Genomic DNA, 144,179 nt, shown 5'->3' with positions numbered 1-144,179 from the left:
ACTAACAGCCCTTTAACCGATTGATGCGGCGCCAATGACAAAGTAAAAGCAAGTGATTACGACCCTGTAATAGCGTCTGTCGGGAAAATCGAACAGACAACAGATTTCCTCACTACAAGTGCCACACCTCCCCCTCTCCCTTCCAATCTATCCTACCTATAAAAGTTATAATCTGGGGGAATCGCTATGGCGATATCGGGATTAGAAGAGACTCCTAACCAGGTCTCTGTCAGCATCAGACAGAGCGGCTTTTCAGTGGACAGGAGATCAAAGAGCTCCTGAGCATGACTTCGCACTGATCTGGTGTTTAACAACAGGCAAAGATGCTTCACACTGCCCGTCTCCTGAATAATAAACGAAGACGGGCTGTTGGCAGGAAGCCAGCCGCAACCAGGACAACTCCTCTTACCCCTGTACCGACCAGGAAAGACTTTATGACAGGCGCAAGAGACCTTTTGAAGAGACCGCAGTTCCGCAGATGTATAACATACCATGATGACACTGGATATAAAGAGTACGAACGAGCCCGCCCGCCACTCCGCTTGCCTCCGGGACGCTGACGGGCGCAGACGGGCAGAACTCTGGCGTAACTCCGGCAGAAATACGGCGGTCGCGCTGCGCGTGTCCGCTGCGCGTATGCGTGACCCCCTTAAGTAGAGGTCTAGCGTCCTTGTGACGTCTAGACCGCGGAGCAAAGCGGCGCCGTCAGGCGTCCCACTCACCCAAGATGGCCGCCGACACTGCAGCCAGGACAAGGGCCCGCAAAACGCGGTGATAAACGATTAATATGCAGGTGAGAGGGCGTAGGACTAAAAGCAGGGGTAAGTAACACAATTGTAAATAAAATAGCAAAAAGGATTTTTAAAAACGCGATTATTGCGTAAAAGACGGCGTCTAAGCAGTAATTCAAAGCGCGGCGCGCTCTAAGCAATTTCCGTGATGGTAGTCGATTTGGGAGGTCAGTTAATGACCGAGCGCCTAGTTTTTCCCCCTTAAGTAGAGGTCTAGCGTCCTTGTGACGTCTAGACCGCGGAGCAAAGCGGCGCCATCAGGCGTCCCACTCACCCAAGATGGCCGCCGACACTGCAGCCAGGACAAGGGCCCACAAAACGCGGTGATAAACGATTAATATGCAGGTGAGAGGGCGTAGGACTAAAAGCAGGGGTAAGTAACACAATTGTAAATAAAATAGCAAACAGGGTTTTTAAAAACGTGATTATTGCGTAAAAGACGGCGTCTAAGCAGTAATTCAAAGCGCGGCGCGCTCTAAGCAATTTCCGTGATGGTAGTCGATTTGGGAGGTCAGTTAATGCGGTTAGTGTGGATCCGGAAGTGCAGGTGTTCGGCGGTGTTGAGCGTGTCGTCTGCGTGGGTGGCAACCTTGAGGGTGTACTTGTGGACGATGGCTATTCCTCCTCCGATTCCATTGGTGCGATCCCTGCGGGTGATGTTGTTGCCGTCCGGGATGGCTATGGCGATGTCGGGCGCCGAGGAGTCATTCCACCAGGTCTCGGTCAGGAAGGCCACGTCTGGGGCGGTGGTGTCGAGCAGATCCCAGAGCTCGACGGCGTGTTTGCGTGCGGAGCGGGTGTTGAGGAGTATGCAGTGGAGGTGGTTGGGTCCAGTCTTTGGAGGTTTGGCGGTTCTGTCGCAGGTGAAGCTGCAGGTGCGGCAGAAGGGTCCGTGGGTCCGTTTCGGGATGGCCTAGAAGCAGTTGTGGTTTCGGCCGGCGTTGAGTGCGTGGAGGGTGCTGGCGTCGTAGTGGAGTCTGGTGTTGTGGTGTTCGCGGGGTCCAGGGGTTCTGGCGCTGGGCGCGGTCCAGGCGCGGACGGGCGCAGACGGGCTTGCCTTAGGCGCGTCTTCGTCGCGCCAGTGGCGCGGCCGCGCAGCGTCCGTCATATATGGGGAGGTTGGAGGGAGGGGCAGCTGGGAGGCAGGAGCAGCAAGGGGGCAGGGTCGCAGGGGGCACAGCGGTGGGGAACCAGTGGTACAGAAAGCAAAATGGGGCACAAGGGAGAGAAACGAGTGGCACAGAGGAGAAAACGAGGCACAAAGAGGGGGAAACAGTGGTACAGAAGGCAAACTGGGCGACAAGGGGGGAGAAATGAGTGGCACAGAGGAAAAAACGAGGCACAAAGAGATGGAAACAGTGGTACAGAAGGCAAAATGGGGCACAAGGGGGGGAAATGAGTGGCACAGAGGAGAAAACGGGGCACAAAGAGAGGGAGACAGTGGCACAGAAAGCAAAAAGGATGGAGGACAATTACCAGCGGCAGCAGAGACACACAGTCGGAGCTGCGTGGAGGGGGAGCGACCTACCAGGAGGGTCAGAGGTCGCTGACTAAGGGGATTGGTACCACAGGCCTACCAGGGGCTGAAGTATGTATTATGCCACCCCTGGCAAGCCTTCCAAAATGGCACCACAGGTCAGCTACTGCAGCCTGGGTAAGGTGGTGCATGCACCCCTTACTAAGATATAGGTTACCTATATCTACCTTTAATCGCTGACACATATAAACCTGTAAGTCACTCCTATGGCAGGCATTATCAATCCTGAAGGCAGAGTGCTTGGTTTTGTGTGAGAGGGTGCCCATGCATGAGGAGGACCCCTCTGCAGCTTTCAGAATCTATTCTCTGTAGCTGTTCTGTGATGCAGCCAGACCATATACTCGTAAGTGCATTATAACCTCGCGGTAAATGCTAACTTTGGAAATGTTGTGTTTGGTGTCAAACACTTTGGAATCCTACCCCCTCCCCGCCAGTCCTGGCGGCGGGGGTAGAATTCCACCCTTCTAGAGGGAGAAGACATGTACACACTTACCTCACCGGTAATAGTTTAAAAGAGCCCCAGCATCACAAAATGGATGCTGCAGCCACAGACACAAGTCTGACCTCCTGCTGCTGGATGAAACTCCAGCAAGGGAGGCCTGGACAATAGGTTTCCTGTCACAGGGAGGTGTAACCACCTCCCAGACAGGCTTTAGTGTATTGGGGCTGGGTGGGTGCATTCAGAGAATGCTTTTCAGACAGCGCTGGGGGAACACTTTTGTGTCCCTGTGCATATCCCAGTTCAAACCGGTTGCAGGGGCACTCAGCCCCTGCTCCTGCGCGAAACTGGACAAAGGCAAAGGGGTGTTGCCACCCCATCCCTGGATCCTCCCATATTTGGCGTTCCCAGTATATGTCCAACCCCCTAACTTAGTATAAGTATAGGAACCCAGTCCTTAGGACAACAGATTACACCTGGACTAAACTCTGCAACATATATTCTGGAACTTCGACATTCTACATCGACTAGAAGACGGAATAATCTCCCTTGGGGTCAAGGAGTGACTCCCCTGTTCAAACAGGCACCAAAGAAGCATCTTGCTGGTCTGCATTTCCAAGACTCCCGCCAGATCCCGATGGATTTGTGACTCAGGACACAGACTTCCAGACCTCTCAGAGGCCGACACGAGATTCCAGCAAAGCTGAGACCCGCAGCCCTCACGAGTGACGTGGGACCGGAACTCCTGGACACTGTGCACATTTGCTAGTGCATCAACTTCCTGAGCTTTCCCGAAGTTGTGCATTGGGCTACTTGTAGTCCAAGCCCCGAGCAACATCTGCACCAAAGATTGTGGGCCTACACCCCACGAGTGCTCCGTGAGCCCGCTTCTAGCATTTCTGCTCAAGGCCCCTTCGCGATCGCTGGTCTGTCGACTGGTGGGTCCCCACGAAGGTAACTCTTCTGTTTCTTGGGCTTTCCTGGTTGCTCCAGATGTGCCCTGTCTCCCCTCCAAAGGGTGAGTCCCTCAGACCTTGCTGGTCTGCACCAAAGCCAATCTTTGTGTTCTGCATTGGTTGCTGTTGCCAAGGCTTGTTGGGTCCAACCGACACCGCAGCACTTGACATCCTTTGTGGGACAACTCGAATCCAGCTCCTAGTCATCCTCAACGCCTCCTGGTCCTCTTGGCTGAAGAGTCAAGCTTCACCTTCTTCGCCTGAAATCACCCGACATCGGTTGGCATCTTCTCATCGCCTTCCTGGTCACTGGATAGTGACCCAGACTCTGTTCCCTCTGCTTTCAGGTTCTTCAGATCTCCGATCCACCTTTGGATCCACCCAAACACTTTCCACTTGGTCGCCTGCAGCACTTTTCAGCAGCTCGCCATTGAAATCGACGACGAAACCCGATACGAAAAGACACCTATGCACCCAGCTTCCCTGGGTGAGGTCACTCGAGTACTCCGGTGCTCCCGTGGGTGTTGACTCTAGAACCTCCTAGTTCTAAAGGCGTTTGCTCCAAGCCCTCTTCTAAGTGTCCTTTATTTGTAATTTTCCAACGCGACTTTCCCCATAGAAGTTAATGGTGATTCACGGCTGTCTTTAGATACTGCACGCGTCATTCGTGGGTTCCCTGTGTCACTACCTTGGGTGGTTCCTGGTGGCCCCAGCAGTTCTAAAGGCTATAGGCCTTGTATCTATGTCAGTAATGGTTCTTATACCACTTTCTTAGTATATGCTTTGGTACGTCCCTAGGGCTTAACGTACACTGTGCTAATTTACTCTGTGCTAAATAAGTTTACTTAATGTACTTTTGCCTCTAGCCTCATAAAGAGACTAGAGGGATGTTTTTAGAATAAATACATATATTTTATACATATACCTGGTGTGGTTCTCCTTTCCTTTGGTCATTCATGAGATTATAGACTGGTAAAACAAGTTGCTTTACATTCCTTCACGACTTAGCCTGAAGGCTGCTATCCACAGCTACCACTAAGATAGCTTACTATATAGGTTGTCTTTAAACCTACCATCAATAAGGGTCGTTTGGACTGGTGCAAGGTGCCCACTAGAATAGTGGACAGCATATGCCAGGCCAACTTCTCACAATGTCGTCCAAATGTACAAGCATCCGAACATCCATCTCCCTCAGACGGTCGACCACAGGTTTCAACAGTTTTGTAAACACCATGGGGCTGAAGAGAGCCTGAAGAGGAGGGACAGATACTCTAACTACTGACTCTGCCACTGAAATTGAAGAAAATGGCTGTGAGGAGGGAAGATGGGGAACGTGAGGTAGGCGTGTTTGAGATCCAGACGCACCATCAAATCCTTCTCTTGGAGTAGATCTCATAGGAGATGAATACCTTCCATTTTGAGATGGTGGTAAACCACTCACTGATTGAAATCTCTAAGACCTCCACCGCTCTTCTGTACCAGAAAGACATTGCTGCAAAAAATCCTGGGATGGGATAGTGGTGAGGCAATAGTCCACTTCACCATTAGTTCCTAAATTTCTGAGTCTATAAAACTCCTGTTTTGAAGGGGAAAAATGGAGAAGGAGAGGAGTGGAGAGTTGAACAGGTACTTGTGAAAGTTCTATCAGTAACCTTGAATAGTGTCTAAAACCCAAGAATCTGACAAAATTCTGGCCCAGTTGTGAACAAAGTGACACAGTCTGCCCCCCCCCCCAACAGGAATGCCAGACAAGGGAAGAGGGAGAACATTTACCTGTAGAGTGGGTGTTGAAGTTTTGGCCACCTCTGTTGACACCTTTATTGTAGTGGCCTCGGAAACCCCTGGAGGGGAGGAAGCCCGCTTAAAAGGTGTCTTGCTAGTTCCCTCTGTGGCAAAGGCCAAAACCTCATTGAGGACCTTGAGGGTTGTAAAGGCCAACTGGTCAACCTCTCCCGTGGTCTGCCCAGCCCAAAACGGTGTTTAACACATTCTTCAAAGAAGTATGGACTTTATCAAATGAGTCAAAGGTGTTAACAAAATTGCCAATGTCTTTGACAAACTTGTTGTCAAAGAGTGTTTCTTCAGCAAGGGGGCCGCCGATTTCAGATGTGGCCAATTCCACTAATTGAGGGTCAATCCGGCCAGAGCACAATTGGCATTACAAAGCAAACAGATCTATCGCTGGGTCCACCACGCTAAGACCTCAAGATTAATAGGGGTGCCTGGGGAGAACTTTGTTATCGGTTTGCGATTTGTGGTGTAGCAGCAGCAGGAAATGGGGACAGGGGCTGAGTAAATAACCACTCTGCAAGTCATTCCGGCAACTTCTCGCGTTTCCCGCTTCGCGGGAAACGCTCGCCTTCACCAACATCAAGGGCAAAGCCTGCGGGGAAAACTACAGCGCCCGCTAGGCAGTGGGGCTTCCAGACACGCCCAGCACACTTTGGACCAGATGTATTTAATCACCACGGGACCCGCGCACCGCGGGAGAACTTTGTTATCGGTTTGCGGTTTGTGGTGTAGCAGCAGCAGGAAAAGCGGACAGGGGCTGAGTAAATAACCCCTCTGCAAGTCATTCCGGCAACTTTTCGCGTTTCCCCCTTTGCGGGAAACGCTTGCCTTCACCAACATCAAGGGCAAAGCCTGCGGGGAAAACTACAGCGCCCACAAGGCAGTGGGGCTTCCAGACACGCCCAGCACACTGTGGACCAGGTGTATTTAATCACCAAGGGACCCGCGCACCGCGGGAGAACTTTGTTATCGGTTTGTGCTGTAGCAGCAGCAGGAAAAGCGGACAGGGGCTGAGTAAATAACCCCTCTGCAAGTCATTCCGGCAACTTTTCGAGTTTCCGCGGGAAACGCTCGCCTTCACCAACATCAAGGGCAAAGCCTGCGGGGAAAACTACAGCGCCCACAAGGCAGTGGGGCTTCCAGACACGCCCAGCACACTGTGGACCAGGTGTATTTAATCACCACGGGACCCGCGCACCGCGGGAGAACTTTTTTATCGGTTTGCGGTTTGTGGTGTAGCAGCAGCAGGAAAAGCGGACAGGGGCTGAGTAAATAACCCCTCTGCAAGTCATTCCGGCAACTTCTCGCGTTTCCCGCTTCGCGGGAAATGCTCGCCTTCACCAACATCAAGGGCAAAGCCTGCAGGGAAAACTACAGCGCCCACAAGGCAGTGGGGCTTCCAGACACGCCCAGCACACTGTGGACCAGGTGTATTTAATCACCACGGGACCCGCGCACCGCGGGAGAACTTTGTTATCAGTTTGCGGTTTGTGGTGTAGCAGCAGCAGGAAAAGCGGACAGGGGCTGAGTAAATAACCCCTCTGCAAGTCATTCCGGCAACTTCTCGCGTTTCCCGCTTTGCGGGAAACGCTCGCCTTCACCAACATCAAGGGCAAAGCCTGCGGGGAAAACTACAGCGTCCACAAGGCAGTGGGGCTTCCAGACACGCCCAGCACACTGTGGACCAGGTGTATTTAATCACCACGGGACCCGCGCACCGCGGAAGAACTTTGTTATCGGTTTGCGGTTTGTGGTGTAGCAGCAGCAGGAAAAGCGGACAGGGGCTGAGTAAATAACCCCTCTGCAAGTCATTCCGACAACTTCTCGCGTTTCCCGCTTCGCGGGAAACGCTCGCCTTCACCAACATCAAGGGCAAAACCTGCGGGGAAAACTACAGCGCCCACAAGGCAGTGGGGCTTCCAGACACGCCCAGCACACTGTGGACCAGGTGTATTTAATCACCACGGGAACCGCGCACCGCGGGACGCGTGCGAGGGCGGGCGCCGGGCAAAGCTCTCTTTATTCTATCATTTATCTATTCCTTTCTACTCCCGCCCACAGACAATCTGTACGTATGCTTATACACTGAACTGTACTATACAAGTTACCATCTGTTAAGTATATACTTCCATTTTTGTACACTATGTCTACGAGGGGCAGTACAAGCAAAACGGCCGCGGGTGGAGCACAGATTATAGGTCCTTTGGACAACTTTATTACTAGGGCAAATGAAGCTATTGATCAAGGAATTATTCTTCTGGAGCGTAGAGTCTCTCAAGACCTAGCTCTGGCTAGACGCTCATCTTTGGGACCTCTCGCATTAGCTAGAACCCCAGCACAAGCTCAGGATGCAGGTTCTCTGGTAGATGTCCAGGCAGAAGTACATAGCATGCCAAACATAGTTGACCTGTCAGCGTCGCAACTTCTATCGGATTCACAATTAAGTTTGGCCTTAGAAAAGTCCCCAGATTTAGTTATTAATCTTACGCCAGATGATACAAGCAACAGGCAGTCAAGGGGTTGGAGGGGGGGTGCTATACAGAAACAAAAGAAATGGGCAAAGGCGCCAATAGTTAAGGTTAAGGAGAAATGTATGCCAAAGAAAAAGTATGTGAAAGGGCTAGAACACCCCGCAAGGAATGGTAATGGGAAATCGCACCCAGATGTGACAAACGAAGCTCTGGATACAGAAAGTGTAGAGGGTTTGGGTACACGGGGGGGGGGAACATGTAACCACTGCGATGAAAATAGTAAATTGTTAGTAAAAATTGGGGAGCTTTTTAATATCTATTTGTCCCCAATAGAGACTAGACTCCTACACATAGAAAAACAACTGGCCGGACTGAGTGCTCTCTCCAAAAATGTACCCATAGATACATCTAATCATGGGGCAATAATGGCTGGGGGGACAAAACCTAGAAACACCAAACAGGCAGATATATTACCTAAGAAAACCACTGTACAAGTAGCAAACACAAATACTAAACCCTAAACTAAACCCTAAAAAAACTAAAGACCCCGGTAGCTCAAGTTAATGAAACAGCAGTCAAATCAGCACACGCTGCTGTGCCTATTAGGCACAAAGATAGTCCACCTAAGGCCTCTCCAACACTCCCCAAAAGGGATTTGAAGAGGGGAGTAAAAGAGCGTAGACCCATAGTTAATTTGCCTGCAGAAGCAAGTCCACTAGTAGTAGTTATGACAGCGGTCCCAGAGGTGGCGGACCATATAGAAGAATCCAGTTGGTCACTAAGGAACAAAGTCCAACAATGGCTCAACTCCAACCGACCCCTACCCCTTAACTGTTCAGGTAGGATCTTAATGGTGTGCAGCATTCCCTGGGTGGGGGAAGAGCGGAAAACTACCCAGGGTGACTGCGTCATAATTAATTTTGAGGACCCCTGTACGGCAGATTACATATGTTCATGGAGAACGCAAGTGCGTTATGAAAGCATTGAAACCAAACGACTCTCTTTCTTTTATCCCCTTAGGAGTCGTGCGAGGCCAGGTCATGACAGGAATTGGAGTAGAATGGGTCAAGGGGTTTGGGGAGGAGACTGGGGAGACTGGGGAGGGAACCCGGGCAGAGACGGAGCATTTAGGGAAAACTTTATAGGGATTCCGACCGCCAACAGGTACAGCTGTCTGGAGATGGTCGACTGACAGACAGTAACCACCGGGCTCTATAGAGATTGGGAGGGGTCCAGAAAATCCCATAGAAGTGGTAATCAGATGCCTAACAGTCATTCGATACTTGTTCCGGACGATAGAGAAGTAAACGTAGTAGTAGCGCCCATAACGGAGTGCCCATCAGTCACACTGATAGAAAGTAAGGAGACTATAGCGATTGAAAGTACTGGGGTTGGTAAGGTCAGTGCTTTACCTAAACAAAGAGTTTTAAACGAGGGGACCACCAATGAGAATTTTGGAAAGGCTTGCCTAAATATAACAACTAAGACTGACCTTGAGATCCTTAGTTGGAACGTTGCAGGGTTGGAACCAAGATTATCGGATCTGGATTGGTTAAAGATACTATCTGATAAAGACATAATAATGTTCCAGGAGACATGGGCCACTATAGATCTCCACATAGATGGCTTTTATTACCATGGTATAACTGCAACTAAACCTGATTTCGGTCGGCCTATGGGTGAGTTACTAACTGGTATTAGGATAACTGCAGGTGGCAGCATTAAGATACTACCAACTAAAAGTCCTAATATCCAGATTATTGAATACAAAAGAAAGGTCCCTTTTATGTGATTAATTCCTATAATAATGATTTTTACTCAATCCCAAACAAAAATGTTATAGAACTTTTTAAATTTCTGTCTGACGTTATTGAGACACCAGATAAAAGTATGGGTAAAAGGATAATCCTAGCTGGGGATTTCAATGCTAAGATTCCAAATCCCGATTTAAATATGGGAAATACTCAAACTGATCGAGCATCAAAAAGGGGCTTGGAACTGGATTTCTTCATTCGCGAGCATATCCTAACTAATATTATGGATGTAAGCCCTACCGCCACAATTAATTATGTTCCAACATTTAGAGGCAGAGACTATTCGACAACTATTGATTACATTTTCATGTCACCCGAGCTCATTGAATGCCTTACAATGGCTAAGGTATTAGAGACTGCCTTTGGGGATCATAATGCTCTCGTGGCGAATATTAGACTGGGGTCTTCCCCAGCGTTTGCCTGTACACTTGGGGCTAGAGATATAACCCATGTTACAAACAATTTAAGACTGAAATGGAGAGGGGTTGACAGTGGAAGCATAATCGCGCAGGTCACAAATAAGCACCAACATCTGATCGATTCATGCACACTATCAGATGGGAATAATTTAAGAGTAATTACAGACTTTACCTATCTGTGTACAGTTATAAAGACACTCCTAACTGTCCCTAACAGTAGAAAAGATATGGACCCCAAGTGGTTCGACAGTAACTGTTCAATTGCTAATAGGGCTTTACGTAAGGCGCTGAATGCAAAACCTAGATGCCAAATGGAGGTTAGGGAGGCGAGAAAGAAGTATAAATCCACAATAGGGGAACGCAAGGTAATTATTCTGTCAGAGCGTTGGGAGGAGCTATCGGACTCAGCAGCAGGGAAGAATGGAATGGTTTTTTGGTCCGCAGTAAAAAATATGCGTAACATGGGAACTCAAATGTCAGCAATAAGCTGTATTATCCCGAGTAACCAGTGGGAAGATCGTTTTTCCAAAGTGTATGCAACTCCACCAAATGTTAGTAGTAACTATATACCAGGTCAATTGTGCCCCTTAGAGATCAGTTTAGGTGAGGTGATTGCGGCTATCAAACAAAGCCTTGGCAATAAAGCCATTGGGCCAGATGGCCTTCCGATAGACATCATTAAATGGAAACCTGAACTTTGGGCACCTATTTTAAAAAATGTTTTTAATAGTTTACCATTAGTGCCATTGCCAGACACATGGTCTACAAGTATAATAGTGCCGATATACAAGAAAGGGAAGAGAACAGACCCAGCAAACTACAGACCTATTTCACTTTTAGATAATACTTTGAAAATTTTGGGGCGAGTGCTATATAACAGAATAAATGACTGGGTAGATGACACGGGGGGGTTTAGACCCCTGTCAAATGGGTTTCAGAAGTGGGGTTGGGAAGACAGAGCAATGTCTGAACTTAAATTTAGAAATCAGCAAATATACTATTGCTAGGTCGTCACCAATCCACTTAGCATTTATGGACTTATCGTCCGCATTCGACCTAGTAAATAGGTCTAAATTCTGGTCTATTCTTTTAGATTATGGCCTAGAAGAGCCCCTTGTACACTTTTTGGCCTACCTGCATACAGACACAAAAGCACAAGTAAGGATCGGAATGGCGGGGGGAAATATCAGGGCACATAAAAGTAGAGAGAGGAGTTAGGCAGGGGTGCGTTTTGGCACCCCTGTTGTTTATTATATATATCAATGGACAATAAACAAGCAACTACTGATGCCCCAAAAATAAGGGGGGGACTACTACCGACTCTGCTTTACGCAGATGATGCGGTGCTTATGGGCCTTAGACCAATCGCTCTACGTAGCTTGGTCAAAAGTTTTGCACAATATATGGTTAACCTAGATCTTAAAGTAAATTATAAAAAATCTTTTATCATGTCCTGTGGCCCGGGGAAAAAACAACTTAGTGGCATTTCGGTGGGATCAGACAGACTCTATTCCACTAATACTTTCCCCTATTTAGGAATGGTTTTTGATTTAGGAATGGTTTTTGCTGCGAACGGCTCGTGGAGTGGACACTTGGTCCACGCCACAAGCAAGTTCTCAAAATCCATTAATTCTATTCTTAGCCTCCCACGGCCCAAGAAAGTAGGCGCTACAAAAGCAATTTAAAAATGTTTTAAACTAGAATGCGTCCCAGTAGCAACATATGGGGCTGAGATATGGGGTCTGAATAAAACATCTAGTATTCAGACCGAGGAAAATCGTTTCTGTAGGAAAATCCTTGGAGCCCCTATTTCTACCTCAGAGTATATTTGTCATTGCGAATTGAATTTGTACTATATATCGGATTTCATAGCATCGAGACCGGCCATGTTCTGACTGGCTATTTGGAGAAACAAATTGGTCTCCCTAACCCATGAAATTATAAGAGATTGTCTTAATTGTGAGAAAGGGATGACAATCCCCTGGCTCTCTGGAGTTCTTAATAAATTGAGTAGTGTGGGTAAAGGTCATCTTTTCTTTGACCCCTGCAAGATTGAGCCTAAAGACAAAAATGAAACAAAGTCTGCACTGTATGCACTTTACAGTAAAGATAGACTGGCGAGGGAGTTAACTAAATCAACTATCCAGGCTTATGTGAATAAAGATCTGTATATACAACCAACTCCATTGTATCTTATATTGCCAATGACAAACTGGGAAAGATCACTTCTGTTCCGTTTAAGGGCAGGCACTGTTAGATTTTTATTATGTTTCCCATTAGGTTATTCATCAATAAGATCTGAAGATAAATTGTGTCCATGTGATGGTATGAGTTTACAAAATGATTTACATTTTCTCTTCTTTTGTAAATGTTATCTAAAATACATTAAATGGTTTTTGGTTCCATATTTTAAGAAGCATAGACCACTTTCTTTGGAACAGTCTTATTTGATGCTGCTAACTTTGAACAATGATGAATTGATATTCCTCACTAGCACTTTTTTGAGAGTTACTACCAATGTACGTAAAACAATGGAGTACCCTTGGTAAATTTCTGTATTATTGCTGCTAAAATAATTTGTAATTTTAGTAATGCGTGATGTTTTAAATGTATTTGGAATCATGGTTATTTTATTGGGATTGTAAATTTGTACTGCTTTTATGAATTTTAAAAAATTCAAATAAAGATTCTGAACTGAACTGAATAGGGGTGCCTGTATCTTGTGCGTTGAGAGCCAGCTCTAACATCTTTGCCAATGGCCCTGATACATCTAAAATTTGTATTGGCACACCCTGAGGGCCCTATCTACCCACTTTTTGGGATCTGTGGCGTATTGTTTTTAAAAAGTCAGCATATTGGGCTCGATGTGGGGGGTTTGCGCCATCTTATTGGGAAGGCCTGGCATGGGGCACTCCGCCCTAACTCTAGAGCATACCTCCTTCTCAAAACTCTTGTGGAGATGTGTATGCATGTATTCCCCCCACAGCTGGGGCTGGTCCCCAGTCCGAGGATCTAGGGTGAACAATATCAGTGGTTTCAAAGGAAAGGGGTTTTGAGGAAGGGAGCTTGGATGAGAAGAGGAAGAACATTTATGTTTTTGGGGATGAGGTCTGCTGGTATCAGCCAGAGGAGAAGCACAGGAATCAGTACATGGGGGAGTCATGCGTGTGAGAACGCAGGCGTGTCTTGGCGCCATAGGAGTTTTCCTCAATAACACATAGTGATAATTGGGTGGTGTTGTCAGAATGGTGTCCGGCGGGTGTTAATATTTGGGTCAGGAGGGGGATGAGAGGGGTCTGAGGATGGGGAAGGGGAAGGAGAGGGGGAAGAAGAGGGGGCAGAAGAATGACCAGAACATTTGTCAAGGGGCTTAGTTGTAGGCTGAAGGGCTGAAGAAAGAGCCTTATCAAGTGAGCGTTGGAGCGAATGATCGATTACTTGCATAGACCTTAATCATAAATAGTCTTCATCTTTGTCAGGCCTGTAGGCCTCATAGCCCTATTCAAATGGCTCCTAGTCGGATATGCCGAGCGAGTAGGAGCTGAGCCTCAACCTCTTAAGGTCCCCAGAGGGAAGCAAGAATCAAAAACGGTGGAGCTAGGGGGAGGAAAAGGACCCTGAACAGACATTTTGCAACACACATGGGCTCTGACAAACAGGGTGTCAAAGGGAGCAGAAAGGCAGGTAATCAGGAGTCAACAGTTATCAGAAGGTTCTGGTCAACCAGCGTGTTCAGTCTCCGAGTTTGTCGAGTGCGAGAGAGACATGTCGACAAACTTTCAATGAGCTACTCACGTATAGCCCATTTGAGCTATATATGCACCCTCACTGCCGGGAGAGGTCGTCCCCCCACTGGCAGCGCATAAGTGCAAGGAGACTTCTAATAATTAGAAAGGGGAAATCGAAACAAAGGGGAAGAAAGCACGCAACACGCACCTTAAAGGGAGAAAGGGAAATGTATGACTGGGGAGGCGGTCGGATGTAAAACAGGAGCGCGAAGCGCAGGGAAAACACCTAGGAGGAAAACAGGACAAACACAAATGGTAACACAGTGCCCAAGCGCAGGCAAAGTAACACTTATGCAATGGTATATCAATGCAAATATCGGCATTAATCACAGTGATATGAGAACACAGAGAGGCACTTATCTTGACTGCATAGCAGCAAAGAAAGAGGCAGTCAAGATGGTGTCCATATAGTTTATTTATGTGAGTTATACATTTTTTTAATATAATTTATTTATGGATTTTGTATAGCGCTTGAATCACCCCTGCAGGGGTATCTCAGTGCTCACTGACCCACATGAGAAAGCTATCACAAAGGAGCAAGTCTAGAACAGAACAGTTTTCAAAGCCTTTCTGAGGTGCAGATGGACCGGGAACTGCTTCAATGAGATAGGAAGCTGGTTCCAGTAGAGAGGCACCAGATATGAAAAAGCTTTTCCCCCTGTCCTTGCCTTCTTGATCTTAGGTATCATGAGGAGGAATTTCAAACCAGAGCGGAGATCCCTACGGGGAGTATATTGGTTGAGTTTCTCCACCAGGTAAGTTGGTCTTTATCCCCATTCTGCTTTATGGACCATGCAGCAGATTTCAATTTTATACGTTTGCGCACAGGAAGCCAATGCAGCTGTTGGAGAAGGGGAAGTGAGGCTGTTCTGTAAGGGGCATTCAGAGTTAATCGAGCCGCCGTGTTCTGCACTACCTGCAGGCAGTCTAGCGAGGATTGGTGGACTGTGGCGAGGCGTGGTTTAAAGCCTCTTGAGAAATGTAGTTATTGTTTTTGTTTTTCTGTATTCCTAGCTGCTGTTCTGAGTAGTAAAAATGTAGAAAGCATAATCGGAGCCTCTGATCCTCCCATAGACTCTGCAACTTCTCGTGCCTGGCTCTAACCAAGTACTTTTATGTAGCAGGGTATTACTGTAAAACAAATAGCGCAAAGAGAAGATGAACAGGAAGCATATGATTATATGACACCACGGTTAAAAACTTGTATTCCTTGTGATCATTTTCAATTACAAGCACCACCAATCTCTCAGCACCCCCATCTGTCCATGGACCCTTTTCACACTATCTATCCATGGGCCCTCAAAGCTCTTCACAATTTCTAGGCAAGGGCTCCTCAAGTGCTTCACAATGTCCATTCAAAGGCCTCACAAGCTCTTCATTCTACCTAATTATGAGCCCCCTAAGCTCATCACAATTTCTATCCAAGGGCTTCCTAAGTGCTTCACAATGTCCATCCATAGACCCCACAAGCTCTTCACACTATTTAATTATGCGTCCCCTAAGCTCTTCACAATGTCTATCCATGGTCCCATGCTCACCGCTCTGTCCGTCCATATATTCCAACCTCTTCACAGGTCTGTCCACGTGCCCCTACGCTCTTCATGGACCTTACCTTTTCCAGGCTGTTGTCCAAGGGCCCATGCTCATTGTGAAGTCTGTCTATGAGTTCCATGCTCGTCACTTTGTTCATGGACCCTACTATATCCATACTGTTTGTATATAGGCTCCAAGTTCATTATATTGTTCATGGACCCTACTATATGCTTTGTCTATGTGTCCCAAGGTCATCACAATGTCTGTCCTTGGGCCCCAAGCTCATCACGCTGTCTCTTCCTGTGTCTGAAGTTCCTGTATTGTATTGTAATTGCATTTATTCAGCCCTTATGACCCCTGATGAAGCATTGAAGCACCATGCCCCGAGCTCATTATATGATCTGTCCATATATCCCAGCACCTCATAGATTGTTGCATTTACTCTGTGCTGGTTCATTGCAGTCCTGAGTTGGGCAGCTAAGAGTTTACCAGGTTTGTTGTTTAGGAGTAGTGTTTCTGTTGACTGTGTAGTAGGTTATGCCCTGGTCTGTCAGCAGACAGCAAGGACCCTTCGCTGGATCTTATTGGATGATAAAGGCGTGTCTTCCTGCTCTAGGCGTCGAAGCTGGGATTTAAGTGTTTTCTCCCCTGCTCATCTAGCTTTCTTTAGCCGGGAAGCCTCTGATGTGAACATCCCCAGTGTGACTTCCTTTATGGCTTCCCAAAGGATGGTCAAGGAAGTTTCTAGCTTATTGTTTTCATGTAAGTAGTCCCTTATAGCCTTCCACACCTCATCATGGATTGTGGGGTCATGTATTAAGAATTCATTGAGTCTCCAGGGATTGTCTCTGTTGAGTAGTTGAGGGGTCTGTAGAGCGAGAGAGAGTGGCACATGATCAGAGCAAGCTATTGAGCCTATGGTCATGTCTGTGATATTGGAAGCTAGACCAGTCCCTAGAAATAAACTGTAGCGACATGCATATATTTTATGGATGTGCGACTAATAGGTGTAGTCTCCCATTTTCATGAATTCCTCTCCAAGCAACTTCCCTCCTCCTCCAATATATATCCTACGTGACCGTCAAGTTGGCTGGAGACAATACAGACAACTAGTAAACGATTTTTAAAGCAGAGATAAAACTGTACAAATTAGAGTTTAGGTGGTTCCTGGCAAATACTGTTCAGTGAAATATATACCTCTAGTAACATTTAGATACTTATAATAAAATTATATATTTACTATTATTCAACCATTAGTGTGGAGAGAAAAAATAAACGTGTTCCTTTCAATGAAATGTACGCACTTGAAAAGAATGAAACTATTCCTTGCTAAGAGTGATTTCAGAAATGCCCCATCTGGGAACTTTATGAGTGTCCCATGGTTCTCAGGAGTTACTGGGTTCAAATCATAACAAGAAGAGCCTTTTACTTCTTGTGTCCTGGGGCTAACAATGCTTTTGCCACCAAAGAGAGCACTAATCCTGAAGCACATGGCCCTTAGGGTAGCAAGGTAGAGGCGTCCTAGGCTTACACAGGCAGGTGACTTAGGGTGGAGACTCAGAGCTCAATCGAACCACCGACAACAGTTAATCAATCAAAAATTATGTTTATTTGGTTAAAAATAAGTATGAAACAAATTTTAAAACTGCATAAACTACAAACCTTACAAATAGCCACAATTTGAAGATATTAACTTATTTTGCTTAAAAGCTGTTGTAACATATATTGTTGCTTTGCATCATTTCCCTTAGCTACCTGTTCCCTGCTGCTCAGCCAGTATGAATGTGATGTGTGTGAATATTAAAATGCCTGATGAGGTAGTGGAATGCTGGAGTGCCTGGTGTGGTGGAGAGAGACAGTTGGAGTGTGTGGGCTGAGCAGCAAGGATGCTGCTCCTTGTGGGGATGAACTGCTGAACCTGTTATCCTACTTACCATCCTGTAACTAAGCTTAATAAACCTCTTACCTACAACCTACTTCATGGCTACCTCTGGACTTCTTTTGCAATGTAACAAAAGCAACAGCTAAAAAGCAGTTCACTAAATAATAAAGTGATGTTCTAGTTGTCGTCAGGAAAAAATACTGGTCTACACCTTGTAAAACCACAATTTTTATTAAGGATCCAAATATTTTACTCAAATAAATTTGTAAAATTTACAAAAAAATAGGAAATGCATTTTTTGGACCAATATTTTCATTGATATTGTTCATTTTCTTCCAAACTGTAGCAAATGACAGCAAGAATTCCATGGAGCCCACTCTGAACCTGGCTAACAGCCATCGATCATAGGAAGTAAAACATTTTGTCAACGAGGGCTCCAATCCAAGTTTTAGTCCTGATTTAGAGTTTGGCGAATAGGTTACTGACAGAGCCCATCCGCCTTATTACATATGAATTATATCCTATGGAACTTATAATAAGGTGGACAAGATATCCTTCATATTATGATGGAGCAATCCGTCTGCCGAACTCTTGCATCAGGATCTTGTTTTAACAGCAAGTAAGACCACCATGAGGATTTAGTAAACTCCTGATATCCTCTATTCGACAAATAGCACAATTCAAGTTCCTTCTTTACCCATGTCTTAGCCTTACATTGTATAGTCCACGGGTGTGTAAACATATTAGACCTCCCCAAGGTGGAACAAATGTTACTTCAATCAATCAATTTGAGCTTTATTTCGATTTAGATTATAAATCATAAAAGCATACAATAATCAATTACATAGATAAAAGTCAAAATATATACAGGTTAAAATGTCAGACCAACCATTTGCTAAAATATGATAAAAACTGGATACAAATTTATCTATAATTGTATTAATGTAGAATGATGCTAACTTTTATGGAATGTTTAGTCTAAATTCATTCGATGACGGACAATGCATTTGAGAAAGTTAGCTATTAGATAAACTATCTTTTCTCCATCCAATAGCTGCAAGAAGAGTAATGCTGGACGACATTGTCTATAGCCAGTTTTCCGTAACAATGGAACTAACCATTTTTTCCTAGAGTCAAGATAAAATTTACAAACAAAAATGGTGTGCAAGGTGGATTGCAAAGAAGAGTCATCACAAGGACAGAACGGAAGATCTTTAGCCCAGTTGTTTCGAGTGGGGAATGTGACCAAACGATGGAAGAGATTCATCCTGAACCTTACCAAAAGGTAGCTCTCATAGCTTGTGTTGTTGAATGTAAGGTACGGTTGGATAGTAGCTGCCGTCTGTATTAGCAGGCTATGAACAACAGTTGGTTTCGTGGCCACGTTCGTTAGTCTCAATTCCTCAAGATGAGCTAGGCATTTCACTTTTAATGCCTTCCGTGGTACTTCGCAAATTAGGGAGGGATCATAATAGTATCTCTCCCAACCCAGATCTTGGAGAAACTTTTTAATGTAACACAACCACCTGGAATTGTGAGCATTGTCCAAGGCTAGGCAATCGAAAAGAATGGACTGAGTAAGAGTAGCTTTATCCGATGTCCAGATTCTGGGCCATAATAAAAGGGGTTCAACCTTCGCTAGATCCATTACATATGGGAGTCCCAACTCCATGTGGCAGGCAAAGGTACCCGTACTCCTGGGGACCGCAAGGAGGTACCTCAGAAAGGAATTTTCCACTCTCTGTATATCGTCTGTGGGCACAAAACCCAAAGCCCTGCCCCATACAAAGCCACAGATAGGCATTTAGCTTTATAAATCATAATAAGTTCAAGTGGGGCTCTCTTACCCAACTTCCTGGAAAAATTAACAAGGGCTGTAGTAGTTCTTATAAAAAGAAGTTTTCTGGTTTCTACTGCCGATTTCCAGGATAGTTTATGATCTATCATTATGCCTAAATACGGATAATTTTGTGTGATCGCTAGTTTTTGCTCGTCTAAATAGATATCCCTCATTTTTCGTTTGTGGCCAGTACCTGCCCTCATAACAAAAGTTTTGCTAGTGTTAATTTTTAGGTCAAGCCCTGCCATAAATGTGGAGTATCTGTTCAGACTCTTTTGGAGTTCAAGAGGGGTACGAGCTAGTATGACGGTGTCATCTGCGTAGAGCAACGCGGGTATTGGCCGATTATTCTCCATTGGAAGGTCCTGGCATCCCTTGATCATCCCTCTTTCCAGACCATTAGTATATAAAGTAAAGAGCAAGGGGGCCAGGACACAACCTTGCCTAACCCCTTTTTCTACTGCAAATTCCCCCGTCAACTCCACCCCCCCACCCCATAGCAAACCCTAGCTGTGGCATTAGAGTAGAGTTCCCTCAAAAACTTAACCAGATTCGATGGTGCTCCCATGTCCCCCAGTAATCTCCAAAGTTTTGAATGGGAAACACAATCGAATGCGGACGATAGGTCCACATAAACCATATACAGATCACCTCTTTTAATGTACACATACGTATCTATTAAAAGTGACAGATTTAAAGCCTGCTCAATGGTCCCCAACCCTTGACGAAACCCATACTGGAGATCTGAGATAATCCTGCCATCGTCCGCCCAGTCCTGCAGTTGCTCAAGGATAAGTTGACCTTATCCTAGAGAGTCTAAAAGAGAGATTGGGCGATAGCAGGTTACCGGCCCCCGGTCCCCCTTTTTGAAAATCGGAACTAGTATGGATTTGGACCATGAATCCAGTAGGCCTATACTGCATGTTGCGTTCAATACTCTAGTTAAAAGAGGAGTCCAAAGGTCCGTCTGTGCTTTAAAAAGATCAATGGGGACACCGTCTGGGCCCGGTGCCTTCCCACTTTTACTTGCACGCAGGGCCAGATCTACTTGCTTCAATGAGAACTGAAGATCAATGGGGAAGGGACTTTCAGACCTATCACTGGAAGTGGAGTTCTGGGAGTTAGGGTCGTGAGAGGTAGCATCCTCTAAGGTGACCGCGAAGATCTTAGAAAAGTGATGAACCCAATCCATTTCTTTTATTGCTACGTCTAGTTTTGGGTGGTCGGTGTTATCAACTAGAAAAGGAGACTTGACCACTTGCCAGAAAGCGGCAGTTTTTGTGAGCACAGCTTTCATGGAGTTGGGCCCAGAGTTGAGTCTTTAACTCTTTTTTCCTGTTCTTTAGGGCGGTGTTATATGTTTTCCTGAGAGTTCTTATCTCAAGTGGGGTCCTGACCACTTTCCTTAATGCAGATTTTAAATTCGAATAAGCAGTCAAGCATTCATGGTTAAACCATCCCTTCTTCGGCTTTGATTTGTGTTTAATTTCTATCCACAGCGCTTCATTTATGGCTTTAATAATTGTACCAAAGTTAGAAATAAGTTCTACTTCTGACGTGTCTAGGGCAAGACATTTCATGATAGAAGGGAAAGCCCTTGCTATCACTGTCTTTGTTATTTCTATGGGGTCGACTTTCCCCCATTTCAGCGCGTATCCATTTAACCTATTCAGTACCATGTTATTTTGAACTAAAATAGAACCAAGATTACTTTTTGGGTTATAGGACAATGGAAGAGAGATGCTGAGTGGATAGTGGTCACTTAGCGCAATTGTATGCCTAGTGAATACTGAGTCCTTGATCCTCTCCCCGTTTGAAACCAGAATGTAGTCTATTGTTGTTTGATGACCTTGCCCATGAAATGTAGGAGCCAATGATGACTCCTCATTTTCCAGATTGTTTGCTTGGGCCAAATCTAGCTCAAACAGGGTTTCATTTAGATGACTTCCAAAAATAGAATGTCTAAAATGTGAGATGGGATTATCCCTCTCATCGAGGATGCCGCAGATGTTATTATTACCAGCTGGGCAGGGACCCAAATTAAAGTCCTCCCCCCCCCAAATTATTACTTCCTCTTTAGTAGACTTCCTTCTATTTGATAATAGGATACAGCGGATCAAAGATACCAGATTCACTTCCCCTTTATCCGGGAGATTGTTATAATAATTCACTATGAGAAAGTTGTCCCTGTTGTTTAAAGTTAGACCGAGAATCTAAAAATTAGACTCCAGTTTTATAGGGACTACTTCCATTGCTTTCAGAAGGTTAGAGATGTAGATGGTTAAACCTCCTTTCGCTCTACCCGAAGTCAATGGTTGAGCTGATGAAAAGTAGGTTTTAAACCCTTCTATATGTATCGCGTCTAGTAACCATGTCTCCTGGAGCGCTATAATATCAAAATTAGAAATAAAGGCCCTCCACTCATCATTTGTTACCTTGGAACGTTGCCCTGCTATATTCCAAAATAAAGCCGAAATAGAAGGCTTAATTCCCCTCTCTTTACATCCCTCAGTCCCAGTATTACTTGTGATGACCGGGGTAAAATTTAAATCCTGTTCAGGGACAGAAACAGAAAGGAGTTGATTAGGCCCAGTGGATTTAGCCAACGAGTCGGTAGCTGTAACCTGGGTCTGTATGTGTTTTAACTGGGGCTCGAGGGCATTGTAAATAAGATTTGGCTCGATATTTTTAAAGGACACGCCTAACGGTCTGTCGACAGTGTCCTTAACTGTGCTCTTATGATGAAGTCAGTCCACTCCCTCCAGACCCGAGAGGGCCGCGTATCGATGTTTGAGGGGTATGAGACGGTTGGCCTGATGGTGAATTGAGCTCCCGGCATTGGCTGTGGGAACTAATAAAGATCTAGGATAAAAATAGGTATATTCACAGGCTGTGATGGAATTGTTACCATTTTCTGGGAACCAATTTAAGATATAACTAACGGCTCTGTGGTCTCTAAAATTAATAACAATTATGTCCCTCTTTTTATCCTTTGTTCTGTTTCCTAGCCAGACAAGACGCCGGACGTGTAAAATCTCACCATTTATATTTGGGGGAAGTAGTCGGTTCTGTCTGAGCCAATGCATAGCTTTATTTTTTAACTGGGAATAGCCTTCCCTCTTGCCGTCCTCTAGTGTTGGCACTCCCGTTAGGACCACCACCAACGGAACCGCTTCCGGTGGCAATTCTACTTGGCGCCCCTTGGGCTTTATAGCCCTGACTGGACTTTTACCGCCCTTTTTATTTTGTACATTTCCTGGGTCAGATAATTGCTCTCCCATTTGGGCCTCTCTAACAGTGTTTTGTACAGATTGCTGTGTTGGCTTAAAAGGTACTGTCCTTAGGGGTTTTGAATTTGTTAACTTGTCAATTTTTGGTTCATTTTGGGCAGTAAGGTTTAAAGATGATACAGTGGGTGAGGTTGCCAGTACAGGCTTCGCTAGATCCTTAATTAGCCCTGTGTTTGTAGCTATTGCCTGCTCTAGAGTCCCAAGCCGATGCTCTATTCCTTTTAATCTCTCTAATAACGGCAATGTGAAGGATCTAATTAGTTGTTCCATGCTTCCCATTAAGTCGGTACTGGGTATTTCTTTTATCGGACAATGTGGTGGAGTAACTCAATCAATCAGGAGTTTGTTAAAGCGCGACTACTCACCCGTAAGGGTCTCAAGGCGCTAGGGGTGGGGGGGATTGGGGGGGTGCAGGTTCCATTCCATCAAGGAGGGGGTCTGTCGAAGAGCCATGTTTTGAGGTTTCTTGTGAAGATGGGGAGCGATGTTGTCTGTCTGAGGTGGAGCGGAAGGGCGTTCCATGCTTTGGCCGCGAGGAAGGAGAAGGAGCGGCCTCCCGATAAGCCTGGTGTTGTGGCTGTGTTTGGTGAGGGGCCTTTGGAAGGTTTACCAAAGTTAAAATGGCTAGTCTTTTTTCTCTGTAATTCGCTCCCCCTCTTTCTTCTTTTTCTTGGTGGTGAACCTTGTGCTCGAGGTTGCTTTGAGTTTTTAGACTTTTTTTGAATGACCTCTACTACTGGTGGGGGCGTCTCGGGTAAGACTTCTATCTCTGGTATCGAATTACAAAGGGAAGGTGAAACATTGCTATGCAGTTCATTGATCGTATCAGATATAGAAGTTGTATCTCGCAAGAGGATTGGAATGCTATCGCTGCTTGTTATGTCAATGTCCTCCTTATCAGTAAGGCGACTTGTGTGTAGTGAGGTGTCTAGCTGTGACCGGCCCAGAGAAGAGCGTTTGTTTTTGATGGATTCGACTGAGCGACGTCGCTCGGCCCGTCGTTCTGCAAGTATGCTTTCCCTTTCAGTGTCTGAAGTGGTCCTAATGACATAATTGTCCAATGTTCCTCTATTTGCTCCACCTACCGATGGAAATGATCCTTTCATAAGGCTCGAGGTCATGGTACGTGACAAAATTAGTCGGAGACAGTTTAAGCACGCTTGAACATATGAGTAATACCAGGCAAATAGGAGCACGGACAGTGTTTCTAGAAAACCTCTGATCACGCAAAGATATTTGTAAGCTTACTGTAATATGGCAAGGTCTGTCCTGGCCAGGTTGTCAGAGTGTAGGCCCTGCCCGGCCCCCTCTGGCTCCAGCAGGGGAAGCCGGGATATGCAGTCCAATATCCCCCTCCACACAGCGGCCGCGGTAAGATGACAAGTGCGGCGGCGGGAGGGAGACAAAGCTGTCTAGCAAGGTTGCGGAGCCCAGAGAGTCTTCGTGCTGCCAGGTAGGAAATTCAATGCCCGTGTAATAGCGTTACTTAATAAACCATGGGATTTAAAGAAAATCGCAAACACAAAATTTAAAGAAAATCATCACGCTTTATACAGCCCTTGATGATTGATATTACAGTTCAGTGTTGTGGCCGGTTTACACCAAACCAAGAGCCAAATATTAGAGGAGCTATTCTAAGATAATATATATATATATTATATATATATATGTGTGTGTGTGTGACCCAGCTCTTCGTGACAAGCAAAGGTGTAATTCTCTTGCGCTAGGCTAAGTAGTTTCTTAAAATAATTGTTTTCAACCACTTGCAGATAAGTTACGTCAACATAGCTCCACATTCCAGCACCACAACTAACCTTAGAAATGCATGTACAGTTTTAAATCCCAATCACACACTTCACTGGTTTGTTGTCCAGTTTAGATGCAAAATGTATAAAAGCAGTTTGAGTATTGACGTTTTGAAATACACATCAAATGAGCCCCTTTGTCCAAGTCATTAAAAATGACAGTAAGATAACTCAAGGCAGTAACTTTTCGTATTATATAGTTTTGTACAGTAAAATGTTGATCTCATTTTAGTAGGTCTAAGCCATCCATAAACTTAAAGTATCCCTCCAATAATCTTTGTAATCCAATTGCTGTCTTTGACATACGTACAGGATCACCTGCATGAAAAGAGAAGGTGTATATTGATTACATATTTTAGGGTATCCTGCTTTAGGTCTTTCATATTTTTTTACTTTTTTGTTTTTCGGAGTTTTATCTAGCGCAAACTTGACCCGAAGGTATTGGGTATCAGAGCGCTTTACACGAGCACCAGTTGCGTTACATAACGACACATTTTTGTTAGGCATGGGGAGATTCAGTGAGTTGCACAGAATCACAGGATGCTGCGCGTTCTTGCCAAGACTCGACCCCGGTTCCCCAGATTCGAGGTCAACTGCCCTAGCCGTTAGGCCAACTCCTCTCCCCAAATGGTTCAACAACCAAAAGTGTATAATATAAAAAGACGGGGAAGCTATATTGGCTTTCATCTAGCGCCCCCTGTTGCCCCTGGGGAAAACAAACCCATAATAGCAGGTCCCTGTGACATTGCCAGGATGTGGAGCATCAACGGAGTTCCTAGCAAATGTGTGGCAGATGAACTTGGCTACAGCTGGCTACTATCTTTGTGACAGTGTTAGTGGAGTGCGGGTGGTGCAACATTAGGGTTTGTGCCATGCTTGGGCCAATGTTCCTGTCCGTTCACTTGCCTCTTGTCTGAGGGAGGCTGTTGTCATTCAGGGCACTCATTGTGGTTCCTACAGGAACTGGTAGGTGGGGAGACCGGACATTCGTCACCTAACTGGGGGATCTCAGAGGCGCTGAATAGACTGCTCCAGCATAGTCTGATTTGCTTGGTGGGACACATGGATCCACACAGAGGGGATTGCAGTGACGAGGCGGGCCCTCCCTGTGTTTGGCAGAAGTGGGGGGGGGGTTCATGAGAACTTCGGTCATTATATGGTCTTTGGCTGAGGTGAGGAGAGGTGAGGAGACCCAGCAGACTGCGCGGGGGGGGACTACTGCTTTATCAAGGAGCTTGGAGGATGACTCCCCTGGCTGTGAGCTGGTTCCAGTCGTACTACAAGGGAGTTTAGGCTTAAGTCCTGTAAGAAATGGAATCTGTATAATATAACATAACAAAGAGGCAAGGAAGAGGGAGCAGCAGGCCCCAGTGAGATAGCGAGAAAGACGCCCAAAGCAACGGACTGGTGATGGTGCCCTTGGATGTGGGGGACAAGGCATATTAGGGGGCTGAAAGAAAAGGAGGAAATAGGGTTCCCTTTCAATTTAGTCCCAAATGAGTCACCAGCGTTCCACAAAGGTGGAGAGCCCAGTGTCTGTCAGAGCTGGCATCCGGGATCGTGCCGGTCGAGACCACTCAATCAAAGAGGTGCTGTCAGCTAAAGGTAGCATAGCTGACAGAAATTATAGGTCTCAGAAATCTCCTTGGTCCTCCCCGAAAGAGGCACTGAACAAAGGTCATCGACACTGATCTTTCAGGAATTTCTTAAGCATTTTCTTATCGAAATCAAAGATGAGATTGACACAATCGGGGGATAGGCTGAAGGAGTATCTAATCCAACAGGATGGTACAGAGCTGGGAATGAGAGTCACCAATATGAAGAATAGTCTTTATGAAAGTTTGGAAGAAATATGCCTATTCGGAAGTAGGGTGCTGATCCTGAAAGAACAATATAATGTTAATTCTTCTCAAACAAGAAGACCTAGAGAACAGTTCCTGATGGACCAACATTCGTGGCAGGGGCCACCCTAGTCAGGCAGAAGGGTGGGATTTTGGAACTGTGTACAGCAATCAATCAATCAATAAATACATTTATAAAGCGCACTACTCACCCGCGAGGGTCTCAAGGCGCTGAAGGGAGAGGGGGGGGTTACTGCTCGAATAGCCAGGTCTTGAGGTGTTTCCTGAAGGTGAGATGGTCCTGGGTCAGTCATAGGTGAGCGGGGAGGGAGTTCCATGTCTTGGCGGCCAGGTAGGAGAACGACCATCCTCCGGTGGTGGCTCTGCGGATCCGTGGGACGGTTGCGAGGGCGAGGCTGGCGGAGCAGAGCTGGTGGGTAGGAGAGTAGAACGAGAGGCGGTTGTTGAGGTATTCGGGACCCATGTCGTGGAGTGCTTTGTGTGCGTGGGTGAGGAGCCTGAACGTGATCCTCTTGCTGACGGGGAGCCAGTGCAGGTTTTTCAGGTGTGCCGATATGTGGCTGTGGCGAGGGATGTTGAGGATGAGTCGTGCGGAGGCGTTCTGCATGCGCTGCAGTCGATTCTGAAGTTTTTGCAATTGATCCACCAGATCACACCCAGACCAGAAGACCCACCAGCCTGCTTCGATGGGACTTGCACAGTGGCAGTATTGGGTCCTTACCGAGAAGCACCTCCAGACATATTCACTTGAGTCACTCTCAGGATCTAAATTATTTGTAGAATATTGAGGACCCAAATGTAAGCGTTACCATGATTCAGCTCCAACAACACTCAAGAGAAGGAGAGAACGTAGGGAAATCAGTGACTACCTGGCCACGCAAGGTAAGCATGATACACAATATCAATGGAGAGACCTATTCCACCTTATATTCACATGGAACAACATGAAGCGCTGCACTACATATTTTGAAGAGGCTCAACAAAAACTGGGAATCATAGAAGACATGAGTTCGGCGGCAGTAACCCTGCAGCCCAGAAAACTTTTTCGAGAGTAATGGAAGACAGTGCAACACTCCAAATGAGGGCCCAACCCCCTTCAGAAAAATAAAATCGAAAAGGATAAATTTGGTCTCCAAGAAAAAGTCCAGAAATGTGGGGGACTAACATCTGCTCTGAATGAAGAAGGGCATGAAGAAGGTGACAACCGAAGTGACAAAAGAAGCCCTACGAATTAGAAAACGCATCCAGGGGATCGACAGGGAGGCTGCCAAGGAGCAAACATGCTTGTGGATGACGGAGTGTGGGGTCCACCATCTCTACAAACTCAAGATGATCACAACCGAGACCAAGAGGAAGGAGTTGCAAGTCTGTTTGTTTGGACTCCACTGTAAGCGATCAGGGAGGGATTTAAGAAGTGGTGATATTGAGTGAGTAAGATTAAGTGAACTAATATTGATTTTAGGGCATCCAAGAGGGCGAGGAACATGCATGGAGTCTGGCAAAGGACACCTGGCCAATGAGCATCGCAGAAATATACATGTAAGGTGTGCACAAGCGAAGTGGGTTACCATAGACAAGAAGAGAAGGACAAATAGAAAAACACCACCTTTGGTTGTAATGACTAACACACAAGCTGTACTTATACCACGTGTAGGGTGAAAGTAGCTGCCCTTAATGTAAAGGGGGTTACTGTCCCAGTTAAGATAAAGGTTATCATTAGCCAATTGAAGGAGAGTTAGGGACATATTTGCCTTTTCCAGGAGACACGCTTGTCTGATTGGCCCAAAATTATTCCATGTTCTTTCTGACACAATTCTCATCAAACACTGCAAATATCAATGGGGTAGCCATCCTCTGCAGCAGGTACTTTCAAAGGCACAATATGTATTGAGCATCCGATTGGGCTGGGAAGTAGTTGGGCTTGATTGAGAGCACTGGACTTAACAGGCACAGTATTTTCTCCAAAAGTATGTTTTTTCATATTTTTAGACGCAATTAAACTTTTTCCAAACGTGTGTCTTATCTGAGTTTTTATAATAAGCGCGAGCTTAGCATAGTACAATGTTTAAAAACATACAAGGATTGTACTAAAGAGTTTGTACAGAATTCTAAAGAGCAACTGTTGATAGCTTAGCAAAAACCACTTAAGCCGGTAACATCAACCCCTTTGGGAGGATGGGTCTAACGGTTATGACGGAGGCGGGAATTGTTATAAGATTGGGGCACATTCTGTCAGGGTTACGTTAGCATCAAAGGCGTTTCTGCTATTTTTAAGTTGAAAGATGTTATGAGGATTGCAGATTGGTCCTCCGATTCTATTTTCAAAATGTTTTATTATAAGCTGATTGCTAATTTGGCGGTGAAAAAGCTGTATGAATAAGCCTGATCTGAGCCGCTAGTCCTGCTATATAAGAAACATTTTCTAGTGATGGCATCAATAATGTTCAAAGCTATTCAGGAGATAGAAGAAACGATTTCCCACCTGTATGTTTTAACTGTTAAGATCATTCAGTGTTATGTAACTATTACCATTGTATGCCTGTGAACTAAATTTTCTGTAATTGACCCTTGCTGCTGTTAAAGTTTTATATTTGTAGACAGAGGTGACTTCATTCTTTGTTTTTTCAGGCACAATCAAAAATAGGAGTATGGTCGTCCTGAGGGTCTAAGGGTTCGTGTTTGATGCCAGACTAAAGGCAAGATTCGAGTTCCTGAAATTTATGTGTGATGGATGAAGTCTGCGACAGCGATTTCCTGGAGGAAGTTCTTTTCGGAATGTTTTATGAACTGGTGGTGTTCTGGATGTTCAAGAATATCGGTGCACAATTTAAGCGCTGTGACTCTTACATTCTATTTGAGGTTTGAGTTAAATTGACAAGTTAATTGCTGGCGACATTTGTCTGGCTGGGCAAATAAGGAGGAGGGACCATGGCTACAAGATAAAGCTCCAAGCCAGACCCTACAAGCCAGGTGGAGGCCTCTCCATCATCCACAACGATTCGATTCACTACATCTCATTTGCAGACAAAACCAGGCTATTCATTGAACACATACACTTTAAACAAACTGAAAAAAACACCATTAAAGGAACCCTCACATATTAACGTACCCAGATTCGGCACCACTTTTTGGAACCACATCACTAACTTTGTGGCCCCTATCCCCATCAGCTCAAAAGACTACATCCTCCTTGGCGACTTCAACTTCCAGCTTGATGACCCCAACTCTTCATTCCTGCTGAAAAGCCTCAACAACCTCAGACTTGCACAGTTCATTCAGGGCCCAACGCACAATGCTGGACCCACACTGGTCCCCATATTCACCTCCAGCGACAAGATCAAATTCAGCCAAACCATTCTGTTCACCTGGATGGACCACTGAATCAACACACCACTCAGACTATACCCATTTCCATCCAGATGCAGCTGGAATAAAATAACTGAAGCAGACTAGACCAACACATGTGGCATTCTTACTGTGCAGGGACTGAATAAAGTAAAAAGCGACACTGCATGGCTCTCTTAAGTACCTGTGAAGAGACAACTAGCGGTGTGCTTCGTTTCCCCTCCATAGCATTTAAGAGTGAGGGTCCACACCACCTCCAGTCGGGATACCGATCAAAAGGCCCCTTAACCTCGGCCCAGCTGGAGGTAAAAAAAAGCCTGATCGTCACCTGCACGTTGCTGCTGGGAATGGAAAGCGGACTAAACGTGCAGGTGCTGCTGAACGTGTCCCGGTTATTCAAATTTACACTGAGACAAGTTCAGCTTATTTGTGTGAGGCCAGACTTCCAGGAGGAACGGTGTCCACCCTGTAAAAATAGTGGGTGGACGCCGTGTACCCCCGACTCGTGCCCTGCTCTGGCACACCTTTGAGCTCAGCCAATAGGGAAGGGGTCTCCCATTGTCATGAACAAGTGAACCACAACTATGTGGCTCTAATATTGCAGGATTCTAAGGATCTGGACCCATTAGCCCCTATTTCCTGACCACTAGAATTTTTATTTTGCAGTAGAGATAATAAACATAATCATTGTTTCTGAGTCTTTCATAGAATTGAACATTGTTGATGGAATTGTTTTAAATGTAGGCTACATATAAAAGTCACACCCTTATTTACTGAAAAGCGGGGACGAAAGATTACATAAACTACGTAGTTAAGGTTGCAAGTTGGAACAGGACGATATAAGCGCTGATACTGCACATTCTGATTGGCCAAAGAATGAAACGACGCTATTTGTTAGAAATAGTTTGGCTTTTGTGATTGGATGAAACTGGTGACGACCAAAATGTGTGTTGAACACGTTGAACGTCGCACGCTACGCGTCTCCTCGCTACAGGTCCACTTTGGCCAATCAGCTTGCAGCTCTGCCTCGGGCACATCTGATTGAAAAGGCCGCAATTTTGCGGTGGTTCCGGATATAATGCAGGTCAGTACCTGAAGATTTGGGGTTAAGTTTGCGCTAACACTTATGCGGAATGACAATTTCTCACGCGGTTCTCGTACGCCCCCCTCCAGCCCGACCTGTTCAGAGCCTTGTAAGTCTGTGCCTTTGTACGGGAAGTCGTGCTTGATTTCCGCGCTTAGTATCTTGGGAAATGTAGTTCTGCTGTATTTACCTACTAACTGTACTCGCCAATATAGAAAACACAATGAATTTGAGTGTTGATACACAGTATCGTCCTGGTTACACAAATTGCTATCTAATCCCACTAGAGCACACACGAACACTTACCTCCCTTTAAAAAGCCAGGGCATATGCAAAAAAAATGTCCCGATGGACACCGGATAGCAGGCACTATACTGGCAAATCCGGGACTTCTATTCTGCAACTCCCGGAAGATGAGACTCTTTGGGTTTACTTTCTCTTTATAGCCCTTATGTAAATGCTTTGCACGTGAAAGGTATTTGTGCTCCCAAAAATATTGTAGGCTTTGTGATTACTGCTGCTGATCTCAAGTGTCACTTATAAGTTAGAGTCGCAAGTTTAGCGACCTTAATGAAATCCCACACACACAGCAGGCTGGATCTCAACAGGACTATAACCAGATCTGTAGTTACAAATGCCGAGCGGCACCCGACAGCATTAGAGTCCTTATATCGGAGTGAGCCCTTATGCAGCTCCAGAGGCTAAAAGGAGGAACTATTATGCCAAGACTTATAGGATTAAGAAAGTGGGGTGTCTCTAAAAGGGGCATTCCCTATATATTGAAGGGCCTGGCTTAAAATATGTAAACTAGAATCGTGTGCTTTCCATACAGCATCTTGGCGCTTCTCTGTGAACTTTTTGATTGCATCCTATTTTATTTATTTATTTATTTATGCGTTTTTATATAGCGCGGACTTTACCCGAAGGTGTCAGAGCTTTTCACAATAGGAACAGAACTGATACATGAGAACATTACAAGTGAGCAAAATACAAAAGCAAACGTTACATTAAATGAAGCAAAAATGACAATTGTGTGCCAACAAAATACAAGAGGTAGCAAACGGTGCATTACAGGAGGAAAACGTGACGTGTGCCGGTTACAAAAGCGTACAAAATAAACATAGAGGTATAATACTGCAATATAAGGAGGACACTCAAGCACAAGAACAAACGTTACGTAGGCACTGGTGGCACTTGTGCAGGTATCGAAAACAACCAAATGTAAGAGGTAGAAAACAGTGTGTTACAAGAGAAAGTGACGGGTGCATGTTACACACGAGTACAAAACATAGGTAGAAGGATAATACTGCAAAAAATGGCAGACTCTCAGACCACAGGAACACACTGGGAAGACACTTCCATTGTCAAGTTAGTAGATTTTCTAAATGGAAGGGTTTCCTTCAGATAATAGAGAGGGCATGGATTACATTTGGAAGTGTCTTTGAAGGAGGAGAACTTTGAGGTCAGATTTGAAGGCCTGGGAGGAGGTGGTGGTCCGGAGCTGAGGTGGAAGTGAGTTCCAGATTCTCACTGCGCTGCCAGAAAAGGTTTGGGCCATCGATCTTTCCTTCTTGAAAGTGGGAAGTTCAACCAGTAGATTTTCCGCATTTCGTGATGGTCTAGAGCCTCCAGAGAGTTTTAGTTTATTCGCCAGGTAGCACGGGGAGGAGGAGTGCAAGGCTTTGTGGGTGATGCAGGCAGTCTTGTAGATAGCTCTAGCCTCGACGGGAAGCCAGCGGAGGGTGGATAGCATGGGAGTGATGTGGTCGCTTCTTTTGGCCCCAAAAATGAAACGAGCTTCTGAATGGAGAACAGACTTAAGGGGGGACAGGTGGGATTTGGGGAGGCCAGTCAGAAGAGAATTGCAGAATTGCTGGAGAGGACCAGCGATTGGACCAGGGTTTTAAGGTCATGCTCCAGGAAGAAGCGACGAATCCCCCAAAGAAGGCGCAGTTGGTATCGGGCAGACTTTGCAATTGAATTAATATGGGAGAGTAGATCGAGTTTTGTGTCGAGTATGACACCAAGGGATTTTGCGCTGCCAACAATGATGGATTTATTGTTCAGCAGATTCATCTGGTCCATCCATGATTGAACCGGGGGAGGAGAAAGTGAGGAGGAGAGGAGGAGGAATTCAGTTTTGGAGGGATTCAGAATCAGTTGATGTGTTGACATCCAGTTTTGAATGGAGTCGAGGGTAGAGCTTAGGATGGAGAGATCGTGAGTGGAGGCAACCTTGAGGTAGATTTGAGTGTCGTCTGCGTAGAGATGGTAGTTGACCCCAGATTTACTTAGGAGATTTCCCAAAGGTTCCAAATAGAACCTCTATTTATATACCTTATATATACGTTACTGTGTCAGGGAATATACCTGACACAGTAACGTACATGATGCACCTAAGACAAGCCAAACCTACTGGCTTTGACAATTCTTGCTAGCAGTATCAGATGACTAACAACAGTGGAATTTTTAAAAATCATTTGAACTGAAAACGTTTCAATTCTCGAAATTATGTGATTATGAATTGAACATTATCATTATTGAGGACTGAGGAATGGGTAATAGTCATAAGAATGTCTGTCACTCCCGTTCTTCCCTTCACTTTCCCCTGCAGTCTTTCTTTGACATTTATGCCCATTTTCTCTCCACATCTTTTTTGTAAACCTCCCTCTGCATATCGTTCGTCAATCAATCAATCAATTGGAGACTTTGTAAAGTGCACTCCTTACCCGTGAGGGTCTCAAGGGGCGAGGGTTGCTTCGACTGCTCGAAGACCCAGGTCTTGAATAGTCTTCTGAAGGTGAGCAGGTCCTGGGTCTGCCGTAGGAGGATGGGGAGTGTGTTCCAGGTCCTGGCGGCGAGGTGGGAGAACGATCTGCTGCCGGAGGTGGCTCTTCGGATGCGTGGGACGGAGGCTAGGGCGAGGTCGGTGGAGCGGAGCTTCGGGGTGTAGCTGGTGAGTCGTGTGTTGAGGTATGCCGGTCCGGTGTTGTTGAGTGTCTTGTGTGCGTGGGTGAGGAGCTTGAAGGTTATTCTCTTGTTGATGGGAAGCCAGTGTAGGTCTCTCAGGTGGGGTGTGATGTGGCGGAGGCAAGGGATATCGAGGATCAGGTGTGCGGAGACGTTCTGGATGCATTGTAGGCGTTTCAGGAGTTTGGTCTGGGCTCCTGCGTAGAGGACATTTCCGTAGTCCAAGCTGCTGCTGACAAGGGCCTGGGTGACCGTTCTTCTAGTTTCGGTGGGGATCCACCTGTAGATCTTGCGGAGCATGCGGAGGGTGTTGAAGCAGGAGGATGAGACGGCATTGACTTGTTTTGACATGGAGAGGGTGGAGTCGAGGATGAATCCCAGGTTGTGTGCGTGGTCGGTGGGTGTCGTTGCAGTTCCCAGTGCGGTCAGCCACCAGAAGTACTCTCCGGCCGAGGGGGTGGAGCTGAGGATGAGGACTTCTGTCTTGTCTGAGTTGAGTTTCAGGCGGCTGCTCTTCATCCACTCTGCGATTCCTTCGTGGAGGTTGGTTTTGGCAGTGAGGGGGTCCTTGGTGATTAAGATGATCAGCTGGGTGTTGTTGGCATAGGAGATGAAGTTGAGGCTGTGCAGTCAGGCGACGTGGGCGAGTGGAGCCATGTAGATGTTGAACAGAGTCGGGCTGAGGGATGAGCCTATGTGTGCGTAGAGTGCAGTGGCAGACGGTGTCGGAGGCGGCTGATAGGTCAAGGAGGATGAGGGCCGCGGTCTCGCCTTTGTCCAGTAGGGCCCTGATGTCGTCGGTGGCTGCGATGAGGGCAGTTTTGGTGCTGTGGTTGCGGCGGAACCCGGACTGGGATGGGTCCAGGATGCTGTTTTCCTCGAGGTAGCGGGTCAGTTGTTTGTTGACGGTCTTCTCGATAACCTTCGCCGGGAGTAGGGAGTTGGGTCGCAAGTTTTTGAGGTCCTTAGGGTCGGCCTTGGGTTTCTTGGGTAAGGCGTTGATCTCTGAGTGCTTCCAGCTCTCTGGGAAGGTGGCTGTCTCGAAGGAGATGTTGATGGTTTACCAGAGTTGGGGTGCGATGGTGGTGCTGGCTTTGTTGAAGATGTGGTGTGGGCATGGGTCTGATAGAGAGCCGGAGTGAATGGTGTTCATGATTTTGATGATGTGGTTGTCGTTTGTGATGGTCCGGAGAGCAGGGGGTCGGTGCTGAGGGTGGTCGTGGGGGACGGAGGTCTCAGTGGCTGTCGGGGTGGTCGAGACAATGAAGCTGTCGTGGATGTCTGCAATCTTCCGATAGAAGAAGGTGGCAAGGGAGTCACACAGGTCTTGCGAAGGTGGGATGTCTCATATCACTCTCTCCTGCATGCACCTCCTGATATTTCCTTCATTTCACAATCCCTCTACATATACAACACACTTACTCGCCTGTAACCACTGCATTTTCTTTTACTTGCACTCTGTCAGTATGTGTCAATATGAAGTTTGAAGACTTTTATCTTTTCCATTTTCCTTTCCACCTACGTTCTTGCAAATTGTATGTAAATATATTTTTCTTTCATTGACTAACTGATTCCCTAAATGTGCACCCACACTTGTTTGATCATCCATGTATCCACCCACAATGGTGAATCTTGTGATCAGTCTACCTATACCATCGTACATTTTGACCGCAGCGGTACACTTATTCATCCAGTAGTATCCATTTGTGTTTTTATGTGTATATGTTGAGTGCCTACTACGTGTGTTGCTGTCGTGCATGCATGTCTGGGACTCTGCGAGCATTTATGTATGTTCTTTGCTCGGTCAGAACGTCTATCTCTGGTAATTCTTGTATGTGAAAGCACTTCACAAGAAGCATGCCTTTTGACGTTATCAACCCTTGTTATTGTATGTCCATTATGTATATACATGTATGCATCTTTTAAATTACACTCTGTGCATTGGCTGAAATGTGAGCATGTGCTGTCCGTGCACACTGCACTAATAAAAGGCAAGTGCCTTTATGTAATGTTGCTTTTCGTGACTCTTTCAGTTTCCGTGCGGTGTGTCAAGGAAGAGCCCTCACCCACAACCTTTTCTCTGTCAGGGTAGAACTGCAGTTTCACCAGCAGAAGATGCCCTGTTCTATAGCGCGTGGGAACATTACCCTTAGTTATCAAACAGCATAAGGGCACTATGTTTTACACAGTGTTGCTTTAGTTGAAGAAGACAGGAGTTGTAATAACTGTGTTTTTTGTTGCTGTTTTCTTTTTGCATCTGTTGCCTTACTAGTAATAACAATATACCCCAGAAATCTGGACGAAGCAGTCTTGCGCCAAATTGTGTCTGAATGTGATCGAGATGGGTTCTGTAGCAGCATTTCTTTATCCGTGCATAATTTATATTTTACGAAGGGCACGGCAACTGAAATTCTTCATAGCGCTAAATGTAAACTATCACACATCTAAAAATCAGAAGAAAAATAGGAATGAACAAAATAAGTGTTCACTCTTGAACATATAACTGTCATGCTTTCTATGACATTACCTCTCCAAGTGATAAGGAAAATATACAGACACTCTTGAACATATAACTGTCATGCTTTCTATGACATTACCTCTCCAAGTGATAAGGAAAATATACAGACACAAAACAAACACGTAAGACTTAGAGGGTAGCACTCCAGAACCTAACCTAAGCTCTATTAGGATTACTAAAAGGCAGCACATCGTACAGGTACTCCCAGCTGCTGTCCCCGCCACCGTGCACCCTGTGGAACAGGACCAATTAATAAGTGAGTGGTTTGGTCAGAGACAGAGTTCTCTGCCCTAGACTTGCGTTCTCAGATGCAAAATTGTATCACAAATTCGCCTTTTCTCATATATAATTTCTTGTTTCATTTTGTTTTTTACAGGATCATCAGACTCTGCCGATTGATATCCAGACAAGCAAGCTGCTAGGTAATCTACCAATTTGTAGGGCTGCGTATTTGAGGAGAAGCAGTGAAGTGGGGAGATCCCCTCCAGTGACTGATGAGATGGTCATCTGTGCTCTGATAGTGTCACTTTTTAGTTGCTGGGGTGATAAATGCTGGAAGTTCATTGGTTAGATGGTGGTGAGGGCCCGAACGGATTTGCCTGTTAGTACCAGCTTTATCCAAGGGTCCTGGTGTTTGTGTAGGCCTAGTTATGAATATGTTTTTTGAGGGATTCCTCCTGGAGGTGAGTAGTGCTTGTGAAGGCGTGGTGTAGTGGCTGGTGTTAATGCAGGCATAGTTGGATGTGTAACTGGCTTTGTTGTAGAGTTGGCTGTAAATGTCTGGTATTGATTGTGGCTGACTAGTCTTGATGTTGGCATGGTTGGAGGTCGGTTGATGGTGTTGTAGGCTTGTTTGAGAGTATTTAGCGTTATTGCAGGCTTCAAAGGGGTGGTTAGTGTATGCCTGGTCAGAGGTGGCTGTACTGGTGCCTGCCTAACTATGAATGTCTGATGCAGACCTCACTGTATGTGTCAGTTGTTTGTGCAGGTTTGTCTGGAAAACCTATTCTGTGGTATTTTTTGGCCCTCACATTAGTAAAGGATTTGGCTCAGAGATTCCATGTTTGAGGTGCTACAGCTGATGCCTAGCAGCTACCTTTATCTTTTGGGTGCAGGCTTTCTGTTGGGAGCGTTAGGGGCAGCCAGTACCCCTCTCACTGCTGTTCTGGATGCTGTATCATCAATTTTGGATGCAGTAAATCTAATTCCTCTAGGTGCACAATGCACACGTTCAGTCTCTCTAACTTGGGTTCTTTATATTGTGTGTCAGTCTCTGCGCCGCCCTCCTCTGGCCTGTTTTGTTTATGGTCATTTTGGCTCTTTTGGCTGTTTTTGGTTCTCGCTATAACCCCCCCCCACACGCACCTGCACCTTCCTTCCTACAGTCTCTCTCCCGTTCCCACTACCTTGTGTTCTCTATGCTCTTGGTAACCTTCTCTATGCTCTTGGTAACCCCTTTTCTGTGCTGCCTTTTGATGCTTAGGAGTTCTTTATTCCGTTTTATGGCTCTTATGTAGTCCGAAGGAAGTAAGCATGTCAGGCAACCTTGGCTACTCACGCATCTTGTGTCTATCCACAGATTGGTTGGTCGATAGACGTCACTGCGCCCTGAAATGGCAGACCCAGGTGTTGACGATTCGGGAGAACATCAATGGCGCAATTCAAGATATGCCAGAGAACGAGGAGATCGAACAGCTGCTGGCCGGGTCCTGTGAGTGCTGCATGATTGGTGATAGTGAATGCTTAGGCCAACAGAGATGCTGACCATGACCACCTCTTTCAACGCAACTCCAGAGTCTCTGAACTGTGGTCAAGTGGGTCCATCAAGCCAAGAGCTTGGATGAACCCAATATGGGGCTAGGCTTCCACGAGGGCCGAACAAGGAAGAAATTGACTTTTTCCAAGGGTGTACATAGGTCTCTCCAAGTCAGCTCTAGTCGTCTTGGGGATCTTATGCTTTGTTACTTGGAATTTGCTTACCATGCACAGTGCATTGTAAGATGTTATGTCACTCTGTAGAGCGTGCTAATCACCAGGTAACATCTACTTTAAGGTTGATTGGGTCCTCTTGCAGGCATTCCCTGAGTTACTCCATGGCAGGACCAAGCTTTATCTACAGCAGGACTAGTTGTTTACCTTTGACCACTCAATAGGTCTGCCTTTTTTGTGAACTGTTAATAGTGTAGGTAATCTTAGACACAGTGGCAAGTTTGCTCAATTGATACACCTACCGTACTTTACCAGCAAAACAGCAATAAAATAAAGTATATCTGGTTTCAAACACTAGTTAAACACGCACAGTAATCACAACAACATACAGGGTACTAAAGCGTGGATAAAACGGGCCACCCGTTAAGGGTGCTACATTGGGGTTAGTCCAAATCTAGAGCCTTGCTTCCTCAAGTCAGGGCTGGCAGAAATGACGTGAAGGCAAGACGACTGGTTCTCTTTATTTTTGTCTCTTTTGCGGTCTGCAAAGCACTGTGAGTGAGCTTGTGAACGTATACTGACACTACTTTCAGTAACACTTTGAACCTAGTAAAGAAGGGATCTGCCGTCCTCGCTAGACCCCTTCTTTTAGAGCATAGTCATTTATGCTAAGCCGTACACAGTTTTAAAGTGCAGCAGCCAGGATGAACCAGGGGCATCTATAGAAAAAGAGAGGGAAGTTAATGATTCCTCACGAAGCCATAGCTAGGGCATGGCTGGCGTCTGTCAGCAGTACGGACGAAGGACCTCTGCACAGCAGAAAGCATGAGGCAGGTGTCTTCTCAGGAGGCAGGGCTTGGATCGCTCTACATTTCTAGTTTAATAGCACGCTGGGGTCAATGCCCTCTCCAGGGCATATCTGGAGTCCTCCTGCAGTGCAGAAATGAGTAGGCCTGCCCCCCTCTCTTTGGCAGTGCTAGGGTCATGCAATGGATGCCCGGTGTTAGGCAGAGACGGAGGCACTATGGGGAAAAGAGGAGGAAGTCTAAATACTTTGGGCCTGATATTTGCTCCACTGCAAGTGTTCCTCTATGGGGCTGGTTGATCACTGTACAGTTAATGCCGTTCCCTCTCTCTCACGGCGGAGGTCTTTGCCCCAGCAAATGGTCATGAATTAGGGATTTGAGTCATTGCTGTCAACTAGTAAGAGTATCTCATACATTTGAAATCCTGGTTGAGAGTACTGTGGGAATGCTGACCCCTTTCTTGATGTAGGTACAGAGCTGGGTCTGACCCTGCCATTCTCTCTTTCTTTTTAGACATACACTACTTCCATTGCTTACGCATTGTGGAAATCCTGAAAGGGACAGAGGCCTCCTCTAAGAATATGTTTGGCCGCTATTCCTCCCAGCGTATGAAGGTGAGTGTCTGTTCTGCATTAGATAAGGTAGCAATCAAAGTGTATCATGTGACATAGTCCACAAAGTACATTACAATTGTCCTGATTTCAATGGCTTTGTGTTGTCTAATCTTCGCCTCAGTATGCTCTAGTCTATTAGACCATGAAACAAAAATATAAACTTAAACTCCTCCAATCCAACGATTAGGCAGGGCCGGCTTTAGGGCAATGCTGCCACACTGGGTGCTGACCTGGAGGGGGAGATTTGGCCTCAGGGGGAGCACTGCATTTACCAATTTCCTACGATTTAAAAGCACCTGCTGTAGAGTTCTTTGTGCATCTAGCTTTCAGGCTGCAATAAAAATGTCAAGATAACTCTTGTGATTAATGTTCCTGCTGGAGAGAGAAATCGGAGTCTAGTGTTAGTTTTAACTCGCCATAAAGTAGCGCTGAAGGTTAATATACCTGCTGCAAAGAACCGATCTGTATTTTATGTGGATAGCTGAGTGGATTAGTCCAGCCAGCCTTTACCTGCGCTTTAAAACAAAAAAAATGTATGTGAGAGAGGGGCTATGGCAAGATGAGGGGAACTTTTGACAGAGGGTAGTGAATCGGAGGGGGGGCGCACCAAAAAAGATTGTCGCACCGGGTGCCTCCACCGCTAACACCGGCCCCATGGGTAGGACTCGATGGAGAAAAGTTCCATGTATCGTATGTTCTGCTTGGAAGTAGTACTTGTTGCTTCTGTTGCGCAAAGTTGAAAGGTTTGTTTAAATGATACGAAAACAATTGAACAGACCTGGTAAATGGCCAGGAGCAAGAAACAGCTAATGCATGTTTCGTTGGCTGAGGAACTTTTTCAAGGCTGCAAGAGAGTAGAAAGTATGTTGAGAATGGAACCTGAGTTACATATCTAAAGAGAAATATAAGATATTTACCTCATCAAGTGCTGAACTGTGACAGAGGTACCAAGTGAGATGTTGAGAGTCACCAAAGTAAAACAAGCTTGCAGAGTAGTAGATGTAGGGACAAGTTTGTTATTAACCTAAGTGGGAAGGGTATTATGTTTATTAAAGGTTAACTTGCTCAAGTTATTTAAAGTTGGAATGGAATGGGTTAGTTGAATAGGAAACTTGTGGCATTGCGGCAAAGAAAAGTTATGTAAACTGTGTGAAAAGTGTATTTGGTAAGGAACAGATGAGGACAAAATCTAAAGGGTATATGGAAATACCATATTAATTCAGGCAGAATAAGAAGTAATGGAGTAAAGGTGCGACTCCATAGGGTGTAGATAAGCAAGGGTAACAATGTCTGTGGTGTGGATTGGCTAATAATCAGGACTTACCAACGGGCATTGGGCAATCTTAAGTGTTGCACTAGTCTAGTAGTATTTTACCTAGTAGTGTCAAATAGACATCGTCCAAGCAGAGGGTATCGTAAATGGTGCTTTTAAGTGGTTGAGAAGATATTCCAAGCACATGTAGTAATACGCTTGCAGTAATCTGCCAATGAAATAAGATGGTAGAAAGACAATTAATGGCTTAATGGTAATCTCTTATACTAAACATACTTAAATCCAGGACCATTTATAAATAACAGGAAAGCTCAAGATGTCAACAGAACAAGAAAAGGATGAAAAGAGTACATTCGGTGCAAAGCTGTGGGGGTCATCAAAAGGACCTCAATAAAGTATGATGGCAATTATATAAATAAGCTTTATTAATTAATGAAATCACCACTGTATTGGAAAGGACAATGTGTGTGGTGGGGTTAACAAAAACGGGAAATTGTATGATCAGGGCTCAAAAAAACATTAAAATGTTGCTAGACCAGTAGGTCTAGTAACTTGAATAATCTACTCGACCTAACTGTAATGTACTTGACCCGTGACATCTTCTCAAATTGTGGGATCCTAGGCAAATATTTTGTCTTATGAAGCAGCCTTTTTGTTCATTATCACATAAAAAAGCACCTTCAAATATGCAAGTTCTCTATTTCTGCTGTACAAAAAACTATTATTTACTATACATTGTCATCTGGGCAGGAGCAGGGATATTTCCCAGTTCATGATTAAAAACTCACTTTTCATAAATATATTACTAAAGCATGATGTGGTAGTGCACTGTAATTTACAGATAGCACATTTCCCATTGAAATGTCCACAAAACATTCCCACTCACATGTAGTTTACCCCGTAAAACTTTATAGGGCATATCAATGTTTGAAAATTGGGTTTCAGCAATAATATTTAAAATTTGCACATCACCAAGTAAAGTGTTCTGATTTGTTTGCATCGTATAGAAATCTTTTTTTTTCACAACAGAATTACATAAATGTGTCTTCATAACTAGTGAAATATATTTGAAATGTTTAAACAGTTCACTTACTAGCTATTTCAGTGTTGTGTTAGAAAAAAAGCCTGACATCTTACAGCCTTTCATTTCACATGCTTTGCACAGCGCGATTGTCACACAATTTAATTTACAAATTCCTCTAACTTTAGTCATAGTAAGAAAAGTAAATGTAGGAAGACAAGCTCACTTTTGACCTCCGTCTCTGAAAGCCGAGAAAATGTGACAAGTTATCAAGATTTAAAGGTATCTTTATTGCTCATTCACTTTATGAGCAAGCAGAACACCTGTTGTCGGCTCGCAAGAACGGGCGAGTAGGTCCTAAAAATTGCTTGTTCTGATTAAATTTGGCTTGCCATAGCAAGTTGGCAAGTGCATTTTTTTAGCTCTGATTGTATTGTTTTGCAACCTTGATATAATGTTCATTACCCATGTGTGAGGTGCTGAAGCACTTGCCTACATGAGTAGCCTGCTACAGCATGTAGGGGGTGTGGCTGGAAGTGCGTTGTCTTTGTTTTGATGCTATATAGGAAGTGTTTGTATTTCATTCACAGTAACCACCAAGGTGCAGTTATTGTGTTACAGGATGCAGCGCTTATCAGTGTAATGGATGCAGAAGTGTGAAGCAGTTTATGGTTTTCAGTATGCTGGCAGCTTTGAACAGCTTAGCAGGAACCTTTTTAGTATTTCTTATGATCATAGCCCACTTAGTTGGCTACTGCACTGGATTGTCCAGTCTTAGATATTTTGTTTAAAGTTTATGGTCCTAGTTTGGAGGAAGACGTAGTAGAGAGATCTTCTGGGATGGACTTTGGTAATGTCATCCCATCTGATTGTTGTTGTGAGGTGTTAAGAAGCATCGTAGTATGTCGCTTGTTGGGATCTCCATAGTTGGACTAAATTAAAGACATCCATTGGCCAGCGGCATGTAGTAGATCTCTTCAGTTATTCCATGTCTGTTCAGTTGGTAATGGGTGTTTTTTTATGCGAATTTGTACAGTACTGAGTGGTGGACATGATCCTTAGCAGATTTGTTTAATGAGAGCGGTATACTATCAAGCAGTAGAAGGACATTTTTATGCAGTCTGTAGGAACTTCAATCTGCTGCCTGGCCTCTGAGAGTTATTGTATTAGTGTGGGCTAGGAGGATTATATACTATTGTAATTGCATTTATATGGTGCTTTCTACCCCTTATTAGGCCTTGAAGCACTTTTTGACAGGCAGTATACTGATCTGGAACCCAAGGTTATTTTTTTTCCAGTGGTTATTGGAGTTAGCCTTGTGCTCTTAAGGAAACCAGTGCACATTTGCACCAGTTTCTAAATGGTATATTAAATTAATAAAAGTTAGGTGTAATCTTTAGTGGGAGGGGGTATGCCAATTAATGTAAAATTTTGGCGGTATTAAAAGATGCGCTACAGGAGATTAGGTATTGTTAGGTTGCATGGATATGACCTTAACCGCATCGTTGCGGCGCATTTTCCCCTGCTGTGCTGGAATATGCAAAAACCCATTATTCATGACGAGCTGGGCTCGTCATGAGCGTGCGAGGAGGCTACCTCATGACGAGCCCAGCTCGTCATGAGCCTCGAAGGGGTTAAAGGAGAGATTTGAGATGAGATCTGAGCAATTTGCAGAAATACGGTAATCGGGATTACGGTGAAAATGCATGTTACTTGGAGTAGGCTCTGCTCATAGGAGACATGCACATGATAGAAAGTAAAGGGAAGTTAATTTGAAAGACAGTAAGAGGCAACAATAGGAATTTTAAAGTCAGTCGTGAATTAGGAGAGAATGGACATGAGGGCGTAATGGAACAGTCATTGGACCAACAATATCTGGGTAAGATGGTGTTAAATCAAGAATTTTATTTTTTAAAACAGAAAAAATGGTGATGGCCAGTAAAAAATTATCAGTCAGGGTTGGTCTTTGTAAAATTGTGAGCGTAAGTATTCTCTAAAGAAAATAAGACAGTGCCAGAGTCTAGGTGATGCTATGCAGGCTGCTTTAAATTTGCCAGCTGAGCCAATAGAGAGTTAACGGGAACAGCAATCAGACTATAGAAGTACTTCAAAGAATTATAATAGCATATTGATGTGTGAACAAGAGCTGATCAAAATCCATTCCTAATGGATTGTCCGATATCGGAAAATGCTAAAATATCAAGGGGTGAAAATGAACAAAAGGGGGCTACCTGGCTGTTCACACCTACTCTGAGCATCGCTCAGTGACCTTTGACTGTCTCATAGATTGTTTCTTGGGATCAACAGTTTGTTGTTTGTGTGGTTCACAAATCTTCTCACCCATCTTGATCTCTGGTTGCTTCCCCCAGGACTGGCAAGAAATTGTGTCCTTGTATGAGCGCGAGAACACCTACCTTGGTAAGTCAGCATCCTTTGACATGTCTGAGCTCTGATTTCCACTTGCCTGTGCCCTGCAGCGGATTCAGAGATGGAGGGGCGAGGATGTGTATGTACGTGCCACCCATTTATTATTACCCTCTGTGTGTTAGTATCCTCTCTGGACTGCTCCTTCGTGCTGGGTATGTATTTCTGATCCCTTTCATTAATCTGTAGTCTTCTGTTTTTTTTCCTACCCCCTGCTTGGCCTTCCATTTATGCCACCCTTCTCGACCTTACATCACCAGCGGAGGTGGCAAGCCTGCTAGTGCGCAATGTGAGTTATGAGATCCCATCACTGAAGAAGCAGATTGGGAAGTGCCAGCAGCTGCAGCAGGAGTACAGCAGAAGGGAGGAGGAGCACCTGCTGGGGGCTGCTGACATGAGGGAGCGCTTCTACACCTCCTGCAAGCAGTACGGCATCACTGTGAGCATTGTTTGTCCTCCCATTGCACGTGCTGCCAGGCCTCCATCATTCCTGTCAGCATTATAGTCCTTCCCTCACTATCCCCAGACTCCTTCCCCATCACTGTATGCAGTATACCCCTGTGCCAGACCTTGATGGTCCTTGAGGGTGTTTTACCATCACTGTATGCAGTATACCCCTGTGCCAGACCTTGATGGTCCTTGAGGGTGTTTCACCATCACCCATCACTGTATGCAGTATACCCCTGTGCTAGACCTTGATGGTCCTTGAGGGTGTTTCACCATCACTGTATGCAGTATACCCCTGTCCCAGACCTTGATGGTCCTTGAGGGTGTTTCACCATCACTGTATGCAGTATACCCCTGTCCCAGACCTTGATGGTCCTTGAGGGTGTTTCACCATCACTGTATGCAGTATACCCCTGTCCCAGACCTTGATGGTCCTTGAGGGTGTTTCACCATCACTGTATGCAGTATACCCCTGTGCCAGACCTTGACGGTCCTTTATGGTCCTTCACAATTACTGTAGGCAGTACATCCCTCTCTCAACCCCAGTGGCATTTTTCCATCACTGTAAGCAGTATACCATGTCCCAGACCCTGAGACCTTTCACCATCACTGTATGCAGTATACCCATGTACCAAGCCCTGAGAGCCTTCACCTTTAGGGGCCTTTCACCATCGGTGGGAGCATTATACTCTCATGCTTCGACCTCAGGGGTTCTTCCCCCATCACCATGAGCAATATATCCCTAATTTGCACCATCACTCTAGGCAGCATACCCCTCTCCAAATCCTTGGGGCCCTTCACCATCACTGAAGGCAATATACACTTTCCCTAAACCCCTTTGGGTCGTTTGGCGTCACTGTGAGGATTATACTTCTGTTGTTGAACCCCATGTGTTCTTCGCCATCTCTAGTGGCCTTTGACGATCACTGTAGGAAAAATACCTTTCATCATCTCTGTAGGTCATATATCTATCCTCCAGCCCAAGTGCCCTTCACAGTCACTGTAAGTAAACTACAACTCGGTGGCCCCTCACAAACTCTCAGAGCAATTTACCCCTCTTTTATGAGGCATAAAAGAGCTTTATGGGCTCTCCCCCAGCATTGTGAACGTAAGATGCCTCTCCTCTAACCGTATGGGCCCTGCACCTTATAATGCAGAGTATACCTCTCTGCCAATCTAAGAGGCCCTTTATCATTACTGTGAGCTAAATAGCCTCTCTCCCAACGATAGTAATCTGTCACCATCACCAGGACTGTAAGCAATACCCCCCTCCAAGAGCCCATCCGACCATCCTCCTCGAACTCCAGAAGTTCTTTGCTATTACTGTGCTCAACATACCCAGTCATTCTATCCCTAGTTGCCTTTCACCATCACAGTGAGCAATATGCTGCACCAACCCAGCGCCCTTGCCATCAATATGAGCGACAAACCCCTTTCCAAACCAACAGGCCTTTCACCATCTCTGTTAGTACATCTAACAGGTTGCAGGTCCATCCTTTGATGCCCCACCCTTCACCTTTCCGGTATACTGACACCCTATTTAACCCAGTGTCAATTCAAAGATGCTTTATTCGGTTTGTAAAAAAAAATACAACCATATAGCAGCATACATTTAAAAGAAATTTGACACAATACTAAATTAGGCTATCCAAAAGAAATAAAAAAGAATACAATCTTACATAATAGCACTCATAATGGGACATTTTAGCAGTATCAATAGAGCATAGTCATTGGGTCGTACAATTATTGGTTTAAGATTTTAGTAGTCCTACGACCGTTAATTATGTGCAATATGCGATTTAAAGTGCTAAATATTGTCTCTAGATTTAGTAAATGTGCAAATTGGCAATTCTAAAGTGCATATGCGAATAGCAGCACATAGTCTGACCAGTAACTAAGACAATAATAAAATACATGTGATAAGCCAACCCTATGGAAAATATAATAGAAGCAGCAGTGAGTCCAACGGACATATGTGTGCAAAATACAAATATGTGATATAGCAGCATCGATTTTAAAGTGCATGATACATTTAGCAGCTAGAGGAACTCATATAATCATTGATTTTCTTGCAGAGATACATTTTAAAATATAAGTAGCCACATAAAAGCATACATCTGGGGACTCTAGATTAAACACTAGCGTCATTGCTGTTTGTAGATGATGCGTATTATATTTGAAAAAGATGGGTTTCAAGTAATATTTCCTTAAAAAAGTATAAAAAGTACAAGACCCAGTGTGAATCCACTATTACTGTGAGACCTGTACCCGCAGTGTTCCTACCTCAACACTGTTGTAGCTGAAGTCCGCTATACCATCGGTCAAAAGTGTGATTCTTGCCTCCCCTCCAATGGGTGTGGCTATCGCACAGATAACCTCTTTGCCTTTAGAACTGTGCAGCTTCCTTTCATTGTTGAATGTGCAACATTAAACCATCTGCATTTTCTTGCCTCAAAGCTCCTGCCGGGTTTAGTGTTGACAGACTGTTTCTTTCTGTCCAGGGGAATGACATGCGCAGGGAGCTCCAGTCCCTGGTCAGTGACCTCCCGACCCACCTGAAGGAGATTGGAGATTCTGCCAGTGTGCTCTCCGGTGCCATCGATTTGTATCAGGCATGCGTGCAATTCATATGTGACAGGTAAGGCTTCTACTCAGGTGGATGCTGGGATGTGGAAGTGGTGTATCTGTGTGGCACTGCAATTTTAGCTCTAATTCAATGTTTGTACAGTGCCAATCTGTTCCTCACTGTAATGCAGTGCTGGGCTACATCTGTGTTGGGACAGTGTCATCCTGTATTTCTGTGTTACAAAAGTGTTGGTTTGTATCTCAGTGTTAGTGTAGTGCAGTCTCCTTCCTGTACCTTACTAATGATGCAATCATGTCTATTCTACTTGTTAATAAAATCCTATTGTGTATGTCTTGTTTAGTGCAGTGTATTTCTTTGTGGCTATAACAGTGTAGTGCTCAACTGAAACCAGTGCAGTGCTGTCCTGTAACTCAGAGGCAGTGCAGTGTCGGCCTGTAATGATGTTAGTGCATTGCTGATATGTTCCCTCAAGTGGAAAAAGCAGAAGCTGAAAAACTTTGATGACCCAAGAAGACAAGGCAACAGTGAGACACTTTCGACACATGAGGACAATTGGAAGCTTGGGAGGTAAATTATGTCGAGAAGCCTGGAACCAGGTTGTACCAGAATGACTTTTGCAGGGTATGGAGAACACATCCTTTAAAATAATGCATTCTCTGTTATGCTATGTTTCTTTGGTTGGGCCATATTTGGGTTTGTAACTTCAGCTTCCTTGGGGACCATGACAAGGTCACCTGGTATGGAAAGCCTTTCATTGCAAAAAGACTGTTCACCACCAATGGGAAAGATTGTGGGCGCATTATAGGAAGCAGCGCCGGGACTTTCCTGATCCCCTGTCCAGACGGGGCACTAAATATGTAAAAGGAGCTTACGTTGATATTCTAGTAGAATAGAGACCCATGGGGAATGGAGTCCCAAATATTTCCACACACACCAGACACCAAAGATCTTCCCTCTGGGGTTTCAGCTCAAATGGAGCCTCTGCTCCAGGGCAAGGCACGGCCCGAGAGCACCATAATTTGACCCCCAGAATCACATGTGAGAAGGACTAAGCAGTTGGTGCCACCCCCTGTCCAGAAGCCACTCCAAGTCAAAAAAAGAAGACTTTCGGCATCAGAGACTCCACAAGCTCCAGACGTTGCCTCGATGCTGAGTCACCCAGTCTAGACTCAGAGAGCCCAGCTGAGCCTGTCTCGGAACTCATATCAAGACTAAAGTTGACTTTAAAGACTGCCTCTAACTTTACTCTTAGCGACCCCCTCAGTTCTGAAGACAAAGCAGACCCGTCTGATCGGCAGAGCAAGATTTACATTAATCCAGTCTCCAGCCAAATGCTTGAATGGCCTTCATGTCGTGACTATAAGGAAATGCCTCTTTTTTTGCATGACCACTCTAAAAGTTATGACCTGATTCTGCTGGTTTTTCGACTCAGAGTGCACTGAGACCTGCTAACCAGACCTCCGTGCCAATGCTATGATCCTTGCAATATGAGTGGTTAATTGGATTAAACCCAATTGGTAGAAGTTAACTTATAAGTCTCTAATATATGGTTACAGGGGTACCCATTGCCTTTAAATTAAAGTGTCCCCCAGAGACTGAAGCACTTATTGTGCCAGCCTGAGTGTGACAAAGTAAAACGTGTCTCCCAGCCTGCCACTGCAGCCTGGAAGAGTAGCTTAAAGTTGCTAACCCAACTTTTTGCATTTAAACCAATCACAAAGCCCAAACCTCCCCTTTTTAGGTCTCGCGTGCGCTGCTCTTGCGAGAAATTTAGTAGGTGGTCTAAAAGTACTACCCAGGCCCACCAGCTTACTATTTCGCACACAAGCGTGCGTGTCATGCACAGCACTTTCTTCAGTCGCGCGCGTGCGCACAAAACTCTTGTCACCACTCGCGTTTTTTGTTTTTTTATTAATTTCGCGGCCGCGCGGCTTTACTTTTATGGCTGCGCTCCCAGTGCTGGCTCTGAGAGGTTGCAACTCCAGACATTCTTTTTACGTGCCTTGGACGTGGCCCCGTGTCCTGCGTGTCCCTTCCTCACTTGTGGATGTTTACCCAGCATCACTTGGCATGCTTGGGTTTTTAGAGCAGATTATGTTGATGGTTCCTGTCAGAGGAGGGACGTGGTGAGCCCCCGAGTTGTTTCCTGCGGAAGCAGTTGTTGTCCTGGGCAGTGCCCCCCCCTCAGACTCCTCGCTCCATTACGAGACGCCTGGGCAGAGTTTCACGCCCAATGTATTTCCTGAATATTTGCAGCCAAATTAACAGGGCTCTGAAGGGAATTCGACGTTTCTATTCTTAATAACACTGAAGGTCACTGCCTCCATCTCCATAATTCTTTCTCTAGTTCTTGCGGTCCCACGTGTTTTGCCATCAGTACAGTACAACCAGCGTGGGCGGTGACGTAATTTTTAACATTTGCATACCCATAATGCACCTGCGCAGCAATTGATGTAATGCAGGGTGTTTTTCCACGTACAAATGTTTTTTTTTAAATAATCTTAATTTATTTTGATAGGAAGGGTACCCCAAGCGTAGTACTTACCGTTTTTTTTATTGAGATAAGCACTCTTAGTATGAAATTATTTGAAAATGAGACTATGTACCGCTTTGTATACTTGTTGATATGTAGTTTCATAATTCTCATCTTTGCCATATACAGTGTGTGCGTGTCCATGGGGCCCAATGAGGCCCTGCCTCTCGGCTTTACCTTCCAAGTCAGGTGATCACTTTGCAGCCTGAGGTTTTTAGGCCCCTTCTTATAATACAAGTCACAGTAAGCCAAGTGCGATGACAAAAGGCAAGGTATATTTGGCATTTATAAATATAAAATTAATTATACTAAATAAGCTACGTTATACTCATGCACAGCTGAGCTACACTTTGTTTCCACATAAAGCACTTCTCAAATAGGCCACAAAGAAGTCAAAACGAATCCAGGCTAAAGGAAGCTGCAAATTGCTCCCGAAAGTTGGTACGTCCTTCCATTTTTCAGGGTTCATTAGTACTTTGTTAGCCGGACGGCATCATGTAAATAGGTATATTTTCGGTTGCTCTTGTGTGCTTCTCGCCCGCCCCATGTCGCTCTCTCCCTGTCTCGCTCGTTTGTTTCTCCTCCCGGCCTGAGCTCCATTGTTGGTCTCTCCCACATGTGCTGCTTTAAGCCCCTTCTTCTCCCACCCAGCTTTTATTTTTCCTCATGCCCCCTGCTCCATTGCTCCCCCATTCCGCATGGGCATCTCAATTATTTTGGGCACTTTTTTTGGAGGGCCAAGCAACAGCAAATGACCCACCAAAAAATGAGCACTAAAAAGTGCCACCTCAAAAGCATTTCTGCACGCATTATTTTTTAGGTAGTATACATTATCAATAAAAAAAATGAAATAAAGGAAAATAGCACACTCGTCATTTTCTGGGTGCACGCAATTGTTGAGACGCCTACAGAATGACATGACCGGCAACAGCTGCCCATTTAGATTTTTGCTGAAATTGCACAGCATGGGTAAACACCATTGGCAAAGCCAACATGTCGAAAAAGCTTCGCCAATGCTTGTTTTTAAATATCTACTTCACCGGGCATTGAATTTCTTGCATGTGAATAATGGGTCACACTGAATCTGAATTCATATTGTTTTGTTACACATTGCCACCTAAGTACATTTACATACCAACAGGAGAAATGGGATGAAAGGAATGGTGTGAGGGCATTCATACAAATGTTTTTCAACTCCTAGAAATAAGTGAGACTCAAAAACATTTTAAAGCTGTTTCTAAACACTGTGTTTACAAGGTGGTAATGTGGAATGGATAACCCAAATTTTGTTGCGATGTAAGGAAAGGAGATTCACCATGGGGATAATCATTTTCCACATGGTGTCAAAATATGCAAAATAAACTGAACAACTTTTAATTTACTTCAATGCCAAGTGGTCCGTGTGCCAGTCTTAGATTAGACAACGGATAACCTACATGAGTATTTTTAGACGAACTAACTTATATCTGATAAACTATGGCTTTTTTTAGTTACACAGTCGTAATTTGTTTCTAACTTAGTGACTTCTCAAAAAGGAAACAAGCATTGGCATAGCCATTAGGTCTCACCTTTGGGACCTTATAAGTGTTTAGTTATCCAGCACAATATTCTTGGTGCAACAACATTAACTGTTGCTTTGCTAAACCCTTATAAGGTCCCAAAGGCGAGACCTATTGGCTATACCAATGCTTGTTAATATATTTGTCACCCCTACAGCAGGCCTATGGAGTCCTAAGCCAGGGTGCTGTTTATTATTAAGTAGGACATGTTTGTTTATGTGTCCTAACAGGAAAATCCCAAAATAGTTGTTTTTACTGTGGGCAGGCTAGTAACACCGTTGGTGAGTACAGGTTTATAGCTGACACTCTGTTGTGCTAACTTCTGGAAGGTACTACTAAAGTTGGTACTTCAAGGTATCACATTAATCAGTGCATTAAACCTGACTTAATGCCCAAGTTGAATTTAATTTCACTTTGAAGTATATGCAACTTTTAGAAAGTTGCCACTTTGTTGCCCACATTTTCCAGTGGCAATTTGGAGATGCTTGCCACTAAACAGCCTTCTACCCTCCTGGGTAGAATTGTGAACAACTCCCAGAAGCAGAAACAATAGAGGGCTGCCTTCGGAAGAGGTGTGACCTCTCCCTGGCAGGAAGCCACCAGAGTTGTAGCCCAAAAGGAGAGCTTCAAAGGGGAAGCCGCCTTTGCAGGGAAAATGGTGGATGCCCAGGAGAGGGGCTGCTCTTTTGTCAAGGAAGATGGGCTAGTGTTATACAGAGAGGGTCGACCAGTAGCCACACCAGTTTTTCACTTGGGGTTGTAGCCCTCGGGTAGCAATACTGCTAAACTGAGCAGATTAGCAACATTTTGCTGCTCTGAATGTTGTATTTACCCTGCTACTCCAGAGTGTAGTCACTTCCTTCTATCCCTATTCATCGTTATTGCCGATTTCAAACTTGTATGCAAAGTTTTAGCCCTGTAAAGCGCTCTGATACCCTAATGGGTCACGTTTGCTCTCTATAAAACTCTAAATTAATAAGAATGAGCTACCAAGCTCCACACAGCGAGAGAAGGATCCAACCATTTTGGCAGTTGGTAGAATAGTCCACTCTGGGGTAGCTAGTTGCCACAAATTGCAGGGAATCGTCATCAGGCCAAGAGGAATCTGGTAGTCTATTGGCTAGTAACCACTTCATCCCTGAGGGTACTTTCTGGTCATAAATATTGCACACTTGGCACCCAGACCTCAGGTGGCATCTGGACTGGAGAGAGGACCGAAGAAGGACTGCCTGCTGTTTCCTGGACCTGTTAAGAGATGCTACACCAACTACTGAACTGCGCCTGCTGGTACTTAGTCTGGCAAAGAGATTATTGTGCTTATGGTGCCTGGCTCGTGGAAAAGCTGCTCCCGGGGCCAGGCAGAAGAGGTCAGCTCCAGGAGGCAGTTGACTGACTTCCTGTTAAAGCACAAAGGCCACAATAGTGGAAAAAGCCCTTCTGGCAAGTCAGTAGCCACAATTGATTGAGTGCCACTGACTGCCGTCGTGCAGCCTGGGAGACCGGAATCTGATGCTGAAAAGTTGCACCCGAGTCTGCTGGACCTGGGAGAGTAGTCAAAGTGCAGATTGGTCACCCCAGATGGACACCATAGGGAACCACTGGTTTTGCTGTGGCTGGAGCCAGTGGCAACTGGACTTCTGCTGGAGCAAAGAGGATTTTGAGGGACATCAACCCCTTAAGACACATTTTTACAGTGATCTTTGATTTCCTTCAAAATCTATATCTCTGGAACCCTCCTGTCGATTTTATTTGGTTTGGTGTCAAAACTTTCATAAAAATAAGATCTGATTTTATAAATTCATGTTGGATTTCTTTTGTGTTGTGTGACTATTAGACCTCTCTGCCGCCTTTGACACAGTGCCACACTCCCAACTACTGGCCCGTTTCTCGAACATTGGTGTTTCTGGACTAGCGTGGAATTGGCTTAAATCATTCCTTGAAGCTAGATCACAGCAAGTGTGGCTACCTCTGACTTCTTTGGCCCCTAAAAGGTGACTACTCGAGTGCCGCATGGCTCTACCATGAGCCCTCTTCTCTTTAACATATATGTACCCTCTTGATCTATCTCGCGAGGAGGTGGGTGCTAAGATCATTGCTTACGCGGACGATACCCAGCTCCTCTTTACTTGGAGGGAAAATGACATATCTCTGGCCCGGGCCAAAGCCTGTCTTACAGCCGTCTTTTAATGGCTCTCATCTGCTCAGCTTAAGTGTAATGAGGACAAGTCTGTATGGGTCTTTTCCTCTGCAGTTTAGGGAGTCTTTTTGGCCGGCAGACTATCCTCTACCTAATTCTGTGGGTCAACCAGTCAAAAACCTGGGGCTCTGGTTTAACAAAGATCTCCGGTTCTCCACACAGATAAAGAAAGTAGCAGGACAGTGCTTTGATATATTGAAATCTCTTAGGAAGTTTTTACCCTTGTTACCCAGGGCAGCCAAGGAAAAGGTTACCCGCGCCCTGATTCTCACAAGCATTGATTATGCTAACGCACGGTAGATTGGCTTACCAGGGTACAAGTTGAAGAAACTGCAGGTAATACAAAATGCTTTGGCCAGGGCTTTGCTTAACATCCCGGGAAGATCAAGCATGAAACAACATTTGCATGATTTGCACTGGCTCCCCATGGCTCAACGAGTCAAATTCAAAGCCCTTACTCTGGCCCCTGCAGCCCTGCACGGATATGGCCTGCTTTATCTTAGGAAACGTTTTAGCTTTTATGTGCAACGGACTCGGCAGTGTTCAGCCTTGCAGTGTCTGGCAGTAATCCCCTGTTCCCATCTTACAAGAATGGTGGGCAGCTCTTTGACCTACAAGGCAGCAGAAGCTTGGAATTCCCTTCCCTACGAGTTGCGCAACACTCAGGACCCTAGACTGTTCAGGAAACGGCCCACAACGCTGCATTTTATCTAATTTGTAGTTGCTTTCAGCTCCTCCCCGTTTTCATTTGGCTTCTGTGCCAGGACACTCTTGAGTAGCCGTGCGCGATATAAATGCTTATAACATAACATTCTTATTTTGTTGTTTTAGTACTTCTAAATGCTTTACACGTGTTCCTTTGTCAAAGCCTGTCTGCTCGAAGCCACAGCTAACCACAGTTCAGCTAAAGGTTTTGCAAACAAGAGTGACTGGACCCAAGAGGTTACTGTGACTGTAGTACACAGTGAGTTCTCACACCCACACAATATAATACACCACTTTCCGCACACTAACCTACTATCTAACAAGTAGAGCCATCACACATAAAGAGGAGGTAATTTCAGAAGTGCTTAAGGATGACCACATACTACTAAAAGAGGACAACTGACCCACTCCACCACCCAATGTTTTATTCACATGCTCATCATCACCCATAGTGTGATCCACTGCCTACGGATGACTTTGATGACCTTTGGCATGATTGCAATGTGAATTTTAAAGATGACTTCTCTTTGGGTCAAATCCTCCCACCCAAGCACAAATCCATCTATCATGGGGTCATACTATGCACAGTGGCTCTCCACAAAGTCGAACCCCAGATGGAGGAAGGTGACTTCATTATCGTGGCACTTTCTGCTGATGTGTAAAAGCATGCTCAGATCCAACCACCCTGTCAAAACACCCACACTGAGGTGGGAGACAAATTCTAAACTGGCACTGCAAGCTCCCATTCATGAGCACATTCCACTGGAGTTCACATGGCATGTTAAAGGGCAAAAGGCATCTATCTATGCAGGGTACCCCCTCCACCTGATAAAGAGATTAAAAGGATTGATGCCTCGATCAAGACGGTAGCAGTAGGAGCTTCATCAAACTTTACTTTGCCCCAATTCTAATAGTATTAACCCGTTAGCGGTGGTGAATCTAACTACCAACACCTGGCACCGTAACATGGCCTTCGATTTTTTTCTAGTAGGAGAGTTACAAAAAAATAACTTCTCACACAACAGGAGATTGAGGTACACCCCTAAAATAAGGATGAATCACGTGTGTGTGTATGTGTGCGTGTAGAAGCTTTTGGATGTACTCCTACTGTGAACCTTGTTTTCTCTTGCGTCCTCCTTCCTTTGATACGCTTTCACCCATCTCTCACAGCCCCTCAGAAGAAGTGGTTCCATTGCTGAGGTTTGTCAAAGAACATGGTGACACCACGGTGTATGAGTGGCGAACCGGGACACCACCTACCACCATTGAACCAACAACCACAGCGGAGGTTGCAGAGCCGATTGAAGAGGGAGCGGTAAACCTCTAATTGTTGAAGTGTTAGGGAGAGGGGTGTGGGGTGTCAGTGGCATGATGGAGGGTAGGATAGGTAGGGTTAGTCACAACACTTCATCTTTAATCAGACTATACTCCCTCAAAGCTGGTGGACAAGGGCCGAGTCAGTTACTCACCCAGCCATATTGGAAAACTTATAATGATGTAAAAGGGACGGCAAATGCCATTGTCACCCAAACAGCAGAGGATTCTCAAACAAGTGCAGTGATATACATCATCATCATATAAACCTTTTTCGGCATCAATCCAATACCATAAAAGTACCAATAAAAATCCTTCAATAACATAAATAACACAATAAAACCGATCCCGGCTAAAAATACCTGTACCAAACAGTCCATAAAAAGGAATTGGCATCCTTAGATAAAATGTTAACACTCTTGCAAAAGTTCATATTCCTGACATGTAGGCCCAATGAGTTTGCATTTCTTTAAAAGGTGCCCTTGCCCACACAATTCATTTACAGGACTTTTGACCTAATGGTATTGAAGTTAGTATAATTATTCCTCTTCTCTGGTATTTCTAGAAAGCATTGCCAACCATAGGAAGTTAACAGTTGAAAAAAGAGTTAACGCCTCTGAAGACAATTTCAAAAACAATAAAGCCACCTTGGCCTGCTTAAAACCCCCCCCTTTTTTAGAATACTTCTAAAAAACGGTTCCTGGGGTGCTCGTAGTAGGGACTCAATAGCACAAAGTGAAGGGTGTCCTGCGGAGACCGTTGGATATACATATCTAAAGACCAACCGGGCCTCTCTTGTCAACTAGGCAAGTTCAGTGGATTCTGGAGCTAACCCCACAACACGCAACCTACCAAACTGAACTGGTGGTCACATGAACACCAGAAGTCTGAGCTATCTCTAAGCAACCACGCAAATGCTTTGAGTAAAAGGTGTGATCAGAGTACGGTCCTATGTAAATATAAGGTCCTCTGTGTGTGGAAGCAACAGTGTAATCTGTTTTTTACGCATACCGAGCTGAGATAATGACTATGAATGATATGAAAAGAGACTGAACACCAGAGTAAAAAGAATAATCAGATAAAGCATGACAGAGATCGAGAGTAGAAATGCTGAAATGTGAACCTAAAGACTGAGCCATACAACAGGCAAGAGAAGGCTGTTGGCAAAGGAGACCTGTAGAGGAGCAACAGATGGACTCAGGTTCTCTAAAACAGGCATGCCAACTTAGATTGAAGGGAAGGGGTCACTTACATACAAGTTTACATACAAGACCGGTCCACTAATCCAGGAGCAGGTGCCCATTCAGTTCTACTTGAAAGCTTCACACTACCCAGGAAAACCATGAACAAAACCAGAGTAAAGGGAGGAAGTTCTAATATAAGCCCCAGGGAAAGTAGATTGAGGGCAGTAAAGGGAGATGGAAGCAGTCAAAGTCTTGCCGATCAATGGGAAGGCCAAAGATTATGCAAGAGACTGAGAAAGAAGCCAATGGACAACAACAGGGAAAAAGGCAACCAGCAGATAAGCGGGAAACTGTAGAAGCAGCCAGAGCAGCCTGGATTCTATAGGAAGGAAGGGTTTCAATGAGTGGAGACAATGCTGAAGGTTGGAGTATAAATAGGGTTTCCGGTTTTATGGTATTTATTTTTTTGACCTTTCCATCTGTATTTATCAATATTTCTTTTTTGCAAATTTTATCTGTATTCATCCATATTTATTTTGGGTTTTGTGGAGAAATTTAGCTGAAATTAGTATTTTTCCACATTTATTTAACTGTTAAATATGCAGTCATGCTTGAATGCCTGGCAGGTTTCATGCTGTGAAAATTCACAGAAGATAAATCAATGAACTTATATGAAAATATGCCAATTTCAGTATCAACCTCGTGCATATCTACTGCTGTTAAATCTTCTTTACTAAAATTCCTTTCTCATTTAACCCCCTTACCTATCAATCTACACAGCTATTTGCCTGGCAGTCATGTCAGAGAGTATTTAGGATTACTCAAAAAGCAACCCAATTTCCGTTTTTATCCACATTTAAAAATAAATATAGACAAGAACATAAATGTTTTCTGTCTGTATATATCTGTAAAAATCAGTAAAAACTGAAAACAGGTAGCCTTAAGTATAAAAAAGGCACTCCCAGTGTAGGTAAATGAACTACTGCTGTAGGTAGCAAGCAGATTAAGTATGTCTTTCCAGCTCTAATAGTCTCAGAAAGTGTTTGGAGGAACCCTAGGGCAGGTCATAACAGAGACTTTTATAGTGTTTGCTACCCTTGGTGCAAATGAGCTTGTACATCCTGCCTCTCACGTCAGGGCACGTGTGCGCAGAAACGCACACAACCAAAAGCAGATCAGCAGTTAAATAACATAAACATTGCACCCTTAACCAGGGCATTCAGAAAAAATACATTCTGCAAATGTCATGTGACTTAATAGCTCTGAAGTAAGCATATCTCCGCAGATACCCCTTTCTATGCTTGCCTCGCAGTGATGAAACTTAATGAATGAACCGATTGCATAAAGCAACTATGTACTCTTTCATGCTACCACTGATATTTTAAACTAGTGCAATAATCAGCATGATGTCAGGTGAACATAGAAAAAGTAATGTGACTCGTGTTATTTTTGCAGGAAAGCAGCCTTCTTGATTTCTTGTGCGCTATATGAAAGCAAAGATTATAGTAAATATTATTACATATATTGATAAGAAAATAATTCCTTTTTACCTATTGTAAATCACACACATCTCTTTACATGTAAGGGAATGATGAGCTTAAATTCAGTCAAATGAAAACATTTTGAAACAAACAGCACAGTACCTTAGTTGGCACATTTAAAAAGTGCATTTAAGAAGTGGATACCCTGCCAATAAAGAAATCAATTGTGTGAAATATTTCTTTGAATGAGTGGGCTTTGCCGCCTCTCTCCTGCCACCGTAGTCAGTTGTCTGGGTGTGCCACGTTATGGAGTCTGCCCTGATCAAATGAAGGTTCAAACAGCTCTTGTTTTCCTGAAAAAAAACAGACCTCCTAATCAAATGCAATGAGAAACAAGCATTAGAAATGCAATAGGTCTTGCACGCTTTTGAGTTAGAGCTATTAGCATAGCTCAACAGCTACCGGACAGAAATTGCCCCTTTGCAGGTGTCAAACAGAGCATTGCTCCGTGAAACGATGTTGATAGCCTGTAAAATAAAAAAGATCAGGCTGACCAGGAGGAACCGTTGACGCATCGGAATGGCCAACCCAAGCAAACAATGAGTGAAATCGCCCAGGCGTGACCCAAGCATGCAAAGGTGAGAGAATCAGACACAATGCACCAATAAAAACCCTGTATTTCTACATTGCACAACAGCAAACAAATGGCAATTCATGGACATGCCAAAAGCTGATAGAGGAGATAACAACAGGTCTTGCAGATACCGTATGCGCACTGCCTAGGCTCGACCTAAAAAGGAAAACCAGAAACACAGATAGAATGACTGGGTTTCAGGTACTGACAGGCTATCATGTTAATAAAGATTGCGATGTGCTAGAAGTTTCAGACTAGTCTTCATGCTGCAGGCGCAACCTTGGAAAGCGTCCTTGAAATTCAGCCCCAAGGCAAGATAGCAGAATGCTGGCATGCAGATAGTCAGAGGTAACACAACGCACATCCACATCTGCTGCTAGGTTCTATATTTCTGCATTACTTGACCACACCACTTGTGTCTTTGCAGATTGACTGGGGCGATTTCAGCACTGAGTCTGTACCTGCTCCAGAAGTAATCGATTACGGCATCTCTGTCAGCGAGGAGGCCCAGAATGATGACATTGACTGGGGTATCTCCCTGGAGCAGGACCCAGAGGTGAGTGTGAGGGACCGGCTAGTCAAATGGTGGTGTTGCTTTTCAGGGGTCGGAGTAATCCCTCGGGGAGCAGGTGTGGGTGCTTATTCCCGGGGAGCCACCTGTGGGCAATATTGGCAAAGGCTAGCTGTGTTTGTGGTACTCCAGTAGTGCGAATGCTCAGTGCTTATTTCCAGAGTTGGGGGAATGCGGACAGAGTGTGTGTGGCCTATCTCACTATAGATCGGGTTAACGGATACACCTTATTACTGGGTGTGCTCCCCCAGATGGGGTTTGTTAGTGCTGTTTGTGTAGGTGCTGCAGCACCGTTGTCCTACCACAGTTAGATGCTGCTTCCAAATTTGATGGGTATCAAACATTAAATTAGTGCAAGCCGCACAACAGCACAACCAGCAAGAGCACCATTGAAACTTGGTGTCTTACAGTTTGGCAGGAATTCAGACCCTGGTGGCCTGATGCACTGTGATACTCTGTAACTCTTTTCTGTGGTCCTCGGCAGTGTCTGGGCCCGTATGAATTCTGTACACCACTTCTGGCCCACTACGAACTGACTGTTCACTTCCTGCGAGTAATGAGAAAGGACTGAGAGCATTAGAAGGTTTCTCACTCTTTGAAGTGGTCCTGGTTGCCTGATCGTGGTCTAAGGCTGCCAGTTCAATCCACAAAGACCAAGATGTATCTCTGGCGATAAGTTCTGAACACCAGTGTCCAGGCTGAACATAGGAGATACCAAGTCACATGATTACCTGCTGCTCAGTTAGCCATGAAACAATTTCTTGTGAGCCCAGGTCTCCAACTGAGGGGAGCGCAGAGGTCTCCAACTGAGGAGAGCGCAGAGATCTCCAGCTGAGGGGAGCGCAGAGGTCTGCAGGTGAGGGGAATGCAGAGGTCTACAGCTGAGGGGAAGCGCAGAGGTCTGTAGCTGAGGGGAGTGGAGAGGTCTGCAGCTGAGGGGGAGCGCAGAGGTCTGCAGCTGAGGGGGAGCGCAGAGGTCTGCAGCTGAGGGGGAGCGCAGAGGTCTGCAGCTGAGGGGGAGCGCAGAGGTCTGCAGCTGAGGGGGAGCGCAGAGGTCTGCAGCTGAGGGGGAGCGCAGAGGCCTGCAGCTGAGGGGGAGCGCAGAGGCCTGCAGCTGAGGGGCAGCGCAGAGGCCTGCAGCTGAGGGGCAGCGCAGAGGCCTGCAGCTGAGGGGCAGCGCAGAGGCCTGCAGCTGAGGGGCAGCGCAGAGGTCTGCAGCTGAGGGGCAGCGCAGAGGTCTGCAGCTGAGGGGCAGCGCAGAGGTCTGCAGCTAAGGGGCAGCGCAGAGGTCTGCAGCTAAGGGGCAGCGCAGAGGTCTGCAGCTAAGGCGCAGCACAGAGGTCTGCAGCTAAGGGGTAGCGCAGAGGTCTGCAGCTAAGGGGTAGCGCAGAGGTCTGCAGCTAAGGGGTAGCGCAGAGGTCTGCAGCTAAGGGGTAGCGCAGAGGTCTGCAGCTAAGGGGCAGCGCAGAGGTCTAGCTGAGGGGCAGCGCAGAGGTCTGCAGGTGAGGGCAGCGCATAGGTCTGCAGGTGAGGGGCAGCGCAGAGGTCTGCAGCTGAGGGGAGCACAGAGGTCTGCAGCTGAGGGGAGCGCAGAGGCCTGCAGCTGAGGGGGGAGCACAGAGGTCTGCAGCTGAGGGGGAAGCGCAGAGGTCTGCAGCTGAGGGGGAAGCGCAGAGGTCTGCAGCTGAGGGGGAAGCGCAGCGGTCTGCAGCTGAGGGGGAAGCGCAGCGGTCTGCAGCTGAGGGGGAAGCGCAGCGGTCTGCAGCTGAGGGGGAAGCGCAGAGGTCTGCAGCTGAGGGGGAAGCGCAGAGGTCTGCAGCTGAGGGGGAAGCGCAGAGGTCTGCAGCTTAGGGGGAAGCGCAGAGGTCTGCAGCTGAGGGGGAAGGGCAGAGGTCTGCAGCTGAGGGGGAGCGCAGCGGTCTACAGCTGAGTGGGAGCGCAGCGGTCTGCAGCTGAGTGGGAGCGCAGCGGTCTGCAGCTGAGTGGGAGCGCAGCGGTCTGCAGCTGAGTGGGAGCGCAGCGGTCTGCAGCTGAGTGGGAGCGCAGCGGTCTGCAGCTGAGTGGGAGCGCAGCGGTCTGCAGCTGAGTGGGAGCGCAGCGGTCTGCAGCTGAGTGGGAGCGCAGCGGTCTGCAGCTGAGTGGGAGCGCAGCGGTCTGCAGCTGAGTGGGAGCGCAGCGGTCTGCAGCTGAGTGGGAGCGCAGCGGTCTGCAGCTGAGTGGGAGCGCAGCGGTCTGCAGCTGAGTGGGAGCGCAGCGGTCTGCACCTGAGGGGGAAGCGCAGAGATCTGCAGCTGAAGGGGAGGCACAGAGGTCTGCAGCTGAGGGGGATGCGCAGAGGTCTGCAGCTGAGGGGGATGCGCAGAGGTCTGCAGCTGAGGGGGAAGCGCAGAGGTCTGCAGCTGAGGGGGAAACGCAGAGGTCTGCAGCTGAGGGGGAAGCGCAGAGGTCTGCAGCTGAGGGGGAAGCGCAGAGGTCTGCAGCTGAGGGGGAAGCGCAGCGGTCTGCAGCTGAAGGGGAGCGCAGCGGTCTGCAGCTGAGTGGGAGCGCAGCGGTCTGCAGCTGAGTGGGAGCGCAGAGGTCTGCAGCTGAGTGGGAGCGCAGAGGTGATTAGTGAGTCTAGGTCTCCAGCTCAGGCGCAGCCACCTAGAGATGGTAGTAGGATCCTGTCTCCAGCTGGAGGTGCAGCGGTCAAGAGTAGCAGCTGAGGGCACGACCGCATAGAAATGATTAGTGGAAAAAGGTCTCCGGCTAAGGGTGATGTGGCTTAGTAGGCCCAGATCTCCATACGAGCACACGAATGCCTAGAGGTGATTAGTGGGACCAAGTACCCCACTGATGGACAGCTGCTTAGAGGTGAGTAGTGTGTCCAGGTCTTCAGCTGAGGCCCCAACCTCCTAGTGGGGATTAGTGGACCCAGGTTCCCAGCTAAGTGTGCTGCCACCTAGAAAGGACTAGTGAGCTGAGGTTGCAGGTCCTAGGGTGTGATTAGTAGGCTCAGGACTCCAGCTGAGGATTTGGAGGTGGTGAAGGATCCTAGGTCTCCAACTTAGGTCGCCGCTGCCTAGTGGGGAATACTGGACCTTTGTGTCTCCAGCGGCGGGTGCGACCACTTAGGGGTTATTAGTGGACCCAGGTCTCAAGCCGAGGATGCAGCTTTCTATACGTGATTAGTGTGTCCATGTCTTCAGCTGAGAACACAGCTACCTAAGGCCCAGGTCTCCAGCTCTGGACACAAGCCCCTAACAGTGACTAGTGGACCCAGTTCTCCACCCTAGGACGCAGCCACCTAAAGATGATAAGGGAGCCCAGGTCTATAACTGAGGGCGCGACTGCCTAAAGGTGGTTTGTGCGCCTTAGCCTCCAGATGAAGGCTCGGTTACTCGGAGGTTATTGTTTGGACCAGGCTGTCCATTGGTGTGTACTGACCCTCATGACTCTTACTTGTCTCTTTCCAGGACACTGGAGCCATAGATTGGAACATCACAGAGGACGGCGCCCCCGAGCTGATAACAGTACTGGAATCTGGGACTCCTGGTGAGTGGCGCCTGGCGAAGAGCAACACACATTTGTCTAGAGCAGGGTTCTTCAATGTCGGTCCTGGAGGGCCTGAGCCATGCCAGATATTTATGATAACTGCATTCATCTAAATGTGGATATGCTAAAAATCTGGCATGGATCCGGACCTCCAGGACCGACATTGGAACACACTGGTCTAGAGGCTAAATAAAGTAGAGGCTGTGACGTTGTGAACATCTGCCATATGACACAGTGAGATACTAGTGTGCTGTACAGTGGCAAGCCTTGGACATATGTACGTTCACAGCGGCCACCCCTGGCTTGCTGCCCATTGCCCCTGGTGCTGCTTTTGTGACCTCAGATGTGGCTAAAGCAGTACCAAGAACAGAAGGTAAACCATGTTCTGGTGAGAACTGTTTATTTGCTGCAACTTCCACTGGGTGATTACACATTCCATTTTTTTAATCAGTACATTCTGTAGTGCAGTCTTTAAAATACAAGATAATATTAAACAATATAGAAAACACACATTGTTAAACTTGTTGCCAAGTTCCATCATTGTTAATACGTGAAAAATTGTGTTTGAACATAATCATCACCTCTGTGCTCCACAAATGTAATCGTTCCTTACAAGCGATCGTAAGCAATACAATTTTCAACAATGAGTAATCAAGCCAATAACATAGTTCATAAGCAATATGTAGTTCATATGAATTAATACCGGTGGGCATGACTTCTATTGTTTTTATAATCTCATTTTGGTGTATCTCCATGAGATTTAGCAGTATATTTTCAATTTGAGATGTACACCAGGCTTCAGTGACCAAGGTCTTGTGGCATAACTCACTGGGATTCAGTGCCAAAGGTTATGGTGAGTGAAGTCATTTGATTTAGTATGTGGTCAAATGTACGGTGTGTGGGGGTATTAAATTAGTTTGACTGGCCTACCCTGATTAATGTATCTAATATCCAGTAATAACATGAAGATGAACAAGCAAATAACCAATCCATGTATTTGAGTGTGTCGCATGAACCGTGTTGCTTATGTGTGTGGGAAGAATGCTAAGCTAGACTTTTGTTTTTACTGTAATATGTGAATAAAGAGTTGGGGGCGGAACAGGTGAGTTAAAAAAAGTAAAAAGGGTATAAGAAGTATGAAAATGGTGACTGGCAGAAGGTGATGCCACATATTAACAAGAAAACAAAGACAGCAAGCAAGCGGGAAGGCCTTCAATCACTTGGACAATAACAAGTGCAAAACAATTCAGTTCTAGCCACCTTCCTCGCTGACACTTATCTTGGTTCCTTCTCATCGCCTATGGTTTCTGATATGATAAATATGTAATTTGTAGGGCCCTTTACAGGGTTATATGGCATTAGACTGATTGATCAATAGTTACTGCACTGAGGGAGTCAAGCGAAAGCTGTTCAATTGCTGTATACTGTTGTAGACAGATAGTAGTGACAAGTACGTCGAATGCACAGTTTGGGCTCCGTTTAGAAAAGCATTGCATCGATGGCACATAGAACTTTACATCCAGGGAATAATGTACAGAGATGGCATCAAAAAAGCGGTGAATTGAGTTCCCTAGTGCTCACTTGAATTTCACTCCTCTCTAGTATAGTCTGAGCAGTAATGCGGTGCACAACAAAGGAGGGATGCACACCCAACATACACAATCAGGACCAGCAGGTTCTATATAGACATCTATACAGCCTTATGGGACACGCAATTTATAATAATTCATCTTCAGTCGTTGTGTTCAATCTTGCTCTTAAGAGTGCTTTAGTCCACTTTGCATCAGCCAACATGTGTTTCGTCGTAATCACGACATCATGGATAGAGGTGGCTCTGCAGGATATTCAAAGCCATTGACTCGATTATGCGCGTTATGTCTCCAAAAGCATCATAACCGCAGGATCCTATCTGGTGACCAAACAGACCTTATTTGTAGGCTGCGGCTTGCTTCATGGGATTCCTAATGAATATCTTCTCTTTGCACCCGAAGGAAAGAGACGTGACACTTCGACTACAAAATAGGGTCTGTTACATCGAGAACGCCTGCGTGAAGGCACTACATGTTAATAATAAAATAATAATAATAAAATAAAATTAATAAATAAAAATAATAATAAAACCGTGGTTTTATTCCATCTGCTCCCGGGGATACTCCGAATGACGTGAAGGTCTCGGTGTCCGAAACCTTGTCCACCCTGCCGGCTATGTCCAACGGGGTATTTGACATTCTGAGCCTTAAAATTAAATCTGGCTCCCCCCTAGACCCACTGAAGCCGGAGTTCTTCGCCCGTCTCCCGCCTCTCTGTCGGGAGCCCATTTTGGATTTGATTAATCTCTCCCTCAGTGAGGGCATGGTTCCGCCATCCTGGAAGCAAGCTGTGGTCAGCCCTATTTTGAAGAAAACCAACTCTGACCCCTTGCTCCCGGAGAACTATCGGCCCATCTCCCTCTTACCTTGGACCGCCAAGGTCACTGAGGCGCACGTGAATTCCATCTTGTCTGCACACCTCTCTCGTAATAACATTCTTGACGAGAGCCAAAATGGTTTTCGCGCTCAACACAGCACTGAAACTGCTTTGCTCTTTATGATCGAGCATTTGCGGTTGGTGCTGGACGCGGGGCAGACTGCGGCGCTCCTATTGTTAGACCTGAGCGCCGCATTCGACACGGTGTCTCACGACATCCTGTTGCGGCGATTGGAGGAAGTGGGTATTGTGGGGAAGGCTCTTCAGTGGTTCCGCTCCTTCCTCTCGGACCGGTCTTTCAAGGTAGCCATTCCACCTGGCCAGTCCTTGCTCCATCCCCTGGAACTGGGAGTCCCTCAGGGCTCTGCCCTTAGCCCCACTTTATTCAACTTGTATGTGAAGCCGCTGGCTGCTGTCGTCAGGCAATTTGGCCTCACCATGACATCGTATGCCGATGACACGCAGCTGGCGGTGACACTTAGTGGGGACCCTGAGGTGACTGCGCTCAGATTCCGGGCAGGACTTATAGCTGTGGCTAGTTGGATGCGTAATAACTGCCTACAGCTTAATGCCAAGAAGACCGAGGTCCTGATTGTAGGGAAGCAGGCGGACCTCTGGGGAGATCAGTGGTGGCCTCCCGAACTAGGGGTGATCCCCCTCCCAGCGGCCGAAGTGAAAAATCTGGGGGTCTGGCTGGAGTCTAATCTATCTTTTACCAGCCACACGAAGAAGGCAGCAGCTACCTGTTATGGTATTCTGCGAGGACTGAGACCAGTCCTCAAATTCTTCGACCCTCCCACTCGACAACTGGTGATGCAGGCCTCCATCCTTTCCCGGATTGACTACGGGAGCGCTTTGCTTCTAGGAGTCAACCAGGCGGAAGCCACTAGGCTTCAGAGGGTGCAGAATGCGGCTGCACGGGCTATTGTTGGCCTCCCAAGACGCTGCTCGGTTTCGACCGTTCTGACCTCTCTTCATTGGCTTCCGGTCAGACAGAGAATCAAATTCAAGGCTCTCTGTCTGACATTTAAGATTCTGAAGCTTTCCTCTCCCCCCGCCTTGGTGGGCCTCATCTCGGCGTATGTCCCCTCGCGGTCCCTCAGATCTGAATCACTCCATTTGGTGAGTAAGCCTAGGTTCAGGCTGAGCAGGATGGGAGGTCGTTCCTTCCGTGTTCTGGCGGCTGATCTGTGGAACTCCCTTCCTGTGCACATTCGCGCCCTTAATAGTCTGACTCTTTTTAGACGGGCCATTAAAACTCACTTGTTCTGCCTGTGATCTGAAATCCTCCTCTTTTCAGCTCGGATCTGTTGTGTTGTGTACATGATCTGGCGCCAGGACGCCCCTTTGCTGGGGCAGCTGTTGCGCCTAATAAATGTTATTAACATAACATAACATAACATAACATGGAGTGCTATGTCATCAGGTTGTAAGGCTTTTGCACCTATGTTGACGTTATTTTTAAAAGGGGCGCCCTGAGTAGAAAAAAAAAATTCTCTTTACCCATCAGGCATCATTAACAGTAAAAAATCACAGACGTAAGATGCTGCTTTGTTCGATTATGTCTCCTTGGATTTTGAAATGTATTGCGAGTAGGCTTGCCATCTGGCTGTTTTCATACTGGCATGACCAGTATTTTAATGCCCTGCCCCATGCAAAAAAAATAGGAAAATAACCTAAAGCTGGTAATTTCCCCTCATCAGTACTTAAAACAGTAAATATAAGAAGAAAGCACTTTAAAATGTGTTCTAGAGCTGCTTTAATGATCCCTGGTAAATTAAACAAAACAATAAAAATATTAAAAATTAAAACAGACGAGTTTCTATAAAGTTGTATTTATTTGTTGTGTTAGGGCGCTTGCTGAATCTTAGAACTTAAACGAATGGGCGGTATTTTTCCTGTGGGAAAGGCGACAACCCTATCATTCACCAGACTGCCGAGTTGATTACTGGTTGTGCCCAATCCAGCTCATGGTTTATATTTGTTCTAGTGGTTAAGTTGGTGAGTGTTGGAGCTCGGGATCTGGAGTTCTGCTCCTTTCTCCAACCACAATTAGACAAATCTCGTTAGCCTAATCTCATATCTGCCAGTGCGGGTTGACGTCATCACAGTGAGTCATTTGACACAGTTATTGTTCAGTCCGTTATTTTCATTGTGGTAAAACCAGAGGCCGTTCAGAGCTTAACCACTAGATGGCGAAAATACTTACAATGTGAACATCTGATTGATGAAGATCGCAAAAGTAGGACTTTTCTTTCCCTAAATATTGGCTCAAGTTAAAGAAAGACCACATCTTTACCTACATATACAGACCGCTGCGGCTCCTCCGCTAAGGCAGAGGATAGCACCCCACTGCTTTTCAGCCGTGCAAAAAAGGAAAAATAAAATGATAATCACACAATGGTATCATTTAATTTTTCTGTGCTGAAGCCAGTTTTGGGGTGGGGCTTGACTGTCGTCACAGCTGTCAGGGGGAGGAGTGGTTGGTGCACTTAAATGTGCATAACGGTTTGACCAGCCGGCCAAACTGTCATGCTCACTTAGCATGGTCTCCACCCGGCTGTATTGCATAGCCTGTGCCGAGAACATGCACAGGCTCCCGCTCATGCCTGACAGCCGACCCAGGCTGCTCAGACCTATCACGACGCTGCTGTCATGCTGGTGACAGCAGCGTCATGATTGGCTTAGGGGAGCCTGTTTGTTTCCTGCTTCTGGGAAGAGAAGTAGAGGAGAGACGATGAAGGAGAGACCTCGACTGTTGAGGTAAGGGAAATGTTCTTTTTTTTTTTTCACCCCACTCCCTGCCGCGTACCGCTACCCCGTTCCATACCTGCCGCCTCTGTAGACAAATATTACGTATTTTCATGCCATGTCAACTCAAAATGCTGTCCCGGGTGTTGATGACAATGTCACAAAGTCAACTGACAAACCAGTGAAGGTTGCATGCCGACAGAACCAGGGAAGGCAGTGGCGTAGCGGAAAATGTTGTCGCCCCGCCCCCCCCCCACCAAATGTGATACGGACCACCAAGTCACCAAAATCTCTCAAATATTCTATAGGCTAAATGGCTCCCCGAAGGGTTGTTTTGCCATCTGAAGGGCTGTGGCCCCCCTTATGCCACAGAGTCTGCATGGGCCTGTGTTATGCCCCTGAGGGAAGGCTTTTACAGGGGATAAGTCCAGTCCTGCCAAGTACCACGTATCAGGCATTAGATTAACTCGTTTCATTGTGGTGGTCCGCATCACTGCACTGAAACGAAAGGTCATTCATTGTAGCGCCTCCTCTGCTGTCAAAGCTGGAGCGCTGCTAATGCACTATTGCTGACTGAATTTAAGCTAGAGTGGAAGCGCGCATTCAAGGTGCGCGCTGCTGAGCCCTTCCGACAGGCTTGGGGGCTTGCTTAGCTGCTACAATGTCACACATTCACCCAGCATATCGCGCCGCGGCATTACTGATGCAACTGAGTGATGTCAGCCACATTTCAAAGAAGGTTCCTGCTGCCCGCAGTGCGAGTGGGCGCCAGCAGTTGATGAGAAAGTATGGGCTGCTGGCGGCAATGAGTCAGTGCATCAGCTTGCACTTGCGCGGGAATCTAAATGAATCCCGTTGACCCCACACCAGCAGCTGAGTGAACCTGACCGCCGGAGTGGTTCCTCAGCTACAGCCTGCCCAGAGCACTCCAGCAGCCCTCCGAATCAATCATACCCAGATGCGTTGCCGCAGGCAGGGCTGCCAGGAGAGTCCAAGTCCCTCGTTGCGGGCAATAGCTAACAGCTGGCGCAATGCTGCTTGGCAACGAGCGGAAAATCGGTATGTGAGGTTTGTTACTCCAATGCTTATGCTGCTATTAATGCTTAATATTAGCTTTTTAGTGCACTGTCATGCTTATTAATGCTGTCACGTCTGTCTGCTAAACCGTTTCAATCACATTAGTCAACGTCCATTCGCAAGGCACAAAGTTGTCCAAGATTCGGAGGCCCTAGCACATCAAACAGAGAAACATTCTGGTGGTTGATAACAGGTGAACGCACTGCGCGCGCATAAAAACGTTGCATGATGTGAAAAAGCTGTGGGTCAGCAGCGCTCTCTCTTTTTTGCTCTTGTGTGTCAGAAAGTCTTCTCCCCTACCCCAGTACTACCAATACACTCTCATTTGCCAACACTACCACTAGTGTCTTAAACTGCGAATAACTACATTTTCTAGCCTAAGCTAGAGGAGGTTCGGGATGTCATTATGGGCATGCAATCAGGCACGGCCACAGGCCTAGACTGCATCCCTATTGAATTTTACAAAACTTATATAGACCTGATGGCACCTATTCTGCGCGAGGTCTTCGAAGAATCCCTTGAAGTGGGAACCCTTCCACCATCCATGAGAGAAGCGTTCATTATTATTTCCCTCCTGAAGCCCGAGAAACCACCTCACCAATGTGGCTCCTACCACCCTCTTTCCTTGCTCAATTGTGATGCGAAGATACTGGCGAAGCTAATTTCCAACAGACTGACTTTACTTCTAGACCGCCTAATATTACCGGATCAATCTGAGTTTGTCCCGGGGAGATCCACCTCTCATAACTTGCGCACGCTCTTTACTGTCCTAGATACTGTTTCCCCTGACCTTCCTCTTGCGGCAGTCTTTCTCAATGCTTCCAAAGCTTTTGACTCTGTCGAATGGGACTACCTATTTGGGGTCATGCAACGGATGGGCTTCCCCCATCTATTTTTTTCATGGATCAAGCTCCTATATTGTCGACCGGGTGCGAGAGTGATGATCAATGGCCACGTGTCAGCGCCCTTCCCAATTGCCAGGGGCACCCGGCAGGGGTGCCCCCTGTCGCCTCTTTTATTTGCGTTGGTCACTGAACCGCTAGCGGCTCGGCTGAGGCAACGACATAACGATATGGCTTTGCGATGTCCACTGCGGCAAATCCTAGTCTCTATGTATGCCGACGACATTACGCTTTACGTCCGAGATCCCAGTTCCAACCTCAACGTGTTCCTTTGGGAGTTTGTTATCTTTGGCGGTATAACTGGAGTCAAGATTAATTGGGGAAAATCATGTCTCTTCCCCCTCACGAACTCGACGCTACGCTTCCCCTTAGATTACCCACTAGATTGGTGTGACGATGATTTCCGCTATCTGGGGATTGGCATCGCACGAGATAAAGAAGAACTTATGAGACTTAACTATGGGGTCGCGCTAACCCGTATCACTGACAAGGTATCCCGCTGGATAAAGCTACCACTGTCGCTAGCCGGACGGGCGTCTTTGAACAAAATGGTCATACTTCCACAACTAATCTACCTTTTTCTTAACATTCCGTATCTCCCAGGGCGCCACTTCTTCGCATTGTTAAAAACTGAATTGATTAGGTTGGTGTGGGGAGGGAAGCAAGCTCGTCTGCAATGGTCGATTCTCACCCGGCCTTATGCCGCAGGTGGCTATGCCATCTCGGACCTAGAATTGTACTACTTAAGCGAACAGGCCCATTATCTATATTACTGGGTACGTCACCACCGATACATGCCGCATATAGCAGCTGAACATTGGCTTGCGCACCCGATCCCCAAAGAGGGGGGATTGTTTGCTGAAATACCAGCTCGAGAACGGACCCAGAATACTATAAATGCCACAGTTACGGCGTGGCACCGCATTGCGACCCTATTGGAAGCTGACTCTTTATACTCCCCACTTTTACCACTGGTCTATCATCCTACTATGCCACTGCTGCAAGAGACGATTTTTCACAAACTTAAGGAGAGAGCTTCTCTCACCACTTGGGGTGCCCTGTTTGAGGATGGCCAGTTCAGTGCGCCGGACAGCCTATTTCGAAATCTGACTCACACACCATTGGATAGCTTCCTATACTTGCGACTCCGAAATGGGATCCGAGCCTTGCATGTCGATTTCCCAGCGGAGCCCCCCACACTGGCACCTCTCCACCTGCTTCTGCAACGTGAAACACCTACAAAACTGGTATCCTTGTTGTACCGTACTATTCAAGAGCAACGAGTGGTAACCACTCCACAAGCTCGAATGCGATGGAGTGAGGAATTAGGGGTTGAACTCACTGATGACCAATGGGAGTTTTGTTGCCTTCAGACTGAGCGTGTATCGGCCAGTAGCCGCTGGCGCATTATACACTACAAATACCTCCACAGGTTGTATTACACACCAGCCAAAATGTACCGGTTTCGGCTGCGAGAATCGGACGCCTGTGAAAGGTGCCATGCGACCAATGCAGATATGTTACACTTAGCTTGGAGCTGTCCGGTAGTCCGAGCCTGCTGGGAGAAGGTCTTTGAGGCTCTGCATCAGATGACTGAGATACAATTGGACACTACTCCACTGATGGCATTGCTTGGCTATGTCCTACCTGTTCCGTCACCATCTCGTAAATACATAGCGTTAGCATTATTGATGGCTAAGAGACGAGTGGCATGCCGCTGGGGTAGAGGGAGGGCTCCCAAGTTTAAGGAATGGCTGGATGACATGACCTATTGCCAGGAACAGCTATCCAATTATGCTGAATTGCTGCCTGCGTCCTCGAGACCTCGAGACATTTGGTCACCACTGACATCCTACCTATCTGCCAGAACGGCAGACGCTGATACAATGAACTTGGCAGATTGCCCCTCGCACTGACCCAACCCTTCATACATGAGTCAACAGCACTGAGAATATTGCTCCACACTCCTGGATATGTCTCAGAGAACACGATCGCACTGAATGCTTCTGTAGATATTGGTTTAGTGACCCCCTGAGACGAATATATGCCCTTCTGTCCTAATATCTGTCGCCTCCCTCTTCCCCCCCCGCGAGCCCCTCCCTAGGAGGCCTCATTTATAGGTTTGTTAGCATGATTCAGTATGAGAGTGCAGTGAACACTGACCACCTGTGTTCCCTCTTTATTCTTTCCTTTTAACCTTCACCCAAAGAGTGTAAATGTAGGTTTATCATTAGCCCATGTCCAATTGTTACATGTTACACTGCAGTGGCTCCTCAATGATTGCTGGACGCAGCCGGCCCGAAGTGGTTGTTGGCGGCTTGCTGTGTACAAGGATAACTGATTTACATGTTTCATATGCTCTGCTCTTTTCATCGGAAGCCGGCCACTTTGTGGATGTAGGCTAACACTCCTGTGTTTGTTATGTTACCGATTAATAATAAAAAATAAAAATAAAAAAAAACTACATTTTCCAGCCTAAAGCTTCAAACACCACAAGTATTGGCAAAGCCAATATTTTTCGCCTGTGCGAAATCTATTGTTTTTAGCTGCTTGGCTAGACAGCTCATGTGCCGTCTCGAAGAGACATGTTGTGTTCTATCTGTGGGCTTATCGGCCGTCCATCGCCTACCATTGGTAAACTTTAGCATTGCTCTCATTTTCTTTGATGCCATTTGTCATGGCATGCGGGTGTCATGCCCTCTTGTGTTTGGCCCTCCAATAGCGCCTGGACCAAGTGCATGTCTTCTTACACTGCCCCTGGTTTGCGGAGCTATATGTTAGAGGCATATGAGCTGCAGATCACACACTAAGCATAGATTGCCACCTGGTGATGGGCCCGGATGTTTGCACTTGTTTTTGTCTTGGAGAAGTCTTTGAAGTCACGAGATAGGTGACTCCTCCTTTGAATGATAGTGCGTATGGGCATTGGCTCCATCTTCAGATTGTTTTTTTCCTTCATTGGGCTCGGATGTGTTTATCGCGCTCCAGTTTGGTGTTGTTACAGATACAACTTTCGACGCACAATCCTTCACCCTTTCTACGGTATTGTTTTCGATCGGGAAACCTAGTCTCCAACATCGAAGTCCTCGATTCTGATCATCGTCGAGGGCCTTCGGGCCTACCTGGGCCTTAGCATCTGGCTCATGGAAAGGACTCCATTCAAAAAGTGTCCTCAATGTGGGTCGAAGTTTCCCCACACTGATCTGCATGAGGTGTGTGACCTCTGTCTTTCACCGTAGCACAAGGCCAGAGACTGTGCAGGTTGTGCCTCTTTCCGCTCCAAGAAGACCATTTGAGATCGTTGAGCTCGAAGAGCAATGGCTCGCTCGTCGATATCCATTCCCGACGACATCTTCCAAAAGAGCGTCAACGTTCCAGAACAGGAGTGCTTTGAAGAACACAGCGCCTCCGAAGCCAAGGACTCCGACATTGAAGACCTCACTCGGCGCAGCGGGTCGTAAGTAGACAAATCGCCCGACCCCCTCCATACACCATCCAAAAAGGCTTCGGTCACACCTTCACCTTCGGGCCCAGGTGCACACACAGAGACTGCTTCCCATGTCCCCCACTTGGGCTTGGCTAAGAAGCCTTCAGGCCACTCGGGCTCGAGTCAGCCTGCCATCGGTACCGAAACTCATTCATCGGCACCGAAAAAGAAAACGCCCTCCACTTCCGCGCCGAACACTGCCTCCACATCGAAGCACTCAGCATCGAAACCACCAATCACCGACCCTTCGACTCCGAAAAACACACGGAGCAGAGCAAAAATCCACTCCCTAAAGGTTCAGAACAACCTGGGAGCCGAAAACTTCGGAACCGAAAAAACCTTCGGAACCCAAGAAAACACCGGTTCCACTTACAAAGACTGTAAAACCTCACAACTCCAAGCCAAAAGACAAAACCGTTCCAGAGACGGTGCCCGTAAAGCAACCGAACCTAAAAAGTTGGCGCCGAAAGACCAGCATCCATCAGAAGAGCTTTTTATGCCAGATCCTAAACAAGAGACTCTTATAAAAGACCCCAAAACTGGTCAGCTTATTTTAAGCTCAAACAAGAGACCATTTGATACACCTGCTCCGGCTCAACCACCAAAAAAACATCCTTCACCATCACCTTCTCCTCCACCTCCACCTCCCCCACCACACCACTCTCCTACACCCCCCCCCCCCCACCACCACGGGATGATGATGATAGCTCAAATAACACAGGGGAGGGTGCAGGGAAAGCGCCACTAGGAGACTTTAGTCCACCTTCTTCCCCTGACCCCTGGGATGATTACAACACTCCAGTTGTCCCTAATGTTCCTCAGGTGGATGTGTACCCCTCTAGACCTTCACCTCCAGAGGACACAACAGCATTTAATCAGCTGCTATACAGAGCTGCGCAATACCATGGGGTTACCTTACATACAGACCCAGTGGAAGAGGATTTCCTAATGAACACTTATGACACGTCACAAAGGGCCACCTCTAACTTACCTATGCTAAAACGGGTCATTAAGCATGCACCCGAAGTTTTTAAAGATTCTGTTAGGGCTAGAGTTTTCAACCCAAGGATCGAGAAAAAATACAAAGCTGCCCCTGTGGGCCCAGCTTATATTAAAGGCCCTGTTCCCTTAGATTCACAAGTAGTCTCCAACACTAGGAAAAGAGACAATTCTCAGACATCAGGAGATTCTCCACACCCTGATAATGAGTCTAAACTCTTGGACGCCTCTGGCAAAAGAACAGCGTCCCAAGCTGCTAACATATGGCGTATTGCCAACACTCAAGCTTTGTTATCCAGGTACGATAGGGCATATTACGATGAGTTAGAGACCTTATTACAACACCTTCCAGACAAATATAAAAACAGGGCCAATTACCTTATACAAGAAGGAAAAATAATCACTAACACTTCCATTCGCTGTGCTCTGGATGCAGCAGACACCGCTTCTAGAGCAGTCAACACAAGTGTCCTTCTGTGTTGGCATGCTTAGCTACGCATTTCTGGGTTTAAACCAGAAGTAAAAACTTCTATTCTAAACCAACCATTCGATCAGGAACACCTATTTGGGCCTAACGTCGACTCATCACTAGAAAAAATTAAAAAGGTCACAGACACAGCCAAATCCATGGGAGCAATGCAATCGCAAGCTCCCAGATGTTCCTTTTGTCGCTCCTTCTACAAGCGCACCTCCAGAGGATACTCCTCTGACAACCCCTCCACCTCTTATAAGGCTCCAACCCTGTCTACATTCACCAGAGGTTACCAGAAAGGTGGATACAGAGGCAACAATAACAAAGGTAGAGGCAAGACCATAATACCAGATCTGCCGCCACACCTACCCAATGAGTTCCCTCCGCTCCCCCCAGACCATTCCACTCCGGTCGTGGGAAAAATACAGCATTTCCTTCCTGTCTGGAACAACATCACCACAGACAGCTGGGTGAGACAAATTGTTCAGTCAGGTTACTGTCTAGAACTTACCTCTGCCCCCCCCAGCATACCACCCAAACAGCTTCAATTGCAGTTAGAACATTTATCGCTCCTCAAGCAGGAAGTAATCTCACTCCTGCAGAAGGGGGCAATAGAACCAGTTCCCCTGCACCAACAAAACACAGGAGTTTACTCTCTGTATTTTCTAATTCCAAAATAGGACGGCTACCTAAGACCTATTCTAGAACTGAGAGCCCTAAACCTGTACATACAATCAGACCATTTCCACATGGTCACACTGCACAGGTTCTTCCTCTTCTTTGACTTCTTTGCCACTTTAGATCTCAAGGACGCCTACTTTCATATTTGTATTCACGCATCTCACAGGAGATACCTCAGGTTTGTAGTGGATGTCAACACTACCAATTCAAAGTACTCCCATTCGGAGTCACCACAGCATCCAGAGTATTCATCAAGTGCCTGGCGGTAGTTGCAGCTCATCTCAGAAGACAACACATTCACGTCTTCCCATATCTCGACGACTGGCTAATAAAAGCCAGCTCATACAGTCAGTGTGTACATCACACTCACACCACTATTCAACTACTCACCAACTTAGGGTTCACAGTAAATCACGCAAAGTCTCATCTGCAACCGTCCCACATACAACAATGCCTAGGTGCTGAAAAAAGCACCATGAAGTGGCCAGCGTAGGCCACGTCATAGCACTTTTTTGTTTTGGGAGGGTCAGGACAATAAATGTAGCATGGAGGGGGGCGAAGAAACTCGGCGTCGGCTCAACATCCTGTGATTCTGGGCTTTCAGTGACTTTCAGCCATGCTGAACAGCAGATGTGCTGCTAGACAACATGACTAAAAGAAATTCACATTGACAAGGCCAATTGCTTGGGCATTGCTGAGACCTATTGGCTTTGCCAGTGCTTGTTATTACAGAGCCAATGGATGAGAGGCCTTTTCCCCTGCTGGCATTAGAGCCCATGGCAGTTGTACTAAGCGACTGGTGCTTCTAGTGATGACAAGACCAGGGTAGTGTGCTTTCCTGGTGATTGACTTCACACACAGATTTGCGGGTTCAATCAGTCATGAGTCTTAAGGTTTTATGGCACTTCATATTCCTGATGAGCGCAGTTTTATTGGAGTTCGGTCAATCTCCAGTGTGTTGGCCACCTGAAGTTCACTTTCATATTACTAATTCAATGTTACTCTTACTTCCTCAATCCTCATTGTCTTTCCCGTCTCAATCCTTTCTATACTCCTGCCCTCTTGTAGACCCAGATGGTGTGGCTCGTGGCCCTGATGCTCTGACTATACTGCAAAACCCAGCAACGCGCAGTCAGTTTATCGACGAGCTCCTGGAGGTAAGTGATGATCACGGGGTAGAATGTGACAGTGGCTTTCAAACGCTAAAGTGTATCTCAGAAGAGGACATTTTATACACTCCATGTTATTTCCCATAATAATCATAACAAATATAAAATGACCTGGGGTGGAGACATTTTATAGTGTTGGGGAGTCTTTGATATCCTCAGCGAGGAAGAAACCGAAAAGTGTCTCATGACTTGATTTAATCCACAGTATATCCTTGTCCCATCTCTTGTCCGGATGACGATAGTTGGAAGCCAAGAGATGGAAGTCGATAGAGGTAAGTAAGAGGAACAGAAGAGGAATACAAATTGACCAAAGAAAGGAAAAGACAAGAAGTGTGGAGTAGAAGATAAAAAAAGGTACTTCACAAGCCTTGGTAGCACATAATTTCCGTACTTCTGAACAGGGGTTACCAAAGTTTCAACATCAGACCTAGCAAAGTGCTTCTAAATACCATACAAGTGAGGGTCCTGGCCCTCCCTCTTACTCCTGCTTCCACTGTCCTAACAGTACAAAAACAATGGTTTTGTTGCTGCCTTAATACTGTGTCTCTGTCTGAAACTGTACCTACAAGTGCTTTGTATTCAGTATCATGTTCTTTGCTGCATCAAGCAACTACCCTGAACTCATTGAAACTGTTAGTGGCATCCCACATTCCTTTATTCATGATAACACACTTCACAGATTAAAAACAGTGAGCTCAACAATATATTATTAAGTTAACTCTAAGATGGGTGATATATTTCTGCACATTTAAACACTTCTGGTGCTTTCAACAGGACATAGACATGGCTATAGTACAAATCCTAGGAAGATCTTTGTAGGTAGTATGGTACCAGTTACCAGTATCCTGCATCCTCTTCCAACTGGTCACCATGTTTTATGGGGTTAGAGACCATGTGTGTCTCATCATAATAAATTCAGAATAGAACGTAGCTATATTTCAGATCGCTGCAAAACACCAACTTGTTGTCTGAAATTGAACTTGCCCTTGGAATACTCCATTTTCTTGTCATTTCCGTTTCTTTTTTTCTATTCGCTTTTGATTCTAGGATACTTCACCACACACCATTCATAGTTGCCTGGTTTGCGCAGGTTTTTGGTGTGCGTGAGTTCCCTGCCTAGCGCCTTTAAAAAAAACATGTTTTGAACTTTTTTGGTCTGGTCTTTGAGACAGCCTAAGATGGGCTTTTGCTCAGTGTGCTTCATCCACTGGTCTGTTAAATTGTCATCCTGATATTTGCTTCAGCTCAACATGCAACATGAGGCAGTGGGTCAGTGTGCTTTTCCCATTGACTTCCTTCACTTTCAGTGACTGAACAAAGCCTGCGCACATTGTTCACATCCGCCTAAAAATAGTACCTTTCTCTTCAGAGACAAAGGCGATTCAGAAAATACTTATTCACATTTAATTACCATGAATTACCAGCTATTTATTTTGCTTTCAGTATTGGTGCCTAGTTAAATGGCAATTTATTTTCGGCTGATTTTATAAAGTTGCTAAAAAAGTCTTTAAGTGACATTTTAACATATAGCTTCACAAGATTTAAGTCATTGGTTGGGTAATGATTTATTCTTGTCTCATTCAGACAAAATAATAATAATAAATTGCACGGCACAGATGAAAGGCTGCTATGTAAAAAAAAAGTCACCACAGAACAGGAAAGCCACGGATATTTACAGATTAAGCACAGGATGGAACATAGCTCAATTAGGAAAGCTGCGGGCTAGCCACTGTTGCCCATCAGGACATTTCTGAAAACTTAATCTGGGATCAAACCTATGCTAACCGAAATGTACAAATTCCTATTGAGCCGTGCGGCATGTGCGAAAACACCTGGACAGAAGAGGGAGACTGAGCTGGTGCAAACTTTAAACTTTGACCCCATAAGAATGGACCTCTGTATATCAATGGGCGAAAGTGTCTACACCCAGCGCAACTTTTAAAGAAACGGTTCTACGAGTAACATCATACTGGTGTCACACCTCAGAGAGACTCCATGCATGGGATAATTCTAGATCTAAAGAGTGTTGGCAAGGTAGCGAAGGGACAGGCATGCTTTGACACCTGAGATGGCTCTACCCTAAGCTTACAAAATATGACATTGATTCAATGTCTGAACATAAGTTGTTGGGACCAGCATACATGCTTTAAGGGATGGCTGACAGTCTTTCATATCCACTCAAGCCATCAAGGGAAAAACTAGTTATGGTGTTATTGGTTACGGCAAAACATGTCATTCCGGCTGCATGCGGAGCGGCTAAGATACCGGACTACAGGGCATGGCTACACAAGGTGTGGGTGATAATCTGTGTGGAAAAAATTGCTATGACACTCGAGCATAAGGGTAAAGTGTTCGAAACATGGTGGAGACCTCATGTATCACTAATCCTAATGGAATTCAGGGAAATAATGTGATCCAAGTGTCTCAGGAGTATCAAAAATCTCTGCACAACCATAGGAACCTTTGTAAATAAAGATCATTGAAGGACTACATTAGCTTATTTTGGTTTGTTTGATACTGAGGGTGCCTTCACTATTGCTATTGAGGTGTACAGTGCATCAAAAACGTTTGTTTTTTTGGTCAACAACTTGGGTGTCTGCATAGATCAGAAACTAACAGTGGGAGAACATGTCGCCACAACTACGGGGGCATGTTTTCACACATTCGTTCTATTTAGAAGAATCTTCCCCTTCTTATCCTCTTCTACGCGGAAAACTCTGATCCAGGCATTAGTGTTAAGTCAACTAAACACAAAAAGGTCCCAGGGGTATGTTTAAGACCCTGACTGCTAAACCCCCTGATTAGAATTGACACCAACCTCAATTAGCAGTGAGTCCACACAAATTTAAAACCAATATAATCATGTACCCGAATAAACAACAAAACAATAGGGAAAAGTTTAACAAAAACGAGTTCCCATCAGTCCACCATCGAGACCGCCCTTCATCTGGGATCTCTTGTATATATGTATCACATTCAGGGGTAAACACACCTGTCTTGGCAGATGATATACCAATGCACAGGGGTGTCCCAAAACAATTAAGCAGATGTGAAGAAATGGCGTGCCTAGTGGGGAACTGAGTAGCAGTGCTTAGAAAAATGTGTATTGTGAAAACAGAAAAGAGAAGGAGGCTCTAAAATTAGGTCGTGATCGGGGAAAACAACAATTTTAATATACACCCTCACACTCCTAAATCAGTAAAAACAGTGCAAATTAGTAGAATTTTCCCATTTCTGTTTTTATAAGAAACGGGTCACCCTTATTGGTTTTCACAAAACCAAGTCCTTTATTGAGAACCAGTTCTTCGGTGTGCGTAAGAACGTGTTTACTCAGATTTATCACGAGGCTGATGTTCCTGCCTGTTCCTGCGGAATCTTCTTGCCGTTTCTCAAGTCCATTGTTACTGGAGAAAGATTCCAACGGACTTGGCCTTGTTGTTGGGTTCTCCGTCGGCCTCTCGGACGTCCAAAACCCTGTCCTAAAAAAGGCTGCTGGTTAAAGTCAGGGTATGTTGTTGTGGTCCAAAAGGACCTGACGGAGGAAAAGTAGGTGGGCCCCAAGGTGATGGTTGCCACCAAGGTGGAATCGGAGGTTGGCTATAGTAGGGATTATAACCCCTTCGATTTCTCCTGTTGTTACCTCGCCCTCTCGCGCCACCCTTATTACTACCTTGGTTGGAAGAGTCAGAGTCAGTAGATGTCTCATCAGAATTTGACGTACCATATGTCGATCCTCCTGTCCGGCCATTGTTGTTAAAAGCCGCCGGTACGTAATTATCACCTGTATACGGATATATGGTCTCAGCAGAAAACTTGGCCAAGTCTTTCTTAAATTTTTCAAGTTTATTGAACAGGATAGAGTCCCTAAGTTCTTTGCTGGTTTTATTTCCTTCCTCCTGTCCTTTGCTGAACATCTTACCAGACAGAGTTGTCCTGATCTGGCCCTCTAAAGTTTGAATTTCGACCAATATTTCATCAGCTCATTAGAACTACACTTCCCGACAGCAGTAGTGCGTTGGGACGTAATCACGCGCCGGGCACGTTTGTACACGCCCAACGCCCAATGCGGAAGCAGGACATGCATTTATCTCCCTCCGGTGCACCGAGTCGGTTCCTCCCCACGATAGAGCTTTGAGGGACGACCGGTGTACCGACGGAGAGGTAAGTTCGACTCACAATCATTAAGGAGTGCAGACCGTGTATGTTGGGACTATCTCTGGTCTCGGCTTTTTGAGTTTTAGTTTGTTGGTTGCTGCTTTCGAGTCACAGGACCGATAACAATTTGCAACAATACATTCCCATAAGCGGCGAATGTAACCAGGTGGTGTCTCTTGACATCGGCAGGCAAATGCGGCGCCGCTACTGGCGTATGTTAAGACTAGTTAGATGCGGAATGTATTTAGGTGTATATATACATCTTTTTTGTCGTTTTCTTTATAGTGCGGTGCATCCACTACCTTGGTCGAAATTCAAACTTTAGAGGGCCAGATCAGGACAACTCTGTCTGGTAAGATGTTCAGCAAAGGACAGGAGGAAGGAAATAAAACCAGCAAAGAACTTAGGGACTCTATCCTGTTCAATAAACTTTAAAAATTTAAGAAAGACTTGGCCAAGTTTTCTGCTGAGACTATATATCCGTATACAGGTGATAATTACGTACCGGCGGCTTTTAACAACAATGGCCGGACAGGAGGATCGACATATGGTACGTCAAATTCTGATGAGACATCTACTGACTCTGACTCTTCCAACCAAGGTAGTAATAAGGGTGGCGCGAGAGGGCGAGGTAACAACAGGAGAAATCGAAGGGGTTATAATCCCTACTATAGCCAACCTCCGATTCCACCTTGGTGGCAACCATCACCTTGGGGCCCACCTACTTTTCCTCCGTCAGGTCCTTTTGGACCACAACAACCATACCCTGACTTTAACCAGCAGCCTTTTTTAGGACAGGGTTTTGGACGTCCGAGAGGCCGACGGAGAACCCAACAACAAGGCCAAGTCCGTTGGAATCTTTCTCCAGCAACAATGGACTTGAGAAACGGCAAGAAGATTCCGCAGGAACAGGCAGGAACGTCAGCCTCGTGATAAATCTGAGTAAACACGTTCTTACGCACACCGAAGAACTGGTTCTCAATAAAGGACTTGGTTTTGTGAAAACCAATAAGGGTGACCCGTTTCTTATAAAAACAGAAATGGGAAAATTCTACTAATTTGCACTGTTTTTACTGATTTAGGAGTGTGAGGGTGTATATTAAAATTGTTGTTTTCCCCGATCACGACCTAATTTTAGAGCCTCCTTCTCTTTTCTGTTTTCACAATACACATTTTTCTAAGCACTGCTACTCAGTTCCCCACTAGGCACGCCATTTCTTCACATCTGCTTAATTGTTTTGGGACACCCCTGTGCATTGGTATATCATCTGCCAAGACAGGTGTGTTTACCCCTGAATGTGATACATATATACAAGAGATCCCAGATGATGAAGGGCGGTCTCGATGGTGGACTGATGGGAACTCGTTTTTGTTAAACTTTTCCCTATTGTTTTGTTGTTTATTCGGGTACATGATTATATTGGTTTTATATTTGTGTGGACTCACTGCTAATTAGTGTTAAGTCACCTGGACTACTGCAGTGCCCTACTGATCTCAGCCAATGAAGTCTCCTTAAATAAATTGCAGGTAGTCCAAAACACTGCAGCCCACCTAGTTGCCAATGCCACTTCAAGAACGGCCTCCCTACCCCTTTTACAACATATGCATTGGCTCCCAGTGCGGAAGCGGATTAAATTCAAGATCTGCTGTATTGTTTAAAAATCTCTGTATTACGTGCGTCCCAGCTACCTATTAGATACATTTGTAAGGGACCTGCCTTCCAGGTCCCTTCCGTCAGGGTCAAAATCATTACTTTACACCCGATGATGTAAAAAAGCTTGCTTGGGTGGTAGATCTTTTTCCCACCTTGCCCCCCTCTACTGGAACCAACTCTCCATTCATTTACGTGAATGCCCTGACTACCTCAAATTTAGAAAGCTGCTAAAAACCTCTTTGTTCTGATCTGTGTCTTCCTGGATGACGGTAGCAGTCACAGCACGGAGATACCCCTGCTGCAGTAGTTCGGGCGCTTTATAAGTTAATAAATATCAAATATCAATATCAAAGCCATTACTTAGCTCCTGTTACTGAAGAGTAGGGCAGGGATAGTTGGGTTGTAAGGGTGGAGGGCCGAATACTTTTGTGGTTATTTGTTTGAATTTTCTGTGTCACCCTGCCAGCCTGAAGATGTAGGCAGGGCTATGTTTGCAATCAAAAATTCAAATAAAGAGAACTTTTTCATAAAAAAAAGTCATTAGTAAAAAAGCTGCTTCAGTGAAATGTTGTTACAATTTTAACACAAGCATATAAAAACCACACTTAGAACAAGGAATGTTTTCATGTTTTTTTTTTCTTTTTGTGCCATATGCTTGCAATCAAAAATTAAAAAGCAAACTTTGCTCCACTTGCTAAAGCCAGATCTATTGACTTTTCCAGTGCTTATGTTTTCGTGCTGCTGTCCCGCTTCATTCTATGTATTTTGGCAAGTGTGTCACGTTGACCGCCACTGCATTGTTGGAAGGGAGTGGGCTGCGACTCAGGTGGTTTTATAGGTCTTGCCTAGTGCACCGCGTGTGCGCTGCTGTAGGAGAGGGCCTCTTGTAATCACTGCAGACATTCAGAAAGCTTTCTGAAAGCTTGTGCGTCTGCTTGTCAAATTCTATTTGCCTGTGCGTGTGGCTTTCAAAACTTGAGAGCCCGCAATTGGCCAAAGGCGGGTGCATGTCCCGCCTTCTCTCACAACGTTGACTCCCATGGCATAGGGGTCTTGGGAGCGAGCAGCGGCCTGCAGTGTGCCAGCTGCATTCCTCAAATTGCTTGAAGCGTGCGCGTGAACCACTCGCGGGCTTTATATTTTTCTTAGAGCTTTTCGGAACTGTTGGTGCTGACCTTTATTCAGCACTGCTCCCCGGAGCGCAGTCCCTATACTCTTTTATGCTCTTCACCCTCTGGGTGTGTGGAAAAGCATGCAGCCTAAATATATTTGGTGGGTGTGCAGAAGTTCATGGCCGTACGTCCCACCTCTGCAGCTCTTTGTGCTGGGTTTACAAGTAAGGACGTCCCCTTTGTCTCCCTAAAGCAGCACGCTGTGCCTCTCGCATGCACTGTGAGGGTGGCACGGCCCATTCCGTGAGTTGGAGGAGGGGGTTGGTAATATTTTTCCTCGTGACTAGGCAGCGCCTCCTCAGTGCCACAAACACAGGGCGGCCTGTCTCTGGTTCCTGTCTGCTGCCCTCTGCTGAGCAGGTTTCGAGGCCAGAAGCAGCGCGGGCCTCCTACGGGGCCACAGGGCGACCTGCGGAGCGCTCCACAAAGCAAGGCCTCTCCACGGTATCCCTTCCGCAGGGCCCCGGCAGAGCACCCCTCAACTAGGGGCCGTGGACGCGCCATCACCTGTCTAGGTAGCCCACGGGTGCGCCACAGTGCACCCCACTGTCTTTCAGTCATGTGGTACAACCCGCACCCAAAGAGAGGGACTAGGAAGGGCAGGCTTGACAAAGAGCACAAGGAGACTGCGTCCATAAGCTAATGATTGAATCTCCGTTTCCAGCTTCTCTCCTCTTCTATTCTTCTCGACCCGTATGTCTCCCTCCCTCCCTTCTTTCCATCTTCCGATTCCTCGTCTTTCCTCTCTGTTTTCTTCTCCTCCTCTTGCCACTCTCCTCACCGTCCGAGCACCAGGAAGAAACCTGTGTAAATCAGTGAAAAGTGCAAACTGATCTAACCCAGAAACCTCTGCAAATCAAAGCTCGGATGTTGAAATTGTTGATCCGAGTTCAAAGATTACATTGTATTTGTTGATGGTTCATAAAACTATACAAATGTCATGAAACGCTACTTATAAAGATGTCCTTCCTAACATCAAACCTATTTGGTTCTATGCTGCACACTTAAAAAAGCTTCCCTTATTATATTCCTTATGCCACGTGTTAAAAAAAATAGCGGCTCCTAATACGCCCTAAGGTGATAACCCTTGTCAGACAAATCAAGACTTGAATGGATAAAGAAAAAAACAACCTCTACTGAACATAAAGCAGCCAATCCGATCTCTCCCTCTATAGTGCAAAGACACACACAGGAGTCTGTTGTAACGAGGTCGGTAAAACACAAGGTCTTTGAGAATAAGGGCCCACAGAACTTGCATTCCCTTATCAAACCTTCCACTTGGGAACCTCAGATCTTCTGTTGCCATGCTGGCCAGCATCCCTAGAGTTAAGAAAGCGCACATTGGCGGTAGCTCCCTGGCTATCTAGCACCTAATCTCTGGAACTCCCTCCCTCTCTGAGTCCATCTTCCTGTCCTCGTAGCGCTAAAAAGACACAAGTCACTATTCTCCTCTGCATTAACCAAGATTTAATTCTGTTTCCTGAGGCAAGCATGTATTCCTTAATCAGACTGCATGACCCAGTGTGTAGTAATTGTATAGCTCTTCAATCCGTAACAGCACAGCACCCATCCCTGTATGGTTAAACACTTATAAGGTCCCACAGGTGAGACCTATTGGCTATGCCAATGCTTGTGCTTTCTTTGTGGCCCTCCCGGACTTCTTTTTTTTTTTTTTTTTACTTTACTGAAATGCCCCTTGTACCTCCTTCCTACTGCTTTATGTTCTGTTCCCACAGACATTTTGCCCCCTGCCACTGCTGCGCTGTTTTGTTTTTCAGTTGAGTGCAGGTTGTGAAATGTCCTGCTGCTGAATGGTAGCCTGAAGGCTGCATACCTTCTTTTCTCTATTCTTCTTCTGTTCATCTTACCTCTCTGGGTTTTTACCTGATGTCATCTGGACAAGATTAGATATAAGGTTATACTATGGATTAAATAAAGAAATGAAAACATATTTTTGGCCTCAGTTGAGAAAATCAAAGGCGTCATAATACTATAAAATGACTCCATCCCAGGGTCTTTTTTATTTGTTAAAAGCCAACACGATTCTCTTCCGGGGTCTTAAACAGCTTCCACTACTCAATTGCATAAGTGGTAAATGTCTGGTTGTATACAGCCCCCCACAACTTGATGGCATAAGTGGTTCACGTCTAGGGCCATAGACTGTCTCCTGTTCTTAACGGGGTAAGTGATTGACTACTTGATGGTTGATGCAGTCAGAATCTGTGTTGTAAAATGACAATAAGAATGGGATAAAGAGATGCAGTGTGAGTGAGAGTGATTTCTCAAATCTTGATATTCACTCTTCATTAGCTCGAGGTCTTCCTGTCGCAGCGGCTCGCAGAGATGAAGGAAGAAGCTGATGTGGTGTCCGTCAGCCAGTTTCAGCTTGCCCCCAATATCCTTCAAGGTCAGACGACTGAGAGTGTAACCGCCATGGCCTGCCTGGTGAAGGATCTCATCGGCCGCTTGACGGGCCTGAGGATGCAGCATCTCTTTATGATTCTCGCTTCCCCCAGGTGAGGAGGATGTGAAGGTGCATCAGGTGGTAACTGGGCACCTAATCAATGACTAATACTGATATGAATTAGCTCTGATAAGTCTTGGTAATTTGTCTAAATTAAAACACACTGAAGACAATTTTGCTGTCTTGTACACACTGCATAGAGATGGCCATAATTCCTACCATTCCCACAGGGGCTGGGTGGCTATATCACTCTTGAGTAGACTCCATATTGTATTCTGTGATTGCTTCACCATGATTCCTGGGATTGGGGCCTGTATCGCTTGAGGGTGGATCAAATATAGTATATACAGCTTGCTTAACCATGTCTCCAGGGGTTGGTGGTGAGGGTCTGTAACAGTCTTTTGTGGACTCGTATAATGTTCTCGTGTTGCTTAAACATGCGCCCAGTGATTGGGGGCCTTTATCTCTCTTGGGTGGACTCCATGTAGTGCCTCCAAGGGATTGGGCTTTTATTGCTTTTGGGTCCATATAGTATTCTCTGGTTGTTTAATGAGGCCTGCAGGGGACGGGCCTGCATGGACTCCATATTGTAGTATCTCGTTTTAATTAACCATGTCTTTAGGTTTTAGGCCAGTGTCGCACATAGGTGTACTCCACATATTTTTCTCTGGTCACTTATCCTACCCCCAGTGAGGAGCCTCTGTCACAACTGGGTAGTGCACATTGTAGATCACTTATTGGAACCCACTTATCTTTATGGAGCATGGTAAGTATCTGCCTTCACGACTGCATCTGCTCTGCCGTTCTAGGTTACACTTCCTTCTGAAGCACATCAATGACGGCCACCATATTTGGAGGACGTCTCCAATCCAAGCACACGTCAACAAACACCTCCATGTAAAACAATCTACAGACAATATCCTTTTCAACCATGCATTCTAAAAAGTGTGCCCAGAAACAGGATTCAAATAGGAGCACATTACGATCCCCATCAAATGTATGAAGTGCTATGCACATGATACAGAACATGCAGTGCTAGGGGTTACTGGTTCTAAACGCAAGATTCCGAGATTTCTCAACAGTGCTATCTTTGAGGAGTTTTCTTTAGAACACCTCTAATCCTCAAATCTGCAACTCTGATTAAAGACAGCCTTAAGCATAGCCACCCTGCTGTGGCGTGCCATTGACCCCTCCTTTGAACAGGAATATTTACCTTTACCAGTAACCTACTGCTAAAAAAAACTTTTGGACCCTTCCCTTACCGGTAACTATAAAACACTCTCCCGATGTAGTCTGTAATCGAAATCGAGCTCCTGCCTCGGTTAATATCAGTTCTGATTCTGTCTGTGTTGTAGTATGATCACTGTACAAAGGGCCGGTGATGCTGTATGTCCATTTGAACATCAACTAGTGTAACAAATGACTACAGGACCATCCTCAAAGCCATGAACGACATTGCTGTTTGACTGCCTTTTTACTCCTTTGGGTCCTACCAAGCTACAAACGAACTTTCTGAATCTAACCACTCTATGGATGCTAGATGGAATCCTGTAGTCTGTCCAGTACTTATCAGCGTTGATGCCAAAGGTGGCAGCTTGAGCGTCTCAATATATCAATCCTCCAATCACGTTCAACTGCACCTCAAAGTAACAACAAGCAAGGACATTTCACATCTAATGAAATAACCGGCGACAGAGATACACGCCGAATGGGGAGATTGTGTTCAACGAAGAAACGATAGACAAGAAAATCGAAGAAAAGATTGCATATGCTAAGCGAGTCTGGACGCTACATCGGCCGAGAAGACCCACCACACTGATTATATTTATAAAAAAACACCCCACAAAAGAGATCGAAAATCTCACAGATTTATTCTGTTTATGGTCCTGAAGAGAATCCCACGATTTCAAGGGATTCGAAACGCGTCGACCCTTTTGTGTTTTTGTTTGTGGTGTAACATTGTGTTTTGTAAACCTCCCTTCCTGGATTGTTTTTCCAAATATCATTAGGCCAATCTCTGTAAGAAATAATCTAAAAAGAAGTCAAGTAGTAGATGGCCTAATCACCCTTTGGTGATTATAAGAATTGACTATCAATTTTTCAAAAAACCCTGGACTGAGGAAACAAGTCAGATTCAGGGATTTTATTCCTCACTTTTCCTGTTTTCACACCAACTATTACTTTTTTCCTAAACACTCACTGGTATGAATGATTTTGCTTGCATGTTTGAATGATTGATTTGGCTGTATGTGTGTTGAACGAATAGTACGCCACTGCATTGTGTGCACATCCTTCCTGACACTCCTGTGTAAATATTCACAAATCTATTCCTTAAATTGTATTTAGTGTAGATAGGTAGTCCTAACCAAAAAAAAAAAACTCCCCCTTTTTGTATATCAATTGTGGACGCTTTCAATGAAAAGTTAAATTTTTCCAAATAAAATGACAACTTTAAATAAAAAAAAATAAAAAAAATTTGAGATACATTTCTAGACTGAAAGAGTGGTCTATTCAGGTGAGACTACAGAACTCAACTGGAACTTTCTCTGTGAGAAATATTGTGCAGTATTGGCATTTGTGTTGTTACTTATTGCTATAATTGAAAGCTGCATGACTGAACTATCTAAAATTGATCTGGTTTCCCTCTACAAAGTCACTGACTAAAGCTGGGTAGTAACTCTAGCAATACATGAGATCTTGCGTTTCACGGATCTGGATCCAAAAAGAAAAAATACAGTTTTCCTTTCGACACTTGGTGTTTCTGCTGAGCGCGTTTTGCATAAAATATATAATGACCATCTGCCATTTGTGTTGATCCTAGTGAAGTGATGAGTGGACTGTGGAATCACTTCATTAGCCAGCCTCAAACTAAGGGGACTACCTAAAAGCAACAATAATTCACCACTAATCCTTTATGGGGTCCGGAGTAGCGAGCTACTCAACAAAAAAGCGCTTTGACACCTCTTCAGGGGTAGTAAGCATAAGATACAATACAATGTGTCCATATAGAAACTTGTTGCACAGCAAATCATTTCTTGATCTGCAAACCCATATATTCTAAAAGAAACCCTTTTCTCTCTGTCCTCAAAAATATTCCTCAAGGCTAGTTTTCCACATTTGATGAAAAACCTGAAATCACTCACTTTCACAAATGAGGCTTATCTTATTGTACATTGCTGATGTTCTTATTTCTCCACATCTGCAATTAAATGCTCAGTGTCTTACAACCCCCTTATGTTATTCACTCACAGTTAACACCTGTGAGTCTTAAGGCTGCCATCCAAGACACTGACACAATACATGAAGCATCAGTCCTGCGAATAAATCTATTTCCTGTTGTTAATGCACAATACCTATGGCAACATGGTACCCTGCAGCGCACAATTAACTATATAAAGTTATATATGTGCAAGTCTACTACTCTGCTAATTATTTCAACGTTGTGTTCCATCATGCACATCTAGCGCAGGAGGCAGAGAGCCATGGAAGACTAGTCGCCTTTAAACAGAATGCATGTTTTGTAATGTAGTAATCTCACTGTTTGTATGCTAACCATGCAGATGAAGGTTTAAAGTGAGATGCTCAATAGGGTGTGTACCCCGGATGTCTGGTGTGCTAGTAATCCTGTGGTGTTACATTTATGTACCCAAACCTCTCTTACTCCAGTCTCAACCCCTCATGCTGCTTACATAATCAGTGTACGTGTCAGCTGAAGTTTTTTGTGTGAAAGCTCAATTCACACTTTGGAAACAAAACATCAAACTGCAATGGCCTTCGCTCACACGTGCCTGTGTAGTGGGGTTGGATAAGGGTGCACGGCCCATGATGTGCATAGCCGTCTTAAATGCCACTCGGGATGCTTGATTACCTGATCAATGCAGATGAACACCTTGACAATGTCAAGAGTTTTCAGTGCCAGGCTCAACCTACACATGCTTCTGTTATTGTTGAATGTTGAACCAGAAAGATTGGTACTTGTATACTAACAATGGACAGTTGGAAATAATAAAAGAATTTGTTTAGCGGCTCCCTGGCTGAACTGGCCTCGCTCAAGAAAATCTTGTTTTAAATAAATAATAATCTCTCTATTTTTCTGCTGTATGTTGGGGGATCTGGAGTAAATGAATGCGTTCTCAGTTCATTATTGAAAGGCCTTCTATGAAGTGTTTGAATTAAAAAGAGTAGGAAATGTTCTGGATTAAGTCATTTACAGGGACAAGGCATCTTTGTGGCAGGAAACTTATTTAGTTCTGCTGAGTGCTGGCACGTGCTCCTATCTGTTTGCGCTGACCATGAATACACTTCGCCAACCTACAATTTTAGCGAGATCAATCAATCACGTGTTTGTTAAGCGATACTACTCACCCGTGAGGTTCTCAAGGCGCTGGGGGAGGGGGGTTTCACAGGTTCGAGTCCATCAAGGAGGGGGTCTGTTCTGAGATCATTCTGGATAAAGTGTAATTTCCAGAGGGTGTGAATGAACCCAATCTGTGCCTGGATTAAGATGGAGAAGTACATGCAAATAAGAGCATCTTGACACGAGTGGCTCTTTCTTTCATTTTCTCAACTTGTAGGTACGTAGACCGGGTGTGTGAGCGCCTACGACAGCGGCTCAAACAGGCAGAACTTCTGGAGGTGAAGAAGGAGCTAATGGTGCAGCGAAGGCAAGAGGCACTACAAGAGCAAGCGACGTTGGAGCCGAGACTGGACCTCCTGGTACAGAGGACCAAAGAACTCCAGAGACTGGTAGGTGTTGGGTATGAGCTGGACGCTTCTGATGTTAACATAGGATCTCACCTCTATACTTTCTCCTCAGCCCCCCGCCCTCCATTCCTTAGATTGCACATATAAGAGATCCCTGTGGCCTAAGCGTGGACTCTTTTTGCATGGGCTTTGGGCTATTTAGGCAGTTGTGGGTGTAGGCAATGGCCTGGCCTGTAACTTTGTTTAGCATCAACTATTTGCTGTGAATTATTCCACCATCTAGTAGTTTAGTTCAGAAAATGATCTTGGTTTTTTTTTGGGCGTCAAGCAGAGCCAATATGACTCTTAATGGGGTTAAACTGAAGCCTATAATGTCAAACCATGAATCCACCTTCTTCCGATTCAGTTTTTCCTGATGGGCAAAAGAAACGAAAAAGCCAAAATTGCCCAGGAATATCGAATGTTGCCAACACAAAGGTGGCTTAGTCTGCCTTAAACACAGCACAGGTTCATAACAGGATAGGTAGGCTTAATTGAGGGAATGCCTGCAAAGACTTTTGTGAGACTCATGCTGATGGTACTAGACTAATGGAGACAGGGAGAACTTGCTGTCTGCTGGGACAAGGTAATTCAGTAGGAAGGGAGTTATTACACACAAGGGAGTGCCTGAAATCTGGAATGAGAAATACAGTAACAGGGCTGAAGAAGATAGAGGACTGGTTATTAAAGAATGGTCTGGAACTAGGCAATGCTTCTCAACGACCGAACCAGAAAGACAAAGTAAATACTGTACAACAAAGAACAGAAAGGCAATAAGAAAGGACAAGCAGAAGGACACTAGACCAACTACCTTAAATGATAGTTTGAATACTCTTTGCAAAATGTTCTGTCTGTAGCCGAATACACCTAACAATAAGGCAAGGACCAGGTAATCTCACAGAGTCTTGGAAAGCACCCAGCAGCTTCTATGAAGAGCACCGATTAAATCTCTGTCCCGGATCAGATTGATTACTAACATCGTAGCGCTAACGTGTGTATTGAAACTACATTGCTGCAAGGGTTTTTTAACCTGACTATTTTTAAACAGTTATTTTAAAATTGTTGTTACCCCTGCCACTTGGCGCGCTGACTCCCCGGTCCACCGCAGCAAATTGATGCTGTTTGTTGTGGAGGGAGGAATAGCGCTTGCACTTCCTGGTTGTTCCTCGGCGGGCGGCCATCTTTCGAGGGTGACGGTCTAGTCTCCCCTCCCTCCCTGACTACATAAGGGCTCTGCACTCGCGCGCTCGACCAGATTGATTACTAACATCGTAGCGCTAACGTGTGTATTGAAACTACATTGCTGCAAGGGTTTTTTAACCTGACTATTTTTAAACTGTTATTTTAAAATTGTTGTTACCCCTGCCACTTGGCGCGCTGACTCCCCGGTCCACCGCAGCAAATTGATTCGCTTTGCTTACATTCGGTCCTCCCCACTACTACAAATGCCCGCTGTAAAATATGTGACTGGTGTTTATCCCTCCCTAACCCAGGCAAACATTCCTCTATGTATAAAAAGAAAATGTTTCTCCTGAACTGTCGGTCCCTGCCAAAGCACCACACTGAACTGGCGATATTGATAGAGGAGCTCAACCCTGAAGCCCTTTTTCTAACCGAGACATGGCTTCAGCTAGAAAATGATCCAGCTTCAGTGTGGGCCACTCTTCAAGGCTACACCCTTAAGCGACTGGACCGCCAGACAGGTAGAGGCGGAGGATTGGCCATCATCTATAGAGATAATTATAGATGCTGTGTCACTTCCTCTACCACACCAGCCTGTGAGAGCTTACATTTCATTCTTGAATTCTCCCCCACCGTCACCTTTTCCGGTATTTTAGCCTACCGACCACCTGGTTCCCTCGGCGACTTCGTCACTAACATGACGGATATAGCTGCTAATTTAGTGCTTACCTCGGCAAATCTTACTTTGCTGGGCGACCTGAATCTGCATTTAGACGATCCGCTTGATGTAGCAGCTAATAGCCTCCGTTTAAACCTCCAGGCCATCGACTTGTCCCAAAAGGGTTTCCATCCGACACATAACAAGGGACACCTCTTAGATCACGTCTACAGTAATCTAGACAGTCTATTGGTCGAGGTACCTATACCACTGCCCTGGACCGATCACTTTTTAATACCTCTTACATGGTCCATAAGCACTCCCTCCACCTCACAAATTCATGATAAATATTGGGGCAGGAAATGGAGCTCTCTTCCGCTTCCTAAATGGGAACAGGCCCTTATCGAACAGCCACCCCGGAAGACGATTAATTCCAATACAGCCGCTCTCAACTTTGATAATTGGATCTCCAGCACCCTTGATCAAGTTCTTCCGAAGGGTTCTTTGCAAGTAATAAAAAGATCTAAAGTTGCTCCCTGGTATTCTCCCGCCCTTAGAATTTTGAAACAAGCCTGCCGCAAATCGGAGAGAGCCTGGAGAAAAGAACGTTCTCAATTGAAGAAAACTGAGTATAGAGCCGTAATAAAGCACTACAAAAATGAAATAAAATCTGCACAAGCTGAGTTCTACGGAACCAAAATGAATCTTGCCGCGAACTCCCCTAGGGAAATCTTTAGAATTGCGAAATCCCTAATTTCCCCTCCCTCTGAGCTCCTGTCATCGGATGGCGCACAGGCCCGTTGTGATAACTTAGCCACTTTCTTCTTTCAGAAGATTCAGGCCATTTATTCCCTATTCTCTACAGGTAGTGATGATACGGGTTTCACCCCCACAACAGATTCTGACCTGCCCATCTCCTGTTCACTGGACACCATTCCATTTCTTGACTCTAGTACATTAGATAAAATGATCCCTAAAGTCATCTCGGGATCTTCTAATGACCCAGCACCTACGCAGACTCTAGTTAAGGTGATTGATACCATCCGCCCGTTCATCTTGGATGTCCTCAATGCCTCTATCACCTCCAACTCCGTTCCAGCTCCATGGAAGTGTGCGATGGTCAGGGCTCTGCTGAAAAAGCCGAACCTGGATCAGAACAATTTTCACCCCATCTCTCTGCTTCCTTGGATGAGCAAACTGCTGGAGAGACATGTCAACAAGATCTTAGTGGATTATTTAGAATCCAATAATCTACTACGCGTCTCTCAGACGGGGTTCCGCCCTCAGCACGGCACTGAAACTGCCCTTTTGGCAGTGACGGAGGCAGCGAGAGCTATACTGGACCGGGGAGGAAAAACAGCCATCATACTCCTCGACCTTAGTGCCGCGTTCGACACAGTTAACCATGCCACACTATTACATCGTTTGAAGGGCATGGGTGTGTCGGGCGCGGCCCTGGCATGGCTGACTTCCTTCCTGGACGGGCGATTCTTCCAGGTGTTCGAGGGCGAGGTGGTATCTTCCAAGCATCCGCTCAGCTGTGGGGTCCCCCAGGGCTCCTCCCTAAGCCCCACCCTTTTTAACGTTTATATGCAACCTCTAGAGAAGATAGTCCACCCTTTTGGTGTGCGTATTGTCACCTACGCCGACGACACCCAATTGGTGGTCTCCCTGGACCACACGGAGGGGTCGTCTAACACCCTGGGCCCTTGTCTAGAGGCTGTCACTAAGTGGATGCAATCCTCCCACCTCAAACTCAACGGGGAGAAGACTGAGATCATGTTATTGGGCAACCCCTCCTTGACCACCTTGGCTTCCATCTGGCCCACATGTCTCAGATCTCCCCCTCGCCCCAAACCTCAGATAAAGAGCCTGGGAATCTGGCTTGACAAAGCGCTGGATTTCTCGGTCCAAGCTACCAAAACTGCCTCCACATGTGTTGGGCTAATGAAAATGCTCCGCAAGGTGCTCCCTCTGCTCCCATTCCAGGCGAGAAGGGTCATGGTGCAGGCCCTGATACTTTCTCGCCTGGATTATGGAAATGCCCTATATTTAGGAGCCCCGGCGGTAGTGACCCAATAGGCTGCAAATCACGCAAAACTGTGCCGCCCGACTACTGTTTAACATTCCTCGCTGGCAATCAGCGAGGAATGCACTAAAAGAACTCCATTTGCTCCCTGTGGTTGCCAGAGCGCAGTTTAAGGCCATGTGCATTTTGCACAAATCTTTCCACCGAACTGGCCCTGCCGTTCTGTTTCCCTTAGTGGTGCCTTATACGCCATCTAGGGCTCTTCGCTCTGGTACACTGCATTTGGCAACCACAACTAAAATCAACAAAGCCCGATGGGGCGGCCGCTCCTTTGCCCACACGGCTGCGAGGCTCTGGAACTCTCTCCCTCTAGCTCTGAGAGAGAATAACAACCGAATGCTATTCAGGAAAGCTCTGAAAACTCACTTGTTTGCAAAAGCGTGTTGACGTACCCGGTAGCCCGCCACAGTAATCAGTCTAAAGCGCTGCGAGGCCCCCGGGTAGTTACGTGCTATACAAGTGCAATTTTTCATTACATTTCATTTCCAGAGGTACCAAGCCTTGGAACTCATTGGTATCCTCAGGTGAAAATAAGTAAAGATTTCAGCATAAACAAAAGAGACGGCAGTGCATCAGGATGGAGTAAAGCAAGGTGTGCAGTGCCCTGGAAAGTGCTCTTATGTCAACCGGTCCTGTAGGTAGCATGGCAGACTCCTGACAGCTGTGAGCTGAAGGCTGCAGAGGTGGTAAGCTTAAAGATTCAAGCAGGGCACAGAGAAGGACTGTGGAATAACAGCTTGGTCAGTGGGGAATACAGAGAAAATGGAGGGACAGATGCAGTCTATAAGATGTAAAGCCATGGAATAATTTAGGGAACACGGTTATCTGCAGAATTCTTCTGCCATTGAGAAATTCCGAGAAAAGGTAAGATGAAATGAGTCACCAGGCTGCAGTTTGACAAAGAAACAGGTTCAAGGGCCCTCGAGAAAGAAGTTGATTTTTTGAAATGAGAACTTGAACTCTACTTTACCAATGTCTGCTAGTGGGACAAAGCAGGTCTGCACCCTGACCCGCTGCATTCAGTTGCTATCCCCCATGTAGCCGGTACCCGCTGACAGTGGAGAGGAAGCCAGATCTAGGGGCTAAAGCAAGGTACTGCCTTATGCTAAAATTCTCGCAATTAAAAAGTTAGCTGACAGCCCCTAAGCAAGTAACAGGAGTAAATATTTGCCAGAAGATGCGAAAGTTTGGGTTTTAATCTACATTTCATGGCAGCTCCAGCCCACAGCCCCATGTTAAAGAATTGCTGATAGACTGACTGGTGGATGTAGTTTGCCCATTAGTGTTCTCTGGGTGAGGTCTCCCATTCTGATGCATGGTGTGGGTATGGGGCAAGCAGTATGCTGGTGTCTGTGTGGCTCCCTTCCTTCTGAGGTTCCATTTCTCCTCCCTTGTACATTTAGCTTCTTTCTCTATGGATTTGTTTCCCTATTTTCCCCTCTGCACCGTGACCCCCTTCCCAGTCTTGGGTTTTGTAAAGCCAGTTATGTTCCTTCTTCACTCATTTGCTTGTACATATTTCAATATTTGACTCAGATGCGTGTGTTTTTTTTTCCAGATCGAGGCGGATATCAGCAAAAAGTACAACAAGCGTCCTGTCAACCTCATGGGGACTAATCTCTGATCTCCCACAGCACAGCCCTTCGGCAGCCACGGCATCGCCCTATGATCCCCAAAAATCACAGGCCTTTGACTTCTAAGCCCTGCCCTTCCCTCGCTGTCCTCCTCCGTGCTGGATTCTCCCAGAGCACTTCCAAGTCACGGGCCAGAACTCTGGGCCCTGAATCTCCACATTCCTTTTCGGCGACCATTAGTACCATTTCCTTTGTGTCACCTATCACTGGCCTGTTGAGTTATCCCTTCAAAGCAATCCCCTACCTGTGACCTCCTATGAGTCTTGACCTTTGACCCACAGATTGCTACGCAGTGCATCACTTAGTGACCTCCCCAAAACATCACTTCCTTACCTCATTTGGGTAACTGCAAATGCACAAGTAGCTCAGTGGCCACAGGTTTATCATGCCGTATCTAAGTTCCCCCAACGCCCACATCTAGAAGACTGCAAGTTAAGGCTGGTTGTAGGGCCTCCTTAAAGTACTCTTTGGTTAACCAAAGCAACGCAGGTTGAGTTCAAAGGCGCAGTACTGGGGAAGACTGACATCAGTACGCACAACCAATATAGATTTAAAAGATGAAATTCAGAACAGCTCAGGCAAAAGGATTTATAACATATATTTTTAGCATTAAAATTGGGAATACTTATAATAAGTAGATGGTCATCAAGCATACCAATGAACGACTGTGGTGAATATTATTCATATGAAAGTCTATGGAAGTTCATTGATCTCTGTGAGGTGACTAACACGGTCCTGTTATTGGACTTCCAGTAGTGCACATTAAAGAACGCTGCATTGTCATGCATGACGTCAGCGAGAGGCCGAAGCTGGTAGGAAATGTTAAGTTTCAGGCCTAATTTTTTCACGGAGCAAAAATATCTCCTGTGAAGTTGGCTCCCAACGCTGAAAAGCTGTTCTTCGGAAGTGTTCATCAGATGACTATGACCTCCGCACACATCTTGGTCAGGCCACTAGTGATGTGCTGTGTTCAGCACCACCCTAGCCAGCAGGCCCAGTTTTGGGAAATGTGGCTTCCAGGCAATAGGAACTAATGCTGTTGGGGACCTCTCTGGCATCCTCTGGTACTGCAGTCTCCCCTGGTCCAGCTGCCAGGCACTACCTTCAAACATCAAGAATATGAATCTGCAAAGCAGCATTCCCCCAATGACCCATGAGATAAGGTTGAGGAGGTCTTCCTCAGCGTTGCTCAGCAACTGTGCCAACCCCTTGTTGCTTGAGGCAAGGTTGCTCAAGGATGGTTCAAGCTGGAAAAACACACTGAATGCTTCTCTTGGCAAACCTTGTTAATTGATCTGTACTGGTTTTAAAGCCTCAAGAGGCCCATGGTATTAATGTGCCCCTCCCCAGTAACTGCTTTTTGACCTGCTCTTAAATGCAAGAGTTGGTTGATGATGCTGTAAATCTCACAAATGATTTCTGTTGGTTGCGTCCGGAGGTGTATCTTTTAAACACAAACTTTTTACTGTGGAAATTGACAGTAGGTGGGGTCAATGTGACGTGTTGTGACATTGACCAGTCTGTTACGCATTAAAGTGTTGTTCTATAGGAGAGAAGTAACTCTCATCTATGTGTAACAAAACATTCTGTTGGATGTTTCTTGGGGAACACCCTCCCTTGAAGGAACTCTTGCCCATTTTTATTAAAACATAAACAGTAATACACATTGATAGAATATGAAGTACTAATTTTTAACAAAGGGACCTGTACCTGTACGAAAAATACTTCACCCACACCTAGGGGCCTATAACACGCCAGAGATGTGTCGGTCCCGCTATGCCAATTAGGATGCGCCCGCCACCCTGGCAGTCGCATCCTGCATATTATGGATTGTGGCGGTCGGTGCTGTCAGTAGCACCTCCCGCAATGCACAAAATGCATGTTGTGCATTGGCATGCACAACGTGATAGGCACCGCGTGGTGCCTGCCACCTTGTGTATGCCAACTAAGGGGGGTACCCTTGGTAACCCCCAACACCCTGGGGGCCCGCAACGGGCCCTCAACTTCAAAGACCGCATGCCTTTCCATGGCGGCATCGCCGCCATGGAAAGGACTATTCCCGCATGCATCATAAAATGGATGGCGGTGCCTGCAAGGCACCGCCACCATATTTTCTGCCTTTTCTGCCCGGCTGGCAATCCGACTGGCGGAAAAGCGGTGGAAGGTCTTTCCGCCAGCCGTGGTGCACCGGCGGGGGCGGTGGCGATCCGCCCGTGATCATAATAATCCACCCGTGATCGTAATAGGCCCCCTAGTTGGGATCATCAATTTATACTGGTCTGCCTTGTTGTGACAGCGGAGGAGACTAATAAGGGAAGAGCTAGTTTCTATCTAGTTACCTGATTTGTATCTACAGCTACAGAATATAAAATATATAGTATCTATAATATACAGTTGCCTTTAGCACAAATCTGTATTTAATATTACAGTAACCCTATCAATGTAATTTCCCCATGGTAGGGGATTATCAGTCTATCAGTAGATTTGTAGAGGGCTTCTTGTCACTCAGTGAGGGTATCCAAGCATCAAAATACCTTTTCAACCAAAAATGTAATTCATATAATTTTACAAGAATTATGGAGCAGCCACTTTCCCCTGTGAAGGTTGTTGGTGCACACATGCCCCTTGCTCACAGTGATTGCTGCTGTGCACATGTCTCTTGTCCGTACAGGTTGCAGATGTAAATTGGAGCCTTTTTTGTGTCTGTGACCTGTGATTAAAATATCAAATATCTCATACTGCCTTTCCCAGCAGTCACCTGAGCTGTCGTTGCAACAGGCTGGCGCCCATTGAGGCCTACAGCTGCTACATTGTGTTTGTTCCCATAGTGAGATATGGCCAACAATTGTCAGACTAGTGGTTAATCGAGCACCCTGTGGCATGCTGTTTTTAATGCAGTGCCAAAAGTGCAGGGATAGTGCCCATTACAGCATGTTGCTTTTATAGTGTGGTTCCACGTAACTGAGATCCAGGTAAACATTCACTGGGATTCGACAGAGCTGGTAAATTTCAGTCCCTTACCCCTACCACCTGCTTCCAACCCCTTTATCCTAAACATCATTCCAGAACTCTCTCGAGTCCCCATTTGTGATTTCTCATCTTTTAATATTGGTTCTCTCTCCTCTCCCAAGTACCATACTTTGGCTCTCCATGTCATTGCCCTGTGACCTACCAGAGTTCGGCTCCTACCGGTCCAAAGCATTCTGACCTGTGATCGTGACCATTCAGGATACCTTGATTAAGGCTCATAAGCTAATGGCGTAGGAAGCAGTAACACACCAAAGAATTATCCATCATTTGTGGGGGACGAGATGCCAGTGGACTGACTAGCGTGCTGCATCTGTAAAGAAAAAGATAATTTATTAAAGAATTATTATAAAATCAATATTTTCAAATGCTATGTGTTTTATAATCAGAACATGAAACGGAGACAGTGTGACTGTAGCGGTAATTAAATTGTGCTGTCTGATCCTAGGAGAGTGTGCCTCTGCTGCTCCAGTGTGTAGTTCTTGCATCTGTTGGGTATTAGTAGTCCGACTGTATTCTTATTGTTCTTCTGCTTCCTCCCCCTTTGCCTGACTGCTGATTGGATGATTGTGGGAAGCTGCATATGGAGTCTGGCATATTGCTTCCCGCCAGCCCAGTTAGGAAGAAATGCAGGCATTATTGTGCCTATATGTCTTTTATTGGGACTTGCTACCCATGGTAGATTCCGCCTGGTACGTATTAGTCTTTCATGGTGCTACTGACCTTAGTTGTATTGGTACTGTCTTTTCTACCTTCAGCAATTTATATGCTTTACCAAGATCACTGTGTGGTTGTACTGCATGTCTGGTACTGAGTGGTTTGACATGGTTCGCGAGGTGTGGTGTGTAGCCGTTTGTTCTCTAGTATGATGTATTCAGAGGCGTTATGGTTTGTGAGGTTTATTGTTTTATAGGGCGGTATGGTTTTTTTAATATGTGTTAAATTAGTATGGTATGTAGATGTGTGTTTGGTGTGTTGATGGTTAAGTAGCTATATATTTTGGTCTAGTGGTATGAGGTTGTTTTGGGTGGTTTAGCGCAATGTGATGTTTCGACAGGTCTGTGCTGTATTGTCTCATGCATCCATCATTTCTGACATACTGTCCCAAGTAGCATTGCTGTACTGTAATATATGTCCTCCCACAGTGCTTGGTGTTCTATCCAACCCTGCATGGTTGTGATGTTTTATTGTATTTGTAAATCTTCAGTTATTCAGTCTAAAATGTATTTTAATTTTTTTGTGTGTTTGATCATCTTTTTAAACTTTAAGTGATGTTTCTTTGTTTTGTTATAGAATTACTGAATTTAGTGCAGTAGTGTGATTGGTACAACTGTCTAAATTCTGTACCCTACTACGAAGAATGTGTTTTACTCCCATCTTCGTGTTCCACCTTCTTTTGGAAAATAGACTAGATGTGTAGATTGGAATGTAATGTTGTATCTCAGTCAGTCAGTCATAAGCTTTTATTCGATACGCAGAGATATCTTATAAGCACATACATAATACAATCAATACAGTATACAAAAATGTTATGCCATAAGAAGTCAGTAAGAAATGTTAGAATATTAAAAAGTGATAAAAGGATATAAAATCCGTTAATAAATTAGCTAAAACAAGGATTAAACAGCTACTGACAATCTCTTACATCGAATGTGCCAAAACTGCTTTAAAAATTTAGCTATTCCACAGACTGTGGGGGGGGAAGTGTCCGTGCTTAGGATACGCAAGGCTACTAAATGACTGCGTGTGCCCATGTTACGGCAGAGTGGTTTCAGCCAAGAGCTCCTAGGCCTTGCATAATCCGGGCATTCAAATAAGACGTGCGCAATAGACTCAATCTTACTCGGGCAACATGCACAGTTGGGAGAAGTGCGATCCGCTGTTGACCATTTCGATACCAGGGCACCTAGCGGGAGGGAACCAACTCTAAATTTAAAGTAAAGAGCACGGTCAAAGGGGAGAGTAATCAAGTCCAAGTAAGGTTCGATGGCCACAGTGTCTTTAATTTGTAAAAAGGTGGCAGTGGACCTGCAGTGATTTGGGCTAGAGATTAGACGCTCAGCAGTCCATTTCCAAAAAAGCGCCTTGACAACTTCTTTTGGAGGGGCTGAGCGGGATGACCAACAATCCCCTAGTCCTATATTCTCCAACAGCTTTTTGGTGTCCTTTAACCATTTTATCTTGGCCCAACCCCCCTGGCTCATTATGTCTCTCAGGGCATCAGCATAGCATTTTAATTCTTCGCACCTCCAGATCCGTGTCCACAACAGGAGCGGGCGAAGCTGGGCCTGATCTTTAATGTTTTTACATCCCGTGTCCATCCTCACAGGTACTGACGGTGTGCTCAGAGGAACAGCGATGAAGGATTTTAATTGCTTGCTCTCAGCAGTAACTAGGGCATCCAGACGGCAGTGACCCCACAGTTCTGCCCCATACAAGGCTGATGTCGCTACTTTGGCCTTGTAGATGTCAAGTACTGGGGTAAGTGATCTCCTAGTTGAGGCCCTGTATTCCCTCATGAGAGCTCCTCCTACTCTCCTGTGGTTAAGGACCATTTTTTCAATGTGGTTTGCCCAAGTCATCCTGTCCGTAATCCGAATGCCAAGGTAGTCGAATTCGGCTACTTTCTCCAGGGGAATAGAGTTGAGTGTAGGTGGGCGGCCCAATTTTTTAGGTGGGTTAACAACTAAGTATTTTGTTTTGTCCACATTTATTATTAGCCCTTTTGCAACACAGAACTCCTGGAATCCTGTTAGAAGTTTCTGTAGTCCTTGTGGGGTCTTCGAAATCAGGAGCGTGTCGTCCGCAAAAAGCAGGGTTGGGATACGGACACCTCCAAGACAGGGGGCGTCAGCTGGTTCTTGTTGAAGGTGTTTTACCACCCCATTCAGATATAACGAGAATAGGGTGGGTGCCAGGACGCAACCCTGTCTTACGCCCCTAGACACTGGTATTTTTTCCGTAAGCTCTCCGTTATTACCCCAGCGGACCTGTGCAAAAGTGTGGGCATGAAGGCTTATAAGAAGGGACAAGATGTAAGGTGGTAGCCCCAACTCAAAAAGGACCCTCCAAAGCTCTTCCCGGGGAACTAGATCAAAGGCAGTCTTCAAGTCTATAAAGGCTAAATAAAGACTACCCTTGCCTAGCTCCACCACCTTCCACCCCAAGAGGGACAACCTAAACACCTGCTCTATAGTCCCCATACCAGCCCGGAAACCTGCCTGAAAGTCTGATAGGATTTTATTCTCCTCCACCCAATGGAGGATCCTCCCAAGGATAGCTTTACCAGCTATCTTTTGGGTGGAGTCTATCAGACTTATTGGGCTATAGTTTCCCGGGGTTTCCCTGCACCCTTTTTTATAAATGGGGACAACCACCGCCCCTTTCCAGGATTCTGGTACTACTCCTCCCCTCATAATATCATTTAGGAGAGCTGCTATGATCCTTCCCCATTCCGCTGGGTAAGCCCTCATCAAATCACCCGGAAGGCCGTCCGGGCCCGGTGCCTTGCGTGGTGCCACCCAGCCTATAACCCCCTCAATCTCTAAGGGAGTGAAAAGGTCATAGGCATGAGGTTCGATTGCTAGTGTGAGATCCATCCCCACAGACAGTTCCCCGTCTGGTGGGAGGTATAAAGACCCAAAGTGTTTTGCCCAACTTTGAGGCGGGATGCTGCAGGGTCTGATGGCTGCATCGGATTTGCTCCGTTTCCTTATAAGATTCCAAAACACCCCTGAATCCCTAATTTTGCTAGCCTGGAGTAGGTCTTCCCAGTAATTTTCTTCCCACTCCCTTCTAGCCAAACTAAGGGTCTTTTTGTAAGCCTTCCTAGCTTCCTGGATCACACTTTGGGATTTAGATTTAACTGCCTCAACTAGCTTTGCCTTATGGGTCCTGCATGCTTGGGTATACCACCGCTCAACAGATTTTTTAGTTCCTGTATTGCCCGGCTTTTTAGAGTACAGGGTAAACACGTTGGTTAGGGCTTCAATCAGGGAGAGAAATAACCCACTCACTTTACCCACCCCTTCTAGCGAGGATTCCAGAGATATTACCGCGCGGTTTAAATGGGATTGAATTTCCCCAACCTTCGCCTCGGATAGGACCAGTTTCGCCCATTTAATTCTTCTACCACATGGGGAGACTTCAGATTCATCTAGTGGTACGAGTGCCTCTTTAATGTTGGCCTTCCTTAGGGGTTGCCACCAATGTTCCATTTCTAGGGAGAGAGGGTTGTGATCGCTTTCTGTCGAAGGGACCACCTGCATGTCCTTTACATAAGGCCATAAGCACGCGTCTATTAGGGCATAATCCAGCCTAGAGGTGTGCCCTGGTCTGTTGTAGGTATGTGCACCCCCCCTATCCAAGGAAGTCCTCCCATTCGCTGCCCTTAAATTAAATTCAAGAGTAAGGGAGTATATTTGGAGCGCCACTTCTGTCCACCTTTTAATCGGTGCGATGTCCAGAGCTGGGATCCCCCACCTGGCATCCTCCTCATCCTGGTCGAGGGAAACGTCCGAGCCCAAAGGCTCGAACGTGCAGTTCATATCACCTACAACCAGGGTGCGGGTCTTATGGGGGGTGTTGTTTAACAGGGTCTCGAGAAGAGCTATCACAGGAGACTTTCTCCCACCCTTTGTGCCCCGAGCATACACATTAAAGATGTTTAGAACAATTCTTCCCCTTTGGTCTATGAGGGTAATGTTTTGTATGTCCGGGGAACCTGTGGGATAGTCCACTACTCTACAGTTTAGAGAAGCCGCGACCCAAATAAGAAGGCCGCCCGCTGGGCGGCCTCTCCCGGATTCCGAGACCCGCGCAGGAGAGGAGTATGAGGAAAAACCCACCCTATGGACCGGTATCAGGCTCCAGGTTTCCTGGAAGAGGCACAAGGAGTGCTTATCAACCCATGCAGTAAAGTCTGGGAGGGCCAGTTTTCCAGCAATCCCTCCGATGTTCCAGCTGAAAACCTTAAAGACTAGGTCCGTCACAGCTGGATGTTCGCTGGGCGCTTGAAAGCCCCTATCTATAGGGCTCCCCCTATATATCCGAGGAGAGCAGGGATCTTGTGGAATTATTATAGGGTCTCCCATTCCACTTACAAGGTTTATTTGGGTGGGTGGTGCTTCTACTTGTTCTGCTCTGCTCGCTGATTCCAGTCAGCAGGGGCCAATTGCCCACATTTGTTTCTCCCTATCGCCTCCTACAACCCCGGCCCAGTTTTGGCCAGAATTAAGAGAACTTTCACTTCCTCCATTTGGGCTAACAAGGTGCCTAGGGTAAAAATATGAGAGGTCTACCAATTTAACCCCCGGGGCCCCCATGTTTTTAATAGGAGTACAAATGGATGGCACCACTCTGTAATCTTGGAAGTTTATAATTACACAGTCTCCCTCCAGCATTTTTTTCCCTTGCCCTACCCATCCCACTCTACGGACACTTAGGATAATGCCGTCCATACCCGGGGGGATTGGTTTATTTGCCTTCAGCCAGTGTATACACTTGTTCTTGAGTGATTGATGGTTTTCCAACTGACCATCCTTTAGGGGAGGCACATTAACCATGACTGCAACAAATGGTTGACAGTCTGGTGGGAGATTAATTGGGGGGATCCGTCGTGGGGGGATACTGGGGGCCTGTGGGGAGATTTTTGGGGCAGAACATTGTATTGCAGGCCTGGGGGCTTTCCTAGTCGTTGGCCCGCTGGGTTTACTACTACCTTCTAATTTTTGTTGGACTTCCTTATTACCATCAGTTGTCTGTTGCTGTTTTTGAGGAAGAGATTTAGGCTTATTTTTCTCAGGCTCTTTATTTGTTTGGAGTCCCTTGTGGCTTGGACCTGGTTTCAGATGGGGAGGAGATTTGGGAGTTGGGATTACTAGATTATTAGGAGCAGCTTTATTTTGGGTTGTTGGGGGCTTAGGGCCTTTCTGCGCTGGTAGATCATTCCCTTTAACACCCACATCCTTATTTACAGTCACTCTAGTTGCTTGTTTGATTGTTGTTTTGAGTGAGTGTAACCCATCCAGAATTGACTGCTCTAGTTTGTCAATCCTCTCCCCTAGACCCTTCACTTGAGTTAGTAACGGTTTCAAGAGGGTATATACCTTCTCCAGAATATTTTCGACCGCTACTAAGTCAGCTCGCTTTGGGACCTTAGTTGTGTGAGGGCCCTTTGGAGAAATCAGTACATCCCCTTCTGTGTCGGTTTCATTCAGCATAGGGGCACCCCTTGTAATACTTGTGTTAGGTACAGGAGACTTCCTTACTCTTTGGTAGAGGGCGGCCTGTCTCACTAGCCTACCCTTCTTACGTTTGCGCGATTTTTTACCTACGAGGGGAAACTCCTGCCTAGTATCAGGAGTCACGATAATAGGTAAAGCCCCAACTAGCTTTCCATCTGGTACAACTGTGGTAGGTGCAGGGGAATTTGGGGACTCGGGGTCTCTAATAACATCACTTAAGGAAATAGGTGGTAGTGATACGGAACAGTTACTAGGGCCATCGTCTTCCATTGTGACTATAGGAAGAAGAACTGCCTGAGTTTCCAACCTATCTATATTTTGCTCAATACCAGTCAGATGGAGGGGTTCTGAAGGAGCACTGACCATACTAGGGGGGGTACCTGCTTGAACCCGGGTAATGGCTGGCGTGGGCGACTGGGCGTCTGCCCCCAATGATGAACGTCTTGCGGGGAGGTATACTTCAGATAGACGCCGCTCAGAGATGGCGATCTCCTTTTCAATCACCGCCGCTACCCTGGTAATGAAACGGTCCATTGACCCTATGACAGGGCTCGCGACATTAGATCCCCTTTCACCCTCACCCCTGAGAGGCTTACCAGAGCGTGTAGACATGGTTTGAGCAACAGAAGGGCAACAGGCACCAAGCGTGAGTCGTCGTGGTTGGTAAGAGGAAAGGGACGGGGCCCAGCCCAGCCTCTGTCAGCCCCTGACGGCCACAGACGGCCCGCCCTCTGCCCGGGCTCCGCCCGGCGCTGCCCGCGCGCGTCCCGTGACGCGGAGGGGTTGGCCCGCCTTTGTAGCGCCTCCGGGCGCGCTGGCTGCGGGAACCGGAAGTACACGCAAAGCCCACTGGGAGCTGTAGTCTCCAGCCGCCGTGAGTTGGTAATAGCGGCGAGACCTACAGCGTTCCTGGACCCAGGGGCAGAGGCTGCGTGTGGCGAGATGAGTGTCCAGGTAGGGTTCTCCAAGTAGCAAGCAAGCAAGAAAGAAAGCCTCCCGCTCCACCGAGGGGCTGGCCCGCCTTTGTAGCGCCTCCGGGCGCGCTGGCTGCGGGAACCGGAAGTACACGCAAAGCCCACTGGGAGCTGTAGTCTCCAGCCGCCGTGAGTTGGTAATAGCGGCGAGACCTACAGCGTTCCTGGACCCAGGGGCAGAGGCTGCGTGTGGCGAGATGAGTGTCCAGGTAGGGTTCTCCAAGTAGCAAGCAAGCAAGAAATAATAATGTTGTATCTCTTCTTGGAATTATTACTGAGTGAGTCCATGTAGTATTGTTTGAGGCATACCTGTGGCTCTGAATCGGATTAGCGATTCAGAACCACTGAAGATTTTGGAGGGTCGTGGTTGCTAATGAGAATTTTTGTCTAGCCTTTGCTGCTTTTGTTGCAGCGTTGCTAACTTTGCGTAGTCAGTAGATTACTTTTTTGGCCAAACTGAGGTGCAGACTTTTGCAGTGGGTAATGTTGTCATAATAACTGACTAAACTGTTGTAGTCCTTAATTTTCTTCTAGAGCCCTCGTCCCATGTCTTCAGAAGTCATTTTGCACTTGTTAGCGTTTTTGTGTGTTTCTGTGTTCAGCTGGAAGTCCGCATACTTTTTGGTCCGTCCACAGTTTTTCCCTTTTTTAGGTCGAGCCTAGAGCAGCGCATGCGCTGCTGCTCGACTTTTAGTAGGGGGTAAAAAAAGTGCTACCCGCAAGCTTTTCCAGGCCTAAAGCTTGCATGCATGTGCGCGTGAACGCGCACAGCCGCCATCTGCCTTTCTTATCTTCCTCGCCATTACTTTAAGTTTTGCGGCCGTGTCACTTTCACGGCCGCGCGGCCATTGCTTTTCTTTATTATGGCTGCGCGGCTGTGTCACTTTCACGGCCGTGTGGCCATTGCTTGTCTTTATTATCTTTCTCTCCCTTGCACACTTTTTCTCTTTCCCTTTCACTCTGTTGATGTCCTGTTTGTTCATCATTTTCCTTTCTCTCGTTCCTTTCTTTGTCTGCGCCCACACCCCTTTGTCATGGTATTTCGTATTTATTCATGAAGTAAAGGGAATAGGTAAGTATGGGTGTTCTACTGCACAAAAAAATGCAAACCCAGCTCGAACAGACCAACCTCGCCCTGGGGGGATGTCATCGCTCTTGACAAGCACAGCCGAAGAGTCGTGGTTTGTGTCTCTGCTGTACCTCAACCCCAGGTGATTTTCCACAGGTCTCTCTTGATTGAAGGGCGCATTTAAAATAAAACTAGTGTTCGGGATTAATGTGACTTTGTATTCTCAATAGCATCCTCTAATTCCTATTTTTGTTATTTGTAATAATATGAATGTTTTTATTAGGCGGAGTCTGATGGTATGGAAGTCGATGACAGCATTACAGGCTAAACGAGATTTTTTCTCTAATACATCAGGACTAAATTCTAATAGGTTGAGGCACCTCCTGCTCCCCATTATGTTTACGAATATCTGTGGCTGGCGGTTTATATCGCTACACATCTTCGCGAGTGTGATAGGATAGAACTCCAGCTCCTCCCCTCCCCACCGCCCCTCCTCTCTTGCCCAGAGGTCACTGTTGCTGTGGCATCATCATACCCTTTTCTGTCACATAGCCTCGTCACAGCCTCATCCCCGAGATGCCGTAGACCATACTATCACATGTATCCACACTTCATGATATAGAAATACAAGGTGGCGTGTGTAGGCATGTCACATCCTGCATATATACTATTTAAATTAGGTAACATTCTTAATTAGCAACGCAGCGAACACTCTAGACATGTGGAAAACACGTCCCCATGAAGCCAACAATACAGACAGAAAATCAAGTGTCATGGGGTAACCTTGGAGAGCACCAAACACCACTACCTAACTTGCCAACACACCCAACAAGCATTGGCATAGCCAGTAGGTCTCGCATTTGGGACTTTATAAGTGTTTAGCCATGCAACAGTTATTGTTGGCGCACCAAGGATATTCTGCTGCATAACTAAATACTTATAGGGTCTAAAAAGCGAGACCTATTGACTATGGCATTGCTTGTTTCATGTTGAGGCTGAAAATGTTAATAGCTGTACGTTTCCGGTGTGTGAACCCCTAGATGGCTTCTCTGAGATTCTGAAGAGTTGTGTGTGACTGGTGCTTGCTAGGAACAATCTCTATATTGGCTGCTACTCAAGCAGTTGGTGGTTGGTTATGTTAGAAGGCTGGTGAGATCCCTAAGTGGCTCTGCGTGTGATGGTAAGTACTCTTTGCTATTACTTGTATGGTCCATTGTATGATCCATTGTGCATTTAAATCTGAGCGCAATTTATGGTAATGGGATACTCACCAGATGACCCGTTGACATATTTGATTATGTTTGGAGATGATTCATGCTGAATATTGGCTGCTGAGGCTAGAGTAGACTTATGAAGAGTTTATTGATCAATTACATTGGACAGTGGCGTGTAGATCCCGTTATGGATTTGTAAGGAGCATTATGTACATGCCTGTTGGAGGGAGTTGAATTCTTCATGGATGAGCTTTGTGTCTCTGTAGGATGTCAACCATGTAGTTCTCTTTGCTGCTTTAATTCTGTCCTCTAAGATTTAGAGGTGTTTCACTTTGAAATCTGCCAAGTGGTCCAGTAGGTGTAGTGGCGCCTTCCTGGTAGGTGATGTATCAAAGTCTCTCTCTCTCTCTATCTCTATCTCTATCTCTATCTCTATCTCTATCTCTATCTCTATCTCTATCTCTATCTCTATCTCTATCTCTCTCTATCTCTCTCTATCTCTCTCTATCTCTCTCTATCTCTCTCTCTATCTCTCTCTCTATCTCTCTCTCTATCTCTCTCTCTATCTCTCTCTGTCTCTCTCTCTGTCTCTCTCTCTCTCTGTCTCTGTCTCTCTCTCTCTCTCTCTCTCTCTCTCTCTCTCTCTCTCTCTTGAAATAGAACCCCGTTTGAAATAATGCTGAATAATTTATATTGCCTTTCTGAAAATGTATGTAAATTATATTGAATGTTAAAGATTTTGGGGATTTTTTTAAATGCAACTTTTAGTATTCTTAATACATGTTAAGTAAATACAAACATTTTACTTCTGGTGGCATTTATTATTAATTCTTTAACAATTATTTTTTATTTTATTAATATATCTCAATTAACTTAATTATTTTAAAAAATACGTTAATAGTTTACTAGTAACCTTATCAGGTAGGCAGATGTCTTGGCCAAAAGCTCCGAATGATAAAGAATAGAGAAACGAGACAAATGGGCCACACACCGAGGGAGGGACTGGACGGATAAGGAATGGACCATGATCCTAGCTTGCCCTATGAACATCCCGCGCAGCGCCCGCTTCCGAATCATCCAATTTTATATAATGCACCAGGCGTACTTATCCCCAGACAGGATCAACAAATACTTCATGATTGACACTGCTGCCTGCCCCAGATGCGACCTGATAGGCGCGGACATTTTGCACATGCTCTGGAATTGCCCCTCTCTGGCTACGTATTGGGGGGAGGTGACATCTCTCTTAACACACAGCGCTGGCCCGGGGTTACCACACACTTGGGAGGCCTGCCTACTAGGTCTGTATAGAAGAAATAAGCCAAACAAGACTCACGCCAGGTTCTGGGACCTAGGCCTCATCACAGCCAAGTGGTTAATCACGAAACATTGGAAACAGCGAGAGCCGCCACTCCCTAAATACTGGTGTGATTCCTTCACTAATTGGGCTAGGGCAGAAAGTGTGGCTCTACATCGGGAGGAGGTTGCGGGCTTGAGGCAGGTTCCAATTGCGCAGCTCTGGGATGGTTTTGTGGGTTCCCTCCAAAAAGAAGGCGCGACCAGGGGATACATATAGGGATCGACACGAGCGAAATGACACAGAAGGAACAGATGAGGATACAATGGGCGCGCGGAAGGAGCTTTCCCACCCCCTATAGTACAAACGTGTTCGGAGCGCTGGATGTGTGGCATATCTAGATTGACAGAGGTTGCCACCTCCCCGACTGCCCGAAGGGACTAGCGCCTGCGCCCATAACATGTCCGACACACTAACCTGTGGGCTGGATAGCTGTCTACCTGCAAACGCAGTGACACCACAAAGGTCCACTGACGTGTCTTCCTGGCCACCTTTCACAGCGACACTCTCTTGCACAAACTCTCCCTCCCCACCCACCCCCCCACCACCCCCTCCACTCCCGTATATTCACCCCCCGTTTGACTGTACTGGATAGTTGCCCTTCATATATAGATCATGAGCCTGGAGGCACACACGAACACAGAATCGGACATTAGGACAGATGAGGGTCACGTCTCTTCAGCAGACTGACAGGACACACCACCACCTGTGCGAAACACTATACTATGAAGGGATGAAACGAGAGGCTTCGCTGTCCCTTGATGGGCGGAATACCTCGTAGCAAGGGTTGACCACATACGAGTGTCAAATACACCCACACTATCGCCAAACACCGGAGGTCAGCATGCATTCATTATAGGTTTCGGACGAACGGCTGCTGACATGTTCCTTGGTGATACAGCCGACAAAATGGGACACACCGATGAGCAATGTCCAGTTTACAGAGTTGAAATGTTTTCTTATGTTTAATAAAATAAGACGTCATTTGAAAGCATATTGTACATAGGAGCACCGGTGGCGCGCAGGTTACTGCCAACGAGCTACGGCTTAAGGTGGCCGATGTGTGACTGCTTATCTGTTACCTGCGCCTCTTGGTCCATCACGGACACCCACAAGTTGCAGCCGGCCCTACGGGTTGTAGGCTATGCTATATGTACTGCAACAAGAAATATTAATAAACGTCTTGCAAAAAAAATTTTTAAAAAATGATAAAGAATAGAGAAGTGTAAATGTTTAGTAACTTAAGAAAATATTTGAATGTAAAATATTAATGTTAAATAATTGTACATATTTGTTTTAATTGAAGAGCAATATAAAGACAGGTACAGCATTAATAACCTTATTTACAATGTCATTAATTTGAATATATTTAATTAAATTAGCATTATTTTTGTAAAGTTTAAAAGATAAGAAACTTCCCAACTAAAGTAAAACTAAAGTTTAATATTATGTGTTAAAAAGTATTAAAACTGGTGTGTAGAATTTGGTAAAAGTCATGTAGTTATATTTTAATAGAAAGTAATGTTAAAATGTTATATCAAAATAAAGATTTATTTTAGATACATTTGTAACAATAAATTAATTGATATTTTGAATTCGTTTTAATAATTTAATTTTGCATTTTTTCCTGTGGGTTTTATTTTAAGTCTCTACCTCCAATATTTTCTAAGAGAGAGCATTGAAATGATGGGTCATGAATGCTGCTGGACTTAACTCCAGTTCATTTGCAACTTTTATACTTTTATGGGTCCTTTTTGGCTGTGATAACTTTATAAGTGCAGTTTGTGAATATGAATAGGCCCACTCTTTTGATGGTGGGTGCATGTCCCTTCCTAACCCCCTCCTTGCTCCACCGTTAATCTCTCCTTTTTCCTCCATTAACCCCTCCAATTTTGTAGTAAGCATTCTCCATTTTTCAGCCAATCCCCTTTTTACCTCCCACATGTAGTACCAAAAGGTATACTAACTTGTGCTGAGATTCCACAGTCAAGGTGGTCTGGGCACAGTAAAATGCAGAGTGGAGGCAAAACTCCACGTGTAGGTTAGTAAATAGCATTGTGTAGTACGCAAGTAGTACTGTTGTTGGACTACCAACACGTACTACAAAATGCAGTTTTTGAATAGGCTCTAACGTTTGTAACCTCTGCTTATTGAGGGACCACAACTAGACCGCCAGCTGTGTGTAAAATCTTTTGGTCCAAGAAAACTATTTTGCACTAGCACGCTATTCAGAGAATCAGCCCCAAAATTCTACTGTCTCCATCTGGAGAAGGAGCTGGGTATACCGGGAGCTTAGACTCCTAGAGGACCATCTGGTACCGTGCATGTACCAGATGGTCCACTGGTGGAAAGTGAACATGGTCCTCGCTCTACATCTCCTGAAGTCTCCAGAGAACTGAAAACCCAGGGGGCCCCATAAAAACCTCCACCCAGAAAAAAGATGACATTTTACGTGTTCGGGTTCGACACTAAGGACCCGGTCCCAACACCTCCGGACTCAGAAAGATAGTAAAGCTCACACTTCTGTTGAACGACCCGGAAAGAAGCCTTGACTCCATGAAAAAGAGCATCCCTGAAAACGTTGTGGCTTGTCCTAAGACCCAGTGCTAAAAAAGTCTGAACAGTGCTACTGACTGTACTCTGTATTACTTATGCGCCGTAAAGACTCCTTCAATGCCAGAGAAGATTCAAAGTCGAGGAAAGGACTCTCAAAGCTGATATGACTCGAAGCTTACGAGGCCTGTACTCTAAACTGAAATAGGGTTTGAGGACGAACAAGCCTTTGAATCCAGCCCACACGGTCAACAGGAGGGGTTGGAAATACAGGATGTGAGACAAAGAACAGTATATGTTAATCCTGTCGCTAGACATATTGTTGCCCGACCACCGCAAGACACACCATCTCATTCAAAAAAGCATGGGTCATATCTGAAGGGGCCATTTCGGAGAAGATCAGACAGTTTCCATTCCCCAAAGAAGGGAAGGCAGACACCGCATCTGTCTTACCACCACCAGCATTACCACAATCAGTACTTTAAAGTTCCTAATGTGGGGACTTTCTGTCAGCCATCTCCCATGTACAAGGAGCCCTCACTAACTCATCAACAGGAGGATGCATGGAATGACTACAGGATGGACACTCATAATGACAATGCCTTAGAGCACCACCGAATTCAGGCATCTCAACTAAATGACACCTCTTTATATCATGGACAGCTGCACTGCAAGGTTCTCCGACCCGAAGTGGAAGACTTCCTCACTGTGATTTAGGTCTAAAACTTTAAGGAACTTTTTTTATCTAGGTTAAATGGAATGCTAAAGTGTTCCACTGATAATTTTAAAGAACCAGTCAAGGCTAGAGTAGTGACTCTAATAGTGGAAAAAGTTTAAACTTGCATCACAAGACTCAACACATAGCCTGGGTTTTGTGCTGCTAAACTCTATGGTCGTACACGGTGCAAGAAAACGCACAGGCAATACACCACCTCCTAATAAAGAAAACAAAAAGATAGATGTGGCAATAAAACGAGCGGCAGGAGGAGCTGCTGTACCTTAGCACATAGCTAATGTTGTCCGCTTGTTAGCCAGGTATGACAAAGCGCGGTGAGAAGAAATAGATGAAATAATGCAGCAACTTCTAGATACATACAAAAAGAGAGCTAAAGAGAGGTCATGGGAAATAAGAACTTGCTCCGCTGCGATCATTAGATGGGTCCTCGATACAGTGGACTGTTGTTCATGCCCAACAAGAATTGGGTCAAAAGGGATGGCAGCCCAGTGTGAGTGAAAACCACCCTGTGCTCTGAACACACTGATTCTTGGTATTTCGCCATTGGGTGGGGGTGGGCGGGCATGATTATGAACCCTCTGGTCCACTAGGAATTCAAAAATGCTCCCTGCGAGATTATGGAAATCTTGGGCGAGCGACGACCAACTTGGGCGTGGTCCAATATTTAAACCATGCCCACCAGAGACCTCTCCCTTGCTACTGAGAGAGTTTGAAGAGGAGGGAGCTCCTTACCGGTGTTCGAAGTATGGTGCTCACAGTGGCTGTTTCTCTTCAGTCCTCAGAGCCCCATTAGCGGTCCTCTTGGAGATTGCTGAAATCTTCAAAAGAAAACAAAATGCACACAACTGAAGTATTTTAGAACTAAGTTGCATGTAAGGTAGCTTGTACTCCCACAGTAAATCTTGGAGTTTAGTGAAACCTCACAACGCTCCCGAGGCAGAAGTTGAATCTGGAAGAGGAAAGTCCTATCAGCCAAGATACAGCAGCCAGGAGTTATGAGCCAGTAATAGTTGCCAATGTAACAACTGCCATTGAGGAACATATGTTAGAATTGATTTCATGCCTTGTTGATGAACATTGTTACTTCTAATGAAAGCCAGACCAGCAACACTTGCAGAAATGAGGCACGAGGCAGCATTGCAAGAGTCTAGCTTTACTACTGTATTTAAAGTGATTGTACTAACGTAAGATTTTGACTCTTCTGCAGAGTAACTGCTACTGTAGCAAACAGAAATTAGAGAAAACCGTAGGTCTTGGGAAAGAGGGAACTACTAGGTAACTAAAGCCATTAACAATTATGGCAGTGAAGGTTACAGTCTTGAAATAACTGAGTGACCCTTGTGTACCATAGGTCTTGGGAAAGAAGGAACTGCTAGGTACCTGAAGCCATTAACAATTATGGCAGTGAAGGTTACAGTCTTGAAATAACTGAGTAATCCTTATGTTTGCATTTCAGTTGGGACTGAAGGCAAGTGCACAAAGTCCTTGACACAGAAACATGTATAAGTTAATACCAGCCTCCTGCTGCAAATATATGCACTACTTCAGGGAAGACACCGACACAGCAAAAGCAGCCGTTGTCCTCCGACAGCACTAGCAAAGAACTGGTCTCTGGAAAGCCAGAACCCATCCCGGACCAAAAGTGCAAAGTACTGGCAGCGTACCTACTACAGCAGTCCTTTCCTGGGACACAGCAGCAAACTGGGCAAGGACAGTATACCAGGGGACCATTTTGTTGCAATGTGCGAATGAGGGTAAGCGGTGCACAAGGAAGGGGCAGCGCTGCCGCCAATCAGTTACCTTCCCTGCATTTCCTCCAGTTGTTCAACACCTGGCAGGAGAAGTTTGGGCTATAGCTCCCTAACTGGGAGGACATATCCTCCGATATCTGAGTGTTTTTCACTGATGTCCATGGTTACTGCTTGAAGTTTAATTTCATCCTTCCAAATTTGCCACCACATTCTGACAGAATTGACAAGGATTATTTCAGCCCATTAATAGAAGGGCTGCAGGAACTAGACGAGGAACCGAATAGGTATTAGAGCGGGCCGGGATCTTTGACGATTGTGTGACTACAAGACCACCCCTCTTTTCTGCACTCATGAGAGGTGTGTAGTCGACCTTAGTTTGGTTGGACACCCCTATCTGAGAACGCCTGACATAGGATAAGGATATCCATTCGGCGTCTATATGATACTCAAATAATATTTGAAGTTGTATCACTTTGGTTTTTAGGTCGAGCTATTTATAGCTCTGAACTATTGTAGGGGAAACAACACTCTTGAACAAGTGGATTCCTCCCAATGCATGTTGTCTACTGAAGCGTGACGCTTCGCCAGACGCTCGCTTGGCCTCACTCACACCCCATATGCATCGTTCCCTCCCATTCGCTTGCTCCCCTGCTCCCCCGCCCCCCCACCCGACTTGAAAGGAAGCCTCGCACACCAACATTTGTCTCTCACACCACCAGACATCAAAGGCTGCTGCTCCCCCGCCCACCCTTCCCCTCCCCCCCCAGCAATGCCGAGAGCTTGTTTAACTGAAGCGCCAGAAGGCGAGGCACGCGGCCAATCCATCACTTATAACCTTCTCTCCCCTACCCTTCTGTCTCCTCCATGCCCATCGGTCACTTTCCTTGCCCGTCTGTTTCTTCCCAGCCTTTCTGTCTTTACCCGGTTCCTGTTTCTCTGCTACCGTTCTTTCTCCACTTGCCTTTATGCTTTTCCCCTTGCCCTTCTGTTTCTCCCCATGCCTTCCTGTCTTTCCGGTACTTCTGTCTCTACCTCGCCCTTCTGCTTCTCTCCATGCCTGAACAGAAGTACACTCCAACAAGACGCTCCGGAATATACATGCACTTGGCTGTTCAGCAATACTCACAGATCGGCTCGCAGCGAGGAATCAATTAAGTTAGCCCCTAGGTATTTTTCCATGTTAAAATGCCAACAGGCCACCCTCAGCACGGGTTAGAATAAAACAGCTTCTACATTAATTAGGACACCAACGAGACCAGTCATTTATCGGCCAGAGTGTCTGAAAACACATTTGGCCCACTGCAAAAAAAGGGGGACAAAGCAGCGTTATCTTAGCACTGGAGAAGCATGTATTTTCTGTTCGCGCCCGATAAGGGCGAATGTAAAGGTTAAAACATCCGTTCCTACTCTATTCATTGAAAAGTGCATAATCTTTAAGCATACATACTTTGAAGGTGAGTGCGGGTCTTTTCAGGTTTCCATGTAAAGTTTTATGAGTGTATCAGGGCGGCATTTTCCCATTTGAAGTAGAATAACATGTTAAATAGGCGCTATCCTTAAAAAAAAAAATTTAAAAACTTTATAGGCTTTGCTAACAAGGATATATCTTTTTTTAAAACGAACCAACAATTCCAATTAAGTCTCAAACCATTCAATGGTTCGATTTGAGTTTGTCAGACTAGTTGGATTTAACAGAAACAGAAAACGATGCTGGCAAAATGGCTCAGCCGGTGAAACGCTCACCCCTGACAACTGCTTAAATTTGCATGGCAAAGTGTTTCGAATCTCAGTGTAAGCCAGCCCAACTTTCCATCATTTCGATGTCAATAAAATGGAGTACAATTACACTGGGCTATAAAACATGTTATTTATAGCGCTATGAAACGGCAGACATCTGTGTGAAGGGTTATAAACAACACGAGTTATTATTAGAAAGAATTATACCAGAGAACAAACTTATCACATTTTATTAAACCGCTCCCTAGTATCCTAATGCTTGTTTTTTTTTTTTAACAATTAACTTGTTTGGCTAAGACGCTTACACGCATACTTTCGACCCTTCCCTGCAGCTCAACACACAATCTGCCCCTGCTCCACAGCCTCTCCTCCCTCCTCTGCTGCTCCCCCTAATGCACACTCCGCTCACACCACTTCGTCACACCTCACAGACCCCCTTCCCTGCAGCTCAACACACAATCTGCCCCTGCTCCACAGCCCTTCGTCTCTCCGCCACACACTACTGCACACCACACACTGCTAAACGCCTCACACTGCTGCACGTCTCACACTACTGCACGCCTCACACTGCTGCACGCCTCGCACTGCTGCATGCCTCACACTCCTGCACTCCTCGCACTGCTGCACGCCACACACTGCTGCAGGCCACACTGCTACATGCACGCCTCACACTGCTGCACGCTGCACACTGCTGCATTACTCACACTGCCGCACGTCTCACACTGCCGCACGTCTCACACTACTGCACGCTTCGCAATGCTGCACGCCTCGCACTGCTGCACGCCTCGCACTGCTGCACGCCACACACGGCCGCACGCCTCACACTGCTGCACGCCACACACTGCTGCACGCCACACACTGCTGCACGCCTCACACTGCTGCACGCCTCACACTGCTGCACGCCTCACACTGATGCATGCTTCACACTGCCGCACCCCTCACACTGCCGCACGCCGAACACTGCTGCACGCCGAACACTGCTGCACGCCGAACACTGCTGCACGCCACACACTGCTGCACGCCACACACTGCTGCACGCCGCACACTGCTGCACGCCGCACACTGCTGCATACTGCACACTGCTGCTCGACGCACTGCTGCACACCACACACTGCTGCACGCCTCACACTGCTGCACGCCACACTGCTACACGCCACACACTGCTACACGCCACACACTGCTGCACGCCACACACTGCTGCACGCCACACACTGCTGCACGCCACACACTGCTGCACGCCTCACACTGCTGCACGCCTCACACTGCTGCACGCCTCACACTGCTGCACGCCTCACACTGCTGTACGCCTCACACTGCTGTACGCCTCACACTGTTGCACGCCTCACACTGCTGCACGCCTCACACTGCTGAACGTCACACAACACCACCACATCACCCAGGGACACCACCATAGCACTCTAGGACACCACCATATCACTTTAGGACACCACCATATCACTCTAGGACAACACCACATCACTCAAGGACACCACCACATCACTCAGGGACACCACCACATCACTCAGGGACACCACCACATCACCACCACATCACTCAGGGGCACCACCACATCAGTCAGGGACACCACCACATCAGTCAGGGACACCACCACATCAGTCAGGGACACCACCACATCAGTCAGGGACACCACCACACGACTCAGGGACACCATCACATCACTAAGGGACACCACCACATCACTCAGGGACACCACCACATCACTCAGGGACACCACCAAATCACTCAGGTACACCACCACATCACTCAGGGACACCACCACATCACTCGGAAACACCACTACATCACTCAGGAACACCACCACATCACTCGGGGACACCACCACATCACTCGGGGACACCACCACATCACTCGGGGACACCACCACATCACTCTGGGACACCACCACATCACTCGGGGACACCACCACATCACTCGGGGACACCACCACATCACTCTGGGACACCACCACATCACTCTGGGACACCACCACATCACTCAGCCCAACCACATCATCACTCAGCACCACAACTGCATCACTCAGCACCACAACAACACTGTCCTTGCTTGCTACCAACAAGCATTGCCATAGCCAAAAGGACTCGCATTAGGAAAGTGTAAGCTATTGGCTTTGCGAATAACAATGCTATTATATATATTTTCAAAGCTGACACATATTAAAACAAATTGTCATTTACAATACCAATAGCTCACACTTTCCTAATGCGAGACCTATTGCATTGCAAATGCTTGTTTATTATTGCAGGGATAGACACCATCACGTTGGTTTTTTATTATTGCAGGGAGGGACACCATTTGTGTTTGTGCCCTGAAGAAAGAGGTGGACCCATATGGCCATACACGGGCTGAAACATGTTGGCATACATAGGGTCATAGAACCATTGGATCCTAGGGATACCCTACTTTCTATTTTTAATAATCACTATCTCTCCATATTAAAGAGGTACCTGGAGTGAATCGTGTTTTTTTAATCTTTAACCCCCCTGTACATTTCTCACAAGAGCTCCCTGGAAATTGGTCGAGCCCAATGTGCCCTATAGGAGTCAGGGTGTCCCAATGATGAAGCATGACACTATTATAGTGTGTCAGGGGAATTTAACAAAGAGGTTTTTCTCCCAATAGGGGTAGTAGTTGGTCACTTTTCCTCTTTCTGAGAACTGGACCCCTTCATTAACTTTACCTTCCTTGGTTGGTTTGGATACTTGGCTGTTGGTGAATATCCACCCAATTGTGCAAGTTTTCACAATAAATTTGGCTTTGGACAATACTTCTTTTGTTTACTTGTTGGAAGAGCAGCTTCTAGGAGTGGACAACAACTCTCCTGAGAAGAATGCACCGGGAGACTCATGAGTGGGATATTTCAACTTTCTTTCGTGAGAAGGTTGAGGGGATTTTTAACAAATTCTCCTCATATTGCTTCAATCTGGAAGAGAATATGGTGCTCACAGATGGTAACTCTACGAAGCAGAGTGTCAATAAATTTGATTATGTCACGGTCAAACAATTAAAACCTGCAATTATTAATACAAAATCAGGATCTCCTCAAGACCCTTGTATACCTAAAATTATTCAACTTGTGCCTGAAAGAAGGTCTAGTTATTTGATTAAAATCTTTAACGCTATGTTTGAGGTGGACTATTTCCCTAAGCAATTGAAATCTGTGTCAGTTTTGCCATTGTTGAAAACATCTAATCTAAATGTGCTGGATCCCAACAACTATAGGCCCATTTTTCCGGCTTCCCTTTCCGGCCAAGGTTGTGAAAAAGATTTCAACTATTAGCCGCCTTTATTGAGAATTACAATCTGTTTGATGACACTCAAATCGGTTTTAGACAAGGTCACAGCATCGAATTGGTGCTAATAGTAGGCATGGAGGGAATTAGGGCTACTCTAGTTAAGGGAGGTAATGCAGCCTTTATCTTACTTGATCTGTCAACAGCATTTGATACGGTCAATCATGATCTCTTGATTGACCGCTTGACAAGGTTAGGGATTGAGGGAACAGCATTGGCCCTTTTGCACTTGTTTCCTACAGATCGGTACAAGCAGTGTCCCTCAGTGAATTTACTTCTGCGCTCTTGTTTCTATCATGTGGAGTTCCTTAAGGGTCATCATTGAGCCCGACCCTGTTTCACATTAACGTGGCAACTTTGGCTGCCTTGATTAAGTTATTTGGTATAACGTTGGTGTCTTATGTCGACGATACTCATTGTGGCATCGCTCTCTTAGAACTGTGTTAACACTGGGGATTCTGTACGGAATTGTAGGAGTGCAGTCAGCAAATGGATGCACAGTAATTGTCTCAAGCTGAATTAATCAAAAACCGAGGTTATTCTCTTTGGAATAACATGTCATTTTGGTCCCCTGCATGGTGTCCGGATGACATGGGGTACTCTTCAGTGCTGGTGCAGACGTTCCGGAATCTTAGGGTTCTGATTGACGATAAACGTTATTTTAAAGCTCATGTTAGTAAGGTTACTTTGTCTTCCTTCCTTGTTGTGCGAAATAAAAAAAAATAGCAAGATTTGATCCTTTTAACCTTCTGAAGACAGGAGTCATTGCACTAGTCTTATCTAGACTAGATTATTGTAATGGTCTATATCAATATCTGCCAAAAGGTTCCCTAAATATGCTTCAAATACTACAAAATGCGGCTGCCTGCATGCCCTTGAATGTCCCTAGATCCCAATCTGCATCCAGAGCTATCAGCAGGCTCCATTGGTTGCTTGTGAAGAAACGTATGGTTTTTAATCTTTGTTTATAGCTTACAAGGCTCTTCATGGATAGGGCCCTGCCTTCCTGAATGAGAGTCTGAGATGGTATACACCTGGGAGGACTCTTCGTTCTAGCTTTGCAAGTGATTTGATTGTTTCCCCCTTCAAGCAGTCCACCTGGGAAGGCAGGACCTTTGTCACTTGCACGACCATGAATTCGAATCAATTGTCTCAGGACCTTGAAACTGCTACTTCAATTTTAGGTTTCAGGAAATCTTTACAAACTTGCATTTTAAAAGAATAGAAATGTCTAGGCTTTTCTGATCTTGTTCACTGTAGCTACCTAAGCTTCGCCTCCTGGTACCCACTCCCAGAACCCACAGGGGAATGCTCATAGGATGAGCACATCATAGCAGACCACTTCATTACTAGTGCCCTAGCAGTGCTGCAGTATTCTCTCTCTGGGCTGGAATATCCTCTCCCTGTGCTGTAATATCCTCTTCCTGTGTTGTAATAATATAACCTAACGTGTATTTGTAAAGCCCACGTTCACCCAGAAGGGAATCTTGGCGCTGAATAACATGTTTGTTACCCTCTCCCGGTGCTAGAACTGCTCTACCCTCTCAGTCTCCCAGCATGCTCTCCCTGTGGTGTTTCATCCTTTTCCTGTCACTGTGGTGTAACATCCCTCATCTCTCTGGGCTTTAATATCCCCCCACTGCTCTGTAACTGCCGGCACCAGTGCCCCCTTGAAGGCACTGGACTGTGATGGTCATTTCATAGCAAACCACTTGATTCATAGTGCCCTAGCAGTGCTGGAGTATTCGCTCCCTCGACTATAATATCCTCTTGCTCTGTTGTTTTACCCTGTCCCCTGTGATGTAATACCCTTGAAAACACAATACAATGATGGACAGAGTGCTGAAACTTTTCAGGCAATTACCCCCAGTCACAGATCTGGGTTGACTCTATCATCGTTCTTCTGCTTAGTAAGCCGCCCAAGTTTGGACCCAGCCATATGGAAATCAGTCTTGACCCTGTTCCTGTGCTGTATTACCCTCTCATTGTGCTGTAATATCTGCTCCTTGTGTTGTAATATCCTCTCCTTGTGCTGTAATATCCTCTCCCTGTGCTGTAACTGCCCTGCCCCCTCGGTCTTGCATTATCGTCTCCATGTGCTGTAATATCCCTTTCCCACCCCGTGGTGTAACATCCCTCATCTTTCGGTGCTGTAATATCCTCCCACTGTGCGGTAATCTCCGACTCCGGTGCCCCTGTGAATGCATTGGGTAATTTCATAGCAGACTACTTGATTCATAGGGCCCTAGCAGTGTTGCAGTATTCTCCCCCTGTGCTGCAATAATATTGTTATTATTATTATTATTATTAATAATTAAATTTGTAAGGTGCAACAGCTACCCAAAAAGAGTTTCCCGGTGACGGTCAGGTCAAGAAATAGGTAACAGCTTAAAGATTATTGATTGAAGAGCCGGGTTTTTAAGGATTCGCGGAATTGGACAAACACTATTTCATTCTGAATTGAGGTGGGAAGAGAGTTCCATAGGGAGGGGCCGAGATATGCAAATGATCATCCACCCATCCGAGTTTGACTCTAGGCACAGTAACTTCCCTTGGGTAGACCAGGGAAGGCAGCGAGAGGGTATATATGGGTAGACCAGAGACTGCAGATACTGAGGGGCCACACCTGTTTTGATTTTAAACATTTAGCTCAGGGCTTTAAATTTGATACGGATCTCCACACTGGGCCAATGCAGGTCCCGCAGGTGACTGGAAACGGAGATAGCTCTATGAACCCAGCCAAAGTTGTCTTGCAAGCCGGGTTCTGAACCATCTGTAGCCTGCGAGTCACCACTTTGTTGGCCCCCAAATATAGAATATTACCGTAGTCTAGAGGTGACAAGCGCCTGGACTACCGTTCTCTAAGCAGGCTCCGGCAACATCCAAATGATCTTTTTCAGCCATTTCAAGATGGTAAAGCATGTGGCGGCTACCTTAACAGCTTGCTGTTGCATAGTTAGAGAATCATCGATGATGACACCTAAGTTACGGACTTGGCGGGTGGGCTGAGGAAGAGCGCCCATCTCGCTAGGCCAATGTTGAGTCCCCCAGAGATCCTTGTTTTTTCCTACGATCAGAGCCTCGGTCTTTTCTCCGTTGAGCTTAAGGTAATTGACCTCCATCCATGAAGCAATCTTACCCAAGCCCAACTGGAGGAGGGAAGTCTCAGCTGCATTCTCCACTGACAGAGAAAAGATAATCTAGGAGTCGTCCGCGTAGGAGAACAGGGACAACCCAGCATTTTCGACGACATCAGCCAAAGGTCTGACATACAGATTGAATAGTAGAGGGCTAAGGATGGAGCCCCGAGGAACCCATAAGGTGAAAGAAGGGTATCAGAGCTGGCTGTGGGTGAAGAAACTTGGAAGGTCCGATTGGCAAGAAATGAAATGAGCCAATCGAAGGCTGAGCCACAAATGCCCAGTGATCTTAAATTTTCCACTAACACAGTGTGAGACACCATGTCAAATGCAGCGCTTAAGTCAAGCAAGATAAGGGCCACCGTGTCTCCGGGATCTAGATGCTGGTGCAGTCTTTCCGTAACCCCAAGAAGCGTGGTTTCAGTTGAAAAACCCGCCCTGAAGCCCAATTGGGATGAGTGAAAGATTTCTTGTGACTCTACAAGATTAGACAGCTGTACATAGATGTGTTTTTCTAAAATCTTGGAGGAAGCTGGTAACAAAGAAATAGGCCTGTAATTAGAGGGCAAATCAGGATCCGCGTTGACTTTCTTTAGAAGAGGGAGCACCATAGCATTCTTCCACTGTGGAGGAACTGTAGCTTCTTGTAAGGAGGTATTCAGAAGGTCTGTAATATCCTCTTCCTGTGCTGTAATGCCCTCTCCCTGTGCTGTAATACCCTCTCCCTGTGCTGTAACTGCCCTGTTCTCTCTGTGCTCCAGTATCCTCTTCCTGTGCTGTAATATCCGTTTCCCGCCCCCTTGGTGTAACAGCCATCTTCTGTCGGTCTGTAATATCCTCTCACTGTGCTGTAACTGCCGGCTCCGGTGCCCCCGTGAATGCATTGGGCTGTGATAGTAATTTCATAGCAGACCACTTGATTCATAGCGCCCTAGCTGTGTTGCAGTATTCTTCCCCTGTGCTGTAATATTGTCTCCAGGTGCTGTAATATCGGCTCCATGGTCTGTAATACCTTCTCCCTGTGCTGTAATAGTATACAATCTCCCAGTGCTGTAACTTTCCTGCCCTTTGGGTGCTTCAGTATTCTCTCCCTGGGCTGTAGTATCAACTTCCTGTGCTGTAATACTTTGTCTCTGTGGTATAATACCCTCTCCTAGTGCTGTAATAGCCTCTCCCTGTGCTGTAATATCCTCTCCCTGTGCTGTAATTTCCTCTCCCTGTGCTGTAATTTCCTCTCCCTGTGCTGTAACCACCCTTCACTCCTGGTCTTCCATCATCCTGTCCATATGCCGTAATATCCCTTTCCCACCCCTGTGGTGTAACACCCCTCATCTGTCGATGCTGTAATACCCGGCCCTGACTCCCCCTTGAAGGCATTGGGCTGTGATGGTAATTTCATAACAGACCATATGATTCATAGTGCCCCAGCAGTGCTGCCTTGTTCCTCTCCCTGTGCTGTAACTTTCCTGCCATCTCAGTGCTGCAGTATTCTCTCCCTGCGCTGTAATATCAACTTCCTGTGCTGTAATACCTTGTCTCTGTGCTATAATACCCTCTCCCTGTGCTGTAACTGCCGTGCTCTTTCTGTGCTCCTGTATCCTCTTCCTGTGTATGTATGTGTGTGTATGTATTTGAGCTTGTAAAGCGCACTGCTACCCGTCCGTAGGTTTCCTGGCGCTGTATAACTCTGGGGAACCCGTCCTGGCTTTCCCTGTGGGATGGTCCCTGCTGGGAGTCCCCAAGGTGGAGCCAGGCATCCCTGTAATTGATGGGGCCGTTGTGGAGATTAGGCAAGCTAATGCCCAGAGTTGCCGAGTGGGACCCCTGATTAGAGTAAGCACCGAAGCGAGAATTATCGAGTCCACTGACCGAAGTCCACGACCCTGCCGCGTCGGGAATTGAACCCTGGTCCCGGGCCGACTTCTGCTCCCGGATCTGCCGCCTCTAACCAGTGAGCCACACTACTCCACTCCACTGTGCTGTAATATTCCTTTCCCGCCCCCTTGGTGTAACAGCCCTCATCTGTCGGTGCTGTAATATCCTCTCACTGTGCTGTAACCGCCGGCTCCGGGGCCCACGTTAATGTTTTGGGCTGTGATGGTAATTTCATAGAAGACCACTTGATTCATAACGCCCTAGCAGTGCTGTAGTATTCTCCCCCTGTGCTGTAATATTGTTTCCAGGTGCTGTAATATAATCTCTTTGGTCTGTAATACCTTCTCCCTGTGCTGTAATAGTATACCCTCTGCCTTTGCTGTAACTTTCCTGCCATCTCGGTGCTGCAGTATTCTCTCCCTGTGCTGTAATATCAACTTTCTGTGCTGTAATACCTTGTCTCTGTGCTATAATACCCTCTCCTCGTGCTGTAATACCCTCTCCTCGTGCTGTAATATCCTCTCCCTGTGCTGCAATCTCCTCTCCCTGTGCTGTAATCTCCTCTCCCTGTGGTGTACCTGCCCTTCCCTCCCGGTCTCCCATCATCCTGTCCATTTGCTGTAATATACCTTTCCCGCCCCTATGGTGTAACATCCCTCGTCTGTTGTTGCTGTAATACCTGGGTCCAACTCCCCGTTGAAGGCATTGGGCTGTGATGGTAATTTCATAGCAGACCACCTGATTCATAGTGCCCCAGCAGTGCTGCAGTGTTCTCTCCCCGTGCTGTAATATCAACTCCCTGTGCTGTAATATCATCTCCTTGTGCTGTAATATTCTCTTGCTGTGTTGTAATACCCTCTCCCCATGCTGTAATACCCTCTCCCTGTTCTGCAACTGCTAGGGTGACCAACCGCCCGTAAATTTCACGAACCGTCCGTAATTTGGACCTCACGTCCATTGTCTGTGAAGATCCCTTTAACGGGTGCCTTTTGGCCGTAATTTTGGATCTCGAAGGAGCCGAGCTGTTACCCGGGGAGAGGCCTCAGCTCCCTGATGGGGCGCCTCCCACTCATCCTAGGAGCACAAGAGCAGCCCCAACCGCCCATTATCATTCTGTATGTTGGCTGATTGTCACATATAGCATGACAATGGGCCTGTTTGGGGTGTTACAGCATGTGGTGGCCTCCTCCTGCTGCTGTCTAGGGCAGGGCATTGGGTTAGATGGAAGAAATGTACAAAACAAATGTACAAAGTTAAAAAGAAGAGGTTATAGTTCTTACACAGTCTCATCATTTCAGAGCTGTAGCATTTTTATTATTACATAAAACGAAGCCATAGTTGCTGCTTTTTAGGTCTCGCCTGCGAATGCGCATGCGCATTGCTGGCGAGAAATATAGGGGCCTATCCAGAGCTTAACCAAACTGGCGATTTCAAGCCGTGCCCGTGAAAAAAGCGCGTGCACTTCAAAGCCATCTGCTTCCCTCCCACAGCTTCCCCCAGCGTGCGCTCTGCCTCAGGCATTTCTCCTCCCCTAATTATTCATGGCCGGCTGGCCGTACTTCCACTTTCACGGCCGCCAGGCCGTGTCTCTCGTTTCTCCTCCCCCTTTCCCCACTCCCCACAGCAATGCCAAGAGGTTTTTTTTATTGCCGTGCTGCGTCAATGCTTGTTTTATTTACTGCCGTGCGGCCGTGTGCCTTTCACGCCAATGCTTGTTTTATTTAGGTGTGATCCCACAGCAAAGGCTAGTCCAGCCGTGGTGTTGCACAGCCACTCTATAGCAAAGCTAGTCCTGCCGAGATGCCACATAACTAACCTAGTCCTGCACAGGCGCTGCACTGCCATCCCACAGCATAGCTATGCATATTGCACTTAATATGAATAATGGTGACCGGGATTTTGTTTTCCTATGCAGTTCACCAAAAACCACTTTACAAACCTTGAATGTATTGCTCTTTAACTGCGCACCAAAACCGCGCTTTCCCTTTCATAGAAGCGGACGTGCCGGATAGTTAAATTGGCTGCCACGTTTTTGCCACAAACAATTTTAGAAATATTTATTTCTTACTTTTAAACAGCGTGCCATGTCCACTTTCACTTTTATAGTAGCGGGCGTGCTGTAACCAGACTCGCCTGACACCTCTCCCCGCCCCCACTACTCAGCAGAAGCCGGAGCAGCGGTGCCACCCACTCACAAACGCCTTCTTGCAGGAAGAACAGCGGTCTGCACCGGCAAGGTAACTGGCACAGGATCATCTGAATGCCTTTTAAATGCAGCGTGTGCGTTTGAAAAAGAAAGCCTTTCTTCACCTTGCTGTATCTATGTAGGTTTCCACTTCTAGAAAGTTCCAAGTAACGTGCAAGGTTCAACAGATACTAAGCGAGTGCCAAACATGAGCAGTTCCCAGCAGCGCTAGGCAAACACTCCACCTCAAGAGGCAAAACACTTTCAGAGCAGCACAATTCCTCCGCCAGCAAAAAATTGTGGGAATATTAAATAACATTACTTTCATAACAACAGAGGAATAAAAAAACAAACAATAGGCACATTAGTTCCAGTAGCAGCAAAACCCCCCACTCTTCTTCAGAGGTTCATCCTGCCATTGAGACTGTTCTTTGTTTTTGTTTTCATGGTCCCATATTTCAAGGCACCTTCCTGTCGGTTCCCTTCCGCCCCCCACATGTACATGCGTGTCTCCTGGGAAGCGATAATCCCTTGTGCACGCTGCCCACCTCACAACTCGACCCCTTCTGCACATCCTTTATGCTTACATGTTTTAAAGTATTACGGGCGCAAGTCCCAGCGAAAACGGACACTCTTCTCCACAGGTTCATCCTACCATTTAGACTGTTCTTTCTTTTTATTTAGGTGTGATCCCACAGCAAAGGCTAGTCCAGCCGTGGTGTTGCACAGCCCCTCTACAGCAAAGCTAGTCCTGCCGAGATGCCACATAACTAACCTAGTTTAACTGGTAAGTTAACGCAATTTACTTTTTTCAAAGGCTAGTCCGTGCAAGTGCTGATTTTGCACTGGCCACTGTAAATGCCAGTGCAGAAGTGCACTGTTGAAATAAATATAAAATACACAGAAAGAAGCCCAGAGCGACTATTCATGACGGCGTGTCTCTGCGTACCGTGAAGAACGTCTGTCTTGCAGTAATCCTGTAATACGGCTCCTTATACAGTGGATGTGAAGCATTTCTGCTGTCGTATGGAGGTGTTTTTACTTCTCGTTGCTTTACTGTATAAAGCACTTCTATAGCGTGGAACAGACCATTTCCCAAATATGAAACCAGTTTCCAATTTGGGGGGGGGGGAAGGGGTTGCATCCCATCTCCACTCCCCAACATGTAGAGAAACTTCAAATACTAATTATCACTCCGTAAACACCCCGCCCCCACCTCCCTCCACACAGCACAGTTTTACACAATACAAATACTTTCAGCTATGGGGGGTTGCTGTATTGTTTGAGCTCGTGGGTGGGAGACCTTTATAATGTTGATTACCACAAAGACACCACACTCGTATTGATTACGAGGCGAGCTCAGTGGGGACACGACGGGCTTTCCCTTAAGCCGTGTCCATCCTACAGAAATAGTAAAAGCAAGAACAGCTGCAGAAATGAGAAGGGGCGATTTTATATGTTGTATTTTATGCATTTATGTGACTTATGTACTTTTTGCTCCAGGTGGGCACCTGTCCATGATGGGGCACATCCCTAAAGTTTTAAAGAGGTGACGAGTTCCTCATTTCTGCACGCGCGCACTGGGCTGGCAGTGTCGATAGGCCATTCTCTCCTCAGGCAGGGCTGGTTACTTTCAGGGACCTGTAGCCGGTTCAAACGATTATAAAATTAGGACTACAGCTCCCAGAATGCAAAGCAAATATAAAACTGGACTAGCGGACCTGGGAAAATTGACAGCACGTTCACAAAACCCATATATAAAAACCCCTAGCACAGTTTCACACATGTCAACCTGCACAACTGCCCCACTCCAAGTCCAACTCCACGATTTATTCACACTCGTCAATTTCAATAAGCATTGGCATAGCCAATAGGTCTCGTTTTTGTTTTTGTGGAGCGGGGGATTAAGTGAGTTGCCCAGAAACACTGGAAGTTGACCAGGAGCTCAGATGGACCTTCCCCAAGCCACTGAGGCAGAAAGGTAAGCTTTCGTGTAGCTGTGCATCTCATGTAAATCGTTTAATGCTTGCTGACCATGTTGACGAAGTAACCCCAGCAGCAGTACTGTCTTCTGTATGAAATGCTGGAAAACGTGGCATGTTTTGTGTAGAAGATGTGCTTCTCTTGTAATGCTTGCTGACAGTGTTGCCGAAGGAAAAATAGAAGCAGTAGTACGTACTGCCTTCTATATGAAACACTGTAAAAATGCAGCATGAGTTAAGTAGCTTAGAGCCAAGGTGACCATCATCATTTATTTTACACGGACAGGCCATTGTAAGATATTTCTAATAAAACAGCATTTGCCTTGTTTATTTATTTAATGAAACTAACATCCATTGACAAAGCCAATAGGCATGGCTTGTTGTACGTCTAATGTTACTGGATGAAATGATAGAAACCGCAAAATACCAGTCGGGCGGCACATTATGCTCACCACATATTTTTAGCTGGGGTGTTTTAAGCCACAGCCTTAATTACATCAGACACTCCCCTTGAGAGACCCCCAGCTTTTTCATCCCACTTCAAGCCCTGGAAACAACACCATGTCACAATCACCTCACGTCTTGGCACTGTGCATCATGCATGACTTCCAAGTTTTCAGATTGCCTGTGCGCAGGGGCATAGTGAACCCTCCCCAGCCCCACCCCTTCCTTTAGGAGCTACAGCAAGGGTGAAGTTTTTGATGTGCCTCTTCTGTCCGCAACTGGATGGGTGGGTGGATGGGTGACGAGTGGATGGAAGGATGGGTGGCTAAGTGAAAGGGGAATGGAAAGAGAAAGGGAGGATGGATGGATGGATGGATGGATGAAAGCATGGATGAATGATTGACATAATGGGCGAATGTGTGAATGGATAAGTGAAAAGAAGAATGTAAAGATTGATGAGTGAAAGAATGCATACATGATTGAAAAGGATGGTGGAGAGCTGGAAGAAAGGATGGATGGATGAGTGAAAGGGTGAATGTGTGGAAGGATGAGCGATGGTGGATGGGTATGTTACATTATCTATGTATCTTTTCTTTATTATCTCTGTACCTTTAATTGTGTTGCATTACTTGTTATGGTTTGAGTTCCACATAGAACTCAAGTGGCTGCTAGGCACCAGATCAGTTGCTCTGTTCCTGCCTGCCAAGTAGCTGCTTCCATCTGTTGCTGTGCTGCCGTTATTAAATTAACCTACAAATCATCTTGGTGTCCTGTATGCTTTCCAACAAAATTTGGCGATGAGGGAAAAACAGCATTTCAAACACCCTATAAAGGTTTGGAGCGGCACAGGCGTGGAGTGTTCATATCGGTATTTCCTTCATTATAGCAAGAGAGAAACAGACTGTGCCATCATTTTCTGAAAGGTACGAGACTTTGTTTGGTCAAATTCCCGTTTGAACGACTCCAACCAACATTGAATGGCTGATTTATATGCCTTTTAATGAAATCAGCGAGATATTTACTTTCAAACACTTACTCGCGCATTCCTCACCGGCGGCTTGAGTGGGACGAGGAGCGAGCCAGGAACGAAGTCGGAGCGAGCCCTGGAATGTCCTACAGTGATACGTCGTAAGCAACACTAGTTCTGGGCTACGCGAGACTTGGATGACGTGTGTGTATCTACATCATCACGTTACGACATGGCGGCCATTTTGTTGTGGTTCTGGTTACCACAGCAACCCTTTACCGATTGGAAGTGTTTTTTTTCTAGTTATTCAGAAGGAAGTCGTTACTTTTGGAGGCAATTTAATCGTTTTGGAATACAGGAATACAGGATTGTTATTTTTGTCATACTTTCTATTTATTTAAGAAGGAAGTCGTTAGTTTTGGAGGCAATTTCATCGTTTTGGAATACAGGATTGTTATTTTTGTCATACTTGAAGTAAGTGACTTTTCGTTTTTTTTTTGTGTGAGCATCAGTTTTTTTGGATCATCTTCCTCTTGTTTCTCCTGCAATTCTCAACATTTTTTTTTTGTTGGGAAAAACTATTATAACTTTGAAGAGTATTGTTCATATTTCCTGCATTTTCTGGTTTGCTACTTTAGGAATCATAACTCTTTAAGCATTCCTATTTTCTTTTATGTTAAAAAGATTATTTTTGTTTTGACTGTTTCACACTACATAAAGCTTATTTCATATATTCACTATGCAATTTGACCCACCAGAAAAATTCTTACAAAATAAAGGGGATCCACCAATTCCATGCACACGATGGAAGGAGGAGTTCTTCAATTACATGAAGGCAATTGACGGTGAACGTATGGGTGCGGAGAGGAAGAAAAGCATTCTTTTACACTGCCTAGGGTCGGAGGGACAGATGGTATTTAGGGCTTTACCACAAATTCCACCTGCGGAGGGTGAAGGTGAAGGATCTAATGTTTATAAAGAAGTGTTACTTAGGCTAGAGAAGAGATTTAAACCTGTTACTAACATTGCTCTAAACAGGTATACGTTTTATACCCGTGCAAACATGACACGGAATCGTTCGATAATTTTATTACTGCTTTAAGATCCTTATCAATACATTGCAATTTTGGAAGTATGTGTGATGAGATGTTGAGAGACCAAATTATTGTGCATGTTAAGAATAAGAAAACGCAAGAACGCCTTTAGGAACTTGGAGATCCCAAAGTGTTTGAGGCCATTGCCATAGCTAAATAGTTAGAGCAATATGAGAAATGGATGCTTACAGTTAAGAAACACAATGAGCATAAATCTGAATCTTCTGATGAAGTCTGTCTAGTTAAACATACAGATGAACAAGTCAATGATAATTTACATGCTGCCTCAAGTTCTACTAGATTTAACAATTTAAGGCATTTCAAGAAATGTGATAAATCTGTTATGTGTTTTAAATGTGGTAGTAGGTCACATGTGGCTTAATTTGCTGGATGTCCTGCAATTAATAAAGTGTGAAGGAAGTGTGGAAGATTGGGTCATTTTTCCACAGTTTGTAGGGATGTCAGGAAATTTGTTCAAAATCCTAGAAGTAAAATAGCTTATGTCAAGGGAATGCTAGAGGAGATGGGATACCCGGAACTATGGACGGATCCTGCAAACTCTTGTATAAAGATTCCAAAAAAGGTATTAGCGACAGCATATTACGAACTGATGCTGATAAGAGCTATTAATGCTACTCGTGAAGGATCCTTGACACATTTGTTCCTGAAAGTGAAAGACTCTTATAGCCTTGAAAGCATTCTAGACGCAATCTCACCTGTACTAACGAGAAAACTATTTTTACAATGGAGATATGGATGCCTCCCCCTAGCTTCATTTACAGCGTCATGGCAATCTCGCTCCACCGTAGCAACCTGTCCTATGTGTGCTCATCAGAAGGAGTGTGGTAAATAAATAATTAATTACCGGTTCTATTTTTCAGGATACTCATATAAACAGATAGCTCAATAAATAAGAGTCAAGATTCGAGGTAGCTGGAGTTTACAGGCTTTAATAGGCATAAAGGACAGGAACAGGACAGCCTGTACGGGAATAGGATGGCAGCTACCGGGGACAGGATCTGGAAGCATAAGGGGCTAGGATAGCTTTCAACGTGGGTGCACAGCATATATACTTGAACAAATACATTACATTCAATACAGTAGGCGTAGCAGTAGGCGTGGTTCGTAGCAGTCGCGAAAGATAAGGGCAAAATGATGTAACAAGAAGGCGTGTACAGGGCGTATACATAGACATGTGATGTAAACGTAACAGAATATGTCATAAAAGGGGCGGAGACATGGAGGGGGCTACCTGAGCAGCTGGGACCTCTAACCTAGTGGTGCGCGCAAACTGGCAATGACGTGTTACCAGGGAGAACTGGGGGCTATGACTTCTGCGCTAGAAGAGGAGACTAAAGTCTGGAGTGTCAGAGCGACATGTACCCAGGCATATCTAGTATCTGGTGTTTAGAGTACATGTTGATAGAATCCAAAAGTTATCAGAGCAAAGGCTAATAGACTCTAAGACTGGTGCATGCATAATTCTATATGTAGTGCGTGTGCTAGGAATATTCTATGAACATTAATACAGTATTTCTCTTTCATGGAGACATAAAGGCTAGACCATGACGGAAACTATTGATGCGATTCAGTAGCTTAGGAATGCAGAGAAGGAAGGGCTGAACTGATAACTAGAAACATAACATATTCTTGGCAGACTGGGAGGCAGAGCCAGGCCGGGCCGGGCACTGCGTGGCAAGAAGTAAGCTAAAGGTCAGGGATACAGGTGGGGGCTGTATCGCTCCTCGGAGAGGGTTCAGGAGACAGGAGCTGAATCTGAGTCCGGGCCCTTTTGAGGCCTAGAAACGGGGACAATTCAATGAATTAACGTGCACACTGTAAAATGTGGCAACATAGGTTTACATAGGCCTAATATTCGTTGTTTTCACGAAGACTGGAAACTGGCATACTAGAGATGGACACAACTGTAATTGCGTCTTTAATCGATCAGAGGGGAATACATGCATATCGATCATGCACATATAACAAAATATGGGGAACACGTAGGCACATACAACATGGCAAAATTTACTTTTCCACATTCCCTCCTTGTGCCCTACGTTTCCATCAGGAAACATCTATATTCATGATACCATCTATCATTTCATATAGCATCATTTGCTCGTCTCGAATTGTCTTGGAACGGGACTTAGGACTAGGAATACAAGAGGTAGCACAAATGCCGCAAATCGCAGGGCCACATTGTATACAGAGGCAGCAACTGAATATGATCATTACTGCAATACCTAGGAATGACAATACTTTCCATCCCCAGGCAGATATGATACTCCAGAGCCAACCGGACCATGTCCAGGTGCCTGGATTCTGGTGTAACTGATGGGCAATTTTATGAAGTCTGGTTATAGCTGAATAAACAGACGGCGCGTTATTAGGAATGAAAATGCAGCAACTAGATCCGATGACTCTACATGCTCCTCCTCTATCGGCCAATATGACGTCAAGAACGAGACGATTTTGGAGCACGACAAATCTCATAGCAGATTGCTCTTCGGTTAAGTTACCTAGAGCAGAAGTAGTCTCATTCACTACTGCTTCAAGGGTTCTGGTTAACCTACGTATTAACTTACTATTCTGGATAGGTCCTATAAAGAAGAAGAAACCTTTATTGAAGTCTTGATACTGTTCTAGAGTAGTTTCAGTTTGATCGACAATTGGGGACTCGATCTCCCTTCTATGTCTGACGTGTACTAGATGTGTGTTTCTGTAATAATCAGATGGGGCTAGAAAAACTGGTGGCAGTAGGAAGGCAATGTAACATGTTCCATCCCAATCGAGGGGCAGACGAATATATGCGGTCTGACCACAAACAAAATAAGAATGACGTGAGGCTTTGAAAATAGATTTCGCACTGTCACTATACTCGACAATAGTAGTACAATCACTATGTCCTACATGTGCGGAACCATTCTTTCTGACACATAATTCGCCTTTGACTGGTAGTACTGAAATAGCAGGTAAATCTGGAGTAGTATCGGACTGAACATTCAGGACCATGAAATTCGAAGAATAATTACCCAAATCATATACTTCATTTTCTAGATCTAACCCTGTTCTATGGGAGAGACCTTGCTTGTCTGGAAAACATGTTCTATTCAGAAGGGACATATCATTGGAGGATGACGTTAACGTGGACCATGCTCCACACGAACCATTATGTGAAAACGGATAAGGAAAGAGTGGTAGAACTCCCTTCGGCGTCTGGAAAGGGGGGAGTCGACCACACACCCAACAATTAGTGGCATTGCTGGTCTGGTGTGAATAGTGTAACATTCTAATGAATGTATTATTTCGCATAGCAAGACGATAGGATAGCTCGTGAGGAGGCAGATCACTAAATGTGTGCTCTACTGTAGCATTAGCAAACTTGTTTACATGTGAAATTGGAAAACATAAATGTAAAGCATAACTTGTGCAGGTAACCATAAAACTCACATATAACAAAAAACTTAGAATGATGATACATCGTATAGAGTTTTGACTAACTCTCTCACTATGGGGGTCTATCTCATACATGTCAGGACCTGTCTAACCGTTTCACCCGAGAGGGACTTAGACAATTAAACTGGCTGACTTAATTTACTAGACCGAAGTTTTAATTTATACTCCTGTTGCGGAGTTTCCTCTAACAGGGGAGGCTTGAGTTCAGAGTCTGTTTTTAGGCAGTCCTTAGAAATGGAACAGTCCTTTGCAAAAGATTTTTCACGAAGTCCATGGAATTTTTTGACGTGGGACAGGTGGACCCATCCCTTCCTGCCCTCCAACTTCTCGGCGGTCCTTGTAGTCAATAAAACTAGGCGAGGCTCCTTCCAACGGGGTTCCAGCGGACTTGAACGATCAAAATTCCGCACCAACACGAGGCTTCCTGGAATGACTTCATGCGGTTTCACCTCGGTGTTGTCTGGAAATGCGGCGGCAACCTGTGAACGACAAGAGTGTAGGGCAGACATCAAGGAAGCTAGGTAATCTGTCAGCATATTACTGGAAACATCTGTAATACTGCGGGGTCTAGGTGTACCCCACATGTTTGGGGGTCGGCCGAATACGACCTCATACGGGGACAGACCTGATCTGGAATGTGAAACCATCCGCATATAAAATAGGGCAACTGGCAGGGCAACTAGCCAGTCTACACCTTTCTCTTTACATACTTTGGCAATGCGAACTTTCAACGTCTGATTATGTCTCTCTACGAGACCGGCTGCTTCAGGATGGCGCACACAATGGAACTTCCACTGGTACCCTAACAGAAGGGAAACATGTTTCATAAGTTCAGATGAGAATGGCTGGCCGTTATCAGAATACACGACCCTAGGGAGTCCATAGCGGGGAAAGAATTCACGAACCAACTGCCTGGCAGTGGTCGCGGCTGTGTAATCTGGGACTGGATATGCTTCTGTCCACCTGGACAAAGCGCATACAACTACGAGGACATACTTGAAACTTCGACATCGCTCCATCTGAATGTAATCCATCTGGAGGACTTCAAAAGGGTGGTCAGGGGGTTGGAATCCACCTTGTTCCACCGGGACACTTTTACCTGGATTGAACTGACAACATATCATACAAGTACGGACTTTCTGCTTGGCTGCAGCTCGTAAGTGCTTGTTGAACCATAGGTTCTGAATACTGTCTAACATAGCTTTTTCTCCTAGATGTGCTGGACTATGTGCGGTATTAATAATGACTTGAACCATAGAGTCGGGGAGAAACCATGTGGCTTTTCCCTTCGTCAACCATCCTTGATCTGTCTGGACCCCTCCTTGTTCGGACCATTTCTTGATTTCTTCGGGAGTAGCATGTGACTGTATGTCTATGACATCTTGTGTAGGGTCCTTGACAGTCATACAAGTAGTCGGATCTAGAGTGAGTGTCTGTATCGTGTTAACTGGAATGTCTGGAGTCTGAGCTGTAAGCTTGGCTGTTCGATCTGCTAGATCGTTACCCTGGGAAATGATGTCAGTAACTTTCGTATGTGCCTTGCACTTCATGATAGCGATAGCCTTCGGTAAATGTATTGCATCTAACAGAGCTTGAATGAGGAGACCATGCTGAATCTTGGTTCCATGAGAAGTCATGAAACCTCTCTCCTGCCAGAGCACTCCGAAGTCATGTACGACTCCGAATGCATAACGTGAATCTGTATATATGTTTACTTTCAGGTTCTTGGCACGTATGCAGGCTTGGGTCAGAGCAACTAGCTCTGCTGCTTGAGCAGACAGGGTGTCAATACGATGTGTTTCTATAACTTCAGTTTCAGTAGTCACTGCATACGCGGCTACTAGTTCTCCTGTACTTGTTCTCATACATGAACCATCCACATAGAGTGTCAGGTCGGGGTTAGGTAATGCAATGTCTGTCAGGTCTTGTCTTGGCTTTGTCATAGTGTTAACAACTTCCACACAGTCATGTGTGGCAGGATTTGAAGTAACTGACGGTAACAGTGTAGCAGGATTTAGAATGTTGCAGCGTCTGATTTCTATGTGTGGCTGGAACAGTGTCAGTTCATAACCCGTTAAACGTGCAATTGTCAAGTGCTGAGTCTGTGTTCGGTTTAAAAGAACCTCCACGGAGTGTGGAACTTGTACTGTCAGGGAGTGTCCTAACACTATGGAATCACTTTGTCTGATTGCTAGAGCTGTGGCTGCAACTGACTTGAGGCACGCAGGCAGCGCCTGGGCTACTGGATCTAATGTGCTTGAAAAATAAGCACAGGGCTTGTATTGTCCTGCTTGATCTTGTGTGAGAACAGATAATGCAGTACCATCACGTTCTGTGACAAAAAGTGTAAAAGGCTTACTGTAGTTCGGTGTTGCTAGAACGGGTGCTTGACATAAGGCTTTCTTTAATTCATTGAAAACAAATGTATGTTCCTGGGTCCAAGGGAGGACAGTCGATACGGCTGCCTCCTGTGTCGTTAACTGTATCAGTGGCTTGGCTAGAAATGCATACTGAGGAATCCATTGTCTGCAATAAGAAGTGAGGCCAATAAAAGCTTGTACCTCCTTCAGTGTCTTAGGCTGTGGAAGACTCGCTATTAACTGGATACGGTCTGGTGTCAACTGCCTACCCCACTTGGACAGTAAGTGGCCTAAGTAGATCACTTGCTGGACACAGAATTGTAATTTGGAAGGGGACACCTTGTGCCCCTGTTCAGCCAGGAAATACAGAACTGTAAGTGACGCACGCTCGCAGTCACGTTCAGAACGGGCTGTGATCAGTAGATCATCGACATACTGGAGCAGGGCAGTGTCAGTTGGCATGTGAATATTGTCTAGTTGTCTCTTAAGTGCTTGACTGTAAATACTAGGACTTTCTGTGAAACCTTGAGGAGCTCGTGTAAATTTATAGCTCCTTCCATTTAAACAAAAACCAAAAAGGTACTGGCTGTCTGGATGAATGGGAACACTGAAAAATGCATTCTTGAGGTCGATAACAGTGAAAAATGTAGCTTCAGAATCAATGGCTGTCAATAGGGAAGAAATATCTGGGACTACTGGATACTGGGGTATGATACATTTATTAAGCTCTCGAAGGTCAATCACTAATCGATATACTGGAGGTGCATTGGGATCAGTACGTTTCAGGACCGGAATGATAGGAGAATTACATATATTGGAGTCAGTTTCTACAACCACTCCTTGAGCAATAAGCTCGTCAATAATTTTGGATAAGGCTGCTACAGCCTCAGGTGGCAATCTGTACTGTCTGATTCGTGGCAAAACTATACCTTGTTTGAGAGTCACACGATGGGGTGTGATGTGCATACATCCTACATCAGTTGGACCTTGCGCCCATAAATGCTGTGGAACATTCAGTAATCTTGGATCAAAATCACGTAATACATAGTGACCTTTAAAGTCTCTCAAAAACAATCGGACTCCTTCTGGGGAGCAGCAAATTACTGCACCTAATTCCTTCAGTGTTTTAATGCCTAACAAATTTTCTGGACATGACCTCGTAAGTAACAAATCAGTAGTTCGGGACAATGGACCAACTTCTAGAGTAACTGGTTTTGAAATTTCATTAACAATTGGCTTTCCTGAAAATCCAAGGGAAACATTTTTAGAGCCTGAGAGCGGAGCCCCTGGAACCTCGTCATGACTGATAGTAGTCCTACTTGCCCCTGTATCAATCAAAAACTTTCTGTCTTTCCCTAATAGTCGACTGTGTACATAGGGACCCTCTTGATCTACAGGTATCTCGATGAGAGGCAAGCCTACCTCCCTCTCTAGGCTGTTTCATGAATACTGTTGATACTCTGGATACTCTGTCTGGGCATACTGGTACATCTGCTGTGTAACATGCTGTGTTGCAGCGATAGGCTGCGATGCTGGAACTGTCTGTTGTGCAATCTGTGGTGACTGAGAAGTCTGTGAAACTTGTTCTTGCCTAGGCGGACGTGGTCTTTCTTTAGTCTTACCAGTAGCTATGTTGTGTTTCAGAACTGCACACTCGTTTATAAAATGACCTGGCTGTTTACAATAATTGCAAGTCCCTTTAACGGGAGCTGCAGGATGACTGGCTTGATTCGGACCCCTCTTCTGCCTGTCTTGTGGAACAGATTGTGCAACTAATACTTTCATTTTCGTGTCTTTCATACGTCTCCTTTCGCGTTCTTGCTCTTCCCTGATTCTATTCTGGTGATACTGGAGCATCTGTAACATTTGTGACGGAGTATTAGCTTGCCAACTACTTTCGACTTTCAAAACTCGATTTTTAACTTGTGGACTTGAATTCTCGACTAGTTTGGTAACAAAAAGATGAGGGTATGACTCGCTACTTGTCTTCAAACCACTGTTAATAATAAAACATTTTTCAAATCTAGAATAAAAATCACTAGTGTCTTCATCCTGTTTCTGTTTACATGCTGAGATTGCATCCCAATCTTCCTTTTTCGTGGCTAGTAACCTTGGCAAGACCTGAATCAATAACTCGGGCAATTCTTTAACTTTAGCCCCTAGACCGGTACCTGGTACTCGTGAAGTATCTTCAGCTTCTAGAGCTGTCCAATCAATCTTTTTCTCTCCCACCTCCCATTCCTTTTCCTTGAGTTTCTCATATACCCCTGCGGGCAACAGAACCTTTAACATTTTAATGATATCTGGATACGTGTATTCTCCCATACGGAGCATGTCTTTTAATTCTCGATGGAACCCTGCTGGATCTTTGTCGTGACAGGGAATTAATTTCTTCATCTCTAAGAGTTCCATCTTTGTGATAGGGGTGTAAACAAATACTCGTTGCATTTCACCACCCGCTGTCCTAACTGGGTGTACTTCTCGTAACGGATGCTGTCTATCTATGTAAAATGATTTACTTTCTGGGGGTGAGACATGAACCAAATGCGGATTCAGAAACGTTCGATATTTGTGGCGCTGTTCTAGAATGATACTAATTAAATCGGTACCTAGACCTCTCCATCTATACTGGAGTAACTCGTTCAGAACATCATGTAACGGACCTGGATCAGAATGCTGTCCCTCATACAGTGTAATGAGGTGCTGGATCATATACATACCCACCAGTCGCTGCTCGGCTGGGGGCAATTTCAGAAACATTTGTGCCACTATTTCGTCTGGAAAAGTGGTAGAATCGGTAGTCCATCGGACTGCTGATCGGGCTAATTCTTGTTCATGCATGGTACTAAGTTCACTATAACCGATTCGTGATTTCAGAATGTGATCGGTGGCTTGGAATACTTGCTCAAGAGAACCTTGTTCTGGTGCTGGAGAAGGAAAAACTTTCTTGTGTTCTAGGCGTGAATGTCGGTCGGGAAGTCTAGTTCTACCTACATACGCTATTCTGGTGGGGTTCTCATCGTCTACCTCTTCCGTAGAAGAGTTGTCTTCTTTCTCACTTACTTGTGCTGCTTTTCGTTTCTCGTGTAACTTTATTATTTCCCTACGGATCTTCTTATACATACTGTCTATACAGTTCTGTGTCTTGTGTTTTCCCTCGGCTATATGGTCACTCCACCTGGTCAGGACTTTCATTTCTTCTGGATCTTTATCCGGATAATCTTGTTCTCTTATCAAACAATTAATTAGAAACTTCAAAAGCATGAGTTGAATCTCGACTTTTCTTTGAGACATGGCCTCGCCAATACTTTCTGGATCTACTCCTGTACGGATGAAACGATATATTCTGTCTAGATATTCTTTCATATTCGGTAGGGTGTCCAAATATTCGGTCACCCGTCTTACACGCAATGAATACAGGACCATACCATCATCGCCTGGGACTGGATCATAACGGCATTCTGTAAGAGCTCGCTTGATATCGGCAACTGACTGATTTTTGGGCGACCGCTGTAACGCTCGGGCATGTAGCTCGAGTAATGTCACACGTCTGTGTTGGGGCGGGGTTCCAGGAGGACTTCCTCCCGAGGCCCCTAAACTAGAATCGTCGACGGGTATTGTACGTGCTGGCAGAGTGACTGATGTAGCGGGTACATGTACTGTAGGCTGGACCGGGGGTACCGTAACAGGTGCTGCAACGGGTGCCCCGGTGGCTGGAGGAACAGGAATTACATTATTTACAGGAGCTGGCGGAGCAGGATTTGCATATTCTGGGACTGTGTCGTCCAAGTAGGACGAGAGAAAAATATCAGCTGCGGTCGGTTTGTGACGTAGCTTAATCGGAACTAATGGCGGCGGAAAATTACATGGTGCTTCCGGGGTTACTTTTGGCAAGCCCTCGGCAAGAAGAGGATACATACCCTTAATGAGGGCATTCCTCTGTCTATCTGACTGTTCGGCTTTAACTCGTTCACCTACTTCGATTAATTCCCTTTCTTGGGCTCTTTCTGAGGATTCCCTACTTAATTCTGTCTTTCTGTCTTTCTGATTTCTTTTTCTGTTCTTTTATGAGATTCTTTGCGCCATAACTCGATGGCATCTTTCTGGGACTGTCTGGATTTCTTTTTCCATAATGCTTCTTCTACTCGCATGATACACTCGGCATCCCATGTACCTGACATGGGCCATCTATATTTCTCTTCTAATTCCTTGGTGTACTCCACCCATAAGTCTAGATATAATATGGCACTTATGCCATGCTTATGATACATAAAATGACCTGGACTGTCCCTAGGCGGGACAGGAACTGCTTCTTCTAGCAGACCTTTTCTAGTTCTTAACTGACGTAATTTCGAGAACAAAGGCATAATTTAGGCTGGAGTCTGGACACAATACAATACACAATAAACACAATAATAACTGAAAAGACAAATCACTCATACCACGACATTGAAAACACATGGAATAACATTTAGAATAACAGTTCGAACAGAATATTACCTGGTATACTGAGAACAGAACACATGAATTTCTCGAGAACAGAACTTACTAGAATTTACTAGATGCACTGCTAAAACAGTACGAAACTTACCGGTCCCATGAAGAGACACGTCAGGACCCGCGTCCACCTAGGTGAACACTTCGTGTTGGATCTGTGTACCCAAACCCACGGACCAGAGACAAACTAATTGACCCTGTCTAGATACTACCCCAGCAACGGTACTCACCGGGCAGCAAGAACGGAAGGCCTCGGACTGGACTGGACTGCTACGACGACGGACTACGAACTTCGGACTTCAGTTACAGGTGGGCCTCTGGATACCTCGGACCTTGGACTCTCGGCTTGGGCTCTGGTCGGGACTCGCCGCGTTCCTCCACCGCCTCGTCTGGATGCTGGACCGCAACCTCCGTCTCCTCCGTGGGCCTGAGGGATACTTGAAGCAGAAATATCTGCACGTGCACGGTATGGTTCCGTCACGGCTGCAGAGGATCAGGGGGCCTGCGTGGCTTCTCCGGCGCGTGGGGAAAGGGCAAGTCCCTGTTCGGGCGCCATTATGTGGTAAATAAATAATTAATTACCGGTTCTATTTTTCAGGATACTCATATAAACAGATAGCTCAATAAATAAGAGTCAAGATTCGAGGTAGCTGGAGTTTACAGGCTTTAATAGGCATAAAGGACAGGAACAGGACAGCCTGTACGGGAATAGGATGGCAGCTGCCGGGGACAGGATCTGGAAGCATAAGGGGCTAGGATAGCTTTCAACGTGGGTGCACAGCATATATACTTGAACAAATACATTACATTCAATACAGTAGGCGTAGCAGTAGGCGTGGTTCGTAGCAGTCGCGAAAGATAAGGGCAAAATGATGTAACAAGAAGGCGTGTACAGGGCGTATACATAGACATGTGATGTAAACGTAACAGAATATGTCATAAAAGGGGCGGAGACATGGAGGGGGCTACCTGAGCAGCTGCGACCTCTAACCTAGTGGTGCGCGCAAACTGGCAATGACGTGTTACCAGGGAGAACTGGGGGCTATGACTTCTGCGCTAGAAGAGGAGACTAAAGTCTGGAGTGTCAGAGCGACATGTACCCAGGCATATCTAGTATCTGGTGTTTAGAGTACATGTTGATAGAATCCAAAAGTTATCAGGGCAAAGGCTAATAGACTCTAAGACTGGTGCATGCATAATTCTATATGTAGTGCGTGTGCTAGGAATATTCTATGAACATTAATACAGTATTTCTCTTTCATGGAGACATAAAGGCTAGACCATGACGGAAACTATTGATGCGATTCAGTAGCTTAGGAATGCTGAGAAGGAAGGGCTGAACTGATAACTAGAAACATAACATATTCTTGGCAGACTGGGAGGCAGAGCCAGGCCGGGCCGGGCACTGCGTGGCAAGAAGTAAGCTAAAGGTCAGGGATACAGGTGGGGGCTGTATCGCTCCTCGGAGAGGGTTCAGGAGACAGGAGCTGAATCTGAGT

General features: G+C 45.7%; 1 protein-coding gene across 1 annotated transcript; it reads left to right on the top strand.

The window, feature by feature from the left end:
* Positions 1-30,496: 30,496 nt before the first annotated feature.
* Positions 30,497-100,088, top strand: CDK5RAP3 (CDK5 regulatory subunit associated protein 3). Its single transcript, XM_078645572.1, has 14 exons — positions 30,497-30,647; positions 36,512-36,557; positions 37,715-37,846; positions 39,384-39,484; positions 44,148-44,196; positions 44,463-44,641; positions 47,151-47,287; positions 55,401-55,545; positions 59,271-59,399; positions 62,870-62,948; positions 76,852-76,940; positions 86,244-86,449; positions 90,972-91,143; positions 96,628-100,088. Exons 1-14 carry the CDS (start codon positions 30,642-30,644, stop codon positions 96,691-96,693), a joined length of 1,536 nt encoding a protein of 511 aa, XP_078501698.1. The 5' UTR covers positions 30,497-30,641; the 3' UTR covers positions 96,694-100,088.
* The last annotated feature ends 44,091 nt before the right edge of the window (positions 100,089-144,179 follow it).

This window comes from Lissotriton helveticus, chromosome 5_1 (genome assembly GCF_964261635.1).
Source record: "Lissotriton helveticus chromosome 5_1, aLisHel1.1, whole genome shotgun sequence".
NCBI classification, from domain to species: Eukaryota; Metazoa; Chordata; class Amphibia; order Caudata; family Salamandridae; genus Lissotriton; species Lissotriton helveticus.
Note: the sequence above shows the minus strand (reverse complement) of the source record. Positions and strands in the feature narration are given on the sequence as shown.

Bases quoted from the DNA above. Each gene is read 5' to 3' on its own strand.
- CDK5RAP3 (XM_078645572.1), top strand. The intron at 47,288-55,400 runs GTAAGGCTTCTA...CATCTCTCACAG, and splicing joins GTGCAATTCATATGTGACAG to CCCCTCAGAAGAAGTGGTTC. The intron at 76,941-86,243 runs GTAAGTGATGAT...ACTCTTCATTAG, and splicing joins TTATCGACGAGCTCCTGGAG to CTCGAGGTCTTCCTGTCGCA.